The 144,179-nt window shown below is 44.1% G+C and overlaps 4 protein-coding genes and 1 non-coding gene across 22 annotated transcripts in view; 1 reads left to right on the top strand and 4 right to left on the bottom strand.

Moving 5' to 3' along the window:
* The window catches only part of LOC110538510 (E3 ubiquitin-protein ligase SMURF2), a 63,037-nt gene extending 14,461 nt beyond the window's left edge, over positions 1-48,576 (bottom strand). Inside the window, exons 1-9 of one of the 4 annotated variants that reach the window (XM_090193675.1) lie at positions 48,038-48,576; positions 15,507-15,545; positions 13,782-13,890; positions 6,679-6,812; positions 4,278-4,343; positions 3,385-3,469; positions 2,806-2,889; positions 1,701-1,915; positions 403-487 (exon numbers count right to left, since the gene is read on the bottom strand). In XM_090193675.1, the coding sequence (XP_090049801.1) occupies positions 403-487; positions 1,701-1,915; positions 2,806-2,889; positions 3,385-3,469; positions 4,278-4,343; positions 6,679-6,812; positions 13,782-13,890; positions 15,507-15,545; positions 48,038-48,089 (869 nt within the window). In that variant the 5' untranslated portion in view covers positions 48,090-48,576. Of the gene's footprint in view, positions 1-402; positions 488-1,700; positions 1,916-2,805; positions 2,890-3,384; positions 3,470-4,277; positions 4,344-6,678; positions 6,813-13,781; positions 13,891-14,296; positions 15,546-48,037 lie in introns of those variants that run through there. The other 3 variants (XM_090193674.1, XM_090193677.1, XM_090193676.1) reach the window with 3 other exon arrangements.
* A 166-nt stretch (positions 48,577-48,742) lies between these two features.
* On the bottom strand, positions 48,743-51,998 carry LOC110538509 (importin subunit alpha-1). 2 transcript variants are annotated; one of them, XM_021625372.3, is made up of 11 exons: positions 51,915-51,998; positions 51,568-51,693; positions 51,304-51,444; positions 51,032-51,120; positions 50,650-50,915; positions 50,461-50,555; positions 49,980-50,246; positions 49,584-49,817; positions 49,294-49,476; positions 49,028-49,177; positions 48,743-48,935 (listed from the first exon to the last, which is right to left on the bottom strand). In XM_021625372.3, the coding sequence occupies exons 2-11, from the start codon at positions 51,631-51,633 to the stop codon at positions 48,846-48,848; spliced, it is 1,581 nt and encodes a 526-aa protein (XP_021481047.2). In that variant the 5' UTR covers positions 51,634-51,693; positions 51,915-51,998; the 3' UTR covers positions 48,743-48,845. The 2 variants fall into 2 exon arrangements, with proteins under 2 accessions (XP_021481047.2, XP_090049804.1); XM_090193678.1 differs by having other exon boundaries at positions 51,965-51,988.
* A 3,714-nt stretch (positions 51,999-55,712) lies between these two features.
* On the bottom strand, positions 55,713-80,090 carry LOC110538976 (nucleosome-remodeling factor subunit BPTF). 14 transcript variants are annotated; one of them, XM_036938594.2, is made up of 30 exons: positions 79,269-80,090; positions 76,714-77,536; positions 75,519-75,739; positions 72,513-72,686; positions 70,807-71,007; positions 70,408-70,556; positions 69,741-70,099; positions 69,456-69,587; positions 68,982-69,111; positions 68,708-68,843; positions 68,252-68,566; positions 66,162-68,043; positions 65,831-65,955; positions 65,585-65,713; positions 65,175-65,325; positions 64,863-64,986; positions 64,307-64,526; positions 63,577-63,747; positions 62,848-62,990; positions 62,537-62,666; positions 61,993-62,234; positions 61,633-61,879; positions 60,284-61,502; positions 59,853-60,078; positions 59,389-59,669; positions 59,094-59,282; positions 58,803-58,995; positions 58,507-58,591; positions 58,116-58,302; positions 55,713-56,586 (listed from the first exon to the last, which is right to left on the bottom strand). In XM_036938594.2, the coding sequence occupies exons 1-30, from the start codon at positions 79,747-79,749 to the stop codon at positions 56,550-56,552; spliced, it is 9,102 nt and encodes a 3,033-aa protein (XP_036794489.2). In that variant the 5' UTR covers positions 79,750-80,090; the 3' UTR covers positions 55,713-56,549. The 14 variants fall into 14 exon arrangements, with proteins under 14 accessions (XP_036794489.2, XP_036794494.2, XP_090049792.1 ...); XM_036938599.2 differs by having other exon boundaries at positions 64,947-64,986; XM_090193666.1 differs by having other exon boundaries at positions 62,552-62,666; positions 64,947-64,986.
* A 2,295-nt stretch (positions 80,091-82,385) lies between these two features.
* trnas-aga (transfer RNA serine (anticodon AGA)) lies at positions 82,386-82,467 on the top strand. Its single transcript has one exon. It is a non-coding gene; the product is annotated as a tRNA-Ser (tRNA).
* Positions 82,468-85,860: 3,393 nt separating this feature from the next.
* LOC110538508 (growth factor receptor-bound protein 2) lies at positions 85,861-138,935 on the bottom strand. The gene is made up of 6 exons (XM_021625370.3): positions 138,530-138,935; positions 136,937-137,223; positions 94,042-94,139; positions 88,952-89,074; positions 88,038-88,206; positions 85,861-87,707 (listed from the first exon to the last, which is right to left on the bottom strand). Exons 2-6 carry the CDS (start codon positions 137,012-137,014, stop codon positions 87,522-87,524), a joined length of 654 nt encoding a protein of 217 aa, XP_021481045.1. The 5' UTR covers positions 137,015-137,223; positions 138,530-138,935; the 3' UTR covers positions 85,861-87,521.
* Positions 138,936-144,179: the final 5,244 nt, after the last annotated feature.

Raw genomic sequence — 144,179 nt, 5'->3', positions numbered from 1 at the left:
TGAAACTACATTACAGCATCCCAGATCATCATGTTTTTGTCATCAGCCTCAAATCATTTGTGTTGGAAATACTTAATGAGTGTACTGGGTATAGTGTACAGAGTATGTATGTGTTCAGAAGTGGTGCTGGGTATACATGGGCACTGTGTGTTCAGACAGTGGTGCTGGGTATACCTGGGCACTGTGTGTTCAGACAGTAGTGGTGGGTATACATGGGCACTGTGTGTTCAGACAGTAGTGGTGGGTATACATGGGCACTGTGTGTTCAGACAGTGGTGCTGGGTATACCTGGGCACTGTGTGTTCAGACAGTAGTGGTGGGTATACATGGGCACTGTGTGTTCAGACAGTGGTGGTGGGTATACCTGGGCACTGTGTGTTCAGACAGTGGTGGTGGGTATACCTGGGCACTCGAGGGTCGTGCCATGTGCTGACTCCTGTCTGGGTGTGGAGGAAGTAGACCTGGCCCTGCTGCGTGGTCCTCTGCTCTGTAAGGCGGGAACAATAGCATGGCTACTCATACAGGTATAAGAGGTACAGAGCAATGGTTACAGACAAGTACACACATGAGAGATGAGTGAGAGAGAGGGATGAATGAGAGATGAGTGGGAGATCAGTGAGAGATGAGTGAGAGATGAGTGAGAGATGTGAGTGGATGATAAGGAAAATAAAGCTGTTAGTTATACATTTGTTCCACCGTGAGGATTGTTATTGGTGCGTCAATGTGCGTGTGCGTATCTTGATCCGAGCGTGTGGAAGAGTAACAGAGATCACACAGATGGAGATAAAAGCAGGGATTGAGTCAGTTTGGATCCCAGTTGCGGGGCTGACGGGGGGAGAAGATGGTAGTCTGTGTTGGTGAGCTCATTCATCACAGCTTGACAGAGATATTTCCATGAGCTTGGAAGCTCTTCTCTGGCATTCCTTAGGATCCACCGCCCTGCCTCTCTAACATACGTGTACATAACCCCCCCCCTCACCCTGCCTCTCTAACATACGTGTACATAACTCCCCCCCTCACCCTGCCTCTCTAACATACGTGTACATAACTCCCCCCCTCACCCTGCCGAGCACCGATGCACCCAATGCATTCGACACAGAGTGACACTTCTTGGCCCGCCACTGGGGCTGCTGACAGCGGTTCAGAGGAGCTGGACCAAAAAGAGACAGCACCCTCCTAATCTTGTAGAGCTGGGCTGGGCTGCTGTCATGTACTCCTCTTGCCAGCACTCCTAAATCCTCAGCAAGACTACAGTGTCTGAATATCAAGCAGCCGCCCATGGGCTGCATGTGAGGAAGGAGAGAGGAGAGGGAGGAGTGAGCGGCTGCCGCCAGACTTTAACTGCTAGATCGATTCAATTAGTTCTTTAAAATGGGGCCTGTCAGGCTGCTTATGCTGCGCTGCAGAGTCATGGTGGCTGTGCTGTTGGGACTGAATAGGGACACATATTAGCAGGATGATTCAGCTGAGCGTTGGGCTGAAGAGAGGAGGAGGGAGGCAGTTAACACTGAGGCATTGCAATGACGACACCGGTCTTAAAACAGAAGGAGACGACTTTCATAGAGGATGTTCATAATACAGAATGCTCCAGTCTAGTCTGGCTGTGGGAACCGAAGTGGTCGTCCTATAGTGTGATTGTGTGTATGTTGGTGTATGTCCGGTGTGTCTATATTGTGTGTTAGAATCCTCTTTTCACTAACCGTATCCCTCGGGCAGATCTGGGGGTGTGTGGAGGTGTGTCCTGCTCATGTAGTTCCTGTGTCTCTGGGAGCGGACGCGTCTCTCCTGGGCCCGCTGGTCGCTGGACGGGACACTTGGAATGGTGGGCGTGGCCCCGTTGGTGCTCAGGATGGGCGTGTTCTCATCCACGATGCAGCTGAGAGGCCGGCCCGGGCTGGAGTACTCCGATGCAGGCCTGGGAGAGACAGGGAACAGGAGGAGATCACAGTCAGACAGGGAGGGTGGGTTATAATATATCCTTCATGGTAGTTTTGTTCAAATCAGGCCCATGTCTATTCATATTTCATATCTAGCTGTGCTTGTAATACGCTTAGATGCTAGGGCTAGACATTGGCTTGCTCCTGCTTTCTTAAGCATCATCAGGTCAGTGAGGCAGAGACAGACACAGGCACACACACACATACAGAGCAGTATTGAGTGAGGGGCCTGAGGCCAGTCTAGAGCAGAGCAGAGTAACAGGAAGGGAGCTGATAAGGGAGCAAAGAGAGAGAGAGACTGTGGAGCAACAAGAGTCTTAGGGCCCCATTCAATAGTCTGCAGTGTCTCCTAATACAAATTCAATGCTGTCTAGGTCTTGGGGACTCATGCCTCATGCCATGGGTTTGAGGCTGGGTATTGGGTAAGACTGTGTACTCACTCAGCCTGGACTCAGGGACAGACATAACATAGTAAACGTAAACTGGTCTCCCTCCATTTAGTATATGTTACGAATAACAATTCGTATGATGTTACAAATTGCAATTTGTACAATATGTTAAGAATTTTCAATAGGTATGATATGTTAAGCTAGGCGGCTAATGTTAGCTAGGCTAGGAGTTAAGAATTAAGGTTAGGATGAGCTAATATGCTAAGTAGTTACTAATTAGCAAAAATGCTAAAGTTCGGGTTGCTAGACATTCGCTATATACGCCCACCCATCCTACCCGACCAACCTCCCTCCTTCAGTGTTTTGGCTTCAGTAACCTTATGTCTTATGTCATCATACCAAACATATCATACTAATTTGAGTGTCACAGATTTACATTTATTAAGTTACATCAAGACTTTGAGGCCAGGCTGACTCACCTTGTAGGCCTCTCCCACTGTGTGGTGCGTGTGATGTGGTTCAAGTACTGGATTCGGCCAGACGCAGTCCTCCGCTCCTCCCAGCTGGATGCAGTAGATACAAACACACACACGTACAAAGCAGTGAGTGGACATTGAGGGCAACCAAGTTCAGGTAGTACCTTCTGTTTCACTCTGTTTCAAAACATTCCCCCCCTACTAAACATGACCCAGATATTCCCCACAGAGCTTCTTGCTAGCTAATAGGACGCAGTCTCCCATCTGCTCACCCAATTCCTCTGGCACACACCAACCCCAGACTAGACTCCCTAACCCCAGCCAACATCATTGGCTCAGTGCTGAGGTCAGTCGTGCTAAGCTGGTGAAGTGTCTGAACAGCAGAGCCTCTGGCTACTTAGATTGGAGTCTGGGACACCACACCACATGCTGTCTGGAACACTTTTGGTTGTGGGGCAGTGTGGTTATGATAGGCTCAGACTGGCCCTGTTGTGAGGGTATGATGTGGTGATAGTGGGTCCACTGTCCAGTACGGACAAATGTTAAATGGAGTTGTGGTGTGTTGGTGGGTATGGTACTCACCCGTCTGGCAGGTCATTGTCAAACAGACGGCTGCAGTCCACCACTGGGCCTCCTGTGCCTATCCTGTCTCTGGACTGCAGGCTCACTTTGGACACACAGACACATTCAGATACACATAGGAGAATGACTGGGTGGTAGAATCTCACTCTGTTCATGTTCATGTCCTCTCATACCAGAGATTAAAACGGAACTATTTTAAAACTGTGAATTGCTGTAATGCAATACTGTAATGATGTTATTTAGGGCTAAATGAGGAATCAATTTTTAAGAGGATCACATGGTCAAATCCTCTTGTGCGTGACAAGATGATTGTGTCTGGAAGTAGAAGTACCAGCCGTCTGCACTCTGACAGTGGCCTGACCAGTCCCGAATCCCAGTTCTGGAAAGGACCGAAGAAGTGAGTGGAGGGCACGTATCAATGCTAGACTCTATGTCTACTGTAGCTAGCTAACCCTGCCTGTTCAGTGCCCATGTTGGTGGGTCAGTGGTGCTGTGACTGTCTGTCACCAGGCCCTGTGGTGCAGATGGAAGTGCGGGCCGTCTGGAGTCAGAGGGAGGCGCTCATCAAGCCTGGTGTCAGAGGCACGGCACGCTCAGGGCCAGCGCTCAATGCTTTACACACCAACGAATCACTGGGAAAATAAGTCACCCAGCAGGCTCTGGTTGCTGGAGGGAGCCTACATGGTGTTGGGAGGGTTTCTTGTTCTCTTTCCTAGTTCTATTTCTATGCGTGGTGGTCTAGTGAGGTCTTATCAGCATTATAAAAACAACTGTGGTTAGCCTGAGGTTCTAATAATGGAGGGATAACACTTCAGGTACATAACAGTGTTACGTGAATGTACATAAGTGTGTGGTGAAAGTCTGTGTGGCCTGCTGGTCACCGCTGTACTTACCCACTATCTGACCCCTCACTGTGTCACTGTCATTGAGGCCCAGCTTGTTCATGTCCAATCTCTGATCTGTGGAGGAGAGTGGGGAAGGAGGAGAGCGGGGGGAGAGAGGGGAAGGAGGAGAGCGGGGGGAGAGAGGGGAAGGAGGAGAGGGAAGAAGAGAGAAGAGAGAGGAAAGGGGGATCGATCACTGTCTTGAGAGACATGTAAAATAGCATTTGTTGGGAGGGTTTTTGTCCCCGCAGACAAGTCCCTTTGCTCTGTATCATTTACATCACCCACAGTGAATTCCTCTCCCCCTCCCTTGGAGGCTGGGTATGGGATATGTACTGTTCCTCTCCCCCCTCCCTTGGAGGCTGGGTATGGGATATGTACTGTTCCTCTCCCCCCTCCCTTGGAGGCTGGGTATGGGATATGTACTGTTCCCCCCCCCCCCTCCCTTGGAGGCTGGGTATGGGATATGTACTGTTCCTCTCCCCCCTCCCTTGGAGGCTGGGTATGGGATATGTACTGTTCCCCCCCCCCCCCCCCCCCCCCCCCTCCCTTGGAGGCTGGGTATGGGATATGTACTGTTCCTCTCCCCCCTCCCTTGGAGGCTGGGTATGGGACATGTACTGTTCCTCTCCCCCCTCCCTTGGAGGCTGGGTATGGGATATCTACTGTTCCTCTCCTCCTCCCTTGGAGGCTGGGTATGGGATATGTACTGTTCCTCTCCCCCCTCCCTTGGAGGCTGGGTATGGGACATGTACTGTTCCTCTCCCCCCCTCCCTTGGAGGCTGGGTATGGGATATCTACTGTTCCTCTCCTCCTCCCTTGGAGGCTGGGTATGGGATATGTACTGTTCCTCTCCCCCCTCCCTTGGAGGCTGGGTATGGGATATCTACTGTTCCTCTCCCCCTCCCTTGGAGGCTGGGTATGGGATATCTACTGTTCCTCTCCCCCTCCTTTGGAGGCTGGGTATGGGATATCTACTGTTCCTCTCCCCCTCCTTTGGAGGCTGGGTATGGGATATCTACTGTTCCTCTCCCCCTCCCTTGGAGGCTGGGTATGGGATATGTACTGGAACAGATGGTCTGTAGAGTGGCCATGGACCGTAAAAAAATCACTGAGCATCGGTACCGAGCAGCCTGCAGTTCACTACAGAGGTCAAACATTTGACAAATCTCTGCACAAAGCCGGCACTATTCCACCCAGACTGAACATGGACATGAACCCCTGCCAATGTCTGGAAACTCTTTGTCTACGTTCTCAGCCCAGGCTGAAAAACAAAGCAAAAAAAAGGACCAAAGAAATGTCAGGAATACCACGTTGCCTGCAGACATGAGAAATGCCACTATCTGTTCACTGTTGTCTGAGTGTCATGCAGATCAGCTCAGGATGTGCGTCTAGACTAAACAGGGACCAAAACATGGTCGGTCAAACCATTACAAGACTGGGGCAATGAGCGTGCACACACAAACCCAAAGCCCCCTAAAACGCCTGTGGACAGGACACAGTGGAACAGCTGCAAAAAGCACAAGCGAAAGAATGACAAACATACACTTGAATAAGACCACAATCGAGGGACATAACAAATCTATGCTTACATTTAAATAGCTGTACAATTATGCATGTCTGAGTAAAATGACCGGTTGTCTAGATTTGCCAACCGAGATAAACGGAGGTTAGTCACTGTGGCGCATGTGTGGAGGGTGTGAGGAGGGGGGAATGAGAGGAAATGCAGAAGCAAACTACTCACAGCTGAGGCACAGGGTTCAGGTTTTCCAGGAAAACAAGTGTCAGGGGCTTCTATGAAAAGCAGTGGGATTTTGTCCTTTTTCTGTCTACAAGACTGTAGCAGGCCTATCAGCATAGTATACACATAGTGTGAGGGGGAGGCCCTTTGGTAAAGCCATCACTGGGTCCCTGCCTGGCTGCTACTGCTGCATTGGCTTGGAGCACCAAGCCTCAATCTCATTTAGCCATTTGCTTCTGACAGGACACGTTCACAGTGATTGTGGGCTGATGCTGATTGTCTTTTCCCTATTTCTGGCACTGCAGAATGTGACCCCTCTCACAACCTGGTCTGTGCCCTGTCAGGAATAGGGAGAGAGTGTGCGCATTTGTGAGGGTACAGCTCAATGTGTCACTGTGACAGGAGAAGGGGATTATTAGCCTGTGACTCCGCTAGCCTGTGACTCTGCTAGCCTGTGACTCCGCTAACCTGTGACTCCGCTAGCCTGTGACTCCGCTAGCCTGTGACTCCGCTAGCCTGTGACTCCGCTAGCCTGTGACTCCGCTAGCCTGTGACTCCGCTAGCCTGTGACTCCGTTTGTGGGACAGACAATTTTTAACTAGACAGACATTACCTCACAGCATTAAATACACACACACACGCACACTAATTCAATCAGGTAGTCCTTACAGCCGGTGTCTTTGAGGCGGTTGATGGCGTTGGATAGAAGGCGTACACAGCCCAGGAAGCCAGCCCCCTGCTTCTTATGGATCTTCTTGTGGTTCCACACACTGATGGTGATGGAGTCAGACTTGCCAATATATCTGAGGAGAGAAGAGAGAGACCAGTCACATCCAATGTACTGTAGATGTTACTAAAGCCTGTGTGAATGCACTGTTCCAAAAGGCCAGTCTTTGCCTGGATGTCCCCGCTGGGGAGGCACACATCCGCTCGGGGCTGCCTGTCACCGCGGGCTGCGTCCCCACAAGAACACAGTCAGGTGTCAGAGGGATTTTCCGCCCGACGTCTGTGAATGTGCGACTCCCGACCCCGAGAGTCTGGGTACGAGACGGACGAACACAGACAAATCCTGTGAGTCATAAATCATCCAAAGACAGCCCTTCGACCCAAAATCACCCAGAGGGAGAGGGAAATGAAAGAGACAGAGAGGAGAGGCTGAAAGAGGGATAGTGTAAGTGAGGAAAAGAAGGAGAGAGTGAACAGTTGAACCATGACATTACTCCCTGACTGCCTCTGTTATCACTCTGTGTGTGTCAGTCGAGGCCTGGGTATTAAACTCACACTACGTGAACCTGACGTGGCACATCTGTTCAGCCCAGTTCCCTTCCTCAGTGTAAAACTAATCATCCATACAGTTAGCAGACTGCATCCCACTATAATTACCATGCTGCTTACAGAAACTAAAGGGATGTGAAACAATGCGGCTGTGAGTAAGATGTCTGGACATTTTGAGTGGAAGCCAAATGCCTGTCTGGGGTGCTATCTGAGAGCATTAGAATGCAGGACAGATTTGTAGGGGGGAATTATTACATCCAACACAGATCTGGATATGATTATTGTATCAAATAATAAGGGCAGTAGACTAGACATTGGATTAAGCTTTTCAAAACAAGATACAGTATGTTTATATACACTATACACATTCCAAACATACCAAACTCTCAGATAATATGATTACTTGTAATAAGATAAGAGTTTCTCCTCTTAGGCCATCTCTATGTTATGTCTCTGGTTGGTTGAGGTACAGTATATGGCATATTGTATGGCAGTTGGTGCTAGGCAGGCCAGGCTGTCACACTTCCTCAGCAGGCAGGATAGGACCAGCTGGGCCCTGGGGACACTACCGCCACCTGTTCCCCCAGTCCCCATAGCAGCAGAGATGGGACAGAGAGGGACAAGGGCCTGGGCCAGGCTATGGGACCACAACATTGTGCACGTGTCCTTTCATCCCAATATTTGTATCTATGAAGTTATAGGAGATTAATTATATATATCAGTGACGTGCACAATACGGAAGTGGTCTGACGAAGCAGCTGCTAAGCTACAGCACTGTTTTGCTAGCACAGGCTGTAATATGCTATGCGATTCATCCAATAAAATGCTAGAGCTGCCGGTTTCAATGAGCAGGACAGTATTCCGGACGCTTATAAGAAATTCTGCTACAACCTCCAACGTGCCATTAAACAGGACATTTGCCAATACAAGACAGATTGAATCCTACTACAACGGCTCTGATGCTCGTTGGATGCGGCAGGGCTTGCAAACTATCACGGGGTACAAAGGGAAACCCAGCCACGAGCTGCCTAGTGACGTGAGCCTTTCCAGACGAGATAAATGCCTTCTATGCTCGCTTCGAGGCAAGCAACACTGAACCATGCATACAGTTCATTGACTATAGCTCAGCATTTAACACCATAGTGCCCTCCAAGTTTATTACTAAGCTAAGGACCCTGGTACTGAACACCTCCCTTTGCAACTGGATCCTGGACTTCCCGACGGGCCACCCCCAGGTGGTGGGGGTAGGCAACAACACATCTACCACGCTGACCTTCAACACGAGGTGCGTGCTTAGTCCCCTCCTGTACATGCCCCATCCACATCCACGGGACTGTAGTGGAGTGGTGAAATTATCATGGTCTACACTAGAGGTCGACCGATTAAGATTTTTCAACGCCGATACCGATTATTGGAGGACCGAAAAGCCGATACTGATTAATCGGACAATTTAACATTTTTTTTTATTTGTAATAATGACAATTACAACAATACTGAATTAACACTTACTTTGACTTAATATAATACATTAATAAAATCAATTTAGCCTCAAGTAAATAATGAAACATGTTCAATTTGGTTTAAATAATGCAAAAACAAAGTGTTGGAGAAGAAAGTAAAAGTGCAATATGTGCTATGTAAGAAAGCTAACGTTTCAGTTCCTTGCTCAGAACATGTGAACATATGAAAGCTGGTGGTTCCTTTTAACATGAGTCTTCAATATTCCCAGGTAAGAAGTTTTAGGTTGTAGTTATTATAGGAATGATAGGACTATTTCTCTCTATACCATTTGTATATCATTAACCTTTGACTATTGGATGTTCTTATCGGCACTTTAGTATTGCCAGTGTAACAGTATAGCTTCCGTCCCTCTCCTCGCTCCTCACTGGGCTCGAACCAGCAACACAGCGACAATTAGCACGCGCTAACTAGCTAGCCATTTCACTTTGGTTACACAAGCCTCATCGCAGGAGTTGATAGGCTTGAAGTCATAAACAGCGCAATGCTTGACGCACAACGAAGAGCTGCTGGCAATACGCACGGAAGTGCTGTTTGAATGAATGTTTACGCGCCGCGCCTGCTTCTGCCTACCACCGCTCAGTCAGATACTTACGATACTTGTATGCTTGCATGCTCAGTCAGATTATATGCAACGCAGGACACGCTAGATAATATCTAGTAATATCATCAACCATGTGTAGTTTACTAGTGATTATGATTGATTGTTTTTTATAAGATAAGTTTAATGCTAGCTAGCAACTTACCTTGGCTTACTGCATTCGCAGTAACAGGCAGTCTCCTTGTGGAGTGAAACGAGAGAGAGGCAGGTCGTTATTGCGTTGAACTAGTTAACTGTAAGGCTGCAAGATTGGATCCCCGAGCCGACAAGGTGAAATTCTGTCGTTCTGCCCCTGAACGAGGCAGTTAAACCACCGTTCCTAGGCCGTCATTGAAAATAAGAATGTGTTCTTAACTAACTTGCCTAGTTAAATAAAAGGTCAAAAAAATATACAACAATAAATAAAAAAAATTGGCAAATCGGCACCCCAAAATACCGATTTCTGATTGTTATGAAAACTTGAAATCGGCCCTAATTAAATCGGCCATTGCGATTAATCGGTCGACCTCTAGTCTACACACACCAACACAGTCGTGAAGGCACGACAACATCTCTTCCCACTCAGGAGGCTGAAAAGATTTGGCATGGGCCCTCAGATCCTCAACAATTATACAGCTGCACCACCGCTTGGCATCTGACTGCAAGGCGCCATCCAGGACCTGGACGCCAGGGAACTTGGCCCCAGTGATGTAGTGGGCCGTTCGCACTACCCCCTGCAGCACATTGCGGTCGGATGCCAAGCAGTTGCCAGTCACGGGCAGGCCTTCAAAATTGTCAAAGACTCCAGTCGCCCAAGTCATAGACTCTCTGCTACTGCATGGCAAGCGGTACCGATGAACAAAGTCTGGAACCAACATGACCCTGAACAGCTTCTACCCCCAAGACAAATAGTTAACCAACTAACCTAGACTACCTGCATTGAGCCTTTTTGCACTAACTCTTTTGACTCATCACTTACGCTGCTGTTACTGTTTATTATCTATCCTGTTGCCTAGTCACTGTATACCTATGTACATATCTACCTCAAATACTTCGTACTCCTGCACAACGACTTGGTACTGGTACCCAATGTATATAGCCAAGTTATCGTTACGCATTGTGTATTTATTATTACGTGTTTATTATTATTTATCTATTATTTTTCTACTTTCTTTCTCTCTGCGTTGTTGGGAAGGGCCCGTAAGTAAGCATTTCACTGTTAGTCTACACCTGTTGCTTTCTAAGCATTTTATTTTTACCTTTATTTAACCAGGTAGGCAAGTTGAGAACAAGTTCTCATTTACAATTGCGACCTGGCCAAGATAAAGCAAAGCAGTTCGACAGATACAACGACACAGAGTTACACATGGAGTAAAACAAACATACAGTCAATAATACAGTATAAACAAGTCTATATACAATGTGAGCAAATGAGGTGAGAAGGGAGGTAAAGGCAAAAAAGGCCATGGTGGCAAGGTAAATACAATATAGCAAGTAAAACACTGGAATGGTAGTTTTGCAATGGAAGAATGCAAGAGTGCAAAGTAGAAATAAAAATAATGGGGTGCAAAGGAGCAAAATAAATAAATAAATGAAATACAGTTGGGAAAGAGGTAGTTGTTTGGGCTAAATTATAGGTGGGCTATGTACAGGTGCAGTAATCTGTGAGCTGCTCTGACAGTTGGTGCTTAAAGCTAGTGAGGGAGATAAGTGTTTCCAGTTTCAGAGATTTTTGTAGTTCGTTCCAGTCATTGGCAGCAGAGAACTGGAAAGAGAGGCGGCCAAAGAAATAATTGGTTTTGGGGGTGACTAGAGAGATATACCTGCTGGAGCGTGTGCTACAGGTGGGAGATGCTATGGTGACCAGCGAGCTGAGATAAGGGGGGACTTTACCTAGCAGGGTCTTGTAGATGACATGGAGCCAGTGGGTTTGGCGACGAGTATGAAGCGAGGGCCAGCCAACGAGAGCGTACAGGTCGCAATGGTGGGTAGTATATGGGGCTTTGGTGACAAAACGGATTGCACTGTGATAGACTGCATCCAATTTGTTGAGTAGGGTATTGGAGGCTATTTTGTAAATGACATCGCCAAAGTCGAGGATTGGTAGGATGGTCAGTTTTACAAGGGTATGTTTGGTAGCATGAGTGAAGGATGCTTTGTTGCGAAATAGGAAGCCAATTCTAGATTTAACTTTGGATTGGAGATGTTTGATATGGGTCTGGAAGGAGAGTTTACAGTCTAACCAGACACCTAAGTATTTGTAGTTGTCCACGTATTCTAAGTCAGAGCCGTCCAGAGTAGTGATGTTGGACAGGCGGGTAGGTGCAGGTAGCGATCGGTTGAAGAGCATGCATTTAGTTTTACTTGTATTTAAGAGCAATTGGAGGCCACGGAAGGAGAGTTGTATGGCATTGAAGCTTGCCTGGAGGGTTGTTAACACAGTGAAGCACACACACACGAAGCATGTGACAAATACAAATTTATTTGAGATATTATACTTCTTAGTATATGTAACGCCCGTCGTCGTGGAAATGACTGGACCAAGGTGCTGCGTGGTAAGCGTACATTTTCCTTTATTTATGTAAATGTCGCCAACAAAACAAGAAACGATCATGAAGCTTACTAGGGCTGTAGTGCCACTAACAAAGATAACTACCCACCAAATACAAAGGAAAAAAGGCTGCCTAAGTATGATTCCCAATCAGAGACAATGATTGACAGCTGTCCCTGATTGAGAACCATACCCGGCCAAAACATCGAAACAGAAAACATAGAAATAAAGAAACTAGAATGCCCACCCTTGTCCCACCTTGGCCTACCCAAAATAGAGAATAAAAGCCTCTCTGGCCAGGGCGTGACAGTATAAATGTAGTTTGAAGCGTGCTGAACAAGAAACTGATAGGTTTGTCCCCTGGTTTGTCTCTAATAGGGCTACAGAGCTGTATTACAGTCCAGTCTGTCTGCTCCACATACTTTAACTGGGCTGGATAGGAGTCGAGGAGAGGCAGTTTGCCAACGAGACAGTCTGCTATCCTTGGCATACAGGCCACTTCCGCAACAATGCTGGCTGGGGTCAGCGGTCACAGGCCAGTCTGTTGGTCAGACCACTGACAGCACCACTGATGAGGCCCTGACGTGTCAATGTTGCCATGAGCACATACACTTCCTCACGCTGTGCACATAACACCAATGGAAAAAAGCTTCAGTGCCAATTAAGCAAATGCTTTTCTGGCTCTGCTGAGCGTGAGCACCAGGTGTTTCAGACACCATTTGAATATGTGTGAGTGTGCTCAGCTACCCTCAGTCAATTAGACTTCACACACTGAGGAGAGTCCATGTGCCTTAGCATGGATTAGTAATCCTTAACCCTGACACACAGAGGGAAGGCACCTGGCAGGTTCCAGGTGATAAAAAAAACTGGAGAGGTGTGTGTGCGTGCGTTTGGCTCCGTCTTGGCAGCACACAGGTCGATGTCCTCCCATCCATCACCGTGTCCAGCACTCTCTCTCCTCCACAGTGGGACTGACTGACTGACGGCTGTGTTTCCCTCCTGTCAAACAGGACATGAACAGCTAATTAAACAGCCAGGGTCTGGGAGAGGGTCTGGTATCCTGAGCAACCAAACAAACGGAGACATGCGCTTCCTCTTTCTGTTACCTACGCGTGACGCCTGGATAAACACTGGGCAAATACTGGAAACTTTCACTCCCCCCCCTCTTTTTCCAGGTTGTTTTCACAAGACAAGCAGTCCTTGGGAAAGTGACATGGGTGCAACAAGACATGCACATATCTGTCCAAAAGGTAAAAGGCTTCTGAGATTAGTTTCCCTCCCCACGGTTCTATTTAAATGTTTTTCTTTTTCACTTTAACTACCCCAGTGGAGTTGTCATTGCTGGCCTACAGATAAGTGAGAGGACAGACATAAACACAGCTTACTGTAAGGCATTCAGATCCTGCAGAATCAATGTGTGACACATCCCTGATGTCCACTTGGCACATTGGAGTAGGGTGAGGGAATGCTTAGATCACAGGTGGGGCCTTAATTGGGGAGGGCAGGCTCATGGTAATGGCTGGAGTGGAATGGTATCAAATATATCAAACGCATAAATTCCATGTGTTTGATGCCATTTCAATCGCGCTGTTCCAGCCATTATTATGTGCTGTCCTACCCTCAGCAGCCTCCACTGGTGTAGATATAGCATAGAGGGCACTGGTGATAGTTCTAGAGAGGGGCCGCAGTTCAGCAGAATGCTGGTTCATTACTAAATCAGCAGGTTAAGGTAAGGTTTCTGTTAGATACACAGTTTCACATCTAGTCACAGCTGCTTCTATATGAATGGTATGTCAAGCGCAAGCTCTGCACTATCCATTATGTTAGTTGAGTGATGAGGGGACTCACAGGTCGTAGTGCTGGTTCCACTTGGGGTCAAGGGTGTTCTTCACGATGTCTGTGGAGTGACATTGTCCTGAGCCGTCCACCACCACTTTGGCAAAGGGATCAGGGAGGCCTACAGGGAAACAAACACACACACACACACACACACACACACACACACACACACACACACACACACACACACACACACACACACACACACACACACACTCAGCACACTGGCCTGGCCAAGGACATACTGTACTAGGAGAAAATGTTACAGGCATCACTCCATCATTATTTGATGATTTCATTATGCAGATGGAAGTGAGACTATCCGGTTTCTGAAAGGGGGAAAAGAGGTCATCTGAAGAAAACTACTTTGGATGAATAACATTCTATGAGAGTCTAGGAATGGCTGATGTGTGAATCTGATAGTGTGACTGAACCTGAGCCGAGTGACTGATATCTAGAGATACGGGTGGACATGACATTGACACTAATAGACAGACCTGAGGGACCTGTTGGATGACATTTACCTGCACATAGCCTGGGTGTGGTGGACACACAAGCTCACGGACACACACACACATATGCCATGCAGGCCCACACAAACAAAACAAAACTGCACTTAGAAATACATCTCTCCGTATACATAAACACACTATCCCACAGAGACAAGTCTGAGTTGCTGCCACACAAGGCAGAGTTCTCTCCACCCAGGCCCTGACTGAGTGAGTGTTTACTCAGCCCCTGAGTGCTGGAATGGGAGGAATGGGCACCAGAGAAACCACCTGAGTCAGGGACCTTAACACACTCCCTCTCCATGACAGCCTGACCCAAACACACCCAAACACTGGGGCCACTATGGACACCTAGCACACACTGGAATGTTGTGCTGTTTCACTCTGAAATGGACTAGCTTTAAATGTCAGTATAAAGTTTTATTGATATCCCATATTTAACCTCCACAGAATTGCCCCAATTAGGCACATTTGGGCAGACTTAATACATCATTTTGAACAGAAATGCAATGGTTCGTTGGATCAGTCGAAAAATTTGCACATACACTGAAATTGCGCCTAACCTGGAAAAAGACATTGTGAACCTTCTCTTGCATTTCAAAGATGGTGGGGATGATGATCTTTTACAAGATCTAATGTTTTATATTCTCCTACATTCATATCACATTTACACAAACTTCAAAGTGTTTCCTTTCAAATGGTATTAAGAATATGCATATCCTTGCTTCAGGCAGTTAGATTTGGGTATGTAATTTTAGGCGAAATTGAAAAAAAGGGTCCGATCCTTAAGAGATATTTCAGACCTGTGTGACTCAATGCATGAAATGTGAATGAAACAAAGGGAATAAAATAGTCCTAGTTTTATTAGTAGTTTTATTGACTAATATTGATAATAAGCTACATCATTGTGATGTGGTGAGCTCATCTTTCTCCCCACAAACATATCAGTAGTAACATTACAGGCTACTAACCCTTTCCTCTTTGCTGGTGTAGTGTAGTGGTTGGTTAAGTGTGTTAGCATGGTGTTCTGCTGGTAGGGAACTCTAGCAGCTGGCAGCAGGTCCTCTTTTATCAGCTCAAACTGACCCACATTTCACATTTCTCACGGGGGATACATATCTCACACTGCAGACATCAAAGCCCTCAAGCCCCCTGACTATGAAATTATAAAGCCATTTAACATGGAGTCGAGGATCAGAAACACAGCTTTCACTGGGTTACTTACGAAAGAAATCTTTCTTCACCAGGTTTTTGGCACAGAGGACTGAAAGAGAAGAGGAGAATGAGGTGTTATTTTTAATCGTTGCCGATAGACATATTACACACTGACAGGCTGTTGTGATCGTGTGGTTACATCACTGCCAAGGGAGAGAGGTTATGCAGGGCTGAAGTGATACACTGCTGCTCAGGGAACTGAATCAAAAAGCGCTCCATCTTGGATATGGATAACCCTGGCTACATTACATAAGCAGCAAGAGCATTTATTTTATAATGTGTAATGTAAGACAAGTAATGTGACTTTTAGGTGATAAAAGAAAACACATGAACATATATCTTTAGCCAGACTGGATTGTGCTAAACCCTATATCTCCACATTTGAGTGTGTGTACTGATCATAAGTCATTTCCAAGATGGCGTAGCAGTCAGACGTCTTTGTCTTCGTCTTGTCGTGTCCCTTGTATATATATTTTTACATATTTTTCTTCGCATATCTTTTAAAAATATTTTCCTAAATCTCAACTTCTAAATACTCTCCTGCAACCCGCCTCACCCAATGTGGCGTGGATCTGCTTTTTTAAAAGTATTTCTATTTACTTTGGATCTGGAATCCCTCAACTGAAGCTAGTCAGCTAACTAACCACCTACCAGCTATCAGTTAGCAAACCATTGCTAGCGGTCATCAGCTAACCTTTAGCTCGGAAAGCTATCGCCAGTTCGAACAACGTGACTCAAACCAGAGCATAACGGACCTATTTCTCTCCATATCCCTGGATTCCTGCCGCAAACTCTTGAACATTTTAATCTGGATCTTTGCAACTAGCTAACCGCAATCCCGGGTGACAACTCCTGGCTAGTGTTTCCATCACGGAGCAAGCACCAATTAGCCTGAAGCTAGCCCGGCCAGGGCTCCTGTGCTACCACCGAAGCCCACTCCTGGGCTACAATATCCAGACCCCTTCTTCTACTTCTACCGCTAATTGCTAGCTTGCCTGCCCCGGTCTGCTAACTGCTAGCTTGCCCGCCCCGGTTTGCTAACTGCTAGCTTGCCTGCCCTGGTTTGCTAACTGCTAGCTTGCCCGCCCCGGTCTGCTAACTGCTAGCTTGCCAGCCCCGGTCTGCAAACTGCTAGCTTGTTTAGCCCCGGCCTAATAACTGTTAGCTAGTTAGCATCGGCCTGCTAACTGTCTGAATCGCCGTGTCCCCAGTCAGCCCAACCACTCACTGGACCCATATGTTCACTTGGCTACGCATGCCTCTCGCTAATATGAATATGCCTCGTTCATTACTGTCCTGGATAGTGATTACTGGCTTGTTTCACTGTAGAGCCTCTAGCCCTGCTCAATATTCCTTAACCAACCATGTTGTTCCGCCTCCTACATGCGATGCGATGACATCACCTGGTTTAAATATCTCATCATTACTCAATGCCTAGGTTTACCTTCAATGTACTCACATCCTACCTTACCTTTATCTGTACTAGAGGTCGACCGATTATGATTTTTCAACGCCGATACCGATTACTGGAGGACCAAAAATAGCCGATAACGATTAATCGGCCATTTTTATTTATTTGTAATAATGACAATTACAACAATACTGAATGAACCCTTATTTTAACCTAATATAATACATCAATAAAAATAAATTTAGCCTCAAATAAATAATTAAACACGTTCAATTTGGTTTAAATAATGCAAAAACAAAGTGTTGGAGAAGAAAGTAAAAGTGCAATATGTGCCATGTAAGAAAGCTAACGTTTAAGTTCCTTGCTCAGAACATAAGAACATATGAAAGCTGGTGGTTCCTTTTAACATGAGACTTCAATATTCCAAGGTAAGAGGTTTTAGGTTGTAGTTAATAAAGTATTTATAGGACAATTTCTGTCTATACCATTTGTATTCCATATACCTTTGACTATTGGATGTTCTTATAGGCACTTTCGTATTGCCAGTGTAACAGTATAGCTTCCGTCCCTCTCCTCGCTCCTACCTGGGCTCGAACGAGGAACACATCGACAACAGCCACCCTCGAAGCATCGTTACCCATCGCTCCACAAAAGCTGTGGCCCGTGCAGAGCAAGGGGAACAACTACTCCAAGTCTCACAGCGAGTGACGTTTGAAACGCAATTAGTGCGCAACCCGCTAACTAGCTAGCCATTTCACATCGGTTACACCAGCCGAATCTCGGGAGTTGATAGGCTTGAAGTCATAAACAGCGCAATGCTTGAAGCACAGTGAAGAGCTGCTGGCAAAACGCACAAAAGTGCTGTTTGAATGAATGCTTACGAGCCTGCTGCTGCCTACCATCGCTCAGTCAGACTTCTCTATCAAATATCAAATCATAGACTTAATTATAACATAATAACACACAGAAATATGAGCCTTTGGTCATTAATATGGTCGAATCCGGAAACTGTAATTTCGAAAACAAAATGTTTATTATTATCACATATACCCTGACTCTGCGTGCAATGAACGCAAGAGAAGTGACACAATTTCACCTGGTTAATATTGCCTGCTAACCTGGATTTATTTTAGCTAAATATGCAGGTTTAAAAATATATACTTCTGTGTATTGATTTTAAAAAGGCATTGATGTTTATGGTTAGGTACACGTTGGAGCAACGTCAGTCCTTTTTCCGCAAATGCGCACCGCATCGATTATATGCAACGCAGGACACGCTAGATAAACTAGTCATATCAACAACCATGTGTAGTTAACTAGTGATTATGATTGATTGATTGTTTTTTATAAGATAAGTTTAATGCTAGCTAGCAACTTACCGTGGCTTCTTACTGCATTCGCGTAACAGGTAGGCTCCTCGTGGAGTGCAATGAAAGGCAGGGGGTTAGAGCGTTGGACTAACGTTAGTTAACTGTAAGGTTGCAAGATTGAATCCCTGAGCTGACAAGGTACAAATCTGTTGTTCTGCCCCTGAACAAGGCAGTTAACCCACCATTCCTAGGCAGTCATTGAAAATAAGAACGTGTTCTTAACTGACTTGCCTAGTTAAACGAAGGTGTAATTCTTTTTTACATTTTTAAAAATATATTTTAAATCGGCCAAATCGGTGTCCAAAAATACACATTTCCGATTGTTGTGAAAACTTTAAATCGGCCCTGATTAATCGGCCATTCCGATTAATTGGTCAACCTCTAGTCTGTACACTATGCCTTGAATCTATGCTATCGTGCCCAGAAACCTGCTCCTTTTACTCTCTGTTCCGAATGTGCTAGACGGCCAGTTCGTATAGCATTTAGCCGTACCCTTATCCTACTTCTCTGTTCCTCTGGTGATGTAGAGGTTAATCCAGGTCCTGCAGTGCCTAGCCCCACTCCCCAGGTGCTCTCATTTGTTGACTTCTTTAACCGTAAAAGCCTTGGTTTCATGCATGTTAACATTAGAAGCCTACTCCCTAAGTTTGTTTTACTCACTGCTTTATAGCACACTCTGCCAACCCGGATGTCTTAGCCGTGTCTGAATCCTGGCTTAGGAAAACCACCAAAAACCCTGAAATCTCCATCGTCAACTATAACATTTTCTGCCAAGATAGAACTGCCAAAGGGGGCGGTGTTGCAATCTACTGCAAAGATAGCCTGCAGAGTTCTGTATTACTATCCAAGTCTCTACCCAAACAATTCGAGCTTCTACTTCTAAAAACTCACCTTTCCAGAAACAAGTCTCTCACTGTTGCCGCTTGCTATATATAGACCTCCCTCTGCCCCCTCGATACCATATGTGAATTGATTGCCCCCCATCTATCTTTTGAGCTAGTGCTACTAGGTGACCTAAACTGGGACATGCTTAACACCCGGCCATCCTACAATCTAAGCTTGATGCCCTCAATCTCACACAAATTATCAATGAACCTACCAGGTACAACTCCAAATCCGTAAACACAGGCACCCTCATAGATGTCATCCTAACTAACTCACCCTCCAAATACACCTCTGCTGTTTCCAATCAAGATCTCAGTGATCACTGCCTCATTGTCTGCATCCGTGATGGGTCTGCGACCAAACGACATCACTGTCAAATGCTCCGGAATAGATATTGATTGGAATAGATATTGTCCTTGGTTCACTCCAGACCTGTCTGCCCTTGACCAGCACAAAAACATCCTGTGGCGTTCTGCATTAGCATCGAATAGCCCCCGTGATATGCAACTTTTCAGGGAAGTTAGGAACAAATATACACAGGCTAAGGCTAGCTTTTTCAAAAAGAAATTTGCATCCTGTAGTACTCAAAAAAGTTCTGGGACACTGTAAAGTCCATGGAGAATAAGAGCACCTCCTCCCAGCTGCCCACTGCTCTGAGGCTAGGAAACACTGTCACCACCGATAAATCCACAATTATTGAGAATTTCAATAAATATTTCTCTACGGCTGACCATGCTTTCCAACTGGCTACCCCTACCCTGGTCAACCTCCCGGCACCCTCCACAGCAACGCGCCAAAGCCCCCACCATTTCTCCTTCACCCAAATCCAGATAGCTGATGTTCTGAAAGAGCTGCAAAATCTGGACCCCTACAAGCCGGGCAAGACAATCTGGACCCTCTCTTTCTAAAAAATTATCTGCCGAAATTGTTGCAACCCCTATTACTAGCCTGTTCAACCTCTCTTTCATATCGTCTGAGATTCCCAAAGATTGGAAAGCTGCCCCGGTCATCCCCCTCTTCAAAGGGGGTGACACTCTAGACCCAAACTGCTACAGACCTATATCTATCCTACCCTGTCTTTCTAAGGTCTTCGAAAGCCAAGTTAACAAACAGATTACCGACCATTTTGAATCCCACCGTACCTTCTCCACTATGCAATCTGGTTTCAGAAGCTGGTCATGGGTGCACCTCAGCCACGCCCAAGGTCCTAAACGACATCATAACCGCCATCGATAACAGACATTACTGCACAGCCGTATTCATCGACCTGGCCAAGGCTTTCGACTCTGTCAATCATCACATTCTTATTGGCAGACTCGACAGCCTTTCTCAAATGATTGCCTCGCCTGGTTTACCAACTACTTCTCTGATAGAGTTCAGTGTGTCAAATCGGAGGGCCTGTTGTCCGGACCTCTGGCAGTCTCTATGGGGGTGCCACTGGGTTCAATCCTCGGGCCGAGGATTCACTCTCTCTCTTCACTGTATACATCAATGATGTTGCTCTTGCTGCTGGTGATTCTCTGATACACCTCTACTCAGACGACACCATTCTGTATACTTCTGGCCACCCCTTGGACACTGTGTTAACTAACCTCCAGACAAGCTTCAATGCCATACAACTCTCCTTCTGTGGCCTCCAACTGCTCTTAAATGCAAGTAAAACTAAATGCATGATATTCAACCGATCACTGCCCGCACCTGCTTGCCCGTCCAGCATTACTACTCTGGACGGCTCTGACTTAGGTATCTGTAGTTGTCCACATATTCTAGGTGTCTGACTAGACTGTAAACTCTCCTTCCAGACTCACATTAAGCATCTCCAATCCAAAATTAAATCTAGAATCGGCTTCCTATATTGCAACAAAGCATCCTTCACTCATGCTGCCAAACATACCCTCGTAAAACTGACCATCCTACCGATCCTCGACTTCGGTGATGTCATCTATAAAATAGCCTCCAACACTCAACAAACTGGATGCAGTCTATCACAGTGTCATCCGTTTTGTCACCAAAGCCCCATATTTTACCCACCATTGCGACCTGTACGCTCTCGTAGGTTGGCCCTCGCTTTATTTCTACTTTGCACACTCTTCCACTGCAAATCTACCATTCCAGTGTTTTACTTGCTATATTGTATTTACCTCGCCACCATGGCCTTTTTTTGCCTTTACCTCCCTTATCTCATCTCATTTGCTCACATTGTATATAGACTTATTTTTCTACTGTATTATTGACTGTATGTTTGGTTTATTCCATGTGTAACTCTGTGTTGTTGTATGTGTCAAATTGCTATGCTTTCTCTTGGCCAGGTCGCAGTTGCAAATGAGAACTTGTTCTCAACTAGCTTACCTGGTTAAATAAAGGTGAAATAAAATAAAATAAAAATAAGCTGACAATCAGGTGATGACTCAATGACATGAGGAACTCTCCTGTTCCGCTCCAGAAAATAGACCCACATCAACATGCTTTATAGCTATAGTAGTTGATTAACAGCAACTCAACCAAGAAAGTAACTTGAAGATAGTGTATATGGGCACATGTTGGCGACATGCTGAATCATAAGGCATTCGCACATGAATTCAATATACTCTTCCCCACAGCAGCCAGCCTGCAGCAGCAGAGTAGTAGATTGGGCAGATCCCCAGTGAGAACCATGGAGGGGCTGCTGAGGCAATGAGGCAGAGACACTTAAACACCCTCCACTGGGCCTGGATGAACGGCCACCTGGGTGTCTGGAGCCACCGACACACACTCAGTCACTTACTCAGCCCCAGTCCAAGCCCAGTCCCTCTGGTCCGCTTCAGTACAGACACAGCCACAGGCAAGAATGGCCTTTCTATTGTTCTTCAATTACCTTTGTGTATTTGGTCGATGTATTTTTTGGGCCATCCCGGTCACATCCTACTGATCAAAATCCACCCACTATGCTCACTACCAGCGCCGTTCAATACCACCCCCATAGACGCCAGCTGCGGTGCGACAGCCGTCCATAGCTGCCATGTGAGTCGATTTCAGATCTTTGAGAGATGAAATCTGTCTCTTGTCTGGCGGGCTCCGAGGCAGTTTGTGTGTCTTCTCTCTACAGAGACCTGCTCACATGCAGGTGTGTCCAGACTTTACTTTGCTAACAAAAATAAACAAAGGCAGGCCCATAGGGGCAGACAGCAGCCTAAGCCATTGAATCTACAACCACCGCTATTCATCTGCCCCTCCCCACCCACCCACAGCCAAACACAGGGAGAACCACAGTGCTTACACTGCATGTGAAACATAACCTGACTCCTAAATCAATTTAGGTCTGAGCTGAAACAACGTATGAGAGGGAACAGAACACCATTTAAGAGTGCCATGGACTGAATTAAACACACAAATCACAGACCGCAGTGTGAAACACAAACATCTACACATGGTGTTTACTGATACACTCAGCACACACAAAGGGTTTCTGGGTTTAATGAAAATTACACCATTAAGATGGAGAGGGAGAAAAATAGGTCTTAACCGAATCTAAACCCTCTTGGGGGATGGGAATGGAGAACATGCTCGACAGACGAGGAAGAATTTATTCCAGCAAACATCCATGGGAATGTGTTCCGTTCCAGTAAAACCCACCTCATTACTCAAACATCTGGTATGCATCTCTCTCAGTCAGTCTCACACACCACAGGCCCCTGAAAGGGTCCACAACACCTCGCACTGCACATCCGCTCTAGCTCCAGTGATCTAATTAATTATTTACAGGCAGAGAGGTGTGAGAGAGAGAGAATGTCGGGGTGTGAGGTGCTGTGAGGGGGTGAGGAGTTGTAAGAATCAGGTAACAGCACTCTGTGATATCACTATTCAGGTCTGGCTTCTTTTACAACCAAATACGGGCAGAACGACATACGCTGGGTCCTGACAACTAGCTACATAGTGTGTTTCTCAAAAATAGATGATTTAATCAACAGAAATGGACTCTCAAAGCTGGTAATTTTCTGTATTTTCACAGCTGCAGCGGAGCAAAGCTACAGGAGATGGACATGAACAGTTCAAACGTTACAGGGAGTCCCAGTGAGAAAGGGCAATGGTGAGTCTCATGTAGCCAAATGTAAACTGGCAGAGAGGAAGAGGGAAGAGAGAGGAGGCCGGTGACACAATAGGCCTGTCTGACTGTGGTAGTGAAATGACACATCACGGAACACCAGAACTTGCAGTAATGTCCCTCTGACCGGGACATGAAAACCAACGGGCCTTCTGTAAGCATACATTAAACCTAGCCATCAATTCAGCAGGAAAACAACACAACACTTATACATGCAAAATATAGAACAGGCCGAATTATAGCCGAGCACAGCAGACCCAAGACAAAACCACTGAAATTACAGAGATAACCGGACAATGGCAGCAGAGAAGCCAATGCTGAGATAGACTGCAGCACATGAATGGAGCACCGGGCAGCAATCATCATCCAATGTAAGCCAACCATCAGAACATGAGAGGAGTTCTCATTATTATGGCCCTGTAAAATCTGCGATGAGGAGAACGGGGATGGAATCACAGTATCCAGACTAGAGTTCGACCGATTATGATTTTTCAACGCCGATACCAATACCGATTATTGGAGGACCAAAAAGGCCGATACCGATTAATCGGCCGATTTTTATTTATTTATTTGTAATAATGACAATCACAATAATACTGAATGAACACTTATTTTAACTTAATATAATACATCAATAAAATCAATTTAGCCTCAAATAAATAATGAAACATGTTCAATTTGGTTTAAATAATGCAAAAACAGAGTGTTGGAGAAGAAAGTAAAAGTGCAATATGTGCTATGTAAGAAAGCTAACGTTTCAGTTCCTTGCTCAGAACATGTGAACATATGAAAGCTGGTGGTTCCTTTTAACATGAGTCTTCAATATTCCCAGGTAAGAAGTTTTAGGTTGTAGTTATTATAGGACTATTTCCCTCTATACCATTTGTGTTTTCATTAACATTTGACTATTGGATGTTCTTATAGGCACTTTAGTATTGCCAGTGTAACAGTATAGCTTCCGTCCCTCTCCTCGCTCCTCCCTGGGCTCGAACCAGCAACACAACGACAACAGCCACCCTCGAAGCAGCGTTACCCATGCAGAGCAAGGGGAACAACTACTGGAAGGCTCAGAGCGAGTGACGTTTGAAACGCTATTAGCGCAGGCTAACTAGCCAGCCATATCACTTCGGTTACACCAGCCTCATCTCGGGAGTTGATAGGCTTGAAGTCATAAACAGTAGAGGGAACACCCCCCTATCCACATCGATGGAACAGTAGTGGAGAGGGTAGCAAGTTTTAAGTTCCTCGGCATACACATCACAGACAAACTGAATTGGTCCACTCACACAGACAGCATCGTGAAGAAGGCGCAGCAGCGCCTCTTCAACCTCAGGAGGCTGAAGAAATTCGGCTTGTCACCAAAAGCACTCACAAACTTCTACAGATGCACAATCGAGAGCATCCTGGCGGGCTGTATCACCGCCTGGTATGGCAACTGCACCGCCCTCAACCGTAAGGCTCTCCAGAGGGTAGTGAGGTCTGCACAACGCATCACCGGGGGCAAACTACCTGCCTTCCAGGACACCTACACCACCCGATGTCACAGGAAGGCCATAAAGATCATCAAGGACATCAACCACCCGAGCCACTGCCTGTTCACCCCGCTATCATCCAGAAGGCGAGGTCAGTACAGGTGCATCAAAGCTGGGACCGAGAGACTGAAAAACAGCTTCTATCTCAAGGCCATCAGACTGTTAAACAGCCACCACTAACACTGAGTGGCTGCTGCCAACACACTGACACTGACTCAACTCCAGCCACTTTAATAATGGGAATTGATGGGAAATTATGTAAATATATCACTAGCCACTTTAAACAATGCTACCTTATATAAATGTTACTTACCCTACATTATTCATCTCATATGCATACGTATATACTGTACTCTATATCATCGACTGTATCCTTATGTAATACATGTATCACTAGCCACTTTAAACTATGCCACTTTGTTTACATACTCATCTCATTTGTACATACTGTACTCGATACCATCTACTGTATCTTGCCTATGCTGCTCTGTACCATCACTCATTCATATATCCTTATGTACATATTCTTTATCCCCTTACACTGTGTACAAGACAGTAGTTTTGGAATTGTTAGTTAGATTACTTGTTATTACTGCATTGTCGGAACTAGAAGCACAAGCATTTCGCTACACTCGCATTAACATCTGCTAACCATGTGTATGTGACAAATAAAATGTGATTTGATTTGATTTAAACAGCGCAATGCTTGACGCACAACAAAGAGCTGCTGGCAAAACGCACAAAAGTGCTGTTTGAATGAATGTTTACGTGCCTGCTTCTGCCTACCACTGCTCAGTCAGATACTTAGATACTTGTATGCTCAGTCAGATTATATGCAACGCAGGACACGCTAGATAATATCTAGTAATATCATCAAGCATGTGTAGTTAACTAGTGATTATGATTGATTGTTTTTTATAAGATAAGTTTAATGCTAGCTAGCAACTTACCTTGGCTTACTGCATTCGCGTAACAGGCAGTCTCCTTGTGGAGTGCAACGAGAGAGAGGCAGGTCTTTATTGCGTTGGACTAGTTAACTGTAAGGCTGCAAGATTGGATCCCCGAGCTGACAAGGTGAAAATCTGTCGTTCTGCCCCTGAATGAGGCAGTTAACCCGTTCCTAGGCCGTCATTAAAAATAAGAAGGTGTTCTTAACTGACTTGCATTGTTAAATAAAAGGTATATAAAAATAAATACTAATAAAAAATGTTTAAAAAAAATACAGATTTCCAATTGTTATGAAAACTTGAAAATCGTCCCTAATTAAATCGGCCATTCCGATTAATCGGTCGACCTCTAATCCAGAAATTAAAACAGAATTCAACCATATAAATTGTTTTACTGAATTTAATAGGGAATCAACTAAATGTACTGAAAATGTATTAATTTGAGCAAGCTTATAATAAGACATGAACAGAATACATCAGTGATATGTATTTCCTGCAACTTTCTGAAGAGTTAACGAGAATTCCCCATCTGTGTATGCGCAGTGAGTGCGTCTACCACTTTTTGTAGTCGTTAGCGATGATGCTAATGAAAAGTATTCTGGTAGATGGAAAGGCTTTCCAAAAAACCTTCTCAATAAAATGTTAACTACAAAGTAACCTATGCTTAAATGGATTATTTGCATCAATCTAGTGCGTATTTATTCCATGTGTAACTCTGCTTTGTTGTTTGTGTCGCACTGCTTTGCTTTATATTTGCCAGGTTGCAGTTGTAAATGAGAACTTGTTCTCAACTGGCCTACCTTGTTAAATAAAGGTGAAATAAATCAAATTAAAATTTTGTTTCACAAATTCTACCATCACATACACCACAAAAATAACACTAAATAATAGCCTCTTGCTATGTGCTACACCCCAAAATCTCAAGTGGTCTCCTGATGTGGTTTAAGCATTGTTGTGGACTTACAACATCCAATTTAGTTGTTTTTCCATTTTAAAAAAAGTTTGATTTGGAGAGTGAAAACCAGAAAAAAACAGGGGAAAACAAAAACCTTGAAAAACTAAACTGAGAATATGGAATTAGGCAACAAAAAAAAAAAAATTCTAGGGACCTACATTACATACAGACAAGCGTAAACTCAGACACCATGGGCCAACTGCCTGTCCTTCAGTCAATATATAGCCTAACCACCAATATAAGTGGTAGGATAGGTAGGTCAATGTTATGCAGGTATTGAGCAGATAATCTGACTGATCACATAGTAAACTAGAGTGAAGACCGGCTGTAAACTATAATGATGTACACATATTTCCGTGAGTCCGGCCCTGACTGTCTGATGGGTTTCCCCGGAGAAGGGCAGCTAAATTAACCTACCATGGCTAAATATGGCGGGCTCCAGATAATGTTGCTGGTTGACCCCAGGAAAGGGAACGCGTGGTCAGATAGGGCTCTATGCCAGCGGCTCAGCAGGCTTCCCCTTTGGATGGACGGATAGACTGACTGCAGTAGGAGCCCGGAGATGGACCTGCTAGACGGTACACAGTGTCCCGGTCCACTCTTCAGGGGTGTCACCCCTTATGGAAAGGAGGGCTGAATCGCTCGGCTCTGCTTTATACTTTTACAGGGAGAGGATTCAGAGAGTTATTGACTCTTACATGAACACAAAGGGTTATGGGACCCTTGGTTTGTACCTCACTGTCACTCATTCGGGACACATTTTGGTTAGTTAGTGATTTCAAGGGCTCTTTCCCATGGTAGCGGAGCACTTGCCTCTCGTGTGTAAATCTGACTGTCAAACAGCCACGTTCTTAAATGTTTCCCCGGTGATGGTTGTTTAATACTTCTCATGGTGTTACATACACTACATGACCAAGAGTATGTGGACACGTGTTCGTCGAACATCTCGTTCCAAAATCATGGGCATTAATATGGAGTTGGTCCCACCTTTGCTGCTATAACAGCATCCACTCTTCTGGGAAGGCTTTCCACTAGTCCATTATTCCTCCTCCAACAAATTTTACAGTTGGCACTATGAATTGGGGTAGGGGACATTCTCCAGGCATCCACCATTTCCAGATTCATCCGTTGGACTCCCAGATGGTGAAATGTGATTCATCACTCCAGAGAACGCATTTCCACTGCTCCAGAGTCCAACGGCGGCAAGCTTTACACCACTCCAGCCGACGCTTGGCAATGTGCATGGTGATCTTAGGCTTGTGTGCGTGCGGCTGCACAGCCATGGAACCCCATTTCATGAAGCTCCAGACGAACAGTTATTGTGCTGAAGTTGCTTCCAGAGGCAGTTTGGAACTATGTAGTGAGTGTTGCAACTAAGGACAGACGATTTTTACATGCTCCGCGCTTCAGCACTCGGCAGTCCCGTTCTGTGAGCTTGTGTGGCCTACCACTTCGCGGCTAAGCCATTGTTGCTCCTAGACGTTTCCACTTCACAGTAACAGCCATTACAGTTGACCGGGGCAGCTCTAGCAGGGCAGACATTTGATGAACTGAAAGTCACTGAGCTCTTCAGTACGGGCCATTCTACTGCCAATGTTGGTCTATGGAGATTGCATGGCTGTGTGCTTGATTTTGTACACCTGTCAGCAACGGTGTGGCTGAAACAGCAGAATCCACAATTTAAAGTGGTGTCCACATACTTTTGGTGAGATAGTGTATTTACAAGTAGTTTCTAAATAGAAAATAACTGATGGAGGATCTGAATGTAGAACAAGGAAGAGAACTGTGGGGGGACAGTCAGAGAACCATCCTGGAGAAAGAGAATGGTTGCACATCCCATCTCGCCAACACAGAATATTGCATTAAACGGTCCATAAGCCACTGAAGAAACAGAGCAAACACCATATCGCTGACAGAAATATGTTAGCCATATGATCCAACCTACGGAACACCCCCATTTAATCTACTTTCTGTCATGATAGCTTTGTTTAATGACATACAGTTAAATGAGTGTCCCCATTTCCTGCCAGCACACAGAATTCTTTAAATGTATAGGAAGTCTGTCCTGATGACAGGAGCCTTCCCTAAGAAAAGGAAACCGGCCAGCTTGCACCTACAGGGCGGCATCGTAAATCTATTTTTATTGGTCACGCCGGGCGCACTTTCTCATACTCACACACTGACAAATATATAGCTCTCTCTATCCAGGCACATAAACATGGCCACACACACACATTTCAAGCATTTCGCTACACCAGCAATTACATCTGCTAAATATGTGTCCAATTAAATTGGATTTGACACACACGTAAATATAGAGAACGAAACGTCATGGGCACTTGCACACACAGACACAAAAAGCGCTACACTCACAATCCTGGGGAAAAAATTTAGAAATGTAAAAAAACATTATTTTGGTTAGTTAGAATCACATAATCTATTTCCCATGTCCACTTTTAACAAAATGCTGTTCTCAAGGAGTTGCGTTTTTTGTACAACCGAGTAATGTACTTGCCAAAATGAATAAGGGTTTGATTGGGAGGGAGCTAGCTGGAGAGTCAAAAATGGTACAAAAAAGTGACAATTCTAACCAATTCCACCTTATTGCCCATGTGGAAGGGTTTTGACTGGATGGAATACAGCTTTAGTCCTATTTTTCGTAACGGGTTAGGAGAACTTACACAAAAGGTTAGGAGAACTTATGCAGCAGGTTAGGAGTATTAACATAGCAGGTTAGGAGAATTAGGTTAATGTTAGGAAAACTTTTCTACTTTTGACATTCATTTGGCAAAAGCAGTTTCCCTTCTAGCCATGACTATGCGGAAGGAGAAATATCAGCCTTATCCAAAACCCACCCCTGGTGCAAAACTAATTTTCCAAACATTTCTCACCCTGTCTGCCCCTACTAAACACTCCGGAAAAACATCACGTAACCCTCTGCATCTCGGCGCATCTTAAATCCTCAGTCGCCATAGCGACGGCGGTATCGAGTCAAGGCTGAGAGAAGGGTCTCTCTGTGTGTCTGTGTTTCTCATTCTGGTCGCGCTGCCGCCAGCTCAAAGACCCAACGACTGCAGTGTGACTGACAGGGAGGAAAGACAGCACAATTGAGCTGCTCACAACAGGAGAGGAGTAGGCTAATGAGTGTTGACATTTAAAACTATGAATACAGTAATGGAGAAGAATACCACACACAAACAAAAACACTATAATAGAGGTGGGCTCAGAGGCATTCCTAATTGTTGTATAGCAGTGGAATGAGTTGAGTGTGGATATGACAGAGTGGACAGAGTAGACTTGTAGTGTACAGTTATTCAATCGTGTCAGCCTTGTACCAGACGTGGCGCTGCAACATCAGTCAACTAAGGCATCTGTGGGGGTGACAAAGTGAGTAATAGCTGCTGTATATCACAGCTTGAACGCTAATGATAACCACGCCGCGCGCTCCTTCCCTCCATCACCAGGCTGTCCACACAGCCTTCATAGGGAACTGGCATCACATGCAACTCTGATAAATGACAAAAGCCTTTTAGGCTAACATATTCTACATTTACTCCACATTCTTATCTAAATGGCCCACAACCAAACAGCTGGAGAGGAATTTGAAGCTGCAGCTGGAAACACATTCAGAAACCCACCCACACACACTCGTATGACCCATGAAGCCTCATCTCTTAATATCCTGTTAAAGATGTGGTATCACTTAATGTCCTCCTACAAGCCCTGAGTCATTGGCACCAACAGGAACAGTTGTGTATCCTCCTTGTGTCTGACAGTCAGTCAGTGGGTTATTAGTCACATCATAGGTTTCCAAATCACAGGCCAAACTAGGTAGCTTCCCCAAAGGGGGGGGGGGTGTCAGCAAACACCACAACCTCCTGGCTTTCTCGGTCAAAATCAATGAACAGATAGGTTAGAGGCAGGCAGAGACCTTGAGTGTAGAGTTAAAGTTCCACCTATGGAGAAAGAGAAGTGGGTGAGTCTCTCCCAGGGCTGGACACAAAGAGACCCAGTGTCCGAGGACTCAATGCACCCCGCCACTCAGGCCACCTGGGGAGGGAGAGGTCACATGACACACTGAATGAGCAAACAATCACTAACCAAAACAAAATGGAGGCACTTCAGCTGGATCCCACACATCTCCCGGTCTCTCTCTCAAACACACACTCAAACTCTACCACTCGAATTATAACCCAGTGGGATGGAACATGGGAAATGGATGCTGTGGGGAAAAAGGGGAATTCACAGTGCTGCCCTGGTGTACAGCTCTGTGGTTAACCATCACACTGGAGTGCCTGTGGAGGAGGAGGAAGTGGGGGTGTGGGAAAAGAGAACTGCCTTATAAAAACCCACCATTACCAGCCTGTCCAAAGTAAAAATCAGGTCTGGAATTTAACAAAAGAGGGACATGTCAAAATCAACCTCTTTCAGTGTGAAATCATAATTGTGTGACCCAAAACAATAGTGCTGCTGCTGCTAACCCCTGCACCACCCTTCCCCTCCACCTGGTTCCCCTAGTCCAGTGCCCTGACCCAATCCACCAGACAGTCTGACATCTCCCTGGAAAGCCTGCCTGCCAGCCTGTCTCTAGCCCTGTTTTGACTCCAGGACTGAGCGCTCTCATTCGCAGCATTGTTCTTCTGTAAACAAAAAGCTTCCTTTCCCCCCAACCACTCCTCCTTTCACTGCGCCTTAAAAAAAGAGAAGAAAGATGGAAGGAAGGAAGGAGAGGGAGAGAGTTCGGATCAACAAGTGTTGGAGGTGGACCAGGTCCTAATCTGTAATCACCAATCCGCTTCCTCCTGCAGCCTGATTCATCTCCTGGTTTCCCCACTCTTGAGGACGAATATCCCTCTGGTTCCAGCCAGCCCATTAGGCGCTGGTGGGTTCTCAAATCTGGGCCTGTCTAGGCTCTCATTCCAAGAGAATGTGAGTCTTATCTGGGCTGGGGCTTCCATTGCCTCTCCACAGAGGAATAGTGACAGGACAACATGACTCACACACACATAAAAGGGTTCAATGGGAATCGAGACAGTACAATAAAGTCTTCGTGGACATTCTATAGGGTAGTTGTAGACATTAAATGAGGGTAGGTTATTTATATGGCCTACGTGTTGTGTGTCATGGTATGTCTGCCATGGCTGGCTGTGCTAACATGAGCGTGCCACACGCTCCAGAAAGCCCTGCGTAGTGGGACAGTTCAGTAGATTTGCCACTGGGCAGGACTCTCCTCTATGTGTGCACTCAGCTCTGCTCCGGACAAAAGTGGGTTGTTTTTTAAAGACCTTGCCACACCACTTAACTGTAGACCTGAATGTAGCCTTGTTGAGCAGGGTGGGGGTTAGTGGGGGAGTGCAGAGTAGAATTTCATCAAACCCAACTCTTCAGAGCCGAAGTGTAGAAATGTGGTTGGGCCAAAGGACTGGTAGAAAATGTAAATATTAGGCAATTTTAATGTAAATATTTTACCCCCTTTTCGTGGTATCCAATTGTTAGTAATTACTACCTTGTCTCATCGCTACAACTCCCGTACGGGCTCGGGAGAGACGAAGGTCAAAAGCCATGCGTCCTCCGAAACAACCCAACCAAGCCGCCCTGCTTCTTAACACAGAGCGCATCCAACCCAGAAGCCAGCCGCACCAATGTGTCAGAAGAAACACCGTGCACCTGGCGACCTTGCGTGCACTGCGCAATATGCACTTAAATATTTAGCTGTGAAACCAGAATTGTTTTATTTAGGCGCGCCTAGATAAATTAAGGATTCTAGCTTTAATATCTCAAATATTTGTCATTGTGCTCCTACATTTCTTTGCGTGTGTCTACATTTTTCACACGCGCTCCTTATAAAAAAGGTCAGCGTAGAGCCCTGCAACAACTAGGGAATGGAGAGGAAGGTCGGAGAAAACCTGCTGTGATGTACATTACGGCCACAAAATAAATACAGCTGAATTGTATCCCTAGAACTACTATTATACACGGATGGACAGTGGAGCTGACATCAGGTACATCTGTCACACAGTCACTGTAAAATGACAACGCATGTTGGAATTACAGAGGACTCAAAATGTTCCACATACAAAAAAGATTAAAAACAAACGTTTCTTGGAGCACATCTCTGATGGTTGACCTCTCAGTATCATACTTAACACACCAGTGTTGAAAAGTGACGCCAGATCTGTACATGTTCTGATGAGCTCAAACTAAGAACCTGTACAGTCAGGTGACATGATGTCTGGTTGGACTGTAGAGAATGTCTACCAGGGGGAAGGTGACATTAATTGTTGCCAAACTGAACCATTCTCCTGATGAAGACAATGAGGGAAGCGCTATTTAAAAAATATATTTCACCTTTATTTAACTAGGCAAGTCAGATAAGAACAAATTATTATTTACAATGACGGCCAACCCCGGCCAAACCCAGACGACGTTGGGCTAATTGTGTGCCACCCTATGGGACTCCCAATCACGGCTGGATGTAATACAGCCTGGATTCGAACCAGGGACTGTAGTGACACCTCTTGCACTGAGATGCAGTGCCTTAGACTGCTGCGCCACTCGGGAGAGACAAGAGTCACACAGAGTCGGGAAAGCAACCTTTCACTGCTAAACCTGTCTGACCATGCAAACAGATAGGCTGACGACATTCTTGGTGTGAGAACATGTCATCCATCTTACATCACCCTTTCCTCCACGAGGCCTTATGTAATTGCATAAGGAGTCCACACAAACTATTTTGAGAACCAAAAAGAAGGAACTCGTCCCCATGTTTTTTGCTGTATTTTTGGTACCCCTGCGTAAGTAGGCCTACATGTGTTTTTTCCACGTGTGATACAATGTGCCTGAGAGGAAGTCATCCAGTCGAGTAAAGTCTTCCACAGCACTGATGCTTAGTGAGGAGTCAAAACAGTGAGCACTCAGCTTCTGCTAGCTTGCACCACTGTTGGCGGGGACTGGGCAGTTTAGAGTGGCTGCATGGCTCTCTAAAGCTCTTTGGCTCCTCTGCACTTTCTGATGTAGACTAATGGAGGAGAGGCCGGGGTAGAGCTACAGAGGAGAGAGGGATATTACTAACCTGTTTAACAGACATGGAGGTCCGCCACAGCCTGGAGCAGAGAAATACTGCTGCTCCCTTCATTTTCCTCCCTGTGAGTTTGTTTCATAAAATGATTTCACAACTCTGTTTGAGAGGAGGGTTACATCATGAGCAAGCCACGATTTGGGCCATGCCAACCATCACACTGCCTCGAGTAGACTGATTCTTCTTTTCACCTGAACAGCAACGTAATACAATGAATGTGCTTTATCCCTTAACCTTGAAAGCCTATAGGTAAAGACACAACAAGAGGGTAACCTAGGCCCTATGTATCGCCAATGATTTGGGCATAATTACATGTTTTCAATGTAAAAGAGACAATGTAGTCCAAACACACACACAACATGTAGGCTAGTCACACAACATGTGTATCTGTTTATATGCATTATTGGGGGACCCAGTCATCCTTGATTGTCAACATTATGTACAGTGAACTCCAAAAGTATTGGGATAGTTACGCATTCTTTGTTGTTTTGGCCTGTACTCCAGCACTTTGGATTTGAAATGATACAATGACTGAGGTGCAGACTGTCAGCTTTAATTTGAGGGTATTTTCATCCATATTGGGTGAACTGTTGAGAAATGACATAACTTTTTGTACACAGTCCCCACATTTTAGGGGACCAAAAGTATTCACTTGTGTAATTAAAATTGTAAAAAGATAAGTATTTGGTCCCATATTCATAGCACACGATGACTACATAAAGCTTGGGACTCTACACATTTGTCGGATGCATTTGTGGTTTGTTTTGGTTGAGTTTCAGATTATTTTGTCGCCAATAGAAATGAATGCTAAATAATGTATTGTGTCATTTTGGAGTCACTTGTATTGAAAATAAGATTAATGTGTATGCTACCATGACTATGGATAATCCTGAACATATCATGAATAGTGATGAGTGAGAAAGTTAGACGCACAAATATCATACCCAAGTCATGTTAATTAGAGGTCGACCGATTAATTGGAATGGCCGATTAATTAGGGCCGATTTCAAGTTTTCATAACAATTGGAAATCTGTATTTTTGTACGGCGACTTTGCCAAATCTTTTTTTTTTTTTTTTACACCTTTATTTAACTAGGCAAGTCAGTTAAAAACACATTCTTATTTTCAATGACAGCCTAGGAACGGTGGATTAATAACTACCTTGTTCAGCGGCAGAACAACAGATTTTAACTTGTCAGCTCAGGGATTCAATCTTGCAACCTTACGGTTAACTAGTCCAACGCTCTAACCACCTGCCTCACGAGGAGCCTGCCTGTTACGCGAATGCAGTAAGAAGCCAAGGTAAGTTGCTAGCTAGCATTAAACTTATCTTATAAAAAACAATCAATCAATCATAATCACTAGTTAACTACACATGGTTGATGATATTACTAGTTTATCTAGCGTGTCCTGCATTGCATATAATTGATGCGGTGCGCATTTGCGAAAAAGGACTGTCGTTGCTCCAACGTGTACCTAACCATAAACATCAATGCCTTTCTTAAAATCAACACACAGAAGTATATATTTTTAAACCTGCATATTTAGCTAAAATAAATCCAGGTTAGCAGGCAATATTAACCAGGTGAAATTGTGTCACTTCTCTTGCATTCATTGCACGCAGAGTCAGGGTATATGCAACAGTTTGGGCCGCCTGGCTCATTGCGAACTAATTTGCCAGAATTTTACGTAATTATGACATAACATTGAAGGTTGTGCAATGTAACAGGAATATTTAGACTTGTGGATGCCACCCGTTAGATTGAAAGAATAAACATTTTATTTTTGAGATGATAGTTTCCGGATTCGACCATATTAATGACCTAAGGCTTGTATTTCTGTGTGTTATTACAGAACCAGGGACTGTAGTGACGCCTCTTGCACTGAGATGCAGTGCCTTAGACCGCTTTGTCCGTGTGTGTGTGTGTGTGTGTTAACGATACTAGAATGCTTAAAGGCCGCTAAAATAAAAAATGTTGGTTATTGGTATCGGGTTTTTTTGGCAAGGAAAATATTGGATATTGGTATTGGCAAATTATTGCCGCATCCCTAGTAATCATTGTATCATCCATATTAATGTAAGTGTTTAGAAACGTTCTTATTTACAATAAAAGTGACTCCAAAATGACACAATACATTATTTACCATACATTTATATTAGGCACAAAATAATCTGAAACACAACCAAAACAAATGTGTAGAGTCACAAGCTTGATGTAGTCATTTTGTGCTATGAATATGGGATCAAAAACTTACTTTTTTACCACTTTAATATAAGTTAATTTGTCCCAATACTTTCTGTCCCTTAAAATGTACAAAACGTGCTGTAATCTCTAAATGGTTCACTCGATATGGATGAAAATACCCTCAAATTAAAGCTGACAGTCTGCACTTTAACCTCACAGTCATTGTATCATTTCAAAGCCAAAGTGTTGGGAGTACAGAGCCAAAACAACAAAAAATGTCACTGTCCCAATACTTCTGGAGCCCACTGTATGTGGCGCTGACAGACATTGAGCTCCATGATTAAAAACCATGAGCGAATGGCATAATGTGCAGGTGTCTACCATAAACAGCTTTTACTGTGTGTTTTGAAGTGTGTAACACGTGTCTACGCACCATTGTGTCATGTCTGTCCCAGCTTTAGCACCATTGTGTCATGTCTGTCCCAGCTTTAGCAATTGAGGGACGTGGGCAGAGTTGTGCCATGCTGCTATAATGAGATCATTCCAAGTCTGGGCAGCTCTGATTAGTGTACAGGGAGACGGGGTTAATAAGGAGGCACGGCCAAAACTTTGAGACCTTATTTCTTGCTCTCGCTTAGAGCCACGTTTAAAACAGCCACGTTTAAAAGCTCCTTGATTTTTTTGGGGCGTAAGATGTAGCCTAGTGCATTACACTTTAGTCACCTGTGGCCCCTCCCTTGATGAGTCAGACCAGGGCTGTAATTACACATCCCATCTGAATGATAATGCACATTGAAACTTTGACCTCATACTCTAGACTTGACTGGCTGGAGTGTCTGCGGCCTCTGATCCAGCTAAACCACAATGAATCATCAGGCCATTGTAGCGATTGTTTTAATGGAGCGGTTCTGGATGGGGAAGGTACTTTCATAATGATTTTCCACCTAGCAAGCCACAACTTATTACGCAGACAGTTACACAATAACTGGGTCAATCTCGCAAACAAGGCACCGAGTTAAAAAGAGCGAAATCTGACACAGTCTTTCTACAAGGATAAGGTTACCGACCGCATTCTGGAGAATTCCAATAACTCTAGGACTATGGAATGAGTTGAAGGCTGTGCAATCATGTTGAGAGTAGTCCCTGTAATAACAGCATTAACTGAGTCCTCTCAACGAGACCGTGTATGCAGCCATTTCAAAAGAAGGATACCTGGCCGTCCTTAAGACAGTCATACAGCAAAAAATACTTGCTGAATTAAGTGTAATTCTATTTAAAAAGGAGAAGGGGCATAATGTTTGGTGACTTTCTAACTAGCCAACTACCGGACATGGCAGTCTTCAGAAATAGACATTTTAAAACAGCCATCCGCTTTGCTCACATGCAAAAATCATTTACAGGAAGCCTTGGCATATTTGTTCAACTTTAGTCTGGTGTGAATATAAACACCTCGTGATCTATCTCCTCAGAGGACCAAGGGCTCAACGGCAGGCTGGGCACAGACAAATGCTTTGTGTTAGCTGTGAAGCTGTGAGTGCCTTGCAGTTTTCACACCAAGCATCCCATAACACTGGTGACTTAGAGACCCCTATCTGCTCAAGGTTAGAGAGGTATGGGTTAATCACATCAATCTAGGTTTACAGCAGAGCCCAGGAACATTCTAGGTACCCCACCACCTTTTCTTGGAAACGGAAACAAGTTTGGATATCTAGTGTAGAGGTCGACCGATTAATCAGCACGGTCGATTAATTAGGAACGATTTCAAGTTTTCATAACAATCGGTAATCGGCCTTTTTGTATGCTAATTATGGCCGATTACATTGCAATCCATGAGGAAACTGCGTGGCAGGCTGACCACCTGTTACGTGAGTGCAGCATCAAAAGGACTTTGCGGCTGGTAAGTTGCTAGCTAGCATTAAACTTATCTTATAATCTTCACATAATCACTAGTTAACTACACATGGTTGATGATATTACTTGGTTAACTAGCTTGTTCTGCGTTGCATATAATCAATGTGGTGCCTGTTCAATTTAACATCGAATTACAGCATACTTCAACTTCGCCAAACAGGTGATGATTTAACAAAAGCCCATTTGCGAAAAAAGCACAATCGTTGCAAAAATGTACCTAACCAACAGCAATTTAAAAAACTAAATAATAGAGGCCCCCCATCTTGCCGGGGGGGTAGAGAAAAGTAAAAATTTTAAGCCAATTTTCTGTAATCCCCCCCCTCCAAAATCTCCATGTAGTTGAGATAACTGCAAAAAATGTTTCAAGATTATTTCCTGAAATACTACATATTCTGCTAAAGAGCTGAGAGAACATTTAGCTGTATTAAAGCACATTTCCTGCAAATGTATACATTTTGCCATGGCTAATGCTGTGCTCTTTTACACAAACATAATACAATATATACTGCTAAATTCATTGCTTTTGAAATGTTCAATTCTCCCTGACTGTTGACCTTTTATTTTGGTGATTGGTAGCTCTCAAAGATAAAAGTATGAAAAAAATAGGTCAATTATCTTTTCTACATACTTTATATCTGGTTTTAGTCATTAAAGTTAATACTGAAAGTGTCTTTCCATCCCAAAAATTAACCCCCACAAAACACACACACATATATAAACTCAGCAAAAAAAGAAACGTCCTCTCACTGTCAACTGCGTTTATTTTTAGCAAACTTAACATGTGTAAATATTTGTATGAACTTAAGATTCAACAACTGAGACATAAACTGAACAAGTTCCACAGAGATGTGACTAACAGAAATTAAATAATGTGTCCCTGAACAAAGGGGGGGTCAAAATCAAAAGTAACAGTCAATGCAACTGGTGGCCACACCAGATACTAAGTACTGCAGTGCATCTCCTCCTCATGGACTGCACCAGATTTGCCAGTTCTTGCTGTGAGATGATACCCCACTCTTCCACCAAGACACCTGCAAGTTCCCGGACATTTCTGGGTGCAATGGCCCTAGCCCTCACCCTCCGATCCAACAGGTCCCAGACGTACTCAATGGGATTGAGATCCGGGCTCTTCGCTGACCATGGCAGAACACTGACATTCCTGTCTTGCAGGAAATCATGCACAGAACGAGCAGTATGGTTGGTGGCATTGTCATGCTGGAGGGTCATGTCAGGATGAGCCTGCAGGAAGGGTACCACATGAGGGAGGAAGATGTCTTCCCTATAACGCACAGCGTTGAGATTGCCTGCAATGACAACAAGCTCAGTCCGATGATGCTGTGACACACCGCCCCAGGACATGACAGACCCTCCACCGCCAAATCGTTCCGCTCCAGAGTAGGCCTCGGTGTAACGCTCATTCCTTCGACAATAAACGCAAATCCGACCATCACCCCTGGTGAGACAAAACCGCAACTCGTCAGTGAAGAGCACCTTTTGCCAGTCCTGTCTGGTCGAGCGACGGTTTGTGCGCATAGGTGACGTTGTTGCCGGTGATGTCTGGTGAGGACCTGCCTTACAACAGGCCTACAAGCCCTCAGTCCAGCCTCTCTCAGCCTATTGCGGACAGTCTGAGCACTGATAGAGGGAGTGTGCATTCCTGGTGTAACTCGGGCAATTGTTGTTGCCATCCTGTACCTGTCCTGCAGGTGTGATGTTCAGATGTAACACACCTGCACAGGATCGGTACATGTGGTCTGCCACTGCAAGGACGATCAGCTGTCTGTCCTGTCTCCGTCTTAGGCGTCTCACAGTACGGACTTTGCAATTTATTGCCCTGGTCACATCTGCAGTCCTCATGCCTCCTTGCAGCATGCCTACGGCATGTTCACGCAGATGAGCAGGGACCCTGGGCAGCTTTCTTTTGGTGTTTTCCAGAGTCAGTAGAAAGGCCTCTTTAGTGTCCTAAGTTTTCATAACTGTGACCTTAATTGCCCACCGTCTGTAAGCTGTTAGTGTCTTAATGACCGTTCCACAGGTGCATGTTCATTAATTGTTTATGGCTCATTGAACAAGCATGGGAAACAGTGTTTAAACCCTTTACAATGAAGATCTGTGAAATTATTTGTTTTTTTACGAATTCTTTGAAAGACAGTCCCGAAAAAGGGGTGTTTCTTTTTTTGCTGAGAGAGGGAGATATATATATATATATATATATTTTTTTTTTCTCACAGGAGGTTAGTGGCACTTTATTTGGGGAGGACAGGCTTGTGGTAATGGCTGGAGCTGAATGAGTGGAATCGTATCAAACACATGGTTTCAATGTGTTTGATACGTTTCCATTTGCTCCGTTCCGGCCATTAATATGAGCCATCCTCCCCTCAGCAGCCTCCTGTGATATATATATATAAAAGAGAGACAGAGAGAGACAGAGAGAGAGAGATTTGCCCTTGAGCAAGGCACTTACCCCTAATTTGCTCCAGAAGCCCCATATAACTATGGCTGACTCTGTAAAACAACTCATTTCACTACACCTATACAACATAACGCTAGTTAGCACCAGCTCGCGGAACTACCATGAACTTCCTTCATATTACACACAGATACTTTTAAAAAATTGACTTCCAGAATCTCACATAATCCCTTTAAGACACTAGATATTACGACTAGCCTACATTTGTCAAGGGAGTGAGACTGAACACACCCCATTTCTAAGTATCCAATACTCTTTCTGTACTATTTAACTGAAAAACAGGGCATCTAAAGTGAATCATAGTGAAAAAATACCCCAGTGACATTTCTCACTTCAAAAGGCAGCGAATGAGCATTGGGAGGAAAATAACAGAGTTCAGGCAGCAGTGATATGAGGAATCTGCAGACAAGCATCAGATTAATTCTCACTAGAGCTCCCCCTCACCGCTAATCCAATTCTGACCCATTAACTGGCTCTGCCATGTTAACACATCAGACCTTTGAAGGCGCCCTTTCAACCATTCAAGTTAGCGAAAACATTCACTGTCCGCACGACACCCAGGCGGCGTCTTCCTTGGGAAGCTGACAGGTGGGCTTCTTCGGAGCGGCGGTATGAAATGCAGATATGTCAGTGCGTAAATAGGAAACTGGGGTGGTCAAAATGGACAACCCCGAGGCAGAGCAGGTACGGAGAGTGTTTCCTCTGTCAGACATGCAGGCAGTAAGGTGGAGGGGCGCTTGTAAATAATGTCAGCCGCTTCCTGGAGTGCACTAATCATCCATCAGAGAGGGGCTGGCTGCAGATGTTCTGTTGACTGATACTCACGCTCTGCACCTGCTTATCCATTGGATGCCCTCTGGTTTCAAAGAACATAGGCTACTACAGAGGCAAGACAGAGCGGAGTTTAGACAGACAGGTCGGTTGACAATGTCGAAACAATGATGCACTCGCATCTAAGAGGCAAAAGGTTGTGTATTGATTTTGAACGGTCAGATGGCAGCTTCTAGTCATTGCTGTAGCTCTTTGGGGAATCATAGGTGGCTGTTTCAGCTAGTTGTCTTGTTTTGAGGTGTTTTGACTTGTGTTACGGCTATGCCAACATAGCTAAAATTCGCTAGCTAGCTAATCTACAACTGCAATGATGCATTTGAGAGACACCACTTCTTATTGGGCAAATGTATATGTTTTCAATAAACATTAAGCCGAAATATGGTTTACATGTTGCCAATAATCCTTTGTTTGTACGCCAACGCCATCTGTGCTTCCCCAAAGTTATGCATGCATCAGTTCTGTTGGTAAACAAACCACCTGTCTATAGGAAGGGGAATGTGAGGTGGTCTGTGCATTTTGTTTCTAAATGAGACAAGGAAACTATAATCCATTAACCCAAGTTGAATGGAATGTATTGAGTCAGTGAGATAAGCACACAAACACACACACACACACACCAACCTAAGCCTGCATTAAGTTCAATAAAGAACTCTGAATTCACCACTGAAGATAATAAAGCTCTGTCTGATGGACCACCCTATGCTCGGCCTAGCTGGGAGCACCACTCTCCTAAGATCCACCACCGACTGATTGCTTAAACTCAATGCACTAAAGAGGACAGCCCTCATAATCCACCCAGAAATCTGAGCAAAACGTGAGGACCAACCGACAGTCCTGCTGCGTAATAGGACTGCAATTCTTCACTTTATTATTACTATGAACCTCAAAGGGAGTTTCTCCTGTCTGCTCCCCACCTGTCAGGGGTGACATTTGGACAAGTGTTAGTCTGTAAAGAGCTTCCTCTCCGATGCTGCCCACTCCGCCTCTACATCTGGCCTCGGCTCCGTTGCTGGCAGCGGTTTGGGAGTGTGACCGCAGAAGCCTTCGTCCTCGTTGAAGAGCAGCTGAACCAACAGGAAAGCCAACCCCAGTCAATTAATTTATGGAAAAATTGCAATTATTGTAGGGCCCTCAGCGGGGGAAGAAAAACATTTACAAATGACGCGCAATAATTGCTATTGTTTTATTTTCCTTCTCTTTAAGCAAAATGTGGAACTGTTCTGCAGTTCTGTAATGGAGCAACAAAGTCAACAGTTCCCCACATGTACCTAATCATTGTGTATTTACGATGTATCCCATCTGAACACCCAGATGACCAAAATCACTTCCATACAGGCACTCTGTAAAACAGCTGAGCCACATGAACGCACCAGACAGACTCGGCACACATTAAGAACTCTGGATCATTAAGTCCTGTGCCTCTGTAGCACCATCTGTGCCCAGCTGCAAGTTTCCCCCCACTACCTAACATGTTAACCCAATCGGTAGACTAAGGACTACAGAGAATGGATGCTTCGATCAGATTTGTACAGCGAGAGAATGTTTAGTCTCATAACCTATTGTCACAGGAATTTTTGGGGGACTGCTTTGATTTAAATGAGACAAGTGCATCTGTGTTCATTCAACAGCCCATTTTATAAGATCCCAGCGAGGTAGCTAGCAACTATAAATCGACGAAATAAAATGTAGACATTTCAATAGGTAAACCTGACAAAGCTGCAGCTTTGTTCAATGCTGTCCTCAATAGTAGCTGGTTCCCAGTCAAAAGAAAGATCCAAAACCACTGACTGAGTCAGAGAGAAACCCAGCACCACACGACAGCTCTCTCTCTCACTGAGGGTGGGGGTGGCCCGCGCTTAGGACTGGGAGGGGAGCAGTTTAGTCGGAAAGAACAGGACTGAGTGACTCACAGAAAGAAAGAGGGGGGGGGGGGGGGGAGAGAATGCTAGACAATCCCATAGAGTCAATTCTTCCCTCTTTCCTGTGCATGGCAAAACCCAGAAGAGTAATATGCATGCTAAACAAAGAGTTGAATCAACTAACAAAGGGTCAGACAATAAAACTAAGAACAGATGGACCTTAAATATTGTATAACCTCTCTCTTAATCAATGTCTGTGCTGTTCAAATCTGTTGGTGGGTGAGGCGAATTCAGCTCTCGGCTACAAAACAGCTGGGGATCAGAGGCCCCAGTGTTAAAATGGAGGGATCACTTCTCCCTTCCACAGTTTTTGTTCAAATTACTTTATGGGAAACAGATAAGTTAGCATGTGCTGTGTCCTGACAAATTTATGGCTGTTTGGAATGGATACCATTTGGTCATGAACCATGTTTGAGTAATACAATTTAGAGCTGATCAGATAAGGTGCTCCGCATTGAGACATATTTTAACACTGCAATTTATTACTTACCGGATCATGTATTGTGCCATTAACCATGTTTGTGTGACATAATTTTAGAATGATCAGCTGTAGAGCATAATGGAAACCTGTCTTGTGTATTCAAGGGGCAATTCTCACCACAAGTGTTAGTTTTAGCTGCTTGCTTGCCATATTTTTCCAGTTTAAAAGCTGGCAACCGTCTGCAACATCTGGTTCAAATGGATGGGGGTATGTCAGCAAGGAGAAGCTCAGAGGAACGCAAACAGTGACAAGACTGCTCACATGTAACAACTCATCATTCAGGGTTTACCCAATAACAAACTCATCAACAGCAATGTGTCAAAGTCAACTACATCTATTAAGCTGCTATTATCAATTCACGACTCATGCGCAGACCTTCATTACTTATACAAACTCACCGATCAGTAAGTAAACACAGATTTATCTTATCATGCCAGAATAGTGATTATTTAGTTTACACAATATTTGACAGATGGAGAAAGGTGGAGAATAAGCTATAAAGGAAAAATATTGGTGTGTTGGTGAAGATACAGCCAACTAGCGCAAAAATAATATTGTGATATTGTCCAAACAATAGTCAAAAATAAAATCCCAATATGTAACTATCAATTAGAGGTCGACTGATTAATTGGGGCCGATTTCAAGTTATAACAATCGGTAATCTGCATTTTTTAACACCGATTACATTGCACTCCACAAGGAGACTGCGAGGCAGGCTGACCACCTGTTACGCGAGTTCAGCAAGGAGTCACGGTAAGTTGCTAGCTAGCATTAAACTCATCTTTAAAAAAAATATCTTAACATAATCACTAGTTAACCTACTAATAGCATCAACCATGTGCAGTTATCTTGATGTCCTGCGTTGCATATCATCAATACGGTGCCTGTTAATTTATCATCGAATCACAGCCTACTTCACCAAACGGGTGATGATTTAACAAGCGCATGCGCAAAAAAAACCGAGAAAAATATAAAAAACGCTGTCGTTGCACCAGTCTACCTAACCATAAACAGCAATGCCTTTAAAAAAAAAAATCTATAGACAAGTACATTTTTAACCTGCATATTTAGTTAATATTGCCTGCTAACAGGAATTTCTTTTAACTAGGGAAATTGTGTCACTTCTCTTGCGTTCTGTGCAAGTCGAGTCAGGGTATATGCAGCAGTTTGGGCTGCCTGGCTCATTGCGTACTGTGTGAAGACCATTTCTTCCTAACAAAGACTAATTAATTTGCCATTGAAGGTCGGGCAATGTAACAGCAATATTTAGACTTAGGGTTGCCGCCCATTCCATAAAATATGGAACTGTTCTGTATTTCACTGAAAGAATAAACGTTTTGTTTTCTAAATGATAGGTCATTAATATGGTCAAAGCTGGAAACTAAGGCTTGTACGTGTGTTTATTGTAAGACTATGATTTGATATAGCAGTCTGACTGAGCAGTGGTAGGCAGCAGCAGGCTCGTAAGCATTCATTCAAACAGCACTTTCCTGCGTTTGCCAGCAGCTCTTCACTGTGCTTCAAGCATTGCGCTGTTATTGACTTCAAGCCTATCAACTCCCGAGATTAGGCTGGCATTACTAATGTGCCTATAAGGACATCCAATAGTCGGGGCCTCCCGAGTGGCGCAGTGGTCTAAGGCACCCCCTTTGTTTTCTACTGTGTTATTGACTTGTTAATTGTTTACTCCATGTGTAACTCTGTGTTGTCTGCTCATACTGCTATGCTTTATCTTGGCCAGGTCGCAGTTGCAAATGAGAACTTGTTCTCAACTAGCCTACCTGGTTAAATAAAGGTGAAATAAAAATAAAATAAAAAAATAAAATAAAAAAACTCTATTGCAGTGCTAGCTGTGCCACTAGAGATTCTGCATTTGAACCCAGGCTCTGTCACAGCCGGCCGCGACCGGGAGGCGGTGCACAATTGGCCAGTATCGTCCGGGTTAGGGAGGGTTTGACCGGCAGAGATATCCTTGTCTCATCGCGCACTAGCACCTCCTGTGACGGGCCGGGCGCAGTGAACGCTAACATGGTCACCAGGTGTACGGTATTTCCCCTGAGACATTGGAGCGGCTGGCTTCCGGGTTGGATGGGCATTGTGTCAAGAAGCAGTGCGGCTTGGTTGGGTTGTGTTTCGGGGGACGCATGGCTCTCGACCTTCGCCTCTCCCGAGCCCGTACGGGAGTTGCAGGAATGAGACAAGACTAACAACCACCAATTGGATACCACGAAATTGGATTTTAATTATTTTCCTCCCCAATAGTCAAAAGGTATATGAAATACAAATGGTAGAGAAATAGTCCTATAATAACTACAACCTAAAACTTCTTACCTGGGAATATTGAAGACTCATGTTAAAAGGAACCACCAGCTTTCATATGTTCACATGTTCTGAGCAAGGAACTTAAACGTTAGCTTTCTTACATGGCACATATTGCACTTTTACTTTCTTCTCCAACACTGTTTTTGCGCTATTTAAACCAAATTGAACATGTTTCATTATTTATTTCAGACTAAATGTATTAAGTTGTGTTCATTCAGTATTGTTGTAATTGTCATTAAAAATCAATATAGCTTTTTGGTCCTCCAATAAATCGGCATCGTTGTTGAAAAATCATAATCGGTCGACCCTTATTGATCCCCCCCCCCCCCATCACTAATTGGTAGTCTAGTAAAGAGGACAAATCACCACGGCGTTCTCCCTAAACAACGTCCTTCCCTGCCCAGAGCGAGTCCGGCTGTGGAGGCGCATATGGATAACACTGTGCAATTTTACATAGCCTAATTCTAAAAGAAACCTTCCCTGGGGAGAAGACGGCAGAACGGGATAAACACTTCAGTTCAACTGATATGTGGAAGACAGGCAGAAAAGCAAATATGAAACAGAGTAGTTAAGTGAGCAAATACACATGTAAAGTCAGGAAAAGGAGGTCCATGTGATCGTACTCTCCTTGTTTTTGACAGTGAATTCACATTCTTACTATTTCTCCAGGACACCAATGCAGTCAATCTCGAAGTGGAACGACAGACTAATTCACAGTGGGCAATTTACAACAAAGTTCAAGTAAAAGACAGAAAACTGTGTTTCACTTGACCACCACGTAGTTCGGACAAACATCAAAATGTCTTAAGTTCAGGCTATTACGTTGGAAACATTTCAATGGGGCCATCTAGTTAAAACCTGGTTACCCCACCAGTAGAAATTGTACAGGAAAGTTCACATTTGGACAAATTGACAGGTTGTCAGAACTCTCAATGTGCTTTACCATTCAATGCTTAAAGCTGCATTTACAAATCAGCCCAACTCTGATCTTCTCCACTAATTGGTCTTTTGAGAAATCAGATTTTGCCACAAATTGGGCTTCCTGTGTAAATGCAGCCTCTGTAGCACAGGTGAGTTAAGCATATTTTCACCATCAGGCAGATCTCTCACTTCAGTCCAGAGACCCCTGCTCCACACTAATTTCTGTTAGAAACAGCACTAGGTTAAATATTTAATTTGGCTCTTCCTGGTGAATGGAAAGGCCTGGAATTTGACTCAGCCCTGATTCTGGAAGTACATCAAACACCACTGCTGTCACCTTCCTCTCCCAGTCAAAACAATGTCATCTCATGTAAACGTTTCACTTTGTGTTGAAATGGTACAAATCAAATAAGAGCGACCCAGAGTGTACATTGAAGCCCTGTTTGCATCATAGCCACAGTATTCTGGGGGGGAATTGATCCCCACTTTGCAGTACGATGTGGACTGTCTGGGAGATATGCTGCGTTTACACTGACAGCCCACTCCAATATTTTACCCCTCACCAATTGTGCATAATCAGAATGTGTCTGCCCGTGTAAACGCAGCCATAGTCTCGCCATCTAGCTCATTTAGTCGCCATCTAGATAACGCTTCAATTTTTACATTGTGTAGTAGCTATGGCATTGTTTTATTAGCTAGATTAATCACGACAAAGAATAGTCACATTTATGGCAATTAATGAGAATGTTAGTGGTCAACTAACATTCTAGTATATGCATAGTTTAGAAATGAAACCGGGTAATCTGTGTTCTTACAAAATTGTGGATGTAATTTGAATCTTGCGCACACCAAATATTGTTGAACAAGCTCGATTAAACTAATGTTAGTAGCTAGCTACTAACAGTAATCCCAGGCGGATTACTTTTGTTTTGCCTGTGCTAATGTTAGCTGGTTAGACACCAACCTAACGTTAAACTAGCCAACTAATTTGGCATGCGTTAAATTTCTGAAACGTACAATTAATATAGCTAGCTAGTGTCGTTTAGCTTAGTTTGTTTAATTTGCTACATACATAACGAACCCTACGCGAAATATTGAAGTGCGCCTAAACTTTTAGACCACATCAAGCACACTTTCGAACACGTTTGTCCTGCAAACTAACGTCGTTAGCTGGGCTAGCGACACAAACTAGCTACAGTAGCCACATTTGCGTAGGGACAACATTCAACATTGTCTCTTACCTGTTAAACGCAGTTTAACCGGACCATTTCGCCGAACTCCTTGGCTAGACATCTTGCTTCCAGTTTAATATTGTAGACTAACCAGTTTCAGACCGAAGTAACAATAACGGAGTGAAGGCATTGTTGCCCGGATGTAGACAGCACTGCTGCCATCATGATCACAATCACTGTCGCGCAAATACAACCAATTACTGGCTAGGATGCCGCAGAGTGCATTTGATTGACCAAATACGCTTGCAAAACAGGGTTCTGGCCGACTTATTACTTTAAGAGTAAGCAAGCGACCCGAGTTCACTCTTCAGCTTCGGAACGATTGGAATTCAGTCCTCCTCCCAACCAGACGAGAGTTGAACTGTTGAGCTCGTACGCCCTACAGTGCAGAGCCCACTTCAGGGAGGCTAGTAAGTAAATGACCAATGACGACATGGGGATGGAAACATCTGCCTGTACGGCTTGGCTTAACTGAAATGATCTGATGCTACAATGCTAATGACCGAGAAAATACAATTTTGTCAGACAAGTGACATTTCGGATCGCTAGTGTAATTGAAGTTAAAAAAAAAATAAGACAGTCCAGATACGTTGCAAAAACAGTGTTTCTTTGCATATAGTTCACAGAAAGAAGAGGGTGGAAGCTATAAAGATTCATATTCAATTGGAAGTGAATGTATTGCCATTCCACCCAAACAAATTACAGCAGTTGGAATTTCTTTAAGAAATTTATTTACAGACATTTATAAAAACATATGTACATGTCAGACAGAATAGAAGTCCATTATCAGAGGACAAACAAAAAGGAAAAGTGGTATTTAGAAGTTGAAAGTGCTTTGGTTCTCACTGATCTGGAATGCATAGCCATCGGTTGTCAATTCTGGAGCAACACATTGGTCTTCCTCTTCCTAGAAAACAGAACGTGCAAGAAATTGAGGCAAAGGAAACAAATAGCATCTAATAGGACAGGTTCAATTGGTCACCATTACACAATGCTCACCTCGCCAGAGAAATATTTCTCAATCAGGCTGAGAGAGGCCTTGTAGACTAGCTCATTCTCATGGGACTGCAGAGCTTCAATCTTGTCTAGCCCACCACATTCCTCAATCATCATGCACAGCTTGTCTGCTTCACCAATCTTATCTCCAGCCTGATGGACAAAACAAGTTAAGAATAAGTCACCCGAATCTTGCAGTTATAGGGTACAAATGCCTACGCCAATACTGTAATAAGATGAACTAATTCTTGGAGAGAAGGTCCCCTTACCAGGAAAATATTGGTGATGGCATCCAAGATGACAAGGATGGTTTTGCTGTCCTTTGTTGAGAGTAGATTCAACAGAGGCTCCAGCACGTTAGCTTGAACAAGATACACAACCTGTTCAACTGTGCCCCCACTGGTAAAGTTAGTTATTGCCCAAACTGCCTCTTTCTGAGTCTTGTAGTCCCCCTGTATGGAAAGACACTTTTTTTTTTATTTATATCCCACCATTCCTAGTTATGAAAAAAATACAAATCCAAACATAAGAGATTACTAGAGAAAACAAACCTACATACCTTACGTAGGACATCTACCATGAGAGGGACCAGGCCAGCATTGATGATATCCTGGATCTGAGAGTCTCTCCCTGCAGTGATGTTGGACAGGGTCCAGGAGGCCTCCTTCTGGATGTTACTCTTGTGGTGGCGAAGCAGGCCAGGGAACATGGAGAGGGCCCCAGCGTTCAGCACGGCCTGAGTCTGCTCATCCGTGCCAGTCACCATGTTTCCAATTACACGCAGAGAAGGAGTCTGAAGGAGACAGGTCAAAGACAGTGGGCGCTTGGGCTAAATATATATATATATATATTTTTAAAGACATAGTACCATAAATGTAGAGACATAAATATGGTGACAACTTAATTTTATATGACAGTCCACCACCTCTAGAGGATAACTAGACTGGACACATACCACAACAGAGATCTCCCCAGAGCCAAGCAGCTGCACCAGGCGGGAGATCAGGCCAGTCTGAACCACCACCATCTCGATGCGATCGTTGGGCCCATCGGTCAGATAGGACAATGCCCAGCAGGTGTCTGCCAGCACCTCCTTATCATCATGGTGCAGCAGACGCACCAGAGTGGGAATGATCTGCTGCACGGCTGCCAGAGGGGGAGAGGGGTGCTTGTTGCGGCACAGGTTTGACACCGTCCAGGTGATGTTCCTCAGGTAGCCAGACTGCAGAGAAGACAAAAATATTTTGGTGTTCATTCATTGAGTTACAGAACCTCCTAGTGGCCAGTGAGGAAAGTAATGTGGGGTCAAGGAGTTATCAAAAAACAAGACTAATACTTTGTATCCGTGTCATGAACAAGTCAAGTGATTGTCCATTACTTATGAATGGTTGTCACGGGTCACCACATTAAGAGTACTTGGCACTAAGAATACTTACAGAGAACAAAGAGAGCTCAGGGACAGCGAGCAGACTAAGCAGGGGTGCCACAGCTCCATGCTTGATGACCTGGTCTCTGTAGACCGACCCATCACCTGCCAGAATAAAGCAAGGTTAGGGGTGGGAGATACTATGGCAAATTAGGGTTCTATACACTGATAAGATACTGTAACAAGAGGAATGCGTTACCTGCAATGTTACCCAAAGCCCACACAGCCTGCTCGCTGATGTGGGGGTGGGGGGATATGACAAGCCTGATGAAGGCTGGAATGGCTCCGCCCTCCACAACAGCACTGGTCTGATCAGATGTTCCAGATGCAATGTTGGTTAAAGCCCAGGCAGCCTCAAACTGGATAGGGGGTGACTCCAAACCCAAGAATGCAACTAACTTAGGAATCAGCCCAGCACTGATGATGTGGTCAATGGGAGGATGTCTCTCACGGGATAGCAACTTCCTATAATGAGAACAATTGAAAAAGCAACACGTCATGATTATGGTAGCCAACACTTAAAATAAAAACACTGCCACAAATACAGCATTTCCCAGAGAGTTTTACATCAATCACTTTACCTTGCAGCTTGAGTGGCATTGAGCTGGACATCAAGGTTGTTACTGTTCACACCAGCAAGAATCTCCTCCACAGACCACTGTCGAGGGGCCTGTAAATTAAGACAACAGGTTGTTTCCATTGGAATGATTTTCCTAGGCAAGTCAGTTAAGAACAAATTCTTATTATACGGCCTACCCCGGCCAAACTCTACCCTAACCCAGATGACGCTGGCCAATTGTGCGCCACTGGAATTATTGTGCATTGTATAAACAGACAGGCCTAACAAACTCACCTGACAGTTTTGGCTTTTCTCATGAAGTGGGGAAGTTGCCTCGTCGACCAAAGTGTTCACATTTCTTCTTTTGAAGATCTGATCGTCCTTCTTTGCCTTGCGAAGTTCGACGTTGACTTCTACTCTCCTGCGTCTAAGCTCCTGCAAAGTGATCAACAACCACCATTGACTGTGCCTAGCCAGATTCATTTAGCTCGCAAGCCATGAACACATTTGAAATGAAACATTGACATGTATGCATGGCACTGTTTTTTTTCCACTTACATTCGCATCTTTTCCCTTATTCTTGAACTTGTCCATACGGACACCGTTCTCGTTGCCAGCAGACATTTTTGGGCAAATTGACAAAATGTTCGAAGTCGTTTGATAAAGAAATCTTTTTTTGAGCACCTAAACGAAATGAAACAATTAACTTCATAATACGAATTGTTAGCTAGGATCCAATAACACGTGTTTGGCTTTTCTAGGAAGTTACATCGGTCACAAGTGACCAGGAAGAGTGGCGAGCAAACCCCATCAACAAAGTAAAGCAGTAACATATCAACAAAATAAAGCAGTACATCGAATATTTGCCAACCACTACAAAATATGAGCCCTTGAGAAGCACTTACCCGGTCCTTCTACAGAAATTCTAGCTAATGCATTGAACATTTGTACAGACCTTTAAATTCCTGTCACAAACTCCCTGATTGGTTAGTTCGATTAAAAGCATCACCCTATTGGACTGTTTTGAAAAATCACAGGGCGCTCTGGAAGTGTTGTCAGTAGAGACCTATCGCGAGATTTCAGTACTCTCATGCCCTCATAATACAATTTGTTTCTTATCAGTATCATATCAGAAACAATTTTTTTAGGTCTGTGTCTGATGATGCAATTCAAGGAGTGGTTTCAAACCGCCCAGAAGACACGCTTAAAATCAGAGAACCCAGACAACTAAAATCTGTTAAAATATATGGATAGACATTACACGGACTATCATGACCAATAACAAACATCAACCTCTGAATATAGTATTTACATGTGCTTCCGTATATGCATACAATCCAGACATGAATGCCTGGAACTGGGGATAAAGGGTCACTGGACTCCCATCTGGTCATATGAGTCCTATTAATGGAAATTCAAATTATATAGATGCAGCTAGTTGATGAGATCATAAGGTCTTACCCAAGACCCTGGTTCGATTCCAGGCTGTATCACAACCGGCCGTGATTGGGAGTCGCATAGGGCATTGGCCCAGCGTCGTCCAGGTTAAGATTTGGCCGGGGTAGGCCGTTATTGTAAATAAGAATTTGTTCTTAACTGACTTGCCTCGTGATATAAAGGTTAAATAAAACATTTAAACATCTAAAATTGATTAAATATATGTTTTATTTCTCATCAATCTACTCACAATACCACATAATGACAAAGCAAAACAGGTTTTTAGAAATGTTTGCATATTTATTACAAATAAAAAACAAAAATACCTTATTTTCATAAGTATTCAGACCCAAACCAAGCCATGAGGTCAAAGGAATTGTCTGTAGAGCTCTGAGACAGGATTGTGTCGAGGCACAGACCTGGGGAAGGGTACCAAAAAATCTCTGCAGCATTGAAGGTCCACAAGAACAGTGGCCTCCATCATTTTTAAATGGAAGAAGTTTGGAACCACCAAGACTCTTCCTAGAGCTAGCTGGCTGCCCGGCCAAATGGAGCAATTGGGGGAGAAGGGCCTTGCAAGAACCCGATGATCACTCTGACACAGCTCCAGAATTGCTTTTCGGAGATGGGAGAACCTTCCAGAAGGACAACCATATCTGCAGCACTCCTCCAACTGCTCTTAAACCTAGGTGTCTGGCTAGACTGTAAACTCTCCTTCCAGACTCATATCAAACATCTCCAATCTAAAATCAAATCTAGATTCGGCTTTCTATTCCGCAACAAAGCCTCCTTCACTCACACCGCCAAACTTACCCTTGTAAAACTGACTATCCTACCGATCCTCGGTAGGATGACATCCGGCGATGTCATCTACAAAATAGCTTCCAATACTCTACTCAGCAAACTGGATGCAGTTTATCACAGTGCCATCCGTTTTGTTACTAAAGCACCTTATACCACCCACCACTGCGACCTGTATGCTCTAGTCGGCTGGCCCTCGCTACATATTCGTCACCAGACCCACTGGCTCCAGTTCATCTACAAGTCCATGCTAGGTAAAGCTCCGCCTTATCTCAGTTCACTGGTCACGATGGCATGCGCTCCAGCAGGTGTATCTCACTCATCATCCCTAAAGCCAACACCTCATTTGGCCACCTTTCCTTCCAGTTCTCTGCTGCCTGTGACTGGAACGAATTGCAAAAATCGCTGAAGTTGGAGACTTTCATCTCCCTCACCAGCTTCAAACATCTGCTATCTGAGCAGCTAACCGATCACCTCATCCCCATACTGTTTTTATTTATTTACTTTTCTGCTCTTTTGCACACCAGTATCTCTACTGGTGTGACCATCTGATCATTTATCACTCCAATCTGCAAAATTGTAATTATTCGCCTACCTCAAATGCCTTTTGCACACAATGTAATTTAGACCGTCACAAAAGCCGCGGCCCTTGCAGAGCCGCGGCTTCAAGGTCTCAGAGCAAGTGACGTCACTGATTGAAACGCTATTTAGCGCCTAAGCTAGCCGTTTCACATCTGTTACATCCTCCTTTTTCTGCAGCAATCCGGGTCAACAGCATCAATGTAAGTACAAATTTAAACCGTCCCCTCGCCCATACCCGGGCGCGAACTAGGGACCTTCTGCACACATCAACAGCCACCCTCGAAGCATCGTTACCCATCGCGCCACAAAAGCCGCGGCCCTTGCAGAGCAAGGGGAACTACTACTTCAAGGTCTCAGAGCAAGTGACGTCACTGATTGAAACGCTATTTAGCGCCCACGCTAACTAAGCTAGCCGTTTCACATCTGTTACATATATACTCTTTTTTTTCCTACTGTGTTATTGACTTGTTTATTGTTTACTCCATGTGTAACTGTGTTGTTGTCTGTTCACACTGCTATGCTTTATCTTGACCAGGTCGCAGTTGTAAATGAGAACTTGTTCTCAGCTAGCCTACCTGGTTAAATAAAGGTGAAATACAGTGCCTTGCGAAAGTATTCGGCCCCTTGAACTTTGCGACCTTTTGCCACATTTCAGGCTTCAAACATAAAGATATAAAACTGTATTTTTTTTGTGAAGAATCAACAACAAGTGGGACACAATCATGAAGTGGAACGACATTTATTGGATATTTCAAACTTTTTTAACAAATCAAAAACAGAAAAATTGGGCGTGCAAAATTATTCAGCCCCCTTAAGTTAATACTTTGTAGCGCCACCTTTTGCTGCGATAACAAGTCACAACAAGATAAGTAAGTCGCTTGGGGTATGTCTCTATCAGTTTTGCACATCGAGAGACTGACATTTTTTCCCATTCCTCCTTGCAAAACAGCTCGAGCTCAGTGAGGTTGGATGGAGAGCATTTATGGTAGAGTGGCCAGACGGAAGCCACTCCTCAGTAAAAGGCACATGACAGACTGCTTGGAGTTTGCCAAAGAGCACCTAAGGGACTCTGCCCATGAGAAACAATATTCTCTGGTGTGATGAAACCAAGATTGAACTCTTTTCCCTGAATGCCAAGCGTCACGTCTGGAGGAAACCTGGTACCATCCCTACGGTGAAGCATGGTGGTGGCAGCATCATACTGTGGGGATGTTTTTCAGCGGCAGGGACTGGGAGACTAGTCAGGATTGAGGGGGAGATGAAAAGAGCAAAGTACAGAGAGATCCTTGATGAAGTACTGAGTGCTCTGGAGCAGGTTCTTAGACTGAGGCGAAGGTTCACCTTCCAACTGGACGACTCGAAGCACACAGACAAGACAACGCAGGAGTGGCTCTGAATGTCCTTGAGTGGCCCTGCCAGAGCCCGGACTTGAACCCGATCGAACATCTCTGGAGAGACCTGAAAATAGCTGTGCAGCGACGCTCCCCATCCAACCTGACAGAGCTTGAGGATCTACAGAAACTCCCCAAATACAGGTGTGTCAAGCTAGTAGCGTCATACTCAAGAAGACGAGGTTGAAATCGCTGCCAAAAGGTGCTTCAAAAATGACTGAGTAAAGGGTCTGAGTACTTATGTAAACAGGGATTATTATTTTAATATTTTTCTTTAAACATTTGTTAAAATTCCTCAAAATCTGTTTTTACCTTGTCATTATGGCGTATTGTGTGTCGAGGGGGAAAAACTATTGAATCAATTTTAGAATACGGCTGTAATGTGGAAACATCAAGGGGGTCTGAATACTTTGAATGGACTGTAAATGCTGAAGGGAAAAAATATTTCCATATAGCTAGAGCAATTTATTTCACAAAAACATATGCCAACACTTTCAGTAGTGGAAGAGAGCTCAGTCTTCTCCATTTATTATGTTTCATATACATCAATCTCTTCAGCTGTAATACAAAAACAAAAAGTCTAAATCTGACAAGTTTTACAAACAGGGCAGGATACCTTCAAATACATTGTGTTTTTATCCTTAGCAGTGTCATTACTGCTGGGCAATTAATACCAAATACTTTATTCATTTCAGCATAGCTTGACAAACTCAAACTGTTAGTGTCCAGAAAGCTAGAAGGTCCAAAATCAAGCAAGTACTTCCCAATGAGATATATCTTTCACGCCACCTCTAATAAAGTGATTGAAAGGGGAGACACACACATAAGTGCACTGTGCAATCTGATACACTGAGTGCAACTCAGCTCAACATTTTTCAACGTTCAAACAGGCGTCAAATGTTTTTTTGTTTTGTTATGGGCATGGCCATGGAAGCGTAAGCTTTTCTTAATTTCTTTAACTGGCTAGATGGGGTATCAAAGAATCAAATAAAGAAGAAGGAACAAGGAAACGTGAGATCTCCAAAGAAAGTATTTTCTTCAAGGTAACCTTTTTCAGAAATGCCTTTATTCAAACCCTCCATTTTAACTCCTTGTCAAATGTCCATGTGGCAGAGGTGGGCAGGCAGCAGCTCCACCTGACAGTTCTGTGGGAGCAGCGCTGCTGGTCTTACAGGGAGAGTCTTCCTTTGGGGGCTGCGTAGTGGGGCCAGGAGGAGGGAGAGGAGGTCACAAAGCACAGGAGCCAGGTCCCAACATGGATTAATTGTTCAGAATTTATCCCCATTCTCGCAGAGTGCATTTTTTTGTTGTTCAAATATGTGGTATATACTAAGAGGTCGAAGTCTGTAGTTTGTTGTTATGAGACCTATAGAATGTGGAAAAGGGGAACAGTTGAGAACCTTTAAAAATGTTTATGAATAGTTTAAACATACTGACATGAACAAAAAACAATACAGTGATACAAAAAATGGATGCCATGGGGTCAGGAAGGAGATAGAGCAGCCATGTTGGTCTAATTCATTGGGAATGACTTAGTCAATAAAAATGGTGCTACACGTCTACATCCCGAGGTACCTTCATGCAGTAAGGCATGGGGTCCAATTTAGTTAAGCTGTAACATTTTATTTATTATTTTAAGTCTATATAAATTCCTCTGACCATAGGCTCTCTTTGTTTTAACCATACAATATTCATCTTATTGTTTTAACCACAAAATGTAAAACATCCAAATAATAAATCAACCAGTAGTTAAGCTAAAATTGACCTACATACCTGTGCACCATATTAAAATCATGCCCATTCATTACAAATTCCATGATATTTAAATTAGCAGAAAGAAGGCCATGAGGAAGAGATGAACCTAATTTGATAAATATATAATAATAAAATATACAGCTTTACATATGTGGTCCCAAATGTTGTTTTTATATCTCCCTCTCCAAGAATAACTAACTATAAATAAACATTAAACATTTCTAAGTAAAAGCTTCCCTGACACTTATCTTGCTGATGATTGATACAATTTGAAATGGTAAAATTACCAAAATAATAGAGAAAAAGCATATCCCTTCAAAACGTGATTTGTAAGTGTCAACATGGCTGCCATTTTGTGATTGTCACAGGAAGGCATCTTTGGAATTTGGCTTCTATACTTGCAAATGTACATTTAAGCATGGTTTGTTTCACTGATAGAACACTTGTGTTTGTGTGTTTATTTCTTTAAATCTGACAATAATCACACAGAATTTCCACTGTTTATGAAACAGCAAGTTCCATGATTCACTACTAGAGACCCCAGCATCCAGCTCAGACTCCAGCTATAACGTCAGACTTATGACATCACAATCTGCAAGAAAGAGAGAATGAGTGGCATAAATCAAATGCATGCGGTACAGGTGAAAGAGACACAAATGCAAGGTGATGCATGACACAGAGATGGAGCAAACATTAATGAAGCTCTACTGAAAACTATTGCAGGGAGGATGTCTGAGCTGAAGTCAGCCCTGTAGGCTTTGGTAAGACTCTGCATCCCTCTACCAAGCAGCCCACAAACCACAGCCAGGTCTGTGGGGAAGACCACAGCCAAAGTCAGGCTACTACAACACAAACGGACATGCCCAGAGAGCGCATGAGGCAAACTAGCATGACACAGATGCATGGTTTAATGAAAAATAAAATATTTTAAAAAGGGTGTTCTTGGGAAATTCTCAAAAGCAGATTCAAAGTCACATGGAGTGTCATGAACATTATATGACTGCCAAGCCATTACCCATGCCCTAATGTCAGATGAGACCATGGAAGCAGAGGAGCATGACGGAGGGAGTCTTTTCTAACAGGATAATTAATGACAGGGCCTCTGAAGAGCTTTGGGTGTCATGAGAGCTCTAAACTTACCTGCTAGCTTTGAAACCTTTGAGCTTCTGTACAAAGAATGACTCCAGAACTTCGGCACACTGAAAGAAGGGGGAGTCGTTGGGGTTGTAGTAGCGGCAGTTGTCAAAGACTTTGGTCATGTCCGCCACAAACTCAGTGAGCTTGTTGTAATACCGTTTCTGTAATCTGTCTTCCATTGTGGAGAGGTCTGGGGATGAAACATAGAGAAGGGTGACCAAAGGTAAATGTGTTGGTCAATTATTATATTTTCTAAACAATCAACATAAACACTAGCCAGTACACATTGTGTCTACTTTCCAACACATTCAAGGTTAATGTTTCTCTCCAAAACAGAAATAATAGCGACAGTCAATGACATTACAGTGATTTAGAGATCTGCCCTTGCCCTTACCCATCGGTTCCTTTATAACGCCATAATAATCAGGAGCATCGTTGGGATCTACTGGTTCAAGGAACGGCCACGCCATTTTGTGAGCCTGTTAACAGAACAATAGATGTTTCACTAGATTTACAACAGTGAGGTATACTGAAGATGTTGAGAATGTAGTGCCCCAGACCAGAACACTGGGCCTGCAATGCAACGTTGTTTCATTTATTCAAGACAGGGTACATGATGTGACTCCCAACTCTGGCCATATCCATATCAAATGCATTATCAGTAGAGACACAGGCCACAGGCTTTCATACCTGTAAGGAGCGCAGGATTCTTCTTAAACCCTCGTAGTCCTTGTCGGTTAACGGTGTGAGGACGGTCATGGCGTCCTCCGTGGATTGACACTGCGGGCACACGTACTCGTCTATGTGGGTGGCCTCACTCTGCAGAATGCCTACACAGCGCCCGTGGTACCAGTTCTGGCAACGGTCGCAGCCAATGTAGAACCTGGGAGAAAAGACATGGGAAGTACAGGTCAGGGATATTTGGACCTATAACATTCAGTTCACCCAAGCTATAACCTTATTAGTATTGTGTTATCATACTGTGTTTCATCATATGGCGTCCGGCAGATGCAGTACAGCTCCTCCGTGGTGCCCTCTGAGTCCTGTGAGTCCTGGCCCTGCTTGCAGCCATTACAGACGTAGTCGTCCATCTTCTTGGCCTCCTTCTCCGTGATGCCTACACACGCACCGTGGAACCAGTTGGAGCACAGGTCGCACCCAATGTAGAACCTGAAACCATGTGGACTTAAGTTCAACGTCTTTGACATACATGCTACAGTTCAGTTACATGTTCAGTGTTTCAATGGGAACCCGATATGGTGCATCCATATCTTACTTGGCCTCGTCATAGGGCGTTTTACAGACACAGTACAGCTTGACTTCCTTCTTGTGATCCTTTGAGGTAGTGGATATCATCTTCTTCTTCTTGGGCTTGGCGGAGGACGAGTCCCTCTCGTCGTCCCTCTTGCGTTTGTGGGCGGAGGAGAGCGAGGCCATGGTGGGGGAGAGGGATAAGACCACCTGGGCTGCGGCTGCAGCAGCGGCTGCCTGAGAGGCTGCAGCTTGGGCCTTCTCCTTCTCCTTCCTCAGCCTGCTGATGTCCCTCCTCAGCTCCTCCTGAGAGGACATAGAGGAAAGGAAGGGGAGCGAGAGAGAGCGAGAGAGAATGGTTGACAGTTGGTATCACAATGTAAGGAATTCCTGGGCAGTGGCCGCAACACATCCAATATCACACTTCTACACCCTCCTGGAGCACTACAATACAGTGGCCTATGATGCAGAGGTGACTATGGCACTGACCTGAACCTCCAGCTGCAGCTCCTTGTCCAGTAGAGCCCTCTTCTTCAGGATCTCAGCCTTGAGCTGCTCTTTGTGCTTGAAGAGCAGAGCCGAGAGCTTGGTGGCATTCTGCTTGCTGCGTTTCTGCTCCACAGACTCCTCCTTCTTCCTCTTCTTAGCCGCCTGCTTCTCGTCCTTGTCGATCTTGTCCAGGATGAACTTCATAACCTGGTTGCAGACGATTATTCTGCTCAGCAGGGGTTAGAGGAAGGGAGGGCTTGTCAGACTCATCATGGAATCAGACAAAATACAACTAACACAAAATAGTTGGAGATTGTTGGTAGGATTAAGCATAATAAGGTTTTGGAACTGACAAATAGATAAAAAATTTACTGTAATTCATATTAATGCTGTTATGTAAGGGTCATGTCTGTGAATAATGACAGCCATACCTCTGGTTCTCCTCCCGCTCTGCTGGAGTCATGGTCTTCCTCTGTTTCAGATTTTCTATCACAGCATTCTGCTTCATCACCACCTGTTTCTGGATGATGTCGCTGGGACTGGAGGCTTGCAGGCTCTGCTCCCTTTTGGCCTCCTGCTGCTTCTTCTTCTGTTGCTGCTCTCTGAGCTGCTGGATCCTCTGCAGGTGGTCCTGCACACTGGCTGTCTGGATGGTCACCACGTTCTGGATCTGGTGGGCCTGCACCTGGCCTCCTGCCTGCTGGATCTGGATAGGCAGCTGCAGCTTGATCTGCTGGGGCAACACCCCACCCTGCTGGGCCTGGAGCTGGGCCGCCACATGGGTCTGGATGGTGCCCAGCACCTGGACCTGCTGCTGCAGCCCCGGCACTGTGATCAGCTGGTGTTGGTGGTGGAGCTGCAGCTGCTGCTGGGGCCTGATCTGAGCCGTAACCTGGGGTTGGAGTTGAGCATGGGCCTGGATGGGCCTCACTGTGGCCTGGGTGATAGAGGGGGAGACCGAAATAGTCTTCATATGGACCTGTTGTGGAGAGGTTGGGATCTGGGCTATCTGCTGGATGGGTAATGCAGTGCGGGACTGGAGGGGGATGTGGACTTGAGTCTGAGGGGGTTGAGTCTGATGTGTGGACACTGGAGGGGGGGCAGGAGCGAGGGCAGGGGGCTGGACAGGAGTGATAGGCTGTTGAGGGGGCTGGACTGGAGCGATAGCCTGTTGAGGGGGCTGGACTGGAGCGATAGCCTGTTGAGGGGGCTGGACTGGAGCGATAGCCTGTTGAGGGGGCTGGACTGGAGCGATAGCCTGTTGAGGGGGCTGGACTGGAGCGATAGCCTGTTGAGGGGGCTGGACTGGAGCGATAGCCTGTTGAGGGGGCTGGACTGGAGCGATAGCCTGTTGAGGGGGCTGGACTGGAGCGATAGCCTGTTGAGGGGGCTGGACTGGAGCGATAGCCTGTTGAGGGGGCTGGACTGGAGCGATAGCCTGTTGAGGGGGCTGGACAGGAGCGATAGCCTGTTGAGGGGGCTGGACAGGAGCGATAGCCTGTTGAGGGGGCTGGACAGGAGCCTGTTGAGGGGGCTGGACAGGAGCCTGTTGAGGGGGCTGGACAGGAGCGATAGCCTGTTGAGGGGGCTGGACTGGTGGTGCCGGTGCTTGAGAGGTGGCGGGAGTCTGAACCGGAGGCTGAGACAGCGCTGCATGGAGGAGAGAGAGGAGACAGCAGCACAGTATTAACACATCTACACAAACTAGAGACCAACATTCTAATTCACAACTCTGCAAAGCCTTGTGTACGATGCTTGTTGAAGTGGCCTGGCCTCATACCTGGCACTGAGGGTGTTGTTGTGGGGGCTGTGACGGGGGTGACAGCAGTACTGGCCGTGGTTGTGGGGGTGGGGACTGATGCCCCTGGGGTGAAGAGGAAGCGCTGCACCTGGCCGTTGGGCATGGCAGCCTGCATGAGCTGCTGCCCAGGCCCTGGGATGACTGTCACCCCCTGGGGGATGACCTGCAGTTGGCCTGTGGTCTGTCCCTGTCCCTGGATTACTACTGTGAGACCCTGGTTCCCTCCCTGGAACACACAGACACACACAGTCAGACATAAAAACACACAGAGAATATATCCAACAGGAGTGTGAGAGTATGTGTGAAAGTAGGTGTTAAAGAGAGTAGGTGGCTCCTCACCTGTGCCCCCTGCGTTAGCTGGGTGAGCTGGGCCAGGGTGAGTTTGACCTGGCCCTGCTGTGGTCGGCCGCCTTGGGGGGTGGATGGTGATGGGGACTGCCCGGGGGCAGGGGTGACAGGACGGGGGGACGGGGCAGCACCCAGCATCCTCTGGCCTGCACTGGTCTGCACAGGGCTGGCACTGGAAACTGCTGTGGAGACAGGTTGGCCCCGGATGATCTGAGTCACCACCTGCTGCTGGCCTAGAGGACAGACAGTGAGGCAGACAAACGGACACACAAGTAGCCTTAAATAAGAAAAGTGCATGGGACAGTCCCAAAACAAATCAGGTGACTTATCATGAATGAATTGACTGGAGGTCATACATAAAGTTAACATCGGAGGACTACCAATACAGTTCTAAATATAGTATCCATCTGAATAAAATGAATACGTATAAACATATCAACACAAAGCAATGTCGCTGACAGTCTGTAATGTGCATGCTGAGGAGTGAGCAGAGCCATGCAGCCACGGGTTGGGAGGCGGCAGAGGAGAGACCTACTGGCTGGTAGAATACCTTGTTGCATCATCAAGGGGGTTCTGATGATGGTTTTGCCCATGGTGGTGCCCTGCTGCAGGGGCGATCGGATCACCGACATGCCCGGACGGATCTGGGCTCCGGTGGCAATGACCTGGGCCAAAGAAACAAAACACAAATAAATGATACAGTACACATGATTATGCTAATTTCACCACATTCCAATTAAGATTATAACTCAAAGAAAGAGCAGGGGAGAGCATAAGAGGGAAAAAGAAAGCAATAATATGTGAGAGAGAGAGAGGGATAGATCTGTTTGCATGTCTATTCTCTACCGGCTGAGTGGTGGTTGAGGTGGAGGTGTTGGGTCTGATGTTGATGGTGGCGTTGCGGTTCTGGAATGAGGAGTAGGTCCGCTGGTTGCCTGGGGTACTGGATGGAATAATGCCCAGGACATTCTGCTGGACTTGCACCATACCTGTGACGGAGAGGGACTGTGTTAAGCAATATGAATTCACCACAAGTAGATCAACAGTAGGGTGTTGAACCTCAATAATGAGATTTACAACAAATCAAACGCCCTTGTTAAACGCTCATGGAACTAGGAATTCAGTTTGTCAAAGAAATACAGCCATCAGTGGGAGAAATGTCACCTGCCCCTCTTGCAGATGACCTGGACAGACTGTATGGATCAAGCAGAACAGGTCCTTTGTGTTGAGACTGTCTGGGACGCAGCCAAGATACTGTAAGGAAGCTTCCATTGGATCAATAATCTGACAGACAGGACAGCCATTACTGTGTCTATTACTGAGCGAGACAGACAGGGCATCCCAGGGGTCCTCCTTCCTGGAATGTTCTGGTATAAATCAGTGGCATTTTTTTCTACGTATTAGGGCAGCCAGCACACTCAAACCAAAAGCAACACCTCAAAGCCCCTCAAAGGTTCCACTGGGGTGAGATGGTTCATGGTTTGGCTGAGTGGGGGTAGGCCTGCTGAGTGGGGGTAGGCCTTGTCAATGCGGTCATGCCGGCTAAAACCATACAGACGGCAAGGTTATCCATACCTCCTTGTGTGGTTGGCATGTTGACCGTAACAATCTTGCTGTTGGCCGGGATGGGTAGCTTGGCGGTGATGACCTGGCCAGCCATGGTCACCGGGCTGGCAGAGATCTGGAACGTTTGTCCAGAGGTGGTGACCATGTTGTTGGCCACGGTGGCCCGTGAGCAAGTGGAGACTGCAAGACACACCCCACCTGCAGTCACACACCGTGTGCAAGTGCAACCACAACAGCCAGGGTGTATAGCAGTGGTGTCCACTAAGGGGTGTTTTCCCCCCAGCTTCGATTCAAACAAAGCCATTGCATAATGCTTTTTGGACTGATTAACTGATTATGAGCCTGAAACTTTTTTCTAGGAGTCAAAAGTGATTCTAAATGTTTTTAGAATTCCCTTTCCCAGCCCCACACTTGACTGGGTTTCAGATACAGGAAGTGGACACCACTGGCCATTAAGGGGATTCAACATACCATAAATATCTATCAAAATAGGTCAAATTAAAAAATTGAATCCAAACCCTAAGATTATCTGTTGTAACAATTTGACATCCACAAGTGAACCTCAATGGCCACCATTAAAAAGCGAATGGGGAATGAAAACGCCTTCTGACCAAAAACATGGAAATATGAAAAATTATATTTCAACACTGCTACCAAGAATCACTATCAACTTAAAACACACCCCCACAGTAGCCACCGCCATGATTTTGTATGAGCAGCTAGTCATCGCCAAACTCACCTGGACTACCCTGGCCCTGCTTGACCCAGGAAGCAAACGACTGATGGAAGTTCTTGTTCTGCTGGAATGTGACAGGTGTCCCCAGCTTAGTGGCCAGGACCAGTTTAGTCCCCGGTGTGACCTGGTTGGTCAGGGATGCCGGAGTGCCAGAGGCTGAGGTTGTAGGGGTGCTGGTGGGGGTGGAGGTGGTGGCACCAGGCTTCTGTTGCTCCAACCGTTTCTACAACGCAAAGGTTCAGATGCTAAATCTATGCTAAACCACATGGAAACACCAAACTCATTGTAAAGTGGAGCCCGGAGTAAAAGAGTGAGTACAGAGTGAACATGTCTCATCTGAATAATACATAACATAACTTCCAACTTCCAATTGTAATTGCACATGGTTAAAAAGGACAATTATTCAGATCAAAACCAAACCAAACAGAGGCCCTTGAAATGTCCCAGCTCCCAGTGTTTAGTGTTTGTGCCCCCCCAGGTTTGGGCTGAGGGGGGGGTGGATTGTAGGGAGGCTAGGTGTCACCATAGTGCAAGGTGGAAACTTGTCTGATCTTCCCACCTGCTGAGCAGCCAATCTCTGGTGCTTTAGCTGAGCCTCCAATTGGGCCTTGGCCTCCTCTGCTGTCTTCAGCGTTCTACTAACCTTAGCCTGGTCTGCAGCCTGGGCCTTCTCCCTCTCTACCCTGGGACCACAAGAGGACAAGCCAGTTAGTCATACTACATCCAATAACAACAAGACAACACAACAGACCTGGGCAGGGTTACAACAAGACATCTTGAGGGAAGTAAAGGTTCAAAGGTCACATAATATCAAGCACTACAGCAGCTTATTCTCTCCAGCCCCAGCAACAAGGACAGTCCACCTGCTCACCTTTCTGAAAAGGCTCTGATCTCCCAGATCTCCAGCTCCTCCTCGGCCACCCACGTCTCTAAGATTATGGGTCCAGTCTGCTTGGCCGGCTCAGGCTTCTTTGGCCTCAGAGCGCTGGAGCGCAGGCCTTTCCTCTGGGGAGTGGGAGTTTCTACCCAGGAGGACAGAAAAAGGATGAGGTAAAGGGGAAAACGACATCTGTCAATTAATGTCACTCTTTCTATTGTGGGATAAACAACTTACTTAAACTCCATATTTTCACTTACATTGCAAAGGATTTGCCTACTCAGGTACTTGAGAGAGAACACTAGAAGAGGTGAGGAACAAGCTGAGCAAAGATTCATGAGACCACTATAGGATTGTGACAGCGTGATCCTAAGAGAATTTGGGATGCAGTTTCATCATTTTACCTTTGGGAGCTTCGGTAACGCCAATTGGGCAGATGATCTTCCTGATGCAGTATTCAGACCGGATGCCGTGCGGCCCCACATCTCGCCGCTTGATGATCTCTGTTGTGGTGATCGCCGTCTCCGAGGATTCTGGGGAAAGCAGAAAGGAAATATGTTTGTTTGAAATGGTAACTCATCTTCAAATTGAGAGACAGGAAGGATGAGGGCAGAGAGAGGGAGAGGAGGGTAGGATTGCTGTGCACTCACCTGTGCGGGTGGTTCCTACAGCAGGGGAGGGCTTGACAGCCATGTCATCCCACCTCAGGCAGGCCCAGAGCAGCCGCAGCATCAGACTGACCCCCGCCAGAGACTTCACAGTCTGGAGACGGTATCTGCATAGGAGACCCACGTCAGTGAGTGTTATCAAAACAACCTTTAACCAAACAGCTATATGGACAAATGTACATGGTTCCATGTTCTCAATGGTTTTAGCCAAAGCATTGTTGTCTTTCTTTGTTTTCATTTCAGTGCACAGCATATGAGGTGGTCCACTGCGTGAATGGCAGCCTAATGGCTAAGGGTCAACTACGTGACTAACCTCCACGTGATTCCAAAGGTGGGTCTGGGGGAGGGATAAGGCCAGATGTCCAGAGCTGGCTTGGCGTTGTAGTTGAAGATAGGTACCTCTCTGATGCCCCCTCTCCTCGCCAGCTTCTTCAGGTCATCATTAGGCAGTACAAAGATGCTCTTCTTGCTACTCTTGGTGACAAACTTGCGGTAAGAGGGGAGGGCCGTGCCAGAGCGGGTCTTCTTGGAGCGGGAGAACTTTAGCAGCCGGACACGGTCTCTGGTGGAGTACTCCTTACTGACCGTCATGGAGGTGACTGAAGAGCCTGAGGGGCCAGATTTGGCATCTGTCAACATTGCAGTGACAACAGTCTTGGTCTCCTCGGAGACAGTGGCCCCGAGGGTCGGGGAGCTGACCCTGGTGACGGTGGTCTTGGTCATGGTGGTGAGGGTGGATACAGCACTGCTCTCTGCAGCAGGCATCACTGCAGGCTTAGTGCTGCTGGAGACCTCAGCTATCTGCACCGTGCGAGACTCTGTTGACATGGTGGTAGTAGTGGTTGTGGTGACTTGGGTGATGGTCTTCAGCACCCCAGTACTGCTACTGCTGTTCACTGTGGTGTTGTTACTCAAGCTGGACTCCTCTGCAGTGGGGATAGGAAACGGGGTGATCTTATTGGATGCCGTCTGCCCAATCTCCATTGGCTCAGACTTGGTGCTGTTGCTTACTGTGGGAACACCAGTGGGCGGCCCTAACAGTGACGACGTGACGGAGTCTGCCACCCTGTCGCCATTATTCTCTAGTCTGGCAACCTTCTGAGGTGGCAGATAGTCAGGCTCGGACACCAAAACCCTTCTCTCTACGTCCGCCAAGGCTGGGCTGGTGGCTAACACAGTGTTGTTGACCTTTAACCCGTCCTGAGAGAGAGTACCGTTCATAATGGATTTTACAGGCTCCTTCACTGGCAGTGTTTTGATCTCACCCTCTAACGTCTGGAGCATGACCTTGGTGTCCATGACCTTGGCCAGGTTTAAGTGCATCTTTGAGTCTACAGGAGTCTTGGTGTCAACAGCGTCTTTCCCATTCACCTGCTCTAAATGTGGTTTGCTTTCTATCTCCCTCTGTCCATTACCTTGCTCTGTCTCCTCATAACCATGCTTCCTACCGTTTTCTCCTGCTATCGTCACTTCTGCTCTGGGAGGTTTGAGGGCACCTAAAGCCGGTTCTAGAGATGTCAAATTGACTTTGTTGTTGAGGTCTATGCTTTTCTGGGAGCCTCCATTCAGCTCTGTTTGAGATAACGCATCCCCACCATTTCCCTGAACGCTGCTCTCATGGTTGGCCAACCCTGTGGTGTTGAGGATGGGGCCTGTGGCTCCTGCTGCCTGGGGTTTACAGGTGGAGCCTAATCTGACGTCCAGATTATCTGTCTCTCCTGAAGGCTGGGATTTCACTGGCTGCTCCTGGTCAAAGTCAAGCCTTTTAACAATTGTGTCTTTAACTACTGAGTCTGCTTGTCCCTCAGCTTTCAGACTTGTGCACGGTGTCACTGCTAACTTGTCTGCTGTAGAAGCCTTGATGGTGGTGGGAGTCCCTGTGTTAACTTTCTCCTTGGAGACTGTGTGTTTGGCCAGGGCTGACTGCTGTTTGAGGCGCTCTAGCCTCTGCTTCTCCTCCAGGGTGAACTGTTTCACTCTGCGCTCCAGCAGCCCGTCGAGCTTGGACGTCTTCACCTTCTTCTTGTAGGCCGTACGGAGCTGGAAGCCCTCGCTGACGTTCACCACATCCCAGTTGAAGGGGCGGACAGGTGGCTTGGCCTCAGAGTCCTCCTGCTTAGGTTCTTCTTCCTCCCCGGGCTCCTCCTTCACAGCAGGGTCAGTCAGTGACGAGGGGCATTTGCTGTCCACTATACCTAAAAGCGAGAGAGAGAACTCCATGAATGATATTAGCCAAAAAATGTGAGACCTGAAAGACAACTGCTAAGTACCAGATAAATATAGAACACAGCCAATCATAGCAAGAATGGGGAAAATACCAAATGTCATCTAATAAAAATGTCTTATTCAGATAAACAGCAGGAGACCCTCTCTGTTTATTGATGAAAACTAATATCATTGTACCTTTTTCCTCACTGAGACAGGTGTCTGGTGGACTGGGGTCAACATCCATCTTATCCTCAGTCTTCTCCTCCACCTGATCATCTTTCTTCTCCTCCACGTCGGTGATATTTTTCTCTTCCTTCTCTTTCAGAGTCTGCCCCTCTCCTGGTGAAGTGCTCCCAGATGGCTCCATGGTGGAGGTTTCCTCCTGGTCTTTTTCTCCAGTAATTGGAGTAGACTCTCCTTTTGCCTGGGTTTCCGAGCTCGTTGGTGCTTTGGGCAAACATTTTCGTTTGTTCGGGCAGGATGTTGCATTTTCTTTGCCAGTTTTAGCTGCTGTAGAGAGATTAAAATGAAAACACATGAAGCACCTAATTTATACTGAGGCATGCTGGAGCCAAATTTTCAGCTTGAGTGGCCTTGATCATCATCAGTGAGATAAGACAGAGATAAGACGTGTACAGAAGAAACACTTACCTTCGAGTGCTTTGCGGTAGTTGACGTTGGTGTTCCCTGGTAGCCTGGGAACAAAGCGATGGACGTGAGTCTTACTGACCCAGCTCCAGCCCCCGTACCCAGTTACTCTGTACTCCTCCCCCTTCTGCTTCCACACCTTACACACAGAGAGAAAGAACCAGTTAGATAAAAGACTACACAATCGCATACAAAAGATGGGATGATTATGTTGTCAGACATCATGCAGTCATAAAAGCCCAAACAGGACTTGAGAGGAAAGTGAACCCAGATTTACCTGGTGTTTGATGGGGATGGTGTACTTCACCCAGGTGGCCTGCTGCATAGTCTCCTCATCCTCCAGTTTTTTCTCTCTCTTTTTCCCCTTCTCTTTCTCCTCCCGCTCCATGGAGGTCATGCGATGGAGCCTGAAGGGGGGAGGTGGAAAAAATACATCAAAACGGCAAGGTGACTCTGGCTTGTTTAGTCAGGGCTCCATTATCTTCAACAATGAACCTCCTCTCACTCATGGGAAAAGCGTCAGCTACTCTGCATACACTGCCCACACCACTACAGACCTCTGCACTGAAGAGAGGTGAACAGAATGCTTCATAATCAGCTGAGCAGTGAAGCAATATAATTCATTCAGTTTAGCATTGTACACTTGTACACTAGACCGCAGAGAGCAGGATGAGTTGGGTCGATGTGCTATGACTCAAAACTCAATTCAGCAATGAATTAAGTCCTTTGATTCACAACCAATGTCTCTTACCTGGTGTGTCCAAGCGCATCTTTCCAGACAGGCAGCATGACCACTGGTTTGATGGCACACTCCATGATGGCCAGCGCCAAGGCAAACTCCCGAGCCTTACTGCACATCTGCACCGCTTTAATCCAGTTTGTCCTGGAAAATCCCAAACCCACAACCTCACTATACAGCAAAACATGATTTCACACATGACCTTATCAGTCAATAATATTCCATTTCTCCATTGTGTGAAACAGTTCTGAACCCCACTTTCCTATGTCAGAGTAAGTAGTCTGTTCTGGAGCGTACCTGTGCGAGGCCCAGTTTGGGTGCAGGAAGGGGGCGGGGACATTGGTCTCCAGCTGGATGATGGTGAGCCGCAGGGTGGAGATGGTCAGCACCTTGGATCCGTGGATGGAGCCGTTCCACTTGAAATCCCCGGCGGGGGTTAGGCTGAACTTATGGGAGAGGTGGCGGCGCTTGTCGTGGTCCTCACGATGCTGGTGCTTGTTGAGGCCCAGTGTGTTGGTGCTGAACTGGTTGTGGTAGACTCGGAACTTGCCCTCCTGGCCCAGCTTGAAGAAGTTGTTCAGGTTGTCCTTCACCGTCAAGTCTTTCCTCACAGTACCCAGAAGAGCCACTTCACTCTCAGAGCTGGCAGGAGATGTCTAATGGAGAGACACAAGGGGATATTTCTACTGAGCTGAGTAGAGACATGGCTAAGAAGAGAGACATCGTATCCATAGGGATTTGGCAATTGGGAGACTACCGGTAGTTCAATGAATTGTGTAACATTGTGTAATAAAGTGAGTCGATGTGGAACAGAGGACTGGATTTCAGTCTAGATGATTGAAAATATAACAGGACAATCCATTTGATCCTGCTAAGGCTGCCTTCTCCTAATGTGAGAGACTAGGCTGTGGGTGAAATTCCACAGAGACGACAGAAGGTTAACAGTGTCTGGTTGGTGCCTCACCTCCTTGCTGTCCCTGGGTGTAGGGCTGCCATCTCCCTGGGTCTTTTGCTGGCTCAGCTTACTCTCCGGGTTACGCAGACGAGTCACTATGCGATTGTTAGTCCATCCAGATGCTGACCCCTCACCATTCCCAATCTCCTTGCCTTCACCTGCAAGCAACAAAACACATCATTAAGATCAGTGATGATGAATTAAAAGAGAGAAGTCAATCATAAATAAAGGATTCATGATTAATTGGGCCAAAAACCAGCACAGAGGAGGCAATGTTCAATGATACAAATAGTATCTCTAATGTCACTTGGTAGTCAAGGCCCTTGAAAGTTGAATGAGTCAGGGCATGCATCAGTAACAGAGTGCCTCCAGAGGCCTGAGTGTACGGATGGTACGGCAACGTCGTACCCGTGTCGTCCTGGCTGGTGATGGAGGACTGAGAGGACCTGTCAGCGAGGTTTGGCTCTTCAGGCCTCCTGAGGACCCCAGGCGCTGAGACGTGGCTGCTGTTGCTGTTCTCGTCTCCAGGGTGTGGTGGTGGGGGAGTAGGCTGGCACTGGGCAGAGGGGTCCTCCTCTCCATGGGACTCTGAGTCTACAGGCTTATCCTCTGGGGAGGAGGAGAGGATTGAACAGTGAGAAGCTGAGCAGCACAAACCCCTTAGGCTCCCATTGAGTGAAAACATGCGTCAACACCAGCACCAGGCACTAGCTGTCTACACTGACAAAGTATTGCAAATGATGACGGCAATGCAGAGCAAACACGGATTAACTACTTAAAAAGTAAAACCTGTAATCCACGACAATTGTAAAAAACAGAATGCTTTTGGCTTGATGCCTTCCCTGCCTCACCTTAATGATAATGCACAATTAGCATAACACCAGGGAAATGCTTAATCAGTGAGTCTGAGCAAGACTTTGCACTTCAGCAGTCCAGGCTGACAGATGAGGCTAAAAACACAGTGCAACACAACACAAGCAGTGCACAACGCGGCTGCAGAAGCAAATTAAGAAAAATATTGTATCTGAGCTGTGGGTTAAAATGGCCCTGCTGTATATACTGTGCTGAGGGAGCAGGTGGAAGGTTCGGGCAGGCAGCCAGCCTTTTGTTTCCCCTAAAGGAACAGAGGCCAATTTCCCCAATGAATTGGGGTGAGAATAAGAGGCTGGTTGTGACAGACTTAGCGTGGTGGGCGCTGCCTGCCAGGGATGCTGCTGCCGAAGCGCCATTATCTGAGAACAAGTTCACAGTGTGTGGACCAGACAATGCACCGCATCAGGATCCGGATAACACAATGAATGCATTGAGAAAATAGAACATGTAAGCAATGAACAAGGTGACTAGAATAACAACTGACTACACTTACAGCCTCCTGAGCACTGTTCAGCCTTGCATGCTGAACACTACAAAAGACAATGGAACACAAAATGGATGGCAAGAGCACAAGATCCCGCAAAAAGGCACAATGCATCTGTTGAAGGAAGAAAATAACCAGGCAGATCTCGATCATATGAAGATGGATGAAAGACAAATTCTTGGAAAAGAAAACCACAAAAATAAAGGGATACAATAATGGGCTATTTAAACGTTACATAAGCAGATGTGAAAAGCAGAGTGCTTTAAGGAGTAAGAAAATACTTAAGACAAAATATGTTTATTCCTGATTTATCTCAGTAAGTCAGCAACAGCGGTCAGTTTAATGAGTGATACTGAGGTGAGCAGTACTGTGGCAGAGTAGAGCCCCCTCTGTTACACTCATTACTCTGGACTGGGTGACTAAGTGAAGGCTGCCAAACAGAGTCCACTCCCTCTGTTAGTAATCCATGTATTGAATTAGTAGACAGTAGATAGGGAAAGGCATACTGTGTAACCGTGTTGCAGCCATTCAAGACACTCTCATCCTCAAAGGAAGCTATGACTTAGCTTTAATGGTCCAAGAGCACTCTTTAGTAGACTTTCTACCAAACACAGCCAATAATCAAATCAACAAATGGTCACATTGAGGAGGAGCCAACCTGCATGAAGATCATCATCTAGCCAAGAAGCAGCAGCAGCAAAAAGCTCCAAAGCATAGGCAATACACAACTCACATAGAAGAGCAATTCCAGTCTTACCTTGTGAGCTTGCCTCCTCTTTAGACTCGGAGTCTTGGAGCGCTCTGTGGTCTGGTAGTTGAGAGCAGTGTGTGGGGGTCTCTTCCTCTATCTTGGTGGTGTCTGTAGTGGCCTTCTCTGCCTGCTCCGCTACTCGCCGTTCCTGCCTGCCCTGCACACGCTCCAGGATCTCATCTACACAAATAACAACATAGCTGATAAGCAAATGGCCAACACCCACACACCATGCTAGGTCTGTTTGACCGGAGACTACGTTTCAGCTTTATGTGTAAATCAGTAGGTCTATATGTTGTTTATCATATTATTATGTAAATCAGTAGGTCTACATGTTGTTTATCACATTATTATGTAAATCAGTAGGTCTACATGTTGTTTATGATATTATTATGTAAATCAGTAGGTCTACATGTTGTTTATGATATTATTATGTAAATCAGTAGGTCTACATGTTGTTTATGATATTATTATGTAAATCAGTAGGTCTACATGTTGTTTACCACATTATTATGTAAATCAGTAGGTCTACATGTTGTTTATTATATTATTATGTAAATCATTAAGTCTACATGCTGTTTACCACATTATTATGTAAATCAGTAGGTCGCATGTTGTTTACCACATTATTATGTAAATCAGTAGGTCTACATGTTGTTTATCATATTATTATGTAAATCAGTAGGTCTACATGTTGTTTATGATATTATTATGTAAATCAGTAGGTCTACATGTTGTTTATCATATTATTATGTAAATCAGTAGGTCTACATGTTGTTTATCATATTATTATGTAAATCAGTAGGTCTACATGTTGTTTTTCACATTATTATGTAAATCAGTAGGTCTACATGTTGTTTACTACATTATTATGTAAATCAGTAGGTCTACATGTTGTTTACCACATTATTATGTAAATCAGTAGGTCTACATGTTGTTTACCACATTATTATGTAAATCAGCAGGTCTACATGTTGTAGACTCATCGCGCTCTAGCAACTCCTTGTGGCGGGCCGGGCGCCTGCAGGCTGACCTCGGTGGTCAGGTGAACAGTGTTTCCTCCGACACATTGGTGCGGCTGGCTTCCGGGTTAAGCGGCCGGGTGTTAAGAAGCGCGGTTTGATGAGACATGTTTCGGAGAACACATAACTCGACCTTTGCCCCCCCAAGCCTGTTGGGGGAGTTGCAGCGATGAGACAAGATCGAAATTGGGGAGAAAAAAGGGGTAAAATACAACAACAAAAAATACAAGGAGATGTGTCAAGTAGCTAATTCCCAACCAGAGAAGCCATGCTAGACAATAAGAAAAGGAATGGAGTTGTTTGGCTCACTAGCCCTAGCCTGTTTGTTGAAATGATGCCTTTCTATTACAGGATGGCATTACATATATAATGGAGTCAAACCATAATTGCTTTCCAAAATTGCTCTCCTACACATTTTGAAACAATAGAAAACTAGCTGGTAAAATTGCAATTGGAAAGTAACAGGCCCTATGTATAATGCTTGTAACAGTGTCAATATCATCCTGTCCTAGTTCTCATAGAAGCAGTCACTCACCTTCAGAGAACAACCACACAAACATATAAATCTTGCAGATTGCTAATACACCTTCTAGCACTACTTGAAATTGTGTGAAAGAATGAGTGGAAACGGATTGTGACCGGTAATAATAACCAAGTCACAACACATACGATCACCAGCACAGTTAAACACCAATATAGTTAGCCATTGGCAGCTAAAACCAAGAACAACTCATTAGAACCCATGTCAGTGAGTCACTCCTGATTTGCTGTCTCTACTATTGTTCCCTGAAATGCAACAGTGGGTCAACACTCCGGAGATGACGTTAATGAAATTGCTGTCTGAGCACTAAAAGCAAGAGAGTGGTGGATCAATAATGTGTTCTATGATGATATGGTATAAAATCTCTCCCCATAAAAGGCAGACAGAGAGATTCCAATCTTAATTCAGGGATATAGATCTAACAAAAAAAGATGTGGACAGCCAGCAGAAAGCATTATGCCTGTGAAAGTATCCTGGGTCACAGGAGAAGACGAAAAATGAAATCAGTCTCCATTCCCCACCTGCCAATGGTTCATAACTGAGGTTTTCACTCTGTCACCATAGAGGGAGGATGAAGCAGTGGGCTTCTGAAGAGGATAAAATACCAGCAAGGCCAGTTCATCACTACAGATGGTACAGGTGGAACGAGACAGGAGAGAAAAGACTCTGCATTGATTACCTTGTCTTTGGAATATCTGGCAAAGAAAGTCCTCATTGTCTAACAATTGAGGAGACTGATGCCAAAACAGTACAACTAGAACCAAGCAAGCTTATCATATAAAGCTTGGTTTGTGTAAACTATGAGATCTAGTGGTCAGGAAATGCAGAAACAAAGGAAGACTCTACAACAAACAAGGAAGAGTAGAGTAGCCACACAGAGAAACAGACACTGGTTTAAAACCAACTTTCTCCCTTCGATAGAAATAAGAAAACCGCTGTTTGCATGATAAGTAAAAAGGCTGAGAAAGAAAGGGGAATAGCAACATCTATGATGTTTGATGCTTATTAAAATGTCACATACACAGGACAGGCGCAGTGAAATGTGTTGTTTTACAGGGTCAGCCATAGTAGTACAGCACCCCTGGAGCAAATGAGGGTTAAGTGCCTTGCTCAAGAGCACAGACAGATTTTTCACTTTATCGTCTCAGGTATTTGAACCAGCAACCGTTCGGTTACTGACCCAGCACTCTAACTGCTAGGCTACCTGCGGCCCTCTGACAGTTCTAATACATCAACCACCCTAATCATACTTCAGCACGAGGGAGAATGTACTCTCCTCACCAGAGATGTATTGGAATGTAATCTCACAGGAGCTACACAACATGTAGCCTAGGGGTCGTCATTGACATTTCTATATCGAAAATGCATAGAAGCCATGGACCAGCTAAAAATGCTTCAGTGTGACAGACAGTGATTCAGAGCGTCCAGCAGGTGGCTGTCTATCCTTACCGTTGGCTGCCGTGAGGAAGGCCTTGTTGTTGCCGCAGGCCTTGTTGGTGAGGTCCTCAGTGATGTCCATGTGAGTGTGCACCTCCTCTCTCATCTCCTCGAGGACGGCACACAGGTCGTTTTCCCAGTACTCCTTGTCTAGACACTCTATCAGCTCTCCCAGCTGGACCTTTGTGCTGTAGTACCAGATCTTCTTCTTATCATGCTCCCCGTCTTCCTCACTGGAATAACAGGTCAACAACCATTATTAGAGTTCTGACAAATAAGATAGAATATAATTGGCAATCAGTTTGTTTATAAAACAGGTTCAAGGAACTTAATGAATAGATCATGAGATGGCATCATTGTATGGCCTATAATGCTGCATGAGGCATCGTTAACCCGGAGAGAAAGATACCTTAACTTCAAAGGAAAATCAACACTGAATGCAAATGGCAATAAGCTTAAATTCCATTCGAGCGCATGTTGTTTTTCAGCGCCCTTACTCCTTTTTGTTTGCCTCTTGCAAGAGAGACCAATTACAAGCAATTGCGAAGATATGTTCAAATGGAGGAGGCAACATGATGAAGAAGTGGATACTCCAGCAGCAGTTCAGTAAACTCTCAGGGGGGCTATGGCATCACAGCACAGGAGTTTCACCTTAACTAAGGACACAATTAACAAATCACTGCACCCTCGCCTCGCTGGCTGATGTCTCAAACCGCCACTAATGATCCCTCCCACAGCTTGTCAGATAGATCCCACTCTTCAGATTGAGTCATCGTTGAAATCAGCTACATTTTTCACACGCAGTAAATGTTTAATCCAGGCTGCTTCTACATGAATATGGGTGATTACCAACAACATCCAGCTACTAAAATTCAAGTTAAAAAAATATATGTTCCAAGTTGAAATCAGCCCTCTCAGGCAATCTGTGTGTACATAGTGTTCAGCAACAAAATGTGTATTATTCTATCCACAAGACATGACTGATGTTATACCAAGCAATTCAGCACTGGAAAAAACAACTAAGTAATTCTGAAGGCAATCGATTAACTTGTTTTCAAGAACCTCAAGGACATACATCCACTCTCTGTTTACATCACAAAATACAATGTATCACTCAGGTGAGATCACCCAGTATGGTATTGAGATGGTGCATAATATTGATGAAGTCACAACAAGGGAGGTGGGATGGGGGCCAGTAATTACTTACACAATTATCCTTCGGTTTAGGAACCAGTATTGCCTCCGGTGGCGGTCGTAGCCGATGGGCTCCTGGCGGATGTAGGGTTTGCTCTTTTGCATCTCTGTCACACAGTCTGTGACCCCGGGCACCTTGTGTGCCACGCAGATCTCACACTGCCATTCGTCCTCCGGCACCTCTACCAGCGGCGGCTTCACACACTCCAGGTGGTAGACGGCAGAGCAGGTCTCACAGCACAACAGGTCCCCCAACCTGTGGCACACCCTGCAGTGGTCATCATACTGCACCACCCCCTCTGACATCAACTCCTCGCGGGCGATATTGGTGGTGAGGAACTGATCCACCAAGAACTGCAGCACCTTGATCTTACTGTCCAGAGGGCCATAGGGGTAGTCCTCCACCTCCTGGTAGGGCAGGACATGGTGGTACTCCTGGTCGCTCTCGCAGTAGGCACGGACCACCTCGGGCCACGTCATACCATCAATGAAGTAGAGGGTGGAGTTGACGCTGTCCTTGAGGTCAGCAGGACCGAATGTGGTGTTGGAGGTGTCCTCCTCACGCAGGATGGCCTTTAGTAGGGCTGTGTGTGTCTCTGCCATCAGCGTGCACTGCTCCTGGCCTACCAGTGCAGCACAGAAGTCCTCAAAGCGGAAGGGAGAGAGCCGCAGAACCGTGCTGAAGTTGCGCAGGACCTCGTAGATGGAGGACACGTTGAGCAGTTCCTCGCTGGGCACCATGAGGTCCTCAGAGGTTCTGGGCAGCTCCAGAGGAGGGATCTCCTTTTCCTCAAAGATGGGCGAGCGAGGGCAGTGCACCCGCGTCCTCTTCCGCCCTGCCAGACAGAGAGAGAGAGAGCAGTGAATGCCATAATCCATGTGATTTAAAGACTAAAACTGAAATTGCATTCTGTAAATCATACATAAAACCCAGACAAAGCAGAATTACATTGTCTCAAGGGCTTAAATCATACATTAATGAAAATTCAAAGAAACAAGTTGAAGACAGTATTTACGCAAGCGAACAAATGTTAGCCATGGTCATGTAAAAGGAGAGTTCGCAAGTGTCTCTGAAATCTACTGCCACAGAAATATGTTTGATTCTTTATATTGGTGTCAGGTCTGCTTTAAAACAAATCAAGTCTTGGATTTGGCGAAACACTACACCAACTCAAAGTTGGCAAGGGTATTAAACCCAGGAACCAAGAAAATTGTGAGGGGTTATATTATTGCAATTGAGAAAGTCAAGAACAACAATTTAACATAATGGACATTCCCTTTAATGTAAAAAATGACTTCTTAAAATGGGTCTAACCCAACACTGTGATAATGTTTTGCAACAGCAACATAACCATTACTTTTCTGCTATTCTACAGATATGTTTTGTATCTTTCTTACATTGTTTGTCAGTATCTTTCAAATTATACTTTCCACAAATAATAATGAACTTTAATATAATCTAAATAGTTACTTATATTGATTGTGTAAGAAAATCTGCATCAAAAGTGTGTTGAAACAAAAATAACTTTTGCATTTAATTTCCAAAGTTTATAACATATTATGGATATTAAATAGTACAGATATTAATTTAACATTGAAATTAATAATCCCATTATGTATTTTGGGGAATGTAAAACATTATTGTGCTGCATCACTGAAACTTCTTATCCTCACATAGTTACAACTGGTGAAATTGAGAGCGCTTATTTTCAAAACAATGGGCCACATGGTACCCTGTCCTGTCATTAGCTCGAGCTGATGTGGATTACTAGCAAGCTAGCTGGGTCCTCCTGGACAAGAGCACAAGCCCATGACATTGCTAACTAGCTAGCTTGAAGAACTCATCTGCTTCTCAGCTGTGAAAATAAACCTATGCTGGATATAAGAAGCTAATGATAAGTAAGAGTGTGTTAAAGAAAACCCCAAAGTTAATTAAGTCTCATTAATTTATAGACACATTTGACAAAGTATTTAACTAGCTAGACATGCTAAGTAGCTATTCCCCTGCAAGGAAATTATGCATCGTCAAGGGTTGTTTTATAATTCGAAACACTCTAGTTATTAGTGTAAGTTACCTACTCTGGAATGTTAATATAAGGCTGTTCGTCATTTTAATTGTTTTCTAAATGATAAATCTGCATTCACAGCTGTTTAGCAGGTTCAGGCATTCGCTTGTTAGCCTAGCTTGCTAACGTTAGATAAGGTATGTTATAACTACCTAACTCTTGCAATAGCCAAGTCAGATCCAAAACTAGCAAACACAATTATAATAACATCTTGCACAATACTGTTAGTTAAAGATGTTTCGGAATTCAAACATGTGCAATTCGGCTCTCGTGCACTGCCTAGATCGCTAAATGCAAAGCTTTCATTCCATCATCAACAATTTTGAACTCAAACTAGGCCTGTTTTTATACACAGTCAGTGCATTCTCCATTTTGAACAATACAGCTTCCTGCACTATAAGATTTAATGCCAATGAAAATACGCCCAGACAAATTATAATTAGTTACAATGTCATTGTTTTCTAACATTCTCTAAGCAGCTTGAGCAATATTGCGGTTTTACCCGGAGTGCTGCCATGAGTGCTCTGACTCCGAAAGCTGCTTTCAGTACAGTAGCTGGCATCATCATCATCCTCCTCGAGTATTTCCTCAAGCGGGTCTGACTCCTCGTTGAGGGCCTCTTCTTCCTCGTCTGTTATCGTCTCTTCCTCTATCAACTCGTCCTCCTCAGATCTCAAACTCACAGCATCATCATCTTCATCACTTTCATGATCATCATAAACCACTGATCTAGCGATTGACCGTCTGCCCCTAGTACCTCTGCCACCACAACCTCTGCCTCTTCCCCTACCGCGAGATGATCCCACTTTCCTCCTGCCCCTAGACGAAGAGTTATTTCCCCTCTTGGGACTCTCAAAATCGACCTCGGCACTACCTCTCCCCTTTGCCCTCAACTCCCTCCTGGGTCTCAAGCCACGCTCCGGCTCGGATGAAGGCTCTTGCATCCGCAGGGTTTTGGGCGGCCTGCCTCTTTTCCCCCTCATTATATATAAAAGCTATTATTTTCAATTTCAATTTCTGCGTTTATTTAGCCTTCACAGAAACAAGAAAAACGGGTACCGCCAGAAAGCTTGATTTGCGTAGATTCCAAAGAAGTAGTCCCGTAAAGCCCCGGTCTCAGTTTACGTGAGAAAGCTCAAAACGAATGGCTGGCGTCCCGCTTCTGATCGGTCGCAGCCGCCATTTTTCTTCCTCTCCGACTACTGAAAACAGACCGAAGGCCCAGTGCTGATGTCACGTGGTGACTGTTCTTCCAGTACAGTAGACCTGAACAGGCAAAGGGATTTGTATATACATTCAGTCATTGCACTCTGAACTGAAGTTTGCAATTATTGCCGAATTGCAAAAAATAAAAAGACTGAAATTATGTTTTGTCAAGTAGGCTACAAAAGTGTATTATGAATATCTATAAATGGGAAAAGGATATGATACCTAACTTGTTTCTATCTTGATTTTCATTTTTTTAAACTAACATTTGTTGCTATTTTCAAAATTTTCTCAAGTTATAATGTTAAATTATTATTTTGCCAATTTAAGCATACCCCTTCATGATTTTACTCCTAGAGTCATAGAGGCGAAGTAATTTTTTAAAAAGTATTCTGCCAAGGGTATGCATTGGATGAATACAAAAGATCTGATAATGCAGTTTTTTATGTTTAATTTGAAAGGGGAGATGATCAATCTTATCTTCCACCACAATTACTGAAATCACATCATCAGAAGAGGTTATAATCTGTATCGGTGCGTGCTATACGGGATCATTGGGACGTAACCGAACACCTTTGATGTTGGTTAGGGATAAGTAAGGGCTATGGTTAAGGTTAGGTTAATTCATCTTTTGTGATTAAGGTTAGGGTTTAGGGTAGGAATGTCCCGAAGATCCCGGATAGCACTGACCAATCTGTATATCTCATACTGTATTTCACAAGATGGCTTGTTGGTGTTGCAATGTATCCAATCATAGACTTATCTCCACCATAACATGACTATGTGTGATAACCTTATCGTAGTAACCAATGATGTACAGTACCAGTCAGCAGTTTGGACACACCTACTCATTCAAGGGCTTTTCTTTATTTTACTATTTTCTACATTGTACAATAATAGTGAAGACATCAAAACTATGAAATAACACATATGGAATCATGTTGTAAGCAAAAAAAATGTTAAACAAATCAGCCAACTCGATGACAGCTTTGCACACACTTGGCATTCTCTCATCCAGCTTCATGAGGTAGTCACCTGGAATGCATTTCAATTAACAGGTGTGCCTTGTTAAAAGTTAATTTATGGAATTTCTTTCCTTCTTAATGTGTTTGAGCCAATCAGTTGTGTTGTGACAAGGTATACAGAAGATAGCCCTATTTGATAAAAGACCAAGTCCAAATAAACAAAGAGAAATGACAGTCCATCATTACTTGAAGACATGAAGGTCAGTCAATGCGGAAAATGTCAAGAACTTTGAAAGTTTCTTCAAATGCAGTCGCTAAAACCATCAAGCGCTATGATGAAACTGCCTCTCATGAGGACCGCCACAGGAAAGGAAGACCCAGAGTTACCTCTGCTGCAGAGAATACGTTCATTAGAGTTACCAGCCTCAGAAATTGCAGCCCAAATAAATGCTTCACAGAGTTCAAGTAACAGACACATCTCAACATCAACTGTTCAGAGGAGACTACGTGAATCAGGCCTTCATTGTCAAATTGTTGCAAAGAAACCACTACTAAAGGACACCAATAATAATAAGAAACTTGCTTGGACCAAGAAACACAAGCATTGGGCATGAGGGTGTGGGGGTGCTTTGCTGGTGACACTGTCTGTGATTTATTTTGCATTCAAGGCACACTTAACCAGAATGTCTACCACAGTATTCTGCAGCGATACACCATCCCATCTGGTTTGCGGTTAGTGGGACTATCATTTGTTTTTCAACAGGACAATAACCCAAAACACACCTCCAGGCTATGTAAGGGCTATTTGACCAAAAATGAGAGTGATAGAATGCTGCATCAGATGACCTGGCCTCCACAATAACCCGACCTCAACCCAATTGAGATGGTTTGGGATGAGTTGGACTGCAGGGAAAAGCAGCCAACAAGTGCTCAGCATATGTGGAAACTTCAAGACTGTTGGAAAAGCATTCCTCATGAAGTTGGTTGAGAGAACGCCAAGATTGTGCAAAGCTGTCATCAAGGAGGCAAAGGGTGGCTACTTTGAAGAATCTCAAATAAGAAATATATTTAGATTTGTTTAACACATTTTTTGGTTATTACATGTTTACATATGTGTTATTTCATAGTTTTGATGTGTTCACACTTGAGTAGGTGTGTCCACTTTTGACTGGTACTGTATATAACAATATAGATCATACCACCATGTATATACATCATTAATCGTAAAGTTACTGTCTGTATGTGTTACAATGTCTCCAAAAGTGGACATTTCCTCATCGTCACGTTACAGCTGATGTTAAAATTAGTCGCCTTAACCACGACATCATAGAGTTTTGTTAAAAAAATTACAATCAAGTAAATTCCAAATGATTAAACGGAAACTTTCGACAAGAACTTGTTACATGTTATGATGTAGATTACACACATTCTGATGAATTTATTATCAGGTTGTCGTGGCCGAGTGGTTAAGGCGATGGACTAGAAATCCATTGGGATCTTCCCGCGCAGGTTCGAATCCTGCCGACAACGGTCAATGTTTTTGTGGGTTTTTGCGAAAATCCATATCGTCCAGTCTTGTGGTCTGGTCATAATTGAGTACAAATGCAGTTCGTTCATACAGGAAAATGCAGCATTTACTAATTCATCTCGAATGATTCTCGCAACGGACATGTAAGGACGCAAAAACGACACCCCATTATCGTGGTGATGCACTTTTACAACATTTATTTTAACGTTATATTTTAAAAGAGTCTTTGAAAACATTGATATATGCATACTTTTATATCTAATACATTTTAAACGGGTAAAATATGAACATTATTATAGCGCCTTGCAGTGGTCGAACCGAATGGTGGCATGAGGAAAACTAATTAATTTCAGATGATGATAGTTGCCAGGAGGTGGCGATAATGCATTATGTATACCAGAATAAACATTTCTGTCAGCAGGCAGGGATTGCAGTCATACAAGGATGATTATCTTTACCACAGACCTTTTAGTTGCGTCTGTGTTTAATTTAATGTAGTGGGTACAACAGATTAGTTTTCATATTGGAAACTATGTGTACCCATTAAAGGTATTGTAGAACAAACATGTTTTGGCATGCTTGATCTGACAGTCTGGGTTGTAGTGAGACATTTTGACAGTGTCATGGTGGTAGAGTAAAAGTACACCATTGAGATATCTCAGTCTGATAAGTAACGGGGTGACTGGAGTACAAAGAATCCAATGCTTGCATTTCACAGACTATTTGCATGAGGTTCAGTAAGCGGGTGAACATCAGTGGTGTCTTTATTCCTATTTGAATATGATGACAGCATGAAGAATAGCAGTGGGAAGATCTGGAAAGTTTTGCATTCGAATACTACCGTCCAATAGTGGATCATGAACTAGTGTGGCTCAGGGTGAGTGACAGGATGCCTGGAAGTTCAGTGTTATTTCACTGTGTGTGTCAATGTTTCTAGATGTCTGTAGGAGAATACAAATATGTATTTCTCTGCACACACTCCCACACCTCCGAATGGATAAACTGACGCGCGCATACACACACCAAGCAGCGATAAACTGTACGTTGCATCTTAGCAAACAAACAATTAATAATGTATGTAAACACTTAATCATGCAATAACACGCAGTGAATTGCATCAACATCTATAAAAAATCATGTTTCCATGTTTTCAAACCAGCAAGTCCCTTAGTGGAAAATTTGACAGACAATTGATAATTTAATGGATCCTCAAATTGTGGGAGATAGGGACCCTGGGAGATTGTCTTACACATTTTTGGAGAAGACAGGTTTTGGTAAATGCTCGTGAAGTTCCCTGGCTATCTGGGACAACGTCATCAAATATGGCTGTTATACACTGCTCAAAAAAATAAAGGGAACACTAAAAATAACACATCCTAGATCTAAATGAATGAAATATTCTTATTAAATACTTTTTTCTTTACAAGGTTGAATGTGCTGACAACAAAATCACACACAAATTATCAATGGAAATCAAATTTATCAACCCATGGAGGTCTGGATTTGGAGTCACACTCAAAATTAAAGTGGAAAACCACACTACAGGCTGATCAAACTTTGATGTAATGTCCTTAAAACAAGTCAAAATGAGGCTCAGTAGTGTGTGTGGCCTCCATGTGCCTGTATGACCTCCCTTCAACATCTGGGCATGCTCCTGATGAGGTGGCGGATGGTCTCCTGAGGGATCTCCTCCCAGACCTGGACTAAAGCATCCGCCAACTCCTGGACAGTCTGTGGTGCAACGTGGCGTTGGTGGATGGAGCGAGACATGATGTCCCAGATGTGCTCAATTGGATTCAGGTCTGTGGAACGGGTGGGCCAGTCCATAGCTTCCACGCCTTCCTCTTGCAGGAACTGCTGACACACTCCAGCCACATGAGGTCTAGCATTGTCTTGCATTAGGAGAAACCCAGGGCCAACCGCACCAGCATATGGTCTCACAAGGGGTCCGAGGATCTCATCTCGGTACCTAATGGCAGTCAGGCTACCTCTGGCGAGCACATGGAGGGCTGTGCGGCCCCCCCAAAGAAATGCCACCCCACACCATGACTGACCCACCGCCAAGCCGGTCATGCTGGAGGATGTTGCAGGCAGCAGAACGTTCTCCACGGCGTCTCCAGACTGTCACGTCTGTCACGTGCTCAGTGTGAACCTGCTTTCATCTGTGAAGAGCACAGGGCGCCAGTGGCGAATTTGCCAATCTTGGTGTTCTCTGGCAAATGCCAAACGTCCTGCACGGTGTTGGGCTGTAAGCACAACCCCCACCTGTGGATGTTGGGCCCTCATACCACCCTCATGGAGTCTGTTTCTGACCGTTTGAGCAAACACATGCACATTTGTGGCCTGTTGGAGGTCATTTTGCAGGGTTCTGGCAGTGCTCCTCCTTGCACAAAGGCGGAGGTAGCGGTCCTGCTGCTGGGTTGTTGCCCTCCTCCACGTCTCCTGATGTACTGGCCTGTCTCCTGGTAGCGCCTCCATGCTCTGGACACTACGCTGACAGACACAGCAAACCTTCTTGTCACAGCTCGCATTGATGTGCCATCCTGGATGAGCTGCACTACCTGAGCCACTTGTGTGGGTTGTAGACTCCATCTCATGCTACCACTAGAGTGAAAGTACCGCCAACATTCAAAAGTGACCAAAACATCAGCCAAGAAGCATAGGAACTGAGAAGTGGTCTGTGGTTATCACCTGCAGAACCACTCCTTTATTGGGGGTGTCTTGCTAATTGCCTATAATTTCCACCTGTTGTCTATTCCACTTGCACAACAGCATGTGAAATTTATTGTCAATCAGTGTTGCTTCCTAAGTGGACAGTTTGATTTCACAGAAGTGTGATTGACTTGGAGTTACATTGTGTTGTTTAAGTGTTCCCTTTATTTTTTTGAGCAGTGTATATTCATGCTGCTCACTTACATACGGTCTCTAGACTCCAGACCTGATGAGACGTCTTACAGTACATGACATCCTCAGACTACAATGAATTCCATGGACTGATGGAGAGAACTTAATGTTCCCAGTCCGCTGTTTTGTTAAGTGTCCGTCAGTGGAAAGGCTGCCTGCATGTGACGCAATGTAATCAGAAAGTGGCCAGATTGGTTGAAAGAGTAAGGGCTAAAAATAACAGAACACAAAAGCAGACAGTCCACCAGACCGAGGGTAATGCAATGTGTACAGCAAACCCCTGTATGTACCAAGGACCCAAGGCTGTGCTTGAAGACACCAAGCTTCAAATGAAGCTTGTTCTGTAGGGACTGGGACACTGCATGTCCCAGTCCCTACAGGTTGTCAGATGCAAAGCCAGGTAATGGGCTATTCATTTCTATACATTTTTAGACAGATGAATTTAGCCATCAAAAGGTTTGTTGAATCACAAGATGAAAATAATAACTGTATGTGGCTATCTATGGACCACACCACATGATTTCTCTCTTTATTTGTAGAATTGCATTTGAATTAATACAAAAAAAACAAAAAAAAAGAAGCAAAAAAAATAACAGTATCAATAGGGAAGAAGGCAAGAGACACTTAAATAAGAAAAGTTCCATGTTGGGAAGGAGATGTGGGGTTGATGGGACAGGTTGGATTATGTACATGGTTTCTCACTGCAGGATTGACGGGCCCCACAAAGGGGCTCAAAGCAGCAGGTCGGAGACACTGAAACACCAGAGAGAAAGGCACTATCCAGAGAGAACAAACTAAACTAAACACACACAGAAAAAAAACACACCAGAAATCAAATGCTTAACATAAAAAGTGCTTGACACACTACAGACAGAGAAAAACAACATTGGTAAAGCTGATCTCTCAACTTTTAGCATAAAAGACACTTAATTTTCTCAAACTGTTTTATCGACCATCATGTGATTATCCAACTCATCTACTTGTTATGTGTGAGTCTAACAAGGAGGGGACTGTTAATGTATGCGTGTGTGTTTGAATATGTATGTACTATATGCATATTTTTCATACATCTCTCTATATCATTTTATATGACACCATTACTAATTCAGCACTTCTCGGAAATCCCTTGCAGTTGTGTAGTTCAGTTCTCCGACCTTGCTTCCCTCATGTCAATGTCTCTGGACTCAGCTACATTCACGGCCCAAGAGTAAAATGGCTGCAATAAATACATTGGCTTCAAAAGGTGGCTGGCCTTTTACAGGGTTTCATAATACAACAGCTCATGCAGCATACATGGCTCTACTCGCTGCTCGGCGTTTGCTTCCTGACACGATTGGTTTTGTTAAAAATAACAGATTATTCTCTCGTTTATCAGACAAGGAAATTATTTCACGTTTTAAATAGCATGCCATTTTATCTGAGAGCCCTCAAATAATCCAGGAAAAATTATACTGACAATTCAGCAAATCCCAGAGCTACTAGGTCTTATCCAGACTAACATTTTTTTAACATAATTTACAAATGGAAGAAACAATACAATTTGTGATGACGGATAAAACACATACAAATATATAATATATATTCTTAAAAAATGGATTCTCTCTATACTGTAGGTGATTTATTTATACAGCCCTGGGCTGATGTACAATGCGCTCACATGCCAATGATCTTGGACTCGGTAACTTGCTGCAGATAACATCCGTATTTTTAAATTATTTTTTCAATCATTTTTTAAAATATTTGTACATGTATTTTTATTTAAAACAGCGTTAGGATTTATTGGTATTTCATTTAGGTGATTAAAACATGCAGCAAAAAAGGAAAAGTAACGCAGAATGTGAAGAAGTAGAGGAGAGGACAGACGCAGCTGTGGGAGTCTAGGTATAGAATAATTCTCATTCTTCACTTTTGGTGCACTATGCTTAGTTTCTCTGTGTTTTTTCCCTCAAAGACAGTTCAGTTCTGACTGAAGCGTTCACTATAGAGGTGAACATTCTCAGTGTTAAAAGTTGGCTTTGCTCAGCTGCCACCAACAAGGTGCCTTCGACAGAACTACTCCTCCATGTTTAATTCCTTGTTGCATTCTCCCTCTCTGCTCCTGATGTCTTCTCGATGGATTGAGAGGGGGTATGGGGTGGTTGTTGATGTTTATTTACATGTTCCGGTTGACTGGTGTGACATAGTTGCGAGGGAACATGCCCGTCAGCCCATGGCATCCTCCCTTCCACCAGTTAGGGTCAGAGTTGTCCAGGACCTGGATGAAGTCTCCGCGTCGGAAGCCCAGCTCACCATCCTCCTGGGGGTCAAAGTCAAAGAGAGCCTGTACATATGTGGGATGCTGTGGGCAGGGAGAGAGAAAGAGAGCAAAACAAATCCATGAGTCCCAGACATGTTAACACAGTCTTTCAAAAGGACAAAGCCTCGGTTCTTCCCTGATTGTGTTTTCTGAATCAAACGTGACTCGTTGGTGAACTGAGCTAATGCCATGACATCCAAAGGTTAGGCCGGCAGGATGAGGGATTGAGTCAGCAACTCTGGGGCCAATTTGTCTCCCTCAAAGCTATTATTTTACACTAATAACCTAGTTTGTCATTGTGACCATTAAGTCTCCTACAAAGCCACACTGGTAAAGAGCCAGAGATGAAGGTTAAAGGGGATGTGTTCTCACCTGGGGGACCTGCTCAATGTCACGCAGGAAGATCTGCTGGTTGCGGGATACAGAGGTGGAGCGGTGGTAGTCCACCAGCTCGTTGAGCGAGTTGAACTTCACCACCCACAGGAAGTACTTTCCTGCCCCATCACGCAGGACTTTGAAGTGCTGAACGTCATTTCCAAACCTGAGGAGACGGGGGACAGAGGAAGAGAACCATGGGTAGCTTGCCAGCAGCAGATAGTCAACAGACACAGAACTGCTGAAACAGGACAGAGAAGAGAGATCCCAACAGCCAAAGGAAATACATGTGGACATGTTCTCTTAGCAACACATTAGGAAGACAGACTGTCTCTATAACAGTGTGAACACAGGTCATGACCCCATGGATGGTAACGCTGCAGTCAGATAAACAAGCCTCTTCTACAGCCATCAGGGGGATTAGTCTCTACTAAGACAAACTCCTTGTTCTGTACTCAGAGGGCAATAGACGGGTGGAGTCACATAGTGATCACTTTAATTATCTTGAAATGTCTATCTACTTTACATACAGACAGACACTACAGCACCATGACAGCGAGGGCTGCTGAATTTAGCCTTTTTAAGTAAAGCAGAGTGGAAACAGACATGGGGAAATCAAAGAGTTTGCGTCAGTGTTGTGCAAGCTGGAAAGAGAGAGCTGAAATCCTGCTGTAAAATAACTGTCAGTGAGCTGGAGTTAATGCTCAGACACCAGGGGGCAGCACAGAACACTGGGTAAAAAATAAAGTGCTAGTGCTGTAGTGTATTTAAACACAGGAAGAGAAAGAAGAGAAACATAGCAGATGTTTGTGTCTGTTACCCAATACATTGTACGGTGCAGAGCAGTCCCTCGCCCCAACATATGTAGAGCAGGGCTTCTAAACATTTAGTGTATGTGTGTGTTCACTTACTTGACAGAGAGGGAGAAGTCCCCTGGCGCACTCTCACTCTCTCGGATGAGGAATGCCCCGTCGTGCCTCTGTTTGTTCAACATCTCCTCTGCTTTGGCACGGGGGATCTTGCCAAAGAACCACCTGGAGGGAGGGACAGCACCACACACACACACAGTCAGGGGAGAGAACACAGCTGGACCAGCACGAAACAAACAAATAGACATCTGCTCCCTCACGATCAGGGATGACACATGGTCATCTCCCACTGTTTACAGTCCTGAGAGATTATACAGTATTTCAGATTAAGCCTCTGCCCCAGTCAACCGATTAATACTGCAGGTAGGAGAACCAGAACCGTGGGCGTTGTGTACAGTGGGGGCACAGGGGTTGAGGAGTGGGGATTGCGTGCTGTGCTGTTGAAGCAGAGCATGTCTCACTCCCAGCAAGGTCTGTGATAGCAGCTCTGGCTGGGCCAATGGCAGCTGTAGCAGCAGGAGGCAAAGAGAGAGTGAGAGAAATCATCTCTCCGGTTAATTATTAACCAGAGCAGCCAGAGAGATGACATCTTGGCTCCTTTGAATGAAAGTGAAAATCAATAATAAAATGACCAAGACCTAATCCTCTTTGCATTTGTGCCCTCTATCGGCTGCCCCCCGCCTACAGTTCCCTGTCTGATAAAGGTGCCGGCAGAGCAATTTAAAGCAGACACGGAAAGAGCAGCCAGGCCATGTGGAACTGGTTCTCTCTCTCTCTCTCTCTCTCTCACACACACACACACAACTACTACTGTGCAGATATAAATGCCACTATGGAAAAGCAATCTAAAAGCTATTTTGACTCACTTTAGCAGGCTCCCAAATTTGTTATTACTTACACCACTTCTACTAACAGCATGATCCAAAAGTTCCATATTTCATGGTCTGGTCTGTGAATACATACCGGGAGATGAAACGCAGAGGCACATTAACATCTAGCGTTGGCTGAAGCTACTGAACTGCATGTGAGTAGTTGCCATATGGCCAAAACAAAAGTGAACAAATGATTGATTCAAAAATGAAAGTAAAAAAATATATAGTTACAAAAAAGTATGTCTAAACAATTCAAAATGTTCTGTGGCCACTTTTTATTTGAAATTTATATCCAATCTAATGACACATTTCATGCATTAGTGCCTTGGAATTTGTCCTCTGGTGTGACATAAGTGATACTAATATGATGGTTTAATGATTCTCAAATACACAAGAAAATCGAGTTTTACTAATTAGTTACTTTGTTTTTAAAATCATTAATCATATTCTGTTGAAAAACATATTTATTTGTATATTGATGATAACCAAGTTCCTCCCCGTTACATTTTGAGTAAGATTGTAATTTGACAAAAACCTACTTTACTTGTGTACTATGTGACCTGCTTCAACAATTATTTGACATTTTGTTAAAGAAAAGCCCTTTTTTATTGGTGTAACCCCATAGAACATGTCGTCCCACTGATGGACAATACACAACAGGCAGTCCAATGTTACGGTTAAAACGTAATTAATGAAACTATGAAGTTTCTGACCGCTCTAAAAATGCAACTTCTAAACATCAGTAAATGATCCTCATTAAAGGATTTAAAATGTACTCATTCCAATTACAGGACCTCGAAAAAGTCCTGCACTGCTATTTTTCATCACTACCTCCCCGAGTTGGGAGTGGGTAATTTGCGAGCTTGTTGCCTTTCCTTGGATGTGGAAGCCATTTCTTAGGCTCCAAGCCGGAATCTAACCCTGATTCCCCGTTACCCATGATCACCATGGTATGCACAGAAAGTACCATCGGAAATTGATAGGGCACACATTCAAATTAGATGTCAGCGCCACAAATGGCACGCCACCGGTCGAGATTAGAGAGTCACTAAAAGCCTTAGAGTACCCGCATGGATTTTAGGTCTGATAAATATACACATCCCCAACGGTCAGCACTCGTTGGCATGTATTAGCTGTAGAACAATTATCCAAGTAACGTTGGAGCGAGCAAAGGAACTGATTTAAATGAGTCATTGGCAGTTTCACTGTACCGGCCGTGTGTACTAAAGCCTTGCACGTCTTAATCTTTGAGAGGAATATGCTACTGGCAGGATCACTCAGGTAGACCCCCCACGTGCAGCGATGTGTAGGGGCACAGTTATTCTCCCAAAGCACCACTTGAGAGGTGTTCTGTTGGAGGGTTTTTGGAGTATATCGCAAAATGGGGTTTGAGAAACACAAATGTCTCTGACACTGGTGGGTAATATATTGGAGGCAGGGTGAACAATCTCCAAAGGAAGCCCTGCCAATGGGGGTCTTCCCAGTGTGGATCACGTATGCCAATTGGTCAGGAGGAATTGGTGGGTTAAACAAAGACGGATCAAGGGAATGAATGGTCTAATGCAGTAGTGGGAGCACCACAGCCAGTCCCCAATATCACTAGGGCCATGTTAAAGAACCAGGCTTTCCCAAGCGGCAGAGACACAGATGCCGCCAGAGCAATGGTCACCTGCAGGGATTGAGAACCAGGCGTGGTTGCAAAAGGATACTGCACAAATAGGTTAGGTACCACCAAAATCTATATGCAACATGTAGTGTTGGTCCTACTGAGCTGAAATAAAAGATCCCAGAAATATTCCAAATGCACAAAAGGTATGTTGTGCACAAATTTGTTTACATCCCTGTTAGTGAGCATTTCTACTTTGCCAAGATAATCCATCCACCTGACAGGTGTGGCATATCAATAAGCTGATCAAACAGCATTATCATTACACAGGTGCACCTTGTGCTTGGGACAGTAAATGGCCACTCTAAAATGTGCAGTTTTGTGCCACAGATGTCTTAAGTTGAGGGAACGTGCAATAGGCATGCTGACTGCAGGAATGTCCAACAGAGCTGTTGCCAAAGAATTTCATGTTAATTTATCTACCATAAGTCCGCCCCCAAAGTCACTTTTGAGAATTTGTCAGTACGGTGGGGGGTTCAGTAGGAGTTTAGACATTTCTAACATATACTGCTCTAATTTTTGTATTTTTATTTTTTTAAATATAAAATATCTCTCAAATGAAGTTTGATAACTTTACTTACATGTTTTAAGAAGACAAAAATATTTGATAGGATATGTGAAAAGTACAGATTAAGCTTAATGGGTATCGAGTGTACCATGGGTGTTTCAAATAAGACCACCTCTTAAATAATCAATTTGAATTAGATTAATATAATCTCTCCCAAAATTCTAAAAATAAACTAAATCATTATTATTCATCATGAAAGAAGCACTCATAACAGGGGGATGTCGTATCCACAGAAATCAATGGACTTTTTGGTTCTTGCCGACCAGCACACACCCGAATCAACTAATCATAGGCTTCAATCAAGACATGATTAGTTGAATCATGTATGTTATTGCTTGGTTAGAACACAAACCTGAACCCACACCGGCCCTCTGTGGATAAGAAGTCATACAACAAAGACACACACAGCTTTCAATTAATTATCTGAAAGATGATTCACATTTGATGTACTGAAAAACACATTTCAGTACAAGATACGAATCCTATATATACCACCTCGCGCAGAGCTGTGCACACTGAGTGAAGCGTCAAAGCCACTGCGCACAGACATGTCGGTCTAATTTACTTGATAGTTAACTTTGTCCTCTGTCACATGTAGGTCTGTCACGTCAACTACACATGTACTGTATCCAAAATAAGGCAGGCTAGTTGGTGTGTGTGCGCACTTGGTGCCTAGTGCCACTCCGTCACAGCTAGTCTATAAAAAGGACAAAGGGCAAACGTCTGCCCCACTAATACTGCCATGGGATCAGACCACAACTGCCCCCTACACTAAGGCTACACCAAACTATACAGGGGAAGGACTAACAGCTGACACACAGTCATTTAGTGCAAGCAGTAGATCAAGTGCAAGAGCTGAATGCTGCTACTGACATTGGATAAGGGATTGATGATTTAGGCTAGTTTCTCTTTCAGGTGTTCAAAGCACTTAAATAGTCAATCAATTGAGACCACCACATAGACACTGTATTCATTATGCAGTATCTATTCACTCTTTTTTATGATGATGGCATTAACTGTGATGTAACAGCATGGTACATTACTTGACAAGGGCAACTAAGACCTGTACACAGCATCACAGCCCAGTGGAACAGCAAGACCTTTCCTTTCCCCTTTGATGTGGCTATGAGTGGCAGCCCAGACAATTAAAACCAAGCTCCTGATGAGGAAGTGGTGCTGAGGGGTAAATTCCAACTCACAGAGAGGGATGACTCCACTCAGGGCTTCCATTACACAGAGAGACGGAGGGCAGGGACCAGACCCGAGATGACTTGTTTCTGCTGGCCATCTCTTCCCAATGATCACAGCCACACATTTTACTCACACTCTGCCCACAGCAGCTGACCTGAACTATGCTATCTCTCTGCTCATTAACACAAACTATGGATCAGACATTTCTCACTATCCAAGTCCAGGCATTAATCATCAAGAAATTGGCCCTGGAGCAGTTGCTAACAGTTTATACCTGCACTACATATCTGCATCCACTGCAGGCCAGATTGGGGGCGTGTGTGTAGGGGGGGTGGCAATCCACTGTACACAGACAGACAAAGCCTAGGCATGGCATAGCTCCTTGGGACAGAGACAACCAGACCCAGCCCCCTCCATACGTCAAAATCCCACCTGATAAAATCCCAGTGGCAATGAAATAAGGGTCAATATTAAATTAAGTCTAAGAGGCCCAGAGCGCACTAATACAGAGAGCGCTAATCTGGCACGGTGTGCTCCAGAGGTAATATCCTCTAAGAATCCTCACAGTGCTTCAATGAACACAGAGGGAGAAGATTCCACTGTGGTGGCACTGGCCATTTCAGCACAGTACTCAGAGTTGACGGGACTGTTCTGTTCAATTCAGACAGTTGTTTCATAGTTCCAAATCAATGTGATACATTGAAGCTGTGGCCCAGCGTGACCTGGCAGTCATGATGAGTCCTGTTTGCCCATACCCCGAGTCAGCAACAATAAGCTGGAGAGGTGAGTCCTCCTGAGTCATATTAGGAGTCTGGGCCAGGTGGTTCATACTTACGGATGTGCTTTCATCTCTATGTAGTTCTTGGGGATGAAGCCGTCTTTCCCGTTCAACTCTGCTTTGTACCAGTTCTGGTCACACTCTTCATTTAATACCTAGAGAAGGGAAGAGAGTTAACAATATATCACATCTAGTAAACAGAGTACTTCTCAGGTCACTGGGAAGGGGGGCTGAAACAGTTTTGTATCCACTAATGGGGCACAGCCATAAACAACAGATTGAGACACGTTTGTCTGTTGTGAGTACACTCATTTACCAATCAAGAAAGCCTCCATGAGGCCGGGCCAGCTGTGGGAGAACTCTTGTCTGAGAGACATACGGTGGTTTGCAGGTTTGGGAGCACTGGTGCATGAGTGTGTCTTAAGTTTGTTGTGTGTGTGTGTGTGTGTGTGTGGCTGTTGTTGTTGAAAGACATGCACCTGTACACTGGTGCAGTTAGTAATGTAAAGCCTCTGGCTTGTGTACTCATAGTCAGATGAAAGAAACAGTCATCATCAATTCTCACCAGGGTTCTGACTCACAGTAATATATTGACACGTCCCACTCAAAACAAAGATATTCCAACCACCATCTGCCTTCTGGCTTCAGTACAGCCTTTTCATTTCAGAAGAAATAGGAGTCATACTAGATATAGTCTAGAATACACAGGTATTTCAATGTGATATGCTGACTACAGGCTTCAGTGTTGGTACACACTTCATGGCCTCTGCTAGGTGTTGAAAAACCTTTAAACAAACCATACTTGACCATTTGTGTTCAAGAGAGGAACTAGGCCTAAATCTTTTTATCGGCAAAAAAAGTATTGAGGAAATGGAGTGTGCAACATCCTTCCTGTACACTGAGCACTGGGAGAGAGAGAGAGAGAGCGAGAGATAGAAAGGAAAGTGAGGCAGAGTGGGTGTGCCACCACTGTCACACCAGAGGGTTCTTAAAGCCTGCAAGGCTTTTTGGGCAACCTGATCAAATTCACATTGAAATGTGTGTTATAGATCTGTCATTCACATTGAAAGCAAGTCTAAGAAGCAGTTGATCTGTTCGATATGTGCTATTTCTATGCTTCCCGTGCTTAAGTTGCGTTTTTTGCGTCTTTTACGTTCGGTTTCGTACACCAACTTCAAACAGCTGACAAAATAATATTTTTGGTTATGGAAAATATATTTTACAGCGGTTTAGATGGTACAATGACTATCTACACTATACCTGCTTGTTTTGTCGCAAAAACTTTAGGCAAACTATCAGAATTTTAGCAACCAGGAAAAGCTGGAGCGATTTCGACATATTGCATCCATCTTTAAACCTAACCTGAAATACCCAAGGGGCGGTTGCATTGCGTGCAGAATCAACTCTTTGTTGATTTACATAGATGGCTGACAGGTGAGGCAGTGATGATAAACTGAGTAACTCAACTAAAGCACCTGAATCCTTCACAGATTGTGGTTTAGTGTTTAGTGTCTGCGGGTTCACATAACTTGGTCACAAAGACCACATCAGTGTGTGAATTGGCCTGGAGGACCTGTGAGAAGAGGAGCTACAGATAGACTACAACCTTCAGTCACTCAGCACCTCAACCACATCCAGCAACAAGATGGCTTCTTAAGCCCCCCACAAACACAATACAGGCTCTGATCCAAAGCTATAAAATTATCTTCCAACTGTCAGATAACAGGGTTGCTCCGGGTGAGATTGATTTCTCCCTTTTCTCACACAGACATACAGTAATTTACACAGTAGGCGTGTAGTTCCCCTAGAGGGAAAGGCAGACAAGTACTGCACAGTTTAGTTGTCAGGCTGTGTTGTACAGTGAGTAGTGCAGCAGTAGAGGGCTTCTGACCACAGAGTACTGATCTATGCTTCAACACAGCGGTTGGGAAACATCTCGATAAAGCATACACAACAGTGTAAATGCAGCTAGACATGTTTTCTCTCAGGTATCCTTTGACATTGTTCACAAAAGAAAAGCTGCAGCTAGGGTAGAGAGGAAGGACCTACTCGTGTCACAACATCTAACCGTCATAACTCTATCCCGCCCCATCCTGTAAGAGTCAAGCTTTTCAGAAGAGCTCAGTCTCGTTCTACTTCGGTGTGTAGTGTTGATCTGAAGCCCACGCAAGCAACCAGCCCCCCTGGTGGTAAAAAACACCATGGCTTAGTGGAAAGAGGCAAGCAGGAGACAACTGAAACAGGAGTCATGTAAGACTATGTGAAGGCATCCCAGGCCATCAGTGTCAGTAGTACAGTGTCAGTGGTGAGATTGACATTAGGCCTATATACTCTTTCCACCACACCCTCCTACTTCTCAAAGCCCCGATGATGGGATGATGGGTTCTGGCTATTTCCCCCCCCCCCCCCCAGCTGGTCACTGGCCTCAGTGCTCTCTGACCTCTCTGCTCCAGCTAGCCTGCAGCACACCAGCTGTCACTGTGGAACCACAGCCACTAAGGCACAAGAGACAAAATTAAAGAGGGGGGGAAGGAGGGAGGAGTCCATGCCTGTGGCACTATGATAATGTGAGTGAATGTGAATAGGTTGTGAGGAGCACAGGGGGGAGACAGGCACAGCGATGGGAGAGTATGCCTGTGGCAGTTTGTGTTTCTCTCTCTGTGTGTGCGTGTGTGTGTGTGGTCTTACAATTGATGTGGCAATGCAGGCAGGCAGCCTCTGGGAGTGACTGATTGCACATGTGTAGACGAGGCAGACATGCGGTCTGGAACTCTGAACTCACTTTCTCTACATCTTATTACAAACACAAACACTACACTCCACCTTAGTCTCATCACCTACACAGTTCACGACTTAGCTATCTACCTCAAACATAACAGCTCACAGACACTCCCTCATGTTCTCTTGCAGAAATTACAACAGGCTTGGATTTTCGTGATTTTAGGGGTAAGGCCATTTGCCCAATCTGCCAGGGCACCAAGGCCATTAACTTCTTGGTGACTGGGGGGCAGTATTAAGTAGCTTGGATGAATAAGGTGCCCAGAGTAAACTGCTTGCTACTCAGCCATAAAAGCTAGAATATGCATATTATTAGTATATTTGGATAGAAAACACTCTGAAGTTTCTAAAACTGTTTGAATGATGATCTAAGGTTTGTATTTTTTCAACTCATTGCCATTCCAATACACAGTGTCTGTGGGGTCATTTTGCTTCCACTAGATGTCAACAGTCTTTAGAGCTTTGTTTGATGCTTCTACTGTGAAGTGGGGGCGAATGAGAGGGGGTTGAGCCAGGTGTCTGGCAGATTGCCACGAGCTCGTGAGGCGCGGCCATGTGAAAGTTAGCTTGCTTTTCTACAGACAAAGGAATTCTCCGGTTGGAACATTATTGAAGAGTTATGATAAAAACATCCTAAAGATTGATTCTATACTTCGTTTGACATGTTTCTACGACCTGTAATATAACTTTTTGAACTTTTCGTCCGACCTTTCGGCTGGACTTGCACACACGTTTGGATTTGTTCACCAAACGCCCTAACAATAAGAGGTATTTGGACATAAATGATTAACTTTATCGAACAAATCAAACATTTATTGTGAAACTGGGATTCCTGGGAGTGCATTCTGATGAAGATCATCAAATGTAAGTGAATATTTATAATGCTATTTCGGACTAATGTTGACCTCACAACATGGCGGATATCTCTGGCTGTTTTGGTCTCTGAGCGCCGTACTCAGATTATTGCATGGCATGCTTTTTCCGTAAAGTTTTTTTGAAATCTGACACAGCGGTTGCATTAAGGAGAAGGTTATCTAAAGTTCCATGTATAATAGTTGTATCTTTTATCAATGTTTATTATGAGTATTTCTGTAAATTGATGTGGCTCTCTGCAAAATCACTGCATGTTTTGGAACTACTGAACATAACACGCCAATGTAAAATGAGATTTTTTGATATGAATATGCAATTTATCGAACAAAATGTATTGTGTAACATGAAGTCCTATGAGTGTCATCTAATGAAGATCATCAAAGGTTAGTGATTCATTTTATCTATATTTCTGCTTTTTGTGACTCCTCTCTTTGGCTGGAAAAATGGCTGTGTTTTTCTGTGACTTGGTGGTGACCTAACATAATCGTTTGTGGTGCTTTTGCTGTAAAGCCTTTTTGAAATCAGACACTGTGGCTGGATTAACAAGAATGATATCTTTAAAATTGTGAAAATACTTGTATGCTTGAGGAATTTTAATTATGAGATTTTTGTTGTTTGGAATTTGATGCCCTGCACTTTCACTGGCTGTTGGCGGGGTGGGACGCTACCGTCCCGAATATCCCAGAGAGTTTAACCAAAATAGTCAATTAAATTGATTTGAAAACCAAAAAACAACTATTCTCTTAAGAAAAGCATAAGTGTATGCTCTTCGCTGGCCATGGCAGAACACTGACATTCCTGTCTTGCAGGAAATCACGCATAGAACAAGCGTATGGTTGGTGGCATTGTCATGCTGAAGGGTCATGTCAGGATGAGCCTGCAGGAAGGGTACCACATGAGGGAGGAGGATGTCTTCCCTGTAACACACAGCGTTGAGATTGCCTGCAAAGACAACAAGCTCAGTCAGATGATGCTGTGACACACCGCCCCAGACCATGACAGACCCTCAACCTCCAAATTGATCCCGCTCCAGAGTACAGGCCTCGGTGTAACGCTCATTCCTTCGATGATAAAACGCGAATCCGACCATCACCTCTGGTGAGACAAAACTGCGACTCATCAGTGAAGAGCACTTTTTGCCAGTCTTGTCTGGTCCAGCGACAGTGGATTTGTGCCCATATAGGACGTTATTGCTGGTGTTGTCTGGTGAGGACCTGCCTTACAACAAGCCCCCAGTCCAGCCTCTCTCAGCCTATTGGAGACAGTCTGAGCACTGATGGAGGGATTGTGTACCACCTGATGGTGGGATGTACCGATCCTGTGCAGGTGTTGTTACACGTGGTCTGCCACTGCGAGGATGATCAGTTGTCTGTCCTGTCTCCCTGTAGCTCTGTCTTCGGCGTCTCACAGTACAGACATTGCAATTTATTGCAATGGCCACATAAGATCACAGAACGGGACCACCAAGTGCGGAAGCGCGTAAAAATAGTCTGTCCTTGGTTTTAACACTCACTACCGAGTTCCAAACTGCCTCTGGAAGCAACGTCTGCACAAGAACTGTTCGCCGGGAGCTTCATGGCCAAGCAGCCGCACACAAGCCTAAGATTACCATGCACAATGCCAAGCGTCGGCTGGAGTGGTGTCAAGCTCACTGCCATTGGACTCTGGAGCAGTGGAAACACATTCTCTGGAGTGATGAATCACACTTCACCACCTGGCAGTCCGACAGATGTACCTGGGTTTGGGGGATGCCAGGAGAACGCCACCTGCCCGAATGCATAGTGCCAACTGTGAAGTATGGTGGAGGAGGAATAATGGTCTGAGGGTGTTTCATGGTTCAGGCTAGGCTCCTTAGTTCCAGTGAAGGGAAATCATAATGCTACAGCATACAATGACATTCTAGATGATTCTGTGCTTCCAACTGTGTGGCAACAGATTGGGGAAGGCCCTTTCCTGTTTCAGCTTGACAATACCCCCGTGCACAAAGCGAGGTCCATACAGAAATGGTTTGTCGAGACCAGTGTGGAAGAACTTGACTGGCCTGCCCTCAACCCCATTGAACACCTTTAAGATGAATTGGAACGGTGACTGCGAGCCTGGCCTCATCGCCCAACATCAGCGCCCGACCTCATCTAATGCGCTTGTGGCTGAATAGAAGCAAGTCCCTGCAGAAATATTCCAACATCTAGTGTAAAGCCTTCCCAGAAGAGCAGAGGCTGTTACAGCAGCAAAGGGGGGACCAACTCCATATTAATGACCATGATTTTGGAATGAGATGTTCAACGAGCAGGTGTTCACATAGTGTACAGGTCCCGTAGTGTACTTGAGGCACTGTTCGTTCACATATGAGAGAAAGGCCAGTGCCTGTTGCTCACCACAACATCAACAACCTTGCAATCTGAGCGGAGGCAGTGAACATTTTGAAACTATTTAACCATAAATGTTTAAAACCTGGAAGTTTCGTCATTTTATGAGGCATGTCTTAACATTCCCATGGTCAGAACATGGTAAGGGGATTATTTTAATAACACTTCCTCATTTGCCAGTGAAACCAGTATTTCTCTCAGGTTCAACTTTATTTTGTTGTCCAGCAGCCAAATTCACAATCATAGTCATATTAACCCATGCCTCTTTCCCTCTTTCTACATTTCTGAAGGATATTTTCATCTCTGTCATATTTAACTGCTCGCATTTGCGGTGCACTTTTGAAAACAGTATTTTCCCTCTAATTGCATTTTGGAACAGTTGCACTTATATCCTATTGCAGTGTGCGCATTGCTGCGCTTATAATGTGAAGAAATAGCCTAATAGTTTATCAACATTTTAAGCTAAACGTTTTGATCTGTTGCATCAGACTCATTGCTTTTTAAAGTTTGATGTACAGTGGTTGTATTAATTTGGGATCTGTTGTAACAACTGTCCCAGAGTCAATTTGGAATATTTATCTCTCACACAGAAGGACAAGCTGAACAATAGAAAATGTAAATTTTTGTACTATGGGGGATAGTAGATTGACATAGGCTAGTGATTTTGCTGTTTGTTACTCATCTTGTTGGCTGACGAAAAGTAAATGTGGACAGCTCTAACATCTTCAATATGTGCCTCGGAATTCCATAAGGACACGTGTCGTTGCAACTACGATGTGTCGGTCTTCACTTGTATATGTATGTATATTTTTACAGCTCTCGGGACATAATTATTGTTTGGATAACCTTATTTACTTTTATGTATTGGTTTTTATCTTATGTTTTTTTCTTCACTCTATGTGATGCAAAGAACACCGGAAGAATTATCACTGAATTATTAATCCCATAAGGGATGGGTTGCCAATTTGCGATTTGACACGAAAATAAAATGTAATTCACTGCAACCTACTTCGGAGCTATGACACCTGTGAGAAGGACCAGATCGTGTGTCGGGCATTAAATAATACGAATTTAAATATCTGAGAGAGCTATGTGAGTGAGAGGTGCTTCGGAGCACCGTGATTGACAGCCAGGGGAAGGGAATTAGAATTATATTCATCCCTTTGGCCGCAAGGCATGGTCGATTCCGCCGGGAAATGCAAGGCCTGTTAATACATATCTAAACACTCACTGCTGATTCATGCATAGCATAATTTTAAATCTGTGGACTACCAGTGCCTTAGGGGTCCCGGTTCATGTTTGTGGTTGATGGTGTGAAAAGAGCTACACGGGCCACTTTACCCTTGTAGCCTGCTAAATCCAAGATGGCGTAGCAGTCAGACGTCTTTGTCTTGTCGTGTCCCTTGTATATATCTTTTTACATCTTTTAATTTCACATATCTTTTAAAAATATTTTCCTAAACCTCAACTTCTAAATACTCTCCTGCAACCCGCCTCACCCAATGTGGTGTGGATCTGGGGGGTTTTCTCAAATATTTCTATATACTTCGTATCTGGAATCCCTCAACTGAAGCTAGCCACCTAACCAACCTACCAGTTAGCAAACCACTGCTAGCGGTCATCAGCTAACCTTTAGCTCGGAAAGCTCTCGCCAGTTAGTACCAGAGCATAACGAACCTGTTTTTCTCTCCATATTTATTTCACCTTTATTTAAACCAGGTAGGCAAGTTGAGAACAAGTTCTCATTTACAATTGCGACCTGGCCAAGATAAAGCAAAGGAGTTCGACACATACAGAGTTACACGTGGAGTAAAACAAACATACAGTCAATAATATAAGTCTATATACAGTGGGGCAAAAAAGTATTTAGTCAGCCACCAATTGTGCAGGTTCTCCCACTTAAAAAGATGAGAGAGGCCTGTAATTTTCATCATAGGTACACTTCAACTATGACAGACAAAATGAGAGAAAAAAATCCAGAAAATCACATTGTAGGATATTTAATGAATTTATTTGCAAATTATGGTGGAAAATAAGTATTTGGTCAATACCAAAGTTTATCTCAATACTTTGTTATATACCCTTTGTTGGCAATGACAGAGGTCAAACGTTTTCTGTAAGTCTTTACAAGGTTTTCACACACTGTTGCTGGTATTTTGGCCCATTCCTCCATGCATATCTCCTCTAGAGCAGTGATGTTTTGGGGCTGTTGCTGGGCAACACGGACTTTCAACTCCCTCCAAAGATTTTCTATGAGGTTGAGATCTGGAGACTGGCTAGGCCACTCCAGGACCTTGAAATGCTTCTTACAAAGCCACTCCTTCGTTGCCTGGGCGGTGTGTTTGGGATCATTGTCATGCTGATGGAAGGAGGTTTTTACTCAAAATTTCACGATACATGGCCCCATTCATTCTTTCCTTTACACGGATCAGTCGTCCTGGTCCCTTTGCAGAAAAACAGCCCCAAAGCATGATGTTTCCACCCCCATGCTTCACAGTAGGTATGGTGTTCTTTGGATGCAACTCAGCATTCTTTATCCTCCAAACACAACAGGTTGAATTTTTACCAAAAAGTTATATTTTGGTTTCATCTGACCATATGACATTCTCCCAATCTTTTTCTGGATCATCCAAATGCTCTCTAGCAAACTTCAGACGGGCCTGGACATGTACTGGCTTAAGCAGGGGGACACGTCTGGCACTGCAGGATTTGAGTCCCTGTCGGCGTAGTGTGTTACTGATGGTAGGCTTTGTTACTTTGGTCCCAGCTCTCTGCAGGTCATTCACTAGGTCCCCCCATGTGGTTCTGGGATTTTTGCTCACTGTTCTTGTGATCATTTTGACCCAACGGGGTGAGATCTTGCGTGAGATCTTGCCCCAGATCGAGGGAGATTATCAGTGATCTGGTATGTCTTCCATTTCCTAATAATTGCTCCCACAGTTGATTTCTTCAAACCAAGCTGCTTACCTATTGCAGATCCAGTCTTCCCAGCCTGGTGCAGGTCTACAATCTGGTGTCCTTTGACAGCTCTTTGGTCTTGGCCATAGTGGAGTTTGGAGTGTGACTGTTTGAGGTTGTGGACAGGTGTCTTTTATACTGATAACAAGTTCAAACAGGTGCCATTAATACAGGTAACGAGTGGAGGACAGAGGAGCCTCTTAAAGAAGTTACAGGTCCGTGAGAGCCAGAAATCTTGCTTGTTTGTAGGTGACCAAATACTTATTTTCCACCATAATTTGCAAATAAATTCACTAAAAAAATCCTACAATATGATTTTCTGGATTTTTTTTCTCATTTTGTCTGTCATAGTGGAAGTGTACCTATGATGAAAATTACAGGCCTCTCTCATCTTTTTAAGTGGGAGAACTTGCAATTGGTGGCTGACTAAATACTTTATTGCCCCACTGTATATTCCAAGTCAAATATATATATTTTCCATGTCAGATATATATATATTTTCCATTCTTTTATTAAAATGGAATGGAGTAGAACAGCAAACACACACATGGCCACTGCGCCTGCTACTCCTCTCCACTTCCATATGAAATAGCCATTGGGTGCTGTTCAGGGGAGGGCAGGCCCACAATAATGGCCGGAGTTGAATGGAACAGCACTTCACCTTAGTGACTGTTCCCTCTGCTCTATACAATACATATCTGTTTACTTTATGTGATGATAAAAGGCTCATACAATACAAATATATTTTTTAAATGTTTTCTTTCACAGTGATAGCGACTCTGACTGGGAGCCCCTGGTGCCAAGCTGCCCGCTCTACCTCTTCCCCCTCTACTCCTGCCTCCAGTGGTGTTCATATGCCACAGTTCATTACTGCAGGCATGACTGTGCCTCAGGGCCGAAAGGGCACAGCATGGAGGCGTCGTTGTGTTCTGTGTCGCACGAACTGCACCACTTGTTCAGTTTGCCTCTGATTTACATGGGACATGGCACAGGCAGCAAAATATTGTGTAGAGGACTTCCAAAGGGTGTACTGTTTTTTTTTTTATATTTATTTTTGTGTGTGTGTTAGAATTGCTTTTTGATGTTGTATATACACTGCTCAAAAAAATAAAGGGAACACTAAAATAACACATCCTAGATCTGAATGAATGAAATATTCTTATTAAATATTTTTTTCTTTTACATAGTTGAATGTACTGAGAACAAAATCACACAAAAATTATCAATGGAAATCAAATTTATCAACCGATGGAGGTCTGGATTTGGAGTCACACTCAAAATTAAAGTGGAAAACCACACTACAGGCTGATCCAACTTTGATGTAATGTCCTTAAAACAAGTCAAAATGAGGCTCAGTAGTGTGTGTGGCCTCCACATGCCTGTATGACCTCCCTTCAACATCTGGGCATGCTCCTGATGAGGTGGCGGATGGTCTCCTGAGGGATCTCCTCCCAGACCTGGACTAAAGCATCTGCCAACTCCTGGACAGTCTGTGGTGCAACGTGGCATTGGTGGATGGAGTGAGACATGATGTCCCAGATGTGCTCAATTGGATTCAGGTCTGGGGAAAAGGCGGGCCAGTCCATAGCATCAATGCCTTCCTCTTGCAGGAACTGCTGACACACTCCAGCCACATGAGGTCTAGCATTGTCTTGCATTAGGAGGAACCCAGGGCCAACCGCACCAGCATATGGTCTCACAAGGGATCTGAGGATCTCATCTCGGTACCTAATGGCAGTCATGCTACCTCTGGCGAGCACATGAAGGTGCTGACCCACCGCCAAACCGGTCATGCTGGAGGATGTTGCAGGCAGCAGAACGTTCTCTACGGCGTCTCCAGACTGTCACGTCTGTCACATGTGCTCAGTGTGAACCTGCTTTCATCTGTGAAGAGCACATGGCGCCAGTGGCAAATTTGCCAATCTTGGTGTTCTCTGGCAAATGCCAAACGTCCTGCACGGTGTTGGGCTGTAAGCACAACCCCCACCTGTGGATGTCGGGCCCTCATACCACCCTCATGGAGTCTGTTTCTGACCGTTTGAGCAGACACATGCACATTTGTGGCCTGCTGGAGGTCATTTTGCAGGGCTCTGGTAGTGCTCCTCCTTGCACAAAGGCGGAGGTAGCGGTCCTGCTGCTGGGTTGTTGCCTACAGCCTCCTCCACGTCTCCTGATGTACTGGCCTGTCTCCTGGTAGCACCTCCATGCTCTGGACACTACGCTGACAGACACAGAAAACCTTCTTGCCACATCTCGCATTGATGTGCCATCCTGGATGAGCTGCACTACCTGAGCCACTTGTTTGGGTTGTAGACTCCGTCTCATGCTACCACTAGAGTGAAAGCACCGCCAGCATTCAAAAGTGACCAAAACATCAGCCAGGAAGCATAGGAACTGAGAAGTGGTCTGTGGTCCCCACCTGCAGAACCACTCCTTTATTGGGGGTGTCTTGCTAAATGCCTATAATTTCCACCTGTTGTCTATTCCATTTGCACAACAGCATGTGAAATTTATTGTCAATCAGTGTTGCTTCCTAAGTGGACCGTTTGATTTCACAGAAGTGTGATTGACTTGGAGTTACATTGTGTTGTTTAAGAGTTCCCTTTATTTTTTTGAGCAGTGTAGTTATTTGCACTGTTGATTATAGTTATAGGTCATTTCACCAATTCGGCCACTTGGGTACATTTGGGCAACTTGTGTGGGACACCTGGGTGACTTCATGCTAAATGTCATGTCGCTCACCCATTCCTGAAGTTATCAGTCTGAAACTTTGCACACCTACAGTTGCCCTCTTGTGTTATCCATCAAAATTATCTCCAGCATCGTATTCTAGTACATGTGAAAGATGATGCTACAACAATAAAAAACAGAAAACGTATGCTCTTTCTCTTTTGTTCCACCAGATCTACTGTGTTATATTCTCCTACATTCAATTAACATTTCCACAAACTTCAGAATGTTTCCATTCAAATGTTACCAAGAATATGCATATCCTTGCCTCTGGGGCTGAGCTACAGGCAGTTAAATTAGGGTATGTCTTCAGGCAGAAATTGAGAACAAGGGATGCAGCCATAAGAGGTTAAGTTTCTAAAACTGTTTGAATCATGTCTGAGTATAACAGAACTTATTTAGCAGGCGAAAGCCCGAGGACAAACCATTACGATTTGTTTGTTTTACTCACTGCTTTAGCACACTCTGCCAACCCGGATGTCTTAGCCGTGTCTGAATCCTGGCTTAGGAAAACCACCAAAAATGCTGAAATCTCCATCCCTAACTATAACATTTTCCGCCAAGATAGAACTGCCAAAGGGGACATGGAACCTACCATGAACAACCCCAAATCCGTAAACATGGGCACCCTCATAGATATCATCCTAACTAACTCGCCCTCCAAATACACCTCAGCTGTTTTCAATCAAGATCTCAGCGATCACGGCCTCATTGCCTGCATCCGTAATGGGTCTGCGACCAAACGACCACCCCTCATCACTGTCAAACATTCCCTAAAACACTTCTGCGAGCAGGCCTTTCTAATCGCCCTGGCCAGGGTATCCTGGAATGACATTAACCTCATCCCGTCAGTAGATGATGCCTGGTTATTCTTTAAAAGTGCCTTCCTCGGGGGATCACGTGACCCTTGGACGAGATGGCCGCATGAACTAAGAGCTCCGCACAAGTAGTTTCCAATTCCTAATCTTACCTCCACTTCAAGTTAAACTCCTTTAGCTTTAGTCAAAACGTCATGGCGGTTACAAAAGGCGACATTACAGGTAACATTTTTACCCAGACTCGAGCATTAGCGACAGACAAACCCTCCAAGAAGCAGCTAGCTTCAGAAAAAGCTAGCGCCATTAGCAAGAGGACCCGTTCACCCCCCGAGGTCCAACCCCACACTCTGTCGAAGAATCCTTTCTGAGTTGAGATCCCAACGTACAAAACTCAACATTAAATTAGATGCCATTAACTCTATCGCTCAGTGCGATAGGGGGCAAGGTGACAATCCTGGAAAATGCTTTGCCTGACATCAACAACAAGATAACCATAAACGCAGGGCGCCTGGACGAGGCAGAGGGGCGAATCCTATCCATGGAAAACTTATTGACAGACGCCATGGAAACAATAGCATATGCTAAAAGGAAAATAGAGCATCTGGAAGAGAAAACGGAGGACCTGGATAAGTCTCCAGCAGTCTCCAGCCGAACACACCCTCATTGTCAACAACACCTCCATTGAACAAGTACCGCATTACAAATACCTGGGCACCTGGCTTGATGAATAACTCAACTTCAGCACCCATTTCAATAACCGCAAAATCTAATCCAGACTGGGCTTTCTGTACAGCAACAAATCCTGCTTTACCCGCCGCGCCGCGCCAAAGTCCTGGGTCCTCTCTGTTGGACTATGGTGAGACACTACCGCAATGCCCCAAAAACCCTGTTCTCAAAACTGAACTCTGTACTGCTCAGTCATCAGATTTTCCACTGGAGCCCCCTACCGCCCCCCAACACTGTTCCCTCTATGAGCAGTTCGGCCAACCATCCCTCACAAGCAGACAACAAATTCATAGGTTCATCGTAATTTACAAAACCCTTACTAGCAAAGCCCCCCTCTACCTCGTTAAACTCCTCTCCATGTCCTCCTACATCTCCATGTCTGTTCCAACATCCTGCTCCAAAACATTAACACTCTGCTGCGACTGACTGGAATGAAGTCCAACAGGATATAAAACTCAACCAATTAATCTCCATTCCCAGTTTCATTAACAGGTTAAATGAGCTGGTATTCTATCCCTGGGACTGATTTTAGAGTAAGTGGCTACTAGTTGTGTCCCCCCCTATGCTTTACTGATGTGTTGTAAATGTGATGTGTTGTGTTGTAAGCATTTCACTGTTGTATTCGGCGCACGTGACAAATAAACTTTGATTTGAAGATGTATTTTTCTTTTTCTGTTTTTGTGTGGAATGTCTGCTGTGTCTGCTTTGCTGCACAGTTACTGTGCTATCTTGGTCAGGTCATTATTGTAAAAGAGAATGTGTTCAATGATTTACCTGGTTAAATTAAAGGTTAAAGAAAATAAATAAACTAAACAGGGCTGCTTCCTTGCTGGAATATTCCTGGGGAAAGGCCCAGAATAAATGTCAGCTCAAGGTACAGTCATAAAATGTAATTGAATTCAGGTTCCCATGAATAATTAACCAAATATAAAAGACAAAATGCAAACTTTGTACATTCACCAGAACAAAGCAAAACAAAAATAACTTATTTTACCAATATTTTCCCATTCACAATGAAAACCCTGTGATATCGGTATTCTACCAACATACCCATCTGTGTTTAAAGGTTGACTTGAGACCAAGAAGACATTTTTATAGTGGCAACCAATTTATGACCCATGAAGGCATAGCAGTCAGACGTCCTTTGTCCTCGTTTTGTAATTTTGCACGCCCAATTTTTCAGTTTTTGATTTGTTAAAAAAGTTTAAAATATCCAATAAATGTCGTTCCACTTCATGATTGTGTCCCACTTGTTGATTCTTCACAAAAAAATACAGTTTTATATCTTTATGTTTGAAGCCTGAAATGTGGCAAAAGGTCGCAAAGTTCAAGGGGGCCGAATACTTTCGCAAGGCACTGTATATATATATACACACACACTGCTCAAAAAAATAAAGGGAACACTTAAACAACACAATGTAACTCCAAGTCAATCACACTTCTGTGAAATCAAACTGTCCACTTAGGAAGCAACACTGATTGACAATACATTTCACATGCTGTAGCGCAAATGGAATATACAACATGTGGAAATTATAGGCAATTAGCAAGACACCCCCAATAAAGGAGTGGTTCTGCAGGTGGTGACCACAGACCCCTTCTCAGTTCCTATGCTTCCTGGCTGATGTTTTGGTCACTTTTGAATGCTGGCGGTGCTTTCACTCTAGTGGTAGCATGAGACGGAGTCTACAACCCACACAAGTGGCTCAGGTAGTGCAGCTCATCCAGGATGGCACATCAATGCGAGCTGTGGCAAGAAGGTTTTCTGTGTCTGTCAGCGTAGTGTCCAGAGCATGGAGGCGCTACCAGGAGACAGGCCAGTACATCAGGAGACGTGGAGGAGGCCGTACGAGGGCAACAACCCAGCAGCAGGACCGCTACCTCCGCTTTTGTGCAAAGAGGAGCAGGAGGAGCACTGCCAGAGCCATGCAAAATGACCTCCAGCAGGCCACAAATGTGCATGTGTCTGCTCAAACGGTCAGAAACAGACTCCATGAGGGTGGTATGAGGGCCCAACGTCCACAGGTGGGGGTTGTGCTTACAGCCCAACACCGTGCAGGACGTTTGGCATTTGCCAGAGAACACCAAGATTGGCAAATTCGCCACTGGCGCCCTGTGCTCTTCACAGATGAAAGCAGGTTCACACTGAGCACATGTGACAGACGTGACAGAGTCTGGAAATGCCGTGGAGAACGTTCTGCTGCCTGCAACATCCTCCAGCATGACCAGTTTGGCGGTGGGTCAGTCATGGTGTGGGGTGGCATTTCTTTGGGGGGGCAGCACAGCCCTTCATGTGCTCGCCAGAGGTAGCCTGACTGCTATTAGGTACCGAGATGAGATCCTCAGACCCCTTGTGAGACCATATGCTGGTGCGGTTGGCCCTGGGTTCATCCTACTGCAAGACAATGCTAGACCTCATGTGGCTGGAGTGTGTCAGTAGTTCCTGCAAGAGGAAGGCATTGATGCTATGGACTGGCCCGCCCGTTCCCCAGACCTGAATCCAATTGAGCACATAATGTCTCGCTCCATCCACCACAGACTGTCCAGGAGTTGGCGGATGCTTTAGTCCAGGTCTGGGAGGAGATCCCTCAGGAGACAATCCGCCACCTCATCAGGAGCATGCCCAGGCGTTGTAGGGAGGTCATACAGGCACGTGGAGGCCACACACACTACTGAGCCTCATTTTGACTTGTTTTAAGGACATTACATCAAAGTTGGATCAGCCTGTAGTGTGGTTTTCCACTTTAATTTTGAGTGACTGCAAATCCAGACCTCCATGGGTTGATAAATTTGATTTCTATTTCTATTTTTGTGTGATTTTGTTGTCAGCACATTCAACTATGTAAAGAAAAAAGTATTTAATAAGAATATTTAATTCATTCAGATCTAGGATGTGTTATTTTAGTGTTCCCTTTATTCTTTTGAGCAGTGTATATATTTACATATTTTCTTCACATAGCTTTTATATATTTTTTTCCTAAAAAATCTCAACTTCAAAACACTCCTGCCTCACCAATTTATTTTTAATTTAAAAAAAAGTATTATTCACCTCAAATCTGAAATCCACAACAGAAGTTTACTGGCTAACGTTAGTGTTCAGCTAACCACGGTTGGTGGTCATCCGCTATCCTTTAGCTCAAAAAGCTATCGGCAGTTTTGTACAACGCGACTCACACCAGAGCATATCGGACCTATTTCTCTCCATATCCCTGGATTTCTACCGCAAGCTCTGGACATTTACACTTGGATCTTGCAGCTAGCTAGCTGCTATCCGAGTGACTATTACTTACGTCGGTCCCGGAGCAAACATCAATCATTCCGGCGCTAGCCAGCTGAAGAGTTCCATCAGCCACTCCTGGGCTACAATCACCTATCCGGACCCGTTTTACTGCCGACGCGGAGCCCCACTGGGCCTTCACGACTGGACTTCCGACGTTATCTGCCCGAGGGAGTTATTCAACTGGCCCCTCCGTCGCGACGTTACCTGAACGTCCATCTGCGGTCTGCTAATCGTTAGCTGTCTTATCGCTAGGTCTATCGGACAATTTTCTTGGGTCACTATAACTATATCTATTTTGCCAATTGGATTGGTCCCCTCTACCACACAGAACCCCACTAATCTACTGACCGAAACGCAAGAGGTGGTTAAAAACAGACCTCCATCCTCTGCCAGCTTGCTACCGATGGCCCGGCTAGATGTCTGAATCGCCGTGACCCCAACCACCCTCACTACTCACTGGACCCTTATGATCACTCGGCTAAGCATGCCCCTTAATGTCAATATGCATTGTCCATTGCTGTTCTGATTAGTGTTAATTGGCTTATTTCACTGTAGCGCCTCTAGCCCTGCTCATTATACCTTATCCAACCTCTCAGTTCCACCACCCACACATGCGATGACATCACGTGGTTTCAATGATGTTTCTAGAGACAATATCTCTCTCATCATCACTCCATGCCTAGGTTTACCTCCACTGTATTCACATCCTACCATACCTTTGTCTGGACATTATACCTTGAAGCTATTTTATCGCCCCCAGAAACCTCCTTTTACTCTCTGTTCCGGACGTCCTAGACGACCAATTCTCATAGCTTTTAGCTGTACCCTTATCCTACTCCTCCTCTGTTCCTCTGGTGACGTAGAGGTGAATCCAGGCCCTGCAGTGCCTAGCTCCACTCCTATTCCCCAGGCGCTCTCTTTTGATGACTTCTGTAACAGTAATAGCCTTGGTTTCATGCATGTTCACATTAGAAGTCTCCTCCCTAAGTTTGTTTTATTCACTGCTTTAGCACACTCTGCCAACCCAGATGTCCTAGCCGTGTCTGAATCCTGGCTTAGGAAGACCACCAAAAACTCTGAAATCTCCATTCCTAACCACAACATTTTCAGACAAGATAGAACAGCTAACGGGGTTGGTGTTGCAATCTACTGCAGAGATAGCCTGCAGAGTTCTGTTCTACTATCCAGTTCTGTACCCAAACAATTAGAACTTCTACTTTTAAAAATCCAACTCTCTAAAAACAAGTCTCTCACAGTTGCCGCCTGCTTATAGACCACCCTCTACCCCCCAGCTGTGCTCTGGACACCATATGTGAACTGATTTCCCCCCATCTATCTTCAGAACTCATGCTGCTAGGTGACCTAAACTGGAACATGCTTAACACCCCAGCCATCCTACAATCTAAGCATGATGCCCTCAATCTCACACAAATGATCAATGAACCTTCCAGGTTCCACCCCAAAGCCGTAAACTCGGGCACCATCATAGATATCATCCTAACCAACTTTCCCTCTAAATACACCTCTGCTGTTTTCAACCAAGATCTCAGCAATCACTGCCTCATTGCCTGCATCCGTAATGGGTCAGTGGTCAAGCGACCTCCACTCATCACTGTCAAACGCTCCCTGAAACACTTCGGCGAGCAGGCCTTTCTAGTCGACCTGGCCCAGGTATCCTGGAAGGATATTGACCTCATCCCGTCAGTAGAGGACGCCCGTTTTTTTTTTTCAATGCCTTCCTCACCATCTTAAATAAGCATGCCCCATTCAAGAAATTTAGAACCAGGAACAGATATAGCCCTTGGTTCTCTCCAGACCTGACTGCCCTTAACCAACACAAAAACATCCTGTGACATTCTGCATTAGCATCGAACAGCCTCAGTGATATGCAACTTTTCAGGGAAGTTAGAAACCAATACACAAGCAGTTAGAAAAGCCAAGGCTAGCATTTTCAAGCAGAAATTTGCTTCCTGCAACACAAACTCAAAAAAGTTCTGGGACACTGGAGAATAAGAACACCTCCTCCCAGCAGCCCACTGCACTGAGGATAGGAAACACTGTCACCACCGATAAATCCACTATAATTGAGAATTTCAATAAGCATTTTTCTACGGCTGGCCATGCCTTCCACCTGGCTACCCCTACCCCGGCCAACTGCACTGTACCCCGCACAGCAACTCGCCCAAGCCTTCCCCATTTCTCCTTCTCCCAAATCCAGTCAGGGTGATGTTCTGAAAGAGCTGCAAAATCTGGACCCCTACAAATCAGCCAGGCCAGATAATTTTAGAAAGAAAGGGTCCAGATTATCTGCCAAAATTGTTGCAACCCCTATTACTAGCCTGTTCAACCTCTCTTTTGTGACGTCTGAGATTCCCAAAGATTGGAAAGCAGCTGCGGTCATCCCCCTCTTCAAAGGGGGGGGGGGGGGGCACTCTTGACCCAAACTACTACAGACCAATATCTATCCTACCCTGCCTTTCTAAGGTCTTCAAAAGTCAAGTCAACAAACAGATTACCGACCATTTCGAATCCCACCATACCTTCTCCGCTATGCAATCTGGTTTCAGAGCTGGTCAAAGTCCTAAACGATATCTTAACCTCCATCGAAAAGAAACAATACTGTTGGTCTGCAGGCGCTCATGGTGATGAGCTCAGGGCCAGCTGCTAATGGGGTAGGGGACAGATTAATGTCATCTCTCAACTACAGCACAGTGGAGAGGAGGGGAGCGGGTGAAAGGATGACATGAGAGATAAGATATGAGAGAGAGTGAGAGGTTGATGGAGTGTGACTCAGTTTGTGTCCACCCTGCAATGCAGAGGACCCTGGGGCTCCATCCAACCCACAGGTGTCTGCCTGCCTCAACGCCCTCACCCATAAACCCAGGCGCACTCAGGGAGCCTGTGACATCATCTGGTTAGATATTTATCAGTGACTCACATATTCAGCCGTATTCATTGAAACCAAGGTTTTCGACTCTGTCAATCACCACATCCTCATCGGCAGACTCGATAGCCTTTGTTTCTCAAATGATTGCCTCGCCTGGTTCACCAACTACTTCTCTGATAGAGTTCAATGTGTCAAATCGGAGGGCCTGTTGTCCGGGCCTCTGGCAGTCTTTATGGGGGTGCCACAGGGTTCAATTCTTGGACCGACTCTCTTCTCTGTATACATCAATGAGGTCACTCTTGCTGCTGGTGAGTCTCTGATCCACCTCTACGCAGACGACACCATTCTGTATACTTCTGGCCCTTCTTTGGACCCCCCAGACAAGCTTCAATGGCATACAACTCTCCTTCCGTGGCCTTCAACTGCTCTTAAATACAAGTAAAACTAAATGCATGCTCTTCAACTGATCGCTGCCTGCACCAGCCCGCCCGTCCAGCATCACTACTCTGGACGGTTCTGACTTAGAATATGTGGACAACTACAAATACCTAGGTGTCTGGTTAGACTGTAAACTCTCCTTCCAGACCCATATCAAACATCTCCAATCCAAAGTTACATCTAGAATTGGCTTCCTATTTCGCAACAAAGCATCCTTCACTCATGCTGCCAAACATACCCTCGTAAAACTGACCATCCTACCGATCCTCGACTTCGGCGATATCATTTACAAAATACCCTACTCAATAAATTGGATGCAGTCTATCACAGTGCCATCCGTTTTGTCACCAAAGCCCCATATACTACCCACCACTGCAACCTGTACGCTCTCGTTGGCTGGCCCTCGCTTCATACTCGTCGCCAAACCCACTGGCTCCAGGTCATCTACAAGACCCTGCTAGGTAAAGTCCCCCCTTAGCTCGCTGATCACCATAGTAGCACCCACCTGTAGCACACGCTCCAGCAGGTATATCTCTCTGGTCACCCCCAAAACCAATTCTTCCTTTGGCCGCCTCGCCTTCCAGTTCTCTACTGCCAATGACTGGAACGAACTACAAAAATCTCTGAAACTGGAAACACTTATCTCCCTCACTAGCTTTAAGCACCAGCTGTCAGAGCAGCTCACAGATTACTGCACCTGTACATAGCCCAGCTATAATTTACCCCAAACAACTACCTCTTCCCCTAATGTATTTATTTAGCTCCTTTGCACCCCATTATTTTTATTTCGACTTTGCACATTCTTCCACTGCAAATCTACCATTCCAGTGTTTTACTTGCTATATTGTATTTACTTCGCCACCATGGCCTTTTTTTGCCTTTACCTCCCTTTTCTCACCTCATTTGCTCACATCGTATATAGACTTACTTTTCTACTGTATTATTGACTGTATGTTTGTTTTACTCCATGTGTAACTCTGTGTTGTTCCATGTGTCGAACTGCTTTGCTTTATCTTGGCCAGGTCACAATTGTAAATGAGAACTTGTTCTCAATTTGACTACCTGGTTAAATAAAGGTGAAATAAAAAATAAATAAATTGCAAACTCTCTCTTTATCACATTATGTTGTTAGCTACCAGTTGCAGAGGTTTGCTCAGCTTGCGTAAAGAGATTACACTTCTCCCTGGGGCTTGAAGAGGACTGTTTACTCAGATTATGACCAAGTTGCTTTTAAAGGCTGAAAAAAGTCAATCTTCCATAAGTAGTTCCATGATAACATGAAACCACAAGGCAGTTCCTTTAAAACGGTAAAGCCGTAAACCTAGTTGGCTTGTTTACCTCGCTTGGCTTAGTCTGCTTAACCAGTTTTGTTACTGTATCTCTTAACTGACAATGCCTATGAAGGACAATTATCTCACATCAAATTCAACTCGAGGTCTCGTGCAAACGGTCTGATGACACTTTTAAAAAATATATATGCTGAAAGAGCTGCGGCTGAAGTGAAAAAGATTAAAACATTTGCTTTGTAGGCAGTTTCTTTCAGACAAGGCAACACCAGAATTGTGACTGTGCGTTGCTCTATCTTTATGTGCAGCATTATGTAAATGCAATTCTGTGGGTGCTCTGCATTCCCTCCCTCTAAAGATGTTTATTTTATTTTTTAATCTGACTGAAACACAATAGATTCAGGAGTTTCTATTAGCGAGGCTAAGGTCCAGGGGATAATCTCCTCCACAGCTGCCACTGAGCAGAGCGGCTCCCCCTCACACACACCGCTTTCTCAGACCCCTGCTAAAACCCTGGTGGCCAAGCCTGAGACGCACAATGATGAACTATATGCACCCCTTGGTCTGACTGACTACCATCCCCAAAGCAGACTTCAATGACAACCCAACACAGATGAGTAGCTAACATAAACATGTGGAGCGGGTCTTCTTCTGACGTTAGCATAGCTTACAGACCCAGCTGGTTACCTGGTGTAGCCTAGCATGAGAGGAGGAGGAGGAGGGGAGGTGACTGATAGCCACGCGTCTGTACTGTGGACTCAATCCAGAGACCATTTCTATGAATCAAGACTGCGGATTATGCTGGAGTGTGAAATTAACTGAGGCCAGTAGATAAAGCGCGTTCCAACTATGGGCCTCCCAGGCCTGTTGTTTCTGATAATGGACTTCTGTCGTGCATTTACAATTTTTTTAAAATGGAGATAAAAACCCACATGTTCATCCATCCAGCGATTAAGCAACGGCTGGTTCATTCACTTGTCTACTCACATTCAACCATTGTTCAGCTTTTTGAGAGACGGGAACAGAAAAACTAGGGTTATCTTTATCAGTTTACCCTGTCCTCAACACACACGGACAATTGAATCGTATCAATTAGGATCATGACATAAAACCGCAAACAAGGCCTCTGTTCATCATCTGACAATGCTGCATGTGTGTAGTGTATGAGCGCACGAGAGACAGTAACTGTATTCAAAATCTGTGAAAGTAACGTGACAAAGCAAATAGTTTGGCGTACATGGACTGCACCCATTGGAAGGCCTGGTATGTTGACACGTTGGCGACTGTGCATCGAGTCCAACAGACTGGGGAAGGTCAAGAGCACACTGACCCTCCTTCCCCACAGCAAGGGAGCAGACACTCGCTCTGAGGAGGAGTGCTGATATGCACCAGAAAGAGAAGCTTACCCTGCCGCTAATGAAGCACTCCAACAATCCTGTAATTAACACAATGCTAAGGGCCATTACCACATGGGGAGCCGCCCCGCCACCCCACAGCCGCATTCCCCTAGTCAGCTCAAACTCAACTGAGGTGAATGGACCAATACATTACATCATGAAATCACTAGGGCTTTTTAAGTACCACTTCATAAACCAAGGCACCGGGGAAAGTAAAATATGAAAGGGTCTCAAACAGGACTTCTAGTGACGCATATGTAGAGAGCAGAGATGAGGTTAATCCAAATTTCAATTCTTGTCTGTTGGATTGGAATTTCTTCATGTCTAGAATTAAAAAAGGACTAAATCTGGCACTGTACAGTGGCCAGCTGTTGTATGGAATTAGGGCTCAGCTCTGGTCAATGCCAGCTTTACCAACTGCTCATTGTTGGAATGGACTACCCATTATTACAATGGCAGTCGGGTCTGTCTACACGATAATCTAAAGATTGTGCAACATGCTCCCTGAAACAGATAAGCAAGGGGCATTTTGGCTACCATCAACAGCAGTGGAGGGTTAGCGAACAATTCAGACAACCCCATTACTGGTTGCGATTGACATGTTCTGAAACACTGAGATTAGCCTAATACTGGAGATTCAGCCATAACTCCACACTACTTCTGTGTAAGGAGAAAGGGCTCCAGTAGAATGTGCCACAGTGAAGCCAGTCAGGGAGGAGAGCAGCTGTCTACTCACACCCCCTGCCCAATCCCCATCCCCTGAGGAGGTTTTCTGGGGAATGGGGACAGCCAGGGATGGGAAGAACCAAAAATAAGCAGCAGACCAAAAGAGGTTGATAATGCAGGTTGATACTCGCTCCTCTCTTCACAGTAGAGCAGGAAGGGTGAATTGCATTAACAGAGAGGAGACAGGGGTGGCAGGGGAGTCCTAATTAGGTCTTTGACTCACTGCTACGCTACGAAGCCCTGCTCCTCTCAGGAGGAGAGGCATGATGGACCAGTTCAGAGGAATCACACTCCTTGTGATCAGCTCAAGAAAAGTCCTCCGGGTAAATAGAAAATGAGGGCATCTCTATTTTATGGCAGCATCCAGCCCCACACGACGTGTATGAAGTCCAATTTAGCAGTAGCCTATATTCCATGACCGGTTTGTTCCCATGTAAACAATATAAGCAGAAAGAATAACTTTGTGTGTGTGACAAAAATAAAACAAAAAGGGCAACAGAATAAGAAGATTCCACAAGTCTTTATGTTGGCTAGAATCATCCTTTATCGTACATACATAAAGAACCATTAGATGTGGTTTATCTGCAGCATGGAGAAGGAGGCAGAGTGTCAGAGAGAGAGCGAGAGCAAGAGAGGTCTAACAGGGTGTTTATGTCCAGTAGCTGTGATCAAGGAGCATTGGGCCACCCTAATCCCTGCTTTAGAAGGGCGTTTTAACGAGCTTCACAGGCTGCCCACGATGGATTACCATGTTAGAGTGCATGCTGCAGCCGCCTCCCTCCCCACTCTCACTAGCAAACTCACTCTCTCGGTGTCTCTCTCCTTAGCCCAGCTTAGATGTCGGCTAGCAGCAGCAGCCTGGGTCTGGTGGTCTGCAGGCGCTCATGGTGATGAGCTCAGGGCCAGCCGCTAATGGGGTAGGGGACAGACTAATGTCATCTCTCAACTACAGCACAGTGGAGAGGAGGGGAGCGGGTGAAAGGATGACATGAGAGATAAGATATGAGAGAGTGTGAGAGGTTGATGGAGAGTGACTCAGTGTGTGTCCACCCTGCAATGCAGAGGACCCTGGGGCTCCATCCAACCCACAGGTGTCTGCCTGCCTCAACGCCCTCGCCCATAAACCCAGGCGCACTCAGGGAGCCTGTGACATCATCTGGTTAGATATTTATCAGTGACTCACATACACATGCACTCATCCAGCCATCAGGCCCAGTGATGCCTGACTAAAGCAATGGCCTGCTCTGATCCCAATTCCCCCATGAGAGCCACAAGCTGACTCTGGGCAGATAGCATTTACTGTTCTAACGAGCGCAGAGCCAGCAGACACTGTGGATGATGGAGAGACTAGGAGACAGGTAGCAGAGAGCCACTATGTTGACATGAAGAGCCCGATCTTGTCCTTTGGATCCTGGGCCAGCGTGGGTGGGCGCCAGGGTGAATCAGTGTCAAGCAAGCGGGCCCGCTGCCGCTTGCTTTCCACAGAGAACATAGAGAAAGATGCCAAACAGTCAAGGCTCCATTTCAGTCCATTAGCACAGTAAGGCAATATCTGCCAAATCCATTTCTGTCCAGTGACAACAGGGTACAGGTGGTGTCATGGACAGAAAGCCTTCCACTGTGTTGCTAAGGGACACCATGTTCACTGTTCAATCAGTTCCTCCTCTTAACTTCTGTCTCCTAAACATGACTCACAGCCATGATACACATACGCAAGTCAGCCAGGTGCAGCATTAAAACTCCACATTACTGCCATGGCTTGTGTCATAGCACGTGTTCTAAGACAACTTCTAGAAAAGTTCCCCTGCTACCTAATAGGGTCACATTAGCGCTGTTCTGACAACAGAGGGGAGGGGGAGACATAGGCTTATTTAAGCCCCACTCTCATGGGACGCCACACTTAATTAGAGAAACCCCATGACTCTCACTAGCTACACTTACAGCTACTGAAACACACAACGTGGCTGGTCCCTTAACACGGCAGTGGAACTTGGAAGGTTTCTCGCTGGGAGAATGGCGAAGCACAGGCCCTCAGCTGAACCAAAAACGTCACAGTGAGCACCACGGCGGGGACTTAACCATTTTTTCCACTCCTGTGGACTTAAAAACGGCCCAATAATTTAACTGTAGGGTTTTGGGAATAAAAAATAGAAAATACAATTACTGGATCAGATTTGGTTTGAGTCAACTTGTCTGCTCAGAGGATTCCTGATGTATTAATCAGGCTCTGGTCAGAATTAGATTGGAGTGAGGGGAATGATCAGCATAAAGGGAGGGCACAGCAGGCACGGCTCTTCTCTCATCTGTGGTAAATCTAATGGGAGATGGGATCGATAGCTGCGCAGAGAGCTAATAAGTGATAGGGGAGAGATTAATCGGAGGCTTAACTGGCTAAAAGCTTCAGAGCTCCCCCTTTGAGAGTAAAAGCCTGGATAGTGATATGTCAGAGCCAAAAATAATAAGAATCACAGCTGAGAAAAAAGAACAAACTGCAATTAAAAAGAGAAAGGGGTTGAAAAGAGGGGTTGTGTAAACAAAATGTAATATGGGATCATGAAGTATGAATGAAATATAAACGCAACATGCAAAAATGTCAACGATTTTACAGTTATTATAAGGAAATCAGTTCATTGAAATCAATTCATTAATCTATGGATTTCAGATAACTGGGAATACAGATGTATTTCTGACCAACAGGTGCATCTTTTAAAAAAGTTAGGGGTATGGATCAGAAAACCATTCAGTATCTGGTCTGACATACATTTACCTCGTGTAGTGTGACATCTCCTTTGCATAGAGTTGATCAGGCTGTTGATTGTGGCCTGTGGAATGTTGTCCCACTCCTCTTCAATGGCTGTGCGAAGTTGGCCGTGCATTATCATGCTGAATCAGGAGCTGATGGCGGCGGATAAATGGCACGACAATGGGCCTCAGGATCTCATCACGGTATCTCTGTGCATTCAAATTGCCATTGATAAAATGCAATTGTGTTAGTTGTCCGTAGCTTATGCCTGCCCATACCCTAACCCCACCAGCCACCACGGAGCATTGTTAACAACATTGACATCAGTAAACCGCTCGCCCACATGACACCATACACGCTGTGTGCCAGGTACAGTAGGAACCGGGATTACTCCGCGAAGAGCACACTTCTCCAGCGTGCCTGTGGCCATCGAAAGTGAGAATACAACGCCAAACTGCAGTCAGGTCAAACCCCTGGTGAGGACGAATAGGGTGCAGATGAGCTTCCCTAAGACGGCTTCTGACAGTTTGTGCAGAAATTTTTCAGTTGTGTAAACCCACAGTTTCAGCTGTCCGGGTGGCTGGTCTCAGACGATCCCACAGGTGAAGAAGTGGGGATGTGGAGGTCCTGGGCTGGCGTGGTTACACGTGGTTGTGAGGCTGGTTGGGCATACCGCCAAATTCTCTAAAACGACATTGGAGGCTGCTTATGGTAGATAAATTCACCTTAAATTATCTGGCAACAGCTCTGGTGGACATTCCTGCAGTCAGCACCTCAATTGCACGCTCCCTCAGAACTCAGAAGCATTGTGTTGTGTGACAAAACTGCACATTGTTTAGTGGCCTTTTGTCCTCAGTACAAAGTGCACCTGTGTAATGATCATGCTGTTTAATCAGTTTCTTGATATGCCACACCTGTCAGGTGGATGGGTGATGTTGGGCAAAAGAGAAATGCTCACTAACAGGGATGTAAACAGATGTGGGCACATAATTTGAGAGAAATACATGTGTGTTTATGGAACATTTCGGGGATATTTTATTTGAGCTCATGAAACATGGGACCAACACTTTAAATGCGTTTGCGTTTGTATTTCTGTTGTTCAGTAAAGCTAATCCAGCTAATCTTTAGTGATGAGTAAGAGACCCACAGGCTGGTGTATTCTTACATGCCGTTTTGCACTTTGTAATCCAGTGCAGCATTGTAGGTGTGGGGTGTAGTGATCGACTGTGCTGCGGAGACAGGAAGCTGCTGGGGGTGGAAGAGGCTCCAAACAGGACGTGAGAGCTAAGCTGTGGTGAGAGCTACACTGCACACACACGCATGTACCAGTGCACAAACTCAATCTGCATTCCAAGGTTCCCAGCACTCTGAAGTAGGAGGGACTGTCCCACTTTACTGTGGCACATACTCCTAAAACAGCGCAGTTCTGATCAGTTTGCACGGTGAAAGATTAAAAGGTGGATAGACTGGAGCTGGGACGATAAACCTTAAAAGTATCGAGACCGACCATACCCATCACAGGCATTTTGCTGACATTGATCATTACGATAAGTAGCCTACACTAGAGAAATGTAAAATTTGAAATTAAATGTTTGCTTATATGGGGGATTGTTAATGGGACAATTGATTGGTACAACCATCAAACTAGTAGTAGTAGTAGTTTAAAGGATCATTTTAAAAAGGTGCGCATTAAACGTTATCAACTTCAATTTATCGTTATCACATGAATTCAGGCAATGTATCATGATATAGATTTTTGTCCATATCGCTCAGCTCTAATATAGACCAATTAAGGCCATCCTTTACCATTCACAGTGCCAAATGGGAGAGTGTTTGCTTAACACCAGCCTCCAGTTCAGCAGCAGAAGAGGAGTAGCGAGAGGAAGAGAGAGGCAGAGAAGGGCTTTAGATCATGCTCTGCGGGCAGGTTTCAAAGATCTGCTGGGAGCTAAATTTGCCAGCCAGTCAAACTATTAATCTTTATTTATTTGAGAAGAAAATGAGTGTGAGTAAACGCTGCTGAAGGCTACCGGGCAAACTCTCAACTTTGGCCTTGTCCTGGCCGTCAGTTATTGCTGCTTTATGGGAGCGAAAGTGGAGCTCATATCAGGACGTCAGGTTGTCTTGATAACCTGAGACGTGATTGGATACAAAGCAATAAGGAAGGTAACATCCAGCCACTTTCCCAGTGCTTAGGTCTAAAGATAGGATGCAATATCTCTCAGAAATTGCTGTGTAAAATGGGAGTGAGAAATATGTATTTTATAAACCTCTTTTATATACCCCAAAAGTGTGCGTGCCCCAGTTGATAAAAACTGAACTTGACGTGAGAATGTCCTTTCCTCCATGCAAACTTTGGACCATGCGTATGCACTTCTTCTAGTAGTAGAAGTATTGTATAGCAAGTAGGCAAGTAAGTATTTTGTGCGAATGGGATATAGGATGACACACTTACTTAAAAAAAAAACATAGCCTAATAACAAGATGCAGCCATTTGCCGTTAGTGAAAAGAGAGAAAATCTAGGCTGTGTTCAAATACACATACTAACATATTGTATACTCCATACTTAATGAGTATACACACACTAAATAATATTAGTTCATTTTAGTATACTGTAAACCAACGGTATCCTTTCAATTGAGCGTACTAGCGCATCGCCTGTCTACCGGAAGTTGATGCTGTTGCTATGCAACCGCTTGCTAGCATAACAAATTACTAGCTAAAAAATGTTGTATCTCAAGTGCCAGAGTGCACTCTGGGCGTTTGTAAATCCAGAGTGTATCGTTCTCGGAGCGTTCAGAGCGCACACTGGACGCTCTGGCTGAGGAGTAGGGTGGATCCGGGCGTTCTGACCTCACAACGGCAGTCAAGCACCCAAGCTAACTGGCTAACGTTGGCTAGCTATTTCCAGACACAAATGAGAGAACACCTCACTCTGACCATTTTACTCGCCCAAGCAGAGCTGGTTAGGCTGTTTTCATGTTATCCATTGCGTTGGTGACTAACTGTGCTGCTGGCAACAATTTAATTACGCTTTTTTTTGCCAACGTTTACTGACCCCGGCCATATATTAAAGGGGTGTTGAGCGTTCATAAATGAATCCGTTATTCTGCGCTCTGGAACACTCAGACGAGAGTGCTCTGAAATCGGAGTAGATAGACAAAATTAACCATGTCCATTGAGAACGCACAACTTTACCACTTACCTAAGAACGACGAAGAATCAAGTCAATAAACATTGGGTAGTTAGTTAAATTATAGGTCTTATACTGCCTGGCAAGTTTGATGTATAAATAACGAACTAACGTTAGGTAACTAGCTAACATACCGGTACATACTGATGTAATAATATGCGGTTCTTAAGGATAGCTTAGCTAACAAATTGTAAGCTAACATAACGAGTAACGTAACTTATTTGAAAAGTAATTGCATTGCTCAACATTCTCTTAACATTTGTCATAATTAGTTAACCTCTCTGCGCGCAGAGCACGTTAGCGGGATGAAATTCGACAACATACGGTGATCGCTACATAAGTAGTCATATTAAACATTCAGGAAAATACAAGTGTCTCATATGTTTCGAAAGCCTAGAATCTTGCTAATCCAACTGCGTTGTCAGATTTTTAAAAGGATTTACTGCAAAATAATACGATGCGATTATCTGAGGATAGAGCCCCATAAAAAACAACTATTTCAACCAGCACAGGTGTAAAAAAAAATCAAACTGCAATAAAATAAATTGTTTACCTTTGACGATCTTCCTCTGTTTGCAATCCCAAAGCTCACTGTTACACATTGTGAACCGCTTGTGTCGTGAATTCCGTCTTATTCCATTTTTGACGACACATTCGATGTAAATAAACACACGAAACGTGACTTTTCCAGTCATGTTTGGTTTCATTGCAATCAACTGGTTTGTTTGTAACACAACCAAACCTGATGGGTCATTTCGCAGGACGTATTGACTGAAAGAAACCGATTTGAAGACAACAAGTAATGACATTGTGCACCAATGATATGACTGTTGTTTCGAGCTGGGTAGATAGCCAATGAGCTGAGGTAAACGGCAATATGTAATGTTTATGTGTTGGAAGACCAACCCATGTAGTAAACTCCGGCGTAAAGAGGGTCATTCGCCATTGAATTTTCATACTGGAAGGAGCAACGCATGTTACGCACAGCGTTGCTTTGGTAAAGCGCGTCTTCAGCTGTTTATATATCAAATCAGTATGGCGACTAAGTCAGGGAAAGCTAAATCTAAGTCTAGATATACAGATGTACACACAATTTTAGACGAAATTGATCGGGAAAATGAGAGAGATTGTTGGAGGACAATTCATTTAGCGATTCCCAAATGGAGGAATATTTTTTGAACGGAGAGGACATCGTTTTGGACTGGTAAGTTTTTCTCATGCCAATGCCGTTGTTTGAAATTAATAATATAAAATATTATTTGTGAAATGAAATAGCCTATTTGAGGCTGTTGAGGGGAGGGCAGGCCCACAACAATGGTCAAAGTGAAATGGAGACTGGTCTAGCTGGTCTATAATAATATATTCAACCTTATGTTCCCTGTACTCATATATATATATATATATATATATATATATATATATATATATATATATATATATATATATATATATATATATATATATATATATATATATATATATTTATTTTTTTTTATTTTTTTTTATTTTTATTATACCTGTTGATACAGGGCTCATATGTGAAACTATTCTAACTGAACATTTTCTTTCACAGTGATACTGACTCCGAATGGGAGCCCCCAGTGCCAAGGTGTCCATCCCCCACTGAAGCTGGTTCATCCAGCTCCTGCCACAAGTGGTGTTCATCTGCCCAAATGTATTTCTGCAGGCATGGATGTGCCTCAGGGCCAAAAGGGCACAGCATGGAAGCGTTGCTGTGCTCTTTGCAAAATGAAGTCCCCCATCACCTGCACCACATGCTTGGTGACCCTCTGCTTTACAGCAGAAAGAGACTGCTATGGCACCTGGCATCAGCAGCACAATAGTGTGTAGAGGACTGAGGGTCTTCCAAATATTGAAAGTGTTATTTTGTAAATGTATTTCCCCCCCCCATGTTTTTTTCTCAACTTCTTTTTTTTTGGGGGGGGGGGGGGGGGTGTTAGAATACCATTTTGGTATTTTGTATATAGTTATTCCATTCAAAATGTATAACTTCACCAATTTGGCCACTTGGGTACATTTGGGCTACTTGTGTGGGTTACTTCATGATAAATGTCACGTAGAACACTCAATTTGGAAGTTATCATTCTGAAACTTTGCCCAAGTACTGTTGCCCTCTTATGTTTTTCACTGAAATGGTCCCCATCATCCTATCTGAATGTTTGTTTTGTCTTCTTCATTTTAAAGACGATACAATAATAAAAATGAAAAAACGTATGGTTTTTTCATTGTATTATCTAAACCAGATATATGTTATATTCTCCTACATTCAATTCACATTTACACAAACGTCAGTGTTTTCTTTCAAATGAAATCAAGAATATGCATATCCTTGGTTCTGAGCCTGAGCTACAGGCAGTTAGATTTGGGTATATCTTCAGGCGGAAATTGAAAAAAGTAGGGGGTAGCTGTAAGAGGTTTAAAGCAATGAATTTGTATCAGCTCTCGTCGGACTTCAGCTGCATTCTTTCTGCCATTTTCTTCAAATCTGAAAATGTTGTGAAGCCAATTCTGAAGAATTGCATTATGGGCCATAAAAGCACAGAAATAGTGCCCCCTGCTTGTATACTTCGTATTTGGGTGAATTTAGTACAACATCTGGGAACTTTTGGCATACTAACTATATCCATACCATGACCTATAAGCATACTACATACTCAATTTAAAGTCACAAATAGTACGGTTAGTATGAGCATTCGAACACAGCTCTAGTGTTTTATTTTCGTAATCTAAAATAATTTGACATAGGACTCATAACAGAATAAATTCCTCAACTTTTCTGGCCGTGATGGGTTCATATTCCTGAATTCAACGAACTACCATGCACATCACTCATTCAATTGAGCATAAGTGAATAGATAAGCCATGTATTTCAAGTTCTGCTGTACGTGATCCCATAGGCAGCGCAGCTTATTGTCTACAGACAAATTGAACAGGTGAACAACAATTTGCCATTGTATTCTTTTTCAGAAACTGTCATCACAGTCCTTTTCTAAATACAGCATACCTTAACTTTCTGCCAACACAGTAAATAGACCGGTAGCTTATGTAAAATATTTGACAGTATGGGTAGGCTACAGTATTGCTGTACGATAGGAGCGTGACATCATAAACCTACTTAATCTCAGAGCCTATACCAAGGCTGGACATGGAAACAATTTATTGATAAACAAAATATTTAACAATTCGTTGTTTGTATAGAAGTGTGGGCTGTAGCCAACATTTAAATTGATTCCAACATACAACCAATGTTTCAAAATATGCAGACAGGCAGGAACATGTCGTTTGAAGAAAAAAAGCAGCTGCAAAATATCAAAACATTCTGCCCACAAATGTGATCGTATATGTAATTGCTGCTTCTTTTACACAACTGCCGTGGCCTAATTTGAAATAGTGACAAATTATACAGCAAATAAAGTGCGTTATTGTCACCATAAAAGGTTAAGGCAGAGTTTTATTGCTCGTACACGGTGCAGTTTTATGACAGGTCTGATTTATAACTGAAACATGAGTATGCATGGCATACTCCCGAGTGGCTCAGTGGTCTAAAGGCGCTGCATTGCAGTGCTAGCTTTGCCACTAGAGATTCTGAGTTCGAGTCCAGGCTCTGACTGGGAGACCCATGTGGTGGTGCACAATTGGCCCAGCGTCGCCCGGGTTAGGGGAGGGTTCGGCCATCAGGGATGTCCTTGTCCCATTGCGCATTACCGACTCCTGTGGCGTGGCGGGCCGGGGGCGCAGTGCACGCTGACACGGTTGCCAGGTGTACGGTGTTCCTCCAACACATTGGTGTGCCTGGCTTCCGGGTTAAGTGGGCATTGTGTCAAGAAGCAGTGCGGCTTGGCTGGGTCGTGTTTCGGAGAACGCACGGCTCTCAATCGTCGCCTCTACCAAGTTAGTCCGGGAGTTGCAGAGATGAGACAATTGGATACCACGAAATTGGGGAGAAAAAGGGGCAACATTTTTTTATAGAATGCGGCAAGTTTATCCATCTCAATATTTTTGTACACGCGCAGATTTGTCAGAAATGGGGCACGCAGAAATTTACGCAACGTTTATAAATGAGGCTCCTATGTAATACACGATACAACAAGTTACTCAAGTCACAAACCTAAGCACTACTAGGCTATTCCCCTCAGGGTTTTTTTGTAACGGTGGATGAATTGAGATGGGTGAGTAAGAGTACAGTAAGCATAGCATTAAAACAATAAAATTACTTTAAAATCAGTAACATTTTTATTTCACATGACATACACTGACTGGACGCATCTGGCATCATGGCTCATGTAGCCTTAGCTTCTGTTGTGCTAGAAGAGCACAGTGATGAGGTATTCGCTGCCCTGCCATATGGCATGACTGACTTGAGGTGCCGAGAGGAAAAACATCTAGGGCAGATAAAAAAGGAGATTTACAGCTCACTGCTTCTACAATATGGCATTGGCCACATTATAATGGCACTCTGGTTCTCAAATAGAGGGCTGTCTTTTGCTGTACAAATAGATCTGAAAAAGCACTGGCTGCATTCATGCTTCTCAAAGGAGAACTAGCCAAGAGCATAAAGAATAGGGGGCTTCAAGTTCCATTGTCAGAGGCAGAGGCCCCATCTTTTGATTCCAATCCCATAATGGCATGAGATAATACACCTCCTTTCCAACTGAGATGTGAAATGACAACTGTCAAGCAGATCTCGTCATAGTGAGATTAGTGTGTCATTCTAAACCCTAACCCAAAGGAGGATTTTTAGAAAACCCCCAAAACGAGTTCCTTCCCCTTTTTAACACTGATGCAAAATCACATGACACACTGTGAACCTAAGCCATTCCGCACAATGTGAGGGAAAAAATTCACCAGATATTTTTAGCTACTTACATTTTAGTGTGTGCAAAGATTATTCTATTAACACTTCTCTAATTGGGTTAATATGTAAAGAAACGCTACACATTAGCATTGAGCAGAAATATCTAACAACTTTCAAATGTATGTTTAATAAAAACAGGAAGGTAGGAGTTACAGCTCTGTAGTGTACACCATTAACTGATAAGCAGAAAAAATACATTGTACACCACCACACACACACAAAGATGTCTATATGAGGTCAATTTTCTTCAATTATAGTTAGCCTGATATGGACAGTAAAATTCAGGCCCAGACTACTATCAAGCGCCTGAGAAAACTCTTAGTAAGCTAAACAGAGCGGGAAAAAAGGGGTAGAAAAAAGGCATTTTTGTAGGAACATTTCAGCCGTTGTTGCTGTCAGAATGTGATTGTCCGCTTAGTCTGTGCGTGTAGCAAATAAGAGGCATACATTTTGGTGTATAACTCAGTGTTGCAAATTAGAGAGGAGCCCTGGCTGGTCAATCAGCTGTGTGAGTCAGAGGTAGAGGCTTGGGAACAACGCAACCTGAATGCTCAACACAATGTGAAACCAACAGGACCATACACGTCCCCACTGTGGTCAGAATCATAGGCAGGTCACACGAGTGGCTATGACCACTCATGAAAATGCATGCACAGACTAATTTCCACCAAACTTTTACACAGCTCAATCATGGTAAAACACTGACTTTTTGTCAGCTCTCGTGGAAATAGAACCAGTTTAAAGTCTTACTTCCCTCTTTTCGGGCAATGGAAAGAACCCCCAAGAGCACCACGTAATTAGATAATAATGGCCTTCAGAAACCATGTAAAAAATCATGACCAGCTCTACTCCAAGAAATACAAATAGCATGGGCTTTAGTGAACTTTAATTATTCAACAAGACATTGCATTCTAGCGAGAGAAATCAGTAACGCAAACTAATAATCCAAAGTGACTGCTGTCATATTCACACACAGAACCTACTGACTGAATACCAAGGGAAAGAGGTTTAAAGATATCTCGACTTCACGCAGTCAATCTTTTGAATCTGGATTATAGAATGATTTATATTTCTGAAAAAAAGACATTGTCATGTTTATGAAACACAACAAAAGGCTTACACAGCAGCATGAGGCGATTAATGCATGTTACGTTCCAATCCCACCCCTTTCATCCCATCAATGGTCGAGCTTTAGATAACTAGTTATGTAAAGGGTCTTTTCTAAAAGCAGGCATAAATGAGGGTGAAATAAATTGTTGTGTGGCACCAGCTAGTCGCTAAACATCTTCACAACTGTTTGGATTAAGAATCCTATTTAAACTTTGAGGCCTTCAGCTGATATCCCGTGATTGACATACAGTTTATTAATCACTGACATATACAACCCTTTCTTTCATCAGCTACACCACCAGACTGTAAACACTGACATCACAGCACAGCTTCTGGTTTGAGAGGGCCAACTCACAATCTTGTTCAGACGACAGAGACTCTTACAGTCTAGACTTCAGCCACCCAGACACTAACAGTGACACACCGAGAGAGAGGTGACACAGAGACAACACAAGGGCTCAACAGATGCTCCTGTGTGATGGAGGGGGGATAGAAAATAGAATACAAACACCACATCACTCCATGCTGGTGCACTTAAGGCGACTTTGGGGGCTTTGAATAAACAATGCCTCAACACAGGCCATCCTCTCGTGAGAGAGACCCCTTGTCTCGAAAACAGAGATGCTTAGGCTAGGCACTAGCAGGCAGTCCTGGAGATAGATGTTGAGAGAAGCGTGCCACAGACACTGATACTCAATCTTGGATGGCCTTTTGAATGCAATACCTTGCATGCAAACTAAACTGGGTGTAATAATTCAGTAGACAGAATAAACAGATACTAAGCTTTAAAGAGGTGAAAGTTACACATTATTATGATAAATACCTTGGAATAGATTAATTTAGGTATGTAGGCATAGGCTAGAACTTTGTCATCAATCACAAGACACGGAAGCAGTATACTCTACAGTATGTGAACCTGACAATTTGCATAAAACACAGACTTAGAAACAGAATGGCTGAGCTACCTAGTTTCCTTTCCCATTTTTTAAATATCACACTGACAGCTTTTTCTGATATGATACCCTAAAATTAAACTGACTGATGCTCTATCACATATCAAAATGTCCAGACTGAATGGAAGCAGCAGTGTCTTGGCCAGCAAGTGCCAACTATGACAGACAAAACCAACCAACGACATAAAGCACCCACCAAATTATTATAATTATTATCCATTAAAACAGGCTATTGGGAGGAGTTGAGGTTAATATTCACACGAGGCATAGTTAATGTGTTCATTTCCTTTCTGTGCCATTGAACCATTCAGTTATACAATAAATAGACTATCTGAAGTGATTGTTCTGTACACAGAAATGATCACACTGTGGTTTGAGACAGAAAATGCCCATCTTGAGCACTAGCCATGTAGCAGGCCATTTAAAATGTGACCAACTCTACCTTGCAACTAGTGACTCTCAGACTTGCTAGTTTGGGAGCAAGCCAAACCTAAAAAGGAAAAATCCCACTCTCCTCAAATAGAAAGCGGTCAACCTCAAACGGTCACAATGATATGGAACGGCAGCTTGCCAAAAGGCAGAACACAACCCCTGGATTTCAAACTATTGGTTTAAAATCTAGGATTCATATTTTTAAGTGTAATAATCCAGTTATGCTCAGTACTCTTTGATTATTACCTTACCTCAGGTGAACAATTGGTCTGAAGAAAAACCCATGTTAGCAAATAGTGGTTGCTTCAAGCTGCCTTTAAGGTTTAGGCATATGGCAAAGACTGAAAACACAATCTTAGGCATTACCTTATGTGCATTTGCACATGCAGTAACTCTGCAATGGCATTTGATTTGCAGTCAATGAAAGTTATTCCTCACCAATACATGCCCCCCCCCCCCCCTTGCTAAACGAAAGCAGCCGAGAATAGTCCGTCACATGGAAGCTGGTGCACTCAGCTTGATTTTGTGGTTTAGCCTACGTGCTAAACATGCCACTGTGTGAGGTGCCAATGGGCATTACGGGGATGGAGAGAGAATATGGGCATGTTCTGTCCTGTCCCACAGAAGAGCAATCTGGAGGGGAGAACATTCAGACATACATCCTGCTATCAGTAGAGTGAGGAAAGGGGGGGGGGGGGGGGGGGTTAAGAGTGATAGTTTGAGAAAGGGAGACTTGTCAAGTAAACGGACTACGGTTCCCCTCAAACCTGGTGGTGCCAGATGAGGTAGCCATCAACCAAGCACCGCCTCCTCTCTATTGCTGTGAACGACTCTAAAGGGAAAACCTCAGTGAGTGACATTGGCAAGTCACTGCTACTGCAGAAAAACTGCTGTTCTGGGGGGTGTTACTCTAAATAGGCAGACCATCCCGTCTCCGAATGTGGAGCTTGCTCGGCACTGTTCTGTTAATGACCCCTCTGTCACAGTCAGCTCACCCCCTGCACTCATTCACATCAACGAAGGCAATTATGATTAAAGGTTAATAAATCTATTTGAATTCAAATCCCTTTTTGACAGCACCCCTTTTGATTTAAACAAAACCTTCCATACATATTTGCCCGTTGTAGAAGTGCACAGAAAGTTACATTTTGGACCTGAATGCAAAAACATTCAACAGATTAACGTGCTCAAAGTTAACCTATTTTGTATATCTGGCCATACTATGGAGACATCCATGTCTTCATCACTGGAAAAAAAAAACGGTTGAGATTGATATCACTTAACAAGTTGACAAACAGGGTTGTATACCTATTTTATAATTGTTATTTTTCATTTATTTTTTTACATTGTCCTTTAACTTTAAAAAGTCAATGATCTAAAAATGCACCAATTTTCACACCAATTTTTTTCATATTACATATGTTGTAGCTTAGATCCTATTTTACATCTGAGGTTGTGTTGTGCCGCCATCGATTGAGACAACATGCTCTTGAATACAGGGTGGGTGTAATGTAATGGCTGATAAATGTACTAAAATGCTAATAACATTTAAACTTTCAAAATGGTACTACAAAGATGGTTGAGGTCCACACAGAGAATGTTGACTTGAATGGGAAGATAAGTTGATTTCAATTATACCGTCAATCTTCCATAGAAAACCTATTGAACTCATAGAAATATAGATAATAGAATATACATGACCAATTAAGTTTACATTCAACAGTGGGTAGACAGGTGGCCATCTTTTTGGTATAAGTTAAATATCAATTGCAATGGTGTACCAGCTAAATTGCAGTGGTCTGAAGGGATAGGTCCATTCTATTCATTATATTTCTAAAATTGAAATGAAACCCACCCTGTATCCAAGAGCATGTTGTGTCTCAACCGATGGCAGACAACACAAAATCCTCAGATAGGGTCTAAACCAGGGCTGCCCAACCCTCTTCCTGGAGATTGACTGTCCTGTAGGTTCAGTCCAACCCTAATTTAGCATATCTGATTCAGCTAGTTAAGGTCTTGTTGAGCAGCTAATAAGTAGAACCAGGTGTGTTAAATTAGGTTTGGACTGAAAACCCACAGGACTGTAGATCTCTAGGAAGAGGGTTGGGCAGCCCTGGTCTAAGCTATAACATAAGCAAACATGGGGGAAAAAATTATGGAATTATGGATAAATGAGAAAAAAATATAAACGCAACATGCAAAATGCTTATTTCTCTCAAATTTTGGTGCACAAATGTGTATTTCATCCCTGTTAGTGAGCATTTCTCCTTTGCCAAGATAATCCATCCATCTGACAAGTGTGGCATATCAAGAAGCTGATTAAACAGCATTATTACACAGGTACAACTTGCGCTGGGGACAATAAAAGGCCACACTAAAATGTGCAGTTTTGTCACACAACACAATGCCACAAATGTCCTAGCTCTTCCATGGCCGGCATACTCACCAGACATGCCACCCGTTGAGCACGTTTGGGATGCTCTGGATTGACGTGTATGACGGCGTGTTCCAGTTCCCGCAACTTTACATAGCCATTGAAGAGGAGTGGGACAAAAATTCCACAGGACACAATCAACAGCCTGATCAACTCTCTACAAAGGAGAGATGTCGCACTGCATGAGGCAAATGGTGGTCACCCAGATACTGACTGGTTTTCTGATCCACGCCCCTATCTTCTTTTAAGGTGTCTGACCAACTGATGCATATCTGTATTCCCAGTCATGTAAAATCCATAGATTAGGGCCAAATGTATTTATTTCAATTGAGTGGTTTCCTTATGAACTGTAACTCAGTAAAATCATAGAAATTGTTTCATTTATATATATATATATATATATATATATATATATATATATATATATATATATATATATATATATATATATATATTTTTTTTTATAGAAATTAGATTGACAACCCTGTTTATACATTTTTATTGTCACATACACTGGATAGGTGCAGTGAAATATGTTGTTTTACCGGGTCAGTCATAGTAGTGCGGCACCCCTGGAGATTTTAAATTATATCAAATTCAACTGCTTATCTTTTCCAGTAATGAAGGATGTCTCATGGTGCGGTATGTAAAATGGGCAAACATGTATGGAAAATGTTGTTTAAATCAAAAGGGATGCTGTCTAAGTGAATTAATTCAAATGGGATTCACCCGTAAGTGAGATGCACCAATCATTCTACTGAGGGCCCCCTGACGATTCCTAGGAATTGGATCCAAAACATGTCAGCCAAAGAACAAAGGCAGCACACAGAGAAAGGATTATGAGATGCAAGGTTCCAGGGACAGAGCAGGAGGGGCTAGCCAAAAGCACTTACTTAAAGAGATTCTTTAGGACAATGAACCCTAGACCTTCCCATGCTCTGGTAGTGCATACTCCTTTCACATTCAAACTCATGTCTCTGCAAGGTAAACAGGCTGACAATGTCCTTCTCGGTGTTGAGGATCTGATGTGATCAAGTATTAAAAATGGATTTGGAAGGGTAAAAAAAACAGACTGTCTGAATCTCCCAATAAACAAACGTTTCACGCTGGGTAGCGTGCTGTCTACTTCTAGAAGTTAACTTCTTTCAGAGTAACACTAACGATTCTGGCTGTGAAAATTGAGATCACTTTTTTCTTCGTCTGATATGCAAATTTAATAAAGAATCCTTATAAGTAGCTCTACTTTCTGAGCCCTCTCTCCCCCAGAGTCCCCTGGTGAGATAAGGCCTCTTCAAAACCCCATAGCAAATCACATACGAAGACAAAAAACAGGCCAAAATTAATTCATACATTGCCAGAGACTAAAAAGCTAAGTTGACTGCACCTAGTGTGCATACAATCGTTTTCATATTTATAAGTAAAGATATTCAAGAGACATGAGAGAACTCCTCAAGATCTTACTGACACATACGGAGGGCTGGATGAAGGGAAGCAGAATGGAAAGGCCGCTCCCAAACAAGGCCATTTTAAAATTTCTACCACAGATATAATGACACATATTCTCATATGGCAGGACCTACTTACAAAGTTAGCACTTAGATGAGGGCTGAAATTAAACTGTTGGGGGGAGAACCTTTCATGTACATGGTTTTTAGATGCCCATGCAATCAAAATGAATTCTGTCTCTTTGCTCACACCAGTATTCCACAAGTCTTTCTCTGATCTCTGTCGATGATGGTGCCGAGGCAATGTGGCGGTCTAGCCTGTGGCTTACGCAACTCCTGCAGGAATTTTAGAGTATCGCTATGCTGCAGACTTTGCGTTCTGCCATCAAGCTGCTCACCGCCTCACCCTCTGATTAATATTTATGCAGAGGTCGGTGCTGCTGGGGGCTTGGGGAAGGGGGGTCGTATCACAGGGGCCCAGCACCACGCTGGCATCTGAGGCTAGGAAGGACGGGAGTCTCTCTCTGGCTAGCCTACCCCTTGTCGCCCCAGAGTTGGACCTGTCCTAAAGCTACAGAGGGTAGTGCATACAGCTCAGTACATCACTGGGGCCAAGCTACCTGCCATTCAGGACCTAAATACTAGGCGTGTCAGAGGAAGGCCTAAAAGACTCCAGTCATCCAAGTCATAGACTGTTCTTTCTGATCCGCACGGCAAGCGGTACCGGAGCGCCAAGTTTAGGTCCAAAAGGCTCCTTAACAGCTTCTACACTCAAGCCATAAGACTGCTGAACAATTGATCAAATGGCCACCCAGACAATTTACATTGACACACCCACCCGTTTGCTTTTACACAGCTGCTACTCACTGTTTATTATCTATGTATAGTCACTTTACCCCTACCTACATGTACATATTACCTCGACTAACCTGTACCCCTGCACATTGACCCGGTACCGGCACCCCTTGTATGTAGCCTCATTATTGTGTTACTTTTCATTTGATTTTTACCCTTTAGTTTATTTAGTAAATATTTGATTAACTCTATTTACTAAACTGCATTGTTGGTTAAGGGCTTGTAAGTAAGCATTTCACGGTAAGGTCTACACTCGTTGTATTCGGCACATGACAAATAACATTAGATTTGAAATGAAGAGTATTGTGTTTCTGTGGTTATAGGGGTCTTGTGTAAGAGACCACTGTGCTTAACTAGCTTTAAGCATTACTTAACAATTCTTTAAAACCCATAAATTAGCTAGGCAAGAACATATTTTCTGAGTGTGACTCATGTTGAAGAGACTGGGTGGGTTTTAAAAATAAGTGGGAGACAACTACTGATACTGTTTCAACAGCAGTGTCCTCTCCAACTGCATGAGAGGCGGGTGGGTACCTGTTGCCTGTCAACACACACTGCTTTGGGTGTATGAAGAGGGACGGTCTGCACTGGTGTGTTATGTTCATCAAGTGTCCCAGAGGGGAAAATATCTCTGACATTTATACACAAATAGTGCATGGGGCATTCTGATGGGGTGTATGGACTGCTAATAGCCACACAAAACACCACAGAATGCCATAAATAGTTCAAAGGATTTAAAGTGTACAGAATCTTACAAACATGTAGTTGCTAGCAAGACAGAGGTTTAGCTCCATTTGCTACACACACACACACAATCATTTGAAATGGAAATCAGATAAAACATATGATAGCTGGTGTGCTTAGGCGGTAAATTTACCCCCTCTTTACCTAAAACCCATTGACATTCAGAGGGATTATGATGATTACATTTAAATCCCAGAGCACTTTCATAGATATTTTTTTTCTAATATCTTGCAGTCCCATGATGATCAAGCTCTGAAAATGGACTGAGCTCTTTTCAGGGAGCCTGATAGTGAGGCTTTGAGTAAGATGGCTGTCTGAAGTGATCCATTGGCCCCAGGTTGTGTCAGATTAGAGAAGTTGCAGGATTGGCATTTCAACACAGTGAAATAAACCCATCTGCAAATCCCGTGTGTTCCCTGTGTTGAGCCCCATCACTCTACTAGACCCAAACCTTGTATTGAACGTACTAGGATGTTGGCTTATTCATTGAATAAGGTGTAGCTTTAGATACCGATACTATACTGTGTGTGAAGGGCTGAGGAAAGAAAGTGCAGAGGAACATTGCAGAAGGCAACAACTCTGACAAATAAGCTGTTGTGTTGCTGTTATTTACTAGACGTGAGACGATAAGGTCTTTGATATTTTCCATGACAAACATTTTATTGTAGCTGGTTTGCAATAGAAAAACATGTTAGTGTAATTCAAATGTAATTTTTCTTGACAATTGAGGGGCATATGCTCCCAGAACAGCAATTTGATGTGCCAGTAAACATATATTTGTCCATTAATTGTAGATGAACAACCTTTGACGAGGTGAATTATACAATAATTTAAACAGATAACTAGCAGCTACCAAGCCTTGCAATTACTTAATTTGAAGACAAAAAAATGCACTAATCCTACCTTTAGAACTTCCCCACGTTTAAAACTTAACTCGTCGTCAGCAGTGGCTTTGAAATCGTATTTGGCAATGGCCTCCATGTTACTGGTTGTTGGATACCCGTGGGTTTAGGGTACTTGATAGGGTGAATGCTGTTTTATTCCCTGTCGTTGATGTGTGGACACCAGCAGTGTCAAAATAAAAACACAGTTCAAGTATTCCGTGATCGGTTGCTTGCTCCGAGTCGCTCCTCCCGTCTATGACCCGTTCCTTTAGGGCTGGATCCTCACATAAAGTTCACAGAAGGTATCTGCAAAAAAGGAGAAACATGCCACAAATTAATATCTAGCGTCTCTGTTTATGCATGGATGTTGTGTCGGTCAACCACTGTATGATGATGGGACTGAAATTGACAGATGTTCTTCTAAAAAGAGATGAAGGCAGACAGTTGACATCTTTCGGGTGTGCACTTGATACATTTGATGCTGATAAAAACATTTAAAAAACGACAATGAGATGGGTGGAGTTCGTTTTGCATGGCTGGTGCCCCGGGTGGACGGAGTATATTCATTTTAGACCATTCCATTGGTCCTTAAGTGAAATCTCAACCCACATGGGGCACCTGGCAATGCAAAACTAACAGTACCAATGTCAGAATTAAATCCACACTAGTGATTGGCCAAGATTTGACAATTGACAGGCCATTGTTGGGTCAAGGAACGGGGGAGCACTAAAGTCTGTAGCTACTTGTTGTAGTGCAACATGCCTCATACGAAGTTTACTAGCTCTCCAATCAGATTCGTTGTTTACTAAACATTTCTTAGCCTGCTTGATACACACACACACACACACACACACACAACAACAATCAAAACCAGCACTGGAATATACAATTTCTGCATCAATTCGATACTTTCTGCTACGTAGGTCTCTACTAGTTACCCAGGCTTACTTACCAATTATGCGAAGTACGTTATATTAAGTGACTAGCTAGTTAGTTGGTGAACAACATCTTTCTAGGTTATTATTTGACAATTCACGTTTATGGGAGACTTTCTGGCAACTCTCGGTATCAGTTTGTTTCTATCTGTGACACAGCTTCCACTTGTAGGAAAGTCAGTTAACTAACGTTAGGTACCCACATTATGGCCAGTGACAATTCTACTACATTTCCGCTGTGTTACAGTAGATAAATTCCCTTACGTTGGTTGTGCTGTGAAACACCGTTTCCAGCTGTTTTGAATTAGAGCTAGGAGCCAGTTAAAACGCTATACATGTGAAAGTGGAAGCTAACGTTAGCTAGCAACTAGCCAAAACGAAAAAGCTAGCCGGCTATTTAGCTAGCTACTTGTAACAACTAACACAAATTTTAAAAACACCAACCTATTTAGCCAACAGTTATTTGTTTAATATTTAGGTTAAATGTTTGTGTGCAGTTATGTATGTCAATTCGTAGTTTTCTGCATGGCAAGCAGATAGGCCTATTAGCTAGCTACAGTACTATAGCTATAAAAAAATATATAAAAAACGAAGAAAATACTTTCGTATGCTAACGGGTACTGTAGCTGGCTGGCTAGCCTTTGCTTTGTATACAGTAGAACGAGACAAAAACTCACCCGCCAGTTTAGCTGTGAAATGTAAACTTCTTGCTTGATCAAATGTCCTTATTGTTTATGATCCACTCTTTGCAGTTTTGCTAGTGGAGGTAAATGTACAAAATCAGTCTGTTTTTGCTTAAACCCGAACTAGCCAGCGACGTTAATTTCCGCTTCCTTCCAGATACTTCGGGTGCTGCTGCTGCTTCGGCTCCTGCCTCGCGCTGTGAGCAGGGTGTCTGACCGGCCCATAGGTCTCGCCTGCGAGCCACTGGACCGTCTATCGCGATACTTTCACCTGATAGCGAGCTGCATAAAAGCTCTGTGGTTGCATTGCTCTTTTTTATTTTATTCAAGTACAGCGCAAATATATGTATCTCTGTTTGTCACATAACTTTGGTGTGCCTGATGCAGCAATAGGCAATATAGATTAAAGTGTTGTTGTACTATTTAAAACACATTTCTGTTACATGATGGTGAAAAACATAGGAAAGTCCGTCACCTAGTGGCAAATGGTGTCTACTACGGTCTACACAAAAAAAAATAATGCTTACACCCTGGTGTTATGGGAAAATGAATAATTGGAATACAAATAGCTACATTTGGAGGTATTGTCAATGTCCCCCTATCTTGGAAATTGTGGCACGTTTTTTTTCATCACTGTAAAGCTCATAGGCTCTCTTTCAAGAACTATTCTTGTGTGAGGGAGTGCTTTGATTAGCAACACTGCTGGTGTAAAGATAGAAGAAGACCAATTGGATTTTGAGGAGAGGCTACAGAAATAGGAGCAGGAAAAGGTCAGTTTGTACAAATTCACCCCGTCTCCACTGAATTACTTGATTGATTGATTAATTGATGTACTAGAATAATTGGAGCCTGGTTCATCACCAATAATTACAGTGCACAGCATAGACAAGGGCACCCGTGCCTTTCTTTGGGTCTAAGATGTTTACAATTCGGGTTGTAAAGAATGTTGAGTAGTTGCAAGTGTTTCACCTGAGAAGTATTATTATCATTATTTTGCATTGTGTTGTCTTTTTGAGACTGTGATGAGGACAATGATTTTCCTGAATATATTTTGATGTCATTACAACAATTCTTGCCCCTATGAAATAATACATTTCACTATTCGACTGCATCTATTTGAGCATGAAGTGAGTTTTATTGACAGTAGCCAAGCAGAACAATAATAGTATAGCCTACTGATGATAGAATATTCATTTCTATAGTCTACTCTGATAATAATTAGGCCAACGTTATTTGCCTGTTTTCACATAATTTTTTTCATTCTGAGCCGCATGATTTTACAGTACACATACAAGAGTGTGCAATATAGAAGGGTAGTCAGCGGACATTAGGTCACATGACCAGGGAGCTATTAAAATTCTACATTTTGAAAAATTCATGTAAAACCATGTGAGATAAAAAATAAAAAATAAAAATGGAAGCAACCCCACACAAAGCACCAGGAACCGTTGCCCAGGAGCTGGTGGATGAGGAAGGGCATGCCCAGGAGGATGAGGAGGTCCACTAAAGACAAGCTGAAGATGAAGATGTCCGGCACTGTCTGCTGGGCTCGGAACTTGGTCTTCTTCACAATGGTGTAGATGACAATGCAGTTGCCAATAATCCCAAAGAAGCAGATTACACCAAAAATGCTGGGCATTAGGACGTTGTGGTAGGGCACATCATTTTATGTAAGTTTGACAAAAATATCTAAAGCCACTGAAGCAGCAAACTTTGTGGAAATTAACATTTGTGTCATTCTCAAAACGTTTGGCGACGACTGTAGAGTGTTTGTAGACTTTAAGAAAAAAATATTAAGTGACAGTTTCATCAGTACGTGCTTAAAGAAAGTCATATCACAAATATCACAGTGCCCACCAAATCTATGACAATAGAGAACGAATTGTAAGCACCAAATTGTGTCTGTCAAAATAATATCTGAAAATGTCAGCTGTTGAACATAATACCTCTATTTGCAATAGCAATTTATGATATATGCAGTTGAGGAATATTCCATGTACCAACACTACATGTAGGACGGACATAAGACGTTCCCACATACAGTATTTTTTTATTTCACCTTTATTCAACCAGGTAAGCCAGTTGAGAACAAGTTCTCATTTACAACTGTTACCTGGCCAAGATAAAGCAAAGCAGTGTGACACAAACAACAACACAGAGTTACACATGGAATAAACAATTGTACAGTCAATAACACAATACAAAAGTCTATATACAGTGTGTGCAAATTAAGTAAGATTAGGGAGGCAATAAATAGGCCGTAGTGGCGAAATAATTACAATTTCGCAAATAAACACTGGAGTGAGATGTGCAGAAGATGAATGTGCAAGTAGAGATACTGTGGTGCAAAGGGGGAAAATATATATATAAATAAAATAAATAACAATATGGGGATGAGGTAGTTGGATGTGCTATTTACAGATGGGCTACGTACTGGGCTACGTAGGTGCAATGATCTGTAAGCTGCTCTGACAGCTGATGCTTAAAGATAGTGAGGGAGACATGAGTCTCCAACTTCAGTGATTTTTGCAATTTGTTCCAGTCATTGGCAGCAGCGAACTGGAACGAAAGGCGGAAAAAGGAGGAATTGGCTTTGGGGGTGACCAGTGAAATATACCCCTGCTGGAGCGCGTGCTATGGGTGGGTGCTGCTATGGTGACCAGTGAGCTGAGATAAGGCGGGGCTTTACCTAGCAAGGACTTATAGATGACCTGGAGCCAGTGGGGTTGGCAATGAATATGAAGCGAAGGCCAACCAACGAGAGCATACAGGTCGCAGTGGTGGGTAGTATATGGGGCTTTGTTGACGAAATGGATGGCACTGTGATAGACTGCATCCAATTTGCTGAGTAGAGTGTTGGAGGCTATTTTGTAAATGACATCGCCAAAGTCAAGGATCGTCAGTTTTACGAGGGTATGTTTGGCAGCATGAGTGAAGGATGCCTTGTTGCGAAATAGGAATCCGATTCTAGATTTAATTTTGGATTGGAGATGCTTAATATGAGTCTGGAAGGAGAATTTACAGTCTCATCAGACACCTAGGTATTTGAGGTTGTCGACATATTCTAAGTCAGAACCGTCCAGAGTAGTGATGCTATGCGTGTGGGCAGATGCGGGCAGCGATCAGTTGTATAGCTTGGATTTAGTTTACTTGCATTTCAGAGCAGTTGGAGAGTTGTATGGCATTGAAGCTTGTTTGGAGGTTAGTTATCACAGTGTCCAAAGAAGGGCCAGAAGTATACAGAATGGTGTCGTTTGCGTAGAGGTGGATCAGAGAATCACTAGCCGCAAGAGCTACATCATTGATGTATACAGAGAAGAGAGTCGGGCCGAGAATTGAACCCTGTGGCATCCCCATAGAGACTGCCAGAGGTCCGGACAACAGGCCCTCCCATTTGACACACTGAACTCTATCTGAGAAGTAGTTGTTGAACCAGGCAAGACAGTCATTTGAGAAACCAAAGCTGTTCAGTCTGCCGATAGGAATGCTGTGATTGACAGAGTCGAAAGCCTCGGCCAGGTCGATGGATACGGCTGCACAGTATTGTCTTTTGTCGATGGCGATTATGATATCGTTTAAGACCTTGAGCGTGGCTGAGGTGCTCGCATGACCAGCTTGGAAACCAGATTGCATAGCGGAGAAGGTACGGTGGGATTCGAAATGGTCGGTGATCTGTTTGTTAACTTGGCTTTCAAAGACCTTAGAAAGGCAGGGTAGGATAGATATAGGTCTGTAACAGTTTGGGTCTAGAGTGTCTCCCCCTTATAAGAGGGGGATGATCGCAGCAGCTTTACAATCTTTGGGGATCTCAGACGATACGAAAGAGAGGTTGAACAGGCTAGTAATAGGGGTTGCAACAAAAAGCGGATTGTCTAGCCCAGCTGATTTGTAAGGTTCCAGATTTTGCAGCTCTTTCAGAACATCAGCTATCTGGATTTGGGTGAAGGAGAAATGGGGGAGGTTTGGGCAAGTTGCTGTGGGTGGTGCAGAGCTGTTGACCGGGTTAGGGGTAGCCAGGTGGAAACCAAGCCCAGCCTTGCTTATTGAAATTCTCGATAATCATAGATTTATCGATGGTGGCAGTGTTTCCTAGCCTCAGTGCAGTGGGCAGCTGGGAGGAGGTGCTCTTTTTCTCCATAGACTTTACAGTGTCCCAGAACTTTTTGGAGTTTGTGCTACAGGATGCAAATTTCTGTAACCAGACATCCTCTACTTTCCAGGATACCCGGGCCAGGTCGATTAGAAAGGCCTCCTCACTGAAGTGTTTTAGGGAGCATTTGACTCTGATGAGGGGTGGTCGTTTGACCGCTGACCCATTACTGACGCAGGCAATGAGGCAGTGATCGCTGAGATCCTGGTTGAAGACATCAGAGGTGTATTTAGAGGACAGGTTGATATCTATGAGGGTGCCCGAGTTTACGGATTCGGGGTTGTACCTGGTAGGTTCCATTATAATTTGGGTGAGATTGAAGGCATCTAGCTTAGATTGTATATATAAAGGAATTTTTCAGGTATGATTTTACCACTCAGAATCCAGAATGGATATGACAATGGGGCCAGCACAGGATGTAATGCACTCTTACAACAATCTACTTGTTGATCTTCTTGACTTCTTATCTGGTAAACTGTTACTGTGTGTCAAGAAAAGAGCCCCAATTAGGGGTTAATGTACTCCAGTAAAAAAGGGCTGGTTTAGATTAAAAACTATTGCCCTGTGTCCCTGTTCATAGGGAAATGAGAGACTAGTCAGTGGTAGAATTGAGTTGGCACTTTATTGGCCCAAACATCCATAGACCCACAAGGTTGAGGTTACTCAAGGACAGTACAAATTTTTTTTTGCATTGATGCATTTTGTCTTCTAACTGTCCAATAATAGGATCCAAAGTGTTAGGAAATATTTGTTCTCATAAATACAAAGGAGGATGTCTCTCCTCATACCACTTTACTGCCAGACTGTGCACCACAGAGCCAATCAGGAGAGAATACATACATGTCAACAGTGCCAATTGAAAGTCAAGGGGTGTGTCTGTGCCTTTTGGATTACTCTCTCTTTACAGAGAATCCCTGTGGTTGAAGTCTGCTCTGCGCATGTCTGAAAGTGACAGAGCCAGCAGCCAATAGAGTTTTTCACAGTATGTCATAAAAAAGTATTACACTTATGAATGTATGTCAAATGCTAATATGTATTAGATCCAGTACAATGGAATAACTAAGACCTGATTTTGAATGCAGCATGTTCCGATTCCTCCTTCTCTTTCTGTCCAGCAGGGTCAACCAAAAACACTTGGCCTGATGGTTCATGCTGGGGAAGCAATATAGAAATGTATTGATGCCTTAAATGATTTTACTATTAAATGACCCATATCACAACCCTCATACCTCTTCACAAAAATGTACCTAAATCAAGGAATTTATTTTCTCAGTTAAAAATAGTAGGCCATGCATCAAATAACAATTTTCATTAGAAAAACGAACCCTCAAATGCAATATTGCATTTTGTAAGTTGTCTGCAGGTGGCTTGTTGTGAATGCACTCAAATATCAAGCCATTATCAGGTTATGTAAACTGTGTTCTAATACTCAACGTAGAAGGATTTGTCTTCATGTACAGTATATGAAAGTGATGCTATAAAAATGATTATTTC

Source organism: Oncorhynchus mykiss, chromosome 12 (assembly GCF_057628025.1).
Source record: "Oncorhynchus mykiss isolate SJ-2025 chromosome 12, ASM5762802v1, whole genome shotgun sequence".
NCBI lineage: Eukaryota > Metazoa > Chordata > Actinopteri > Salmoniformes > Salmonidae > Oncorhynchus > Oncorhynchus mykiss.
The sequence above is the reverse complement of the archived record's forward strand: the minus strand, read 5'-3'. Positions and strand labels throughout refer to the sequence as shown.

Bases quoted from the DNA above. Each gene is read 5' to 3' on its own strand.
- LOC110538509 (XM_021625372.3), bottom strand. From the start codon at position 51,633: ATGTCTGCTGGCAACGAGAACGGTGTCCGTATGGACAAGTTCAAGAAT. The intron at 51,121-51,303 runs GTGAGTTTGTTA...CTTAATTTACAG, and splicing joins AGAAAAGCCAAAACTGTCAG to GCCCCTCGACAGTGGTCTGT. The intron at 50,556-50,649 runs GTAACGCATTCC...TTATTCTGGCAG, and splicing joins GGCTTTGGGTAACATTGCAG to GTGATGGGTCGGTCTACAGA.
- LOC110538976 (XM_036938594.2), bottom strand. From the start codon at position 79,749: ATGAGGGGGAAAAGAGGCAGGCCGCCCAAAACCCTGCGGATGCAAGAG. The intron at 69,588-69,740 runs GTACGCTCCAGA...GGGATTTTCCAG, and splicing joins CCAAACTGGGCCTCGCACAG to GACAAACTGGATTAAAGCGG. The intron at 61,503-61,632 runs GTATGAGGCCAG...TCCTCCATGCAG, and splicing joins AACAACACCCTCAGTGCCAG to CGCTGTCTCAGCCTCCGGTT.
- LOC110538508 (XM_021625370.3), bottom strand. From the start codon at position 137,014: ATGGAGGCCATTGCCAAATACGATTTCAAAGCCACTGCTGACGACGAG. The intron at 94,140-136,936 runs GTAGGATTAGTG...TCCCTTCTCTAG, and splicing joins AACGTGGGGAAGTTCTAAAG to GTATTAAATGAAGAGTGTGA. The intron at 87,708-88,037 runs GTGAGAACACAT...CCCTGCCCACAG, and splicing joins ACATTGAGCAGGTCCCCCAG to CATCCCACATATGTACAGGC.